At 55.9% G+C, this 121,896-nt stretch overlaps 4 protein-coding genes across 18 annotated transcripts in view; 2 read left to right on the top strand and 2 right to left on the bottom strand.

Moving 5' to 3' along the window:
• Positions 1–284: 284 nt before the first annotated feature.
• ZNF862 (zinc finger protein 862) lies at positions 285–29,416 on the bottom strand. 6 transcript variants are annotated; one of them, XM_063667967.1, is made up of 9 exons: positions 27,218–29,416; positions 26,123–26,318; positions 23,113–23,224; positions 21,578–21,682; positions 19,420–20,117; positions 17,513–17,690; positions 8,076–8,180; positions 5,116–7,227; positions 285–3,564 (listed from the first exon to the last, which is right to left on the bottom strand). In XM_063667967.1, exons 2-9 carry the CDS (start codon positions 26,186–26,188, stop codon positions 3,347–3,349), a joined length of 3,594 nt encoding a protein of 1,197 aa, XP_063524037.1. In that variant the 5' UTR covers positions 26,189–26,318; positions 27,218–29,416; the 3' UTR covers positions 285–3,346. The 6 variants fall into 6 exon arrangements, with proteins under 6 accessions (XP_063524037.1, XP_054349992.1, XP_054349990.1 ...); XM_054494017.2 differs by adding an exon at positions 22,268–22,405 and having other exon boundaries at positions 23,113–29,416; XM_054494015.2 differs by having other exon boundaries at positions 26,123–29,416.
• A 4,402-nt stretch (positions 29,417–33,818) lies between these two features.
• Positions 33,819–92,893, bottom strand: LOC129041660 (SCO-spondin-like). Its single transcript, XM_054497092.1, is given in 105 exon segments — positions 33,819–33,991; positions 34,908–35,058; positions 36,563–36,693; positions 38,308–38,368; positions 38,571–38,666; positions 39,299–39,516; positions 40,322–40,368; positions 40,459–40,616; positions 40,703–40,933; positions 40,987–41,045; positions 41,197–41,355; positions 41,648–41,926; positions 42,193–42,239; positions 42,479–42,603; positions 42,852–42,982; positions 43,666–43,833; positions 44,150–44,494; positions 44,685–44,731; positions 44,807–44,959; positions 45,234–45,480; positions 45,575–45,706; positions 46,475–46,642; positions 46,846–47,055; positions 47,551–47,706; positions 48,411–48,455; positions 48,787–49,007; positions 49,160–49,290; positions 50,390–50,556; positions 50,839–51,038; positions 51,143–51,239; positions 51,550–51,750; positions 51,981–52,151; positions 52,280–52,426; positions 52,429–52,464; positions 52,556–52,602; positions 53,129–53,298; positions 54,399–54,478; positions 54,603–54,650; positions 54,653–54,772; positions 54,921–55,127; positions 55,321–55,374; positions 56,029–56,122; positions 57,496–57,641; positions 57,855–57,986; positions 58,375–58,545; positions 58,734–58,780; positions 60,038–60,290; positions 60,967–61,131; positions 61,438–61,611; positions 62,867–62,958; positions 63,141–63,266; positions 63,350–63,479; positions 63,605–63,727; positions 63,828–64,007; positions 64,748–64,912; positions 64,997–65,167; positions 66,541–66,684; positions 66,968–67,080; positions 67,082–67,136; positions 68,839–68,896; positions 69,649–69,721; positions 70,246–70,396; positions 70,477–70,621; positions 71,304–71,431; positions 71,541–71,759; positions 72,072–72,176; positions 73,391–73,445; positions 73,548–73,701; positions 74,287–74,437; positions 74,535–74,717; positions 74,810–74,950; positions 75,047–75,199; positions 75,310–75,541; positions 75,623–75,714; positions 75,815–75,943; positions 76,498–76,734; positions 77,196–77,417; positions 77,622–77,855; positions 78,099–78,268; positions 78,360–78,453; positions 78,550–78,699; positions 79,051–79,160; positions 79,228–79,355; positions 79,457–79,653; positions 80,799–80,933; positions 81,284–81,540; positions 81,799–81,893; positions 82,008–82,197; positions 82,940–83,174; positions 83,399–83,564; positions 83,741–83,968; positions 84,053–84,228; positions 84,778–84,895; positions 86,218–86,362; positions 86,663–86,903; positions 87,010–87,181; positions 87,455–87,607; positions 88,035–88,114; positions 88,203–88,361; positions 89,099–89,198; positions 89,291–89,535; positions 89,770–89,949; positions 90,116–90,198; positions 90,605–90,787; positions 92,841–92,893. Coding segments are annotated over 105 exon segments (15,234 nt in total). The 5' UTR covers positions 92,858–92,893; the 3' UTR covers positions 33,819–33,968.
• A 1,018-nt stretch (positions 92,894–93,911) lies between these two features.
• LOC129040108 (zinc finger protein 467) lies at positions 93,912–102,932 on the top strand. Of its 10 annotated transcripts, none has more exons than XM_054494022.2 (6): positions 93,912–94,049; positions 95,779–95,844; positions 96,084–96,159; positions 96,600–96,716; positions 97,968–98,078; positions 100,890–102,932. In XM_054494022.2, exons 3-6 carry the CDS (start codon positions 96,126–96,128, stop codon positions 102,413–102,415), a joined length of 1,788 nt encoding a protein of 595 aa, XP_054349997.1. In that variant the 5' UTR covers positions 93,912–94,049; positions 95,779–95,844; positions 96,084–96,125; the 3' UTR covers positions 102,416–102,932. The 10 variants fall into 10 exon arrangements, with proteins under 10 accessions (XP_054349997.1, XP_063524042.1, XP_054350001.1 ...); XM_063667972.1 differs by lacking the exon at positions 95,779–95,844 and adding an exon at positions 96,430–96,492 and having other exon boundaries at positions 93,913–94,049; XM_063667969.1 differs by lacking the exon at positions 95,779–95,844 and adding an exon at positions 95,667–95,778 and having other exon boundaries at positions 93,934–94,049.
• Positions 102,933–118,663: 15,731 nt separating this feature from the next.
• Positions 118,664–121,896, top strand: part of LOC129040106 (uncharacterized) — a 9,934-nt gene continuing 6,701 nt past the window's right edge. The window contains exons 1-3 of the mRNA XM_063668474.1: positions 118,664–118,745; positions 120,396–120,473; positions 120,601–120,695. Of these exons, the coding sequence (XP_063524544.1) occupies positions 118,664–118,745; positions 120,396–120,473; positions 120,601–120,695 (255 nt within the window). The remainder of the gene's footprint in view (positions 118,746–120,395; positions 120,474–120,600; positions 120,696–121,896) is intronic.

Below are 121,896 nucleotides of genomic sequence, written 5' to 3'. Positions count from 1 at the left end.
CACTTTGTAAACTATGCAGTACTCCAGAAAAGACAGCCAAGCCCTTAATTATAACTCACCAAACAGCCAACTCTCATCTCTACCTGCTAACTGGCAAAAATGATTGAGCTCACTTTGAAGGACTAGAGAGGAAAGAAACTGAAAGACAAAAATCAGATAAATACACAGGCACTTCCCCTGCCCACCTCTGTTCCTGGCCCTGTCCCCTCGTGAGCGAGAGCAGAGCTCGTTCTGTCAGCTTCTCTGAGCTCCTGGTCCTCGCTTAGGGACACACAAGACACAGATGTGTTGAAATAGACTCTGCTTTATTCAGGTAGCAAAAGGTTAGGAATCAAACATGGTTTTTTAAAACCTCCTTTCATCTTTGAAAATGGAGGAGAGAACATCCCTGGGCCAGTCACAGTTAGTGTACCTGGCTAAGCAGACACCTGTATGAGGGGCCTGCCCCTCCACGCTGTTCTGATAGGTACTTAGCACCCTAGAAACTCACCCACTGCAGGAGAGAGAAGCAAGGGTCTGGAGCGCGGTCACATACTCCAAGGTATCTTCCAGGACAGGGGGCTGGGCTCCCTCACTCCCACCTGGAGTCGCTATGGCTACTGGGATCAAACTACCAGTTACATACTGGTTACTTGGAATGTCAGACCCGATGGGTATCAGTCATCAGGGAGAGGGAGGGGAAATGCCATGACATGTACATACGGATGCTGTCAAGACTACAGGCAAGGAGGAGGGTGGCGACAAGCGCTGGGACTCCAGCCAAAGCGGGAGTGCATGCTTCCACTCCCAGAGCCCTGCGGTTTTTCTTCTTGTGAGGCATAAACAGGAAGCCTCTCCAACAAGGGGGTCTCCAGCACTAGGGGCCGAAACTCAGCCAGCCTCTCCAAACAAAGCGAAGGGGCGAGCCTGGGCCAGGGGCCTCTGATAAGGACGCTCACTGTGTTTCCACGGGGTCCTGAATGAGGAAGCTCAGGAATGAGATGGCAGTCATCTTCTTCCTTCTCGGCCACTGGCTGACAAAGGGGAACGGAGCAGGCCTGCGCCCCTCGAGAAATCGGGTAGTGCAGATTCTATGACAAGCAGCATTCTCAGTGGCCCCGCTGCAAGGGGACCCCCTTTCCCACCACCTAAGGAAGGCACTGGACGGTGTCCTCGGAGCACGCTGATGCTGGTGTCCTCGGAGCACGCTGATGCTGACGTGGAGAGGGTGAGGTGCTTCCCCTGACTTCCACCTCAGCTCCAGAACTGCTCCCACAGAGACCCACTCACGGCTGCTCACAGGATGGCCTCCTGCTCTGAGGGATTCTTCAAGGATGAAGAGGCCCCAGGAAGCGTGTGTGCTGGAACACGCTTGGGAATCCCTGTGGGTAGGGCAGAGGCTACAGCCCCACCTAAAAAAGCCTTTCTCCCTCCCCTTCCACCAGTTCACATCCACAGTGCCTGACCTGGGCAAGTTCCTGAACGCCCATGGAGACGGTGATGGGGAGAAGGAGGCCTGTGCATGTCTTAGCCACGCGGATAGTAACACCTCCCAGAGCTCCCACACCACAGGCCTGTGGGGTCCCTCTGACCGCCAGACCCACAGGGCTGGGAGACATTTCCACAGGTCAAAGGCAGAAAGCAAGAAAGGAATTCCTGACTAGAACTGAAAATGACAGGAAAGCAACAGTGCTAAGGCTAAGTGCTGGGGTGGGGATGAAAGGGCATGTGGAGTACTAGGGCACCTGCAGTACTGGGGAGGGGCTCGGACCCCAGCATCTACCCTGGGAATGGGAAGGGTACTCAGACAGCAGCTTCTACCCTGGGAATAGGAAGGGTACTCAGGTACTCAGATGCCAGCATCTACCCTGGGAATGGGAAGCAGCAGACTATGGAGAAAGGGCCCACCCACAGGGGCCTGCGGCACAGCACAGGACCTGCCTAAGCCAGGCAGCGAGCAAGCTGGGATGGATGGCGCCCACTTCCTGCCTGTTTAAAACAAGTGTCAGGCAGGGCAGAGAAACCCTGCCCTCTGACTTTCCTTATTTCTTGCCCATGGTTAAGGAAGTCAGAACCTAGACAAAATCATCCCCCTCCTGATAAGCGGCCTCCTGAGCCTGCCAAGACGGAGCTGCCCCTGGAAGGAAAAGTGCTTCACTTTAGGTGGAAGGAAGATGGACGAGGAGGGTGTGAACCTAGCAGTGCCGGAAGCCCCTCTGTGCCTCTAGGGCGGTGGTTCTGTGGTTCTGAAGCTGGAGCAGGCCCAAAGTCCCTGGAGGAGCTTGTTCAAAGCCCTTGTCACTGAGCCCCCATTCGGGGATGTGTCAGTGGGCCCTGGAGATCCTGGTGCAGAGTCCCCAGGGCAGCTCGGAGAAGAGTGGACTAGCCTGTCGTGTAGATGGTGCATTCAGAGAGCAACTCCTACAGCAAGGACTTTGGAGACAAATTCCTACCTGTCCCACTAAGGACAAGAATGGGGCGGAAGGCAGCTAAGTCCACACTGCAGCCAGAGGTCTTTCGGGGAGCTCGAGGCTCTCATTCTCTAATCCTAGGGCAGATGGGGAGTCAGCAGGCACTTGGATTCTCTGCTGCCACTTCATGGAGAGGGAAACTGAGGCACAAAGAGGAAGGGATTAATCAGATCACTGCCTGCAGCAGAGCTGGGGCTGCATACCAAGCCTCCCAGCTCCAACTTGGTCCCCTCCTCTCCTGAGGAAACCAGGCCGGGCATGCTGCGGGTCAAACGCGGCTCGGCTCTGCGGGAAGCACCAGACCCCCTGCCAGAAGAGCCCAGCTCCACCATGTGGAGCTGCAGGAAGAGAACTTTCTTGGGTGCTCTGTGCAAAGGGCTTGTGATTGTTTCGCCCTAAAGGAAGCCCTGGGAAGAGGTAGAGTTCCGCACGAGACTGAGGCCTCACTGCTTCTGCTGCGGGAGCCAGGGTAGAAGTCCCAGAACAATGCCTCTGGGGGCTCTTGCAGAGCAAGGGCAGCCTCCCCGTCTAACAAAGTGGCCTTTCCCATTCCCACTTAGGCTGTGGGCAGCCTCCCTGGAACATTCCCCAGGATGTCCAACAGTCTCCCCCACCAGGACACTCCTCTTGCCACCAGAACTCAGGGGCTGAAACCTTTCACGATGGGGTTATTTTCTGGAGCACCTTAAAAATGAACTTGAGATATAGAACCTTCTGGCACATTTGTGTGCTGTGAGCCATGGCTGTGCTGAGTGGGGCCTCAGGAAACAGGTCATGCACCTCCTAATACCCCTGCTGCTCCAGGACGCCACTGCCCACTTCCTGGTGCTTAGAGACCATCGCCACCAGCAGAAGATCCTAGGGCAGCCTAGAATCTGCAGAGCCTGTCCCAGTGATCACAGAGGTGTCTCCAAGGCAGTCCCAAGGACTCCCTGTTCCTCAGGACATCCCGGGGCCTCCTGGCTGGTGTGGGGGTACAGGAGTCTCTCGGGAGGCTCCATGATGCAGTCCTTTAGAACCTCCACTGCTTCCCTGGAGGGCAGGATGGGTGGCTTCTGGATCCCGGACTCCTCCACATAGAGGGCTCCCATCTCCTCCTTCCTGAGCCTGGCACCTGTGAGGGAGAAAGGAGAAGACAATTAGACTGACTGACAGTGACTGCCTTCCACATCCAACTTTGCCCAGGGGCTGTTTGGTGAGGAAAGCTTGGCAGAACAGACTGAAGTCAGGACCATGACTGCTCTTTGCAGCCCTCATCTGTTCCTACTCTGTTCATTCTTTTATCCTAAGATAGGGGATCTCAACTGGGGGCGATCTTGTCCCCCAGGGGCCATTTGCCAATGTCTGGAGATGATTTTGTCACAAATGGGGGGTGTGCTGCTGGTATCCAGTGGGTATCTAATAGGTAGAGGCCATGGATGCTGCTCAAGTTCCCACAGTGAACAGGAAGGGCCCCCAACCAAGATTACCCAGCCCCAGCGTCAACAGTGCCGAGGCTGAGAGCCCTGCCTGGAAGGAGGCATCGGTGCGTAGTTCGGTAGTTTGGACCAATCTATGCTGGTCCCATTGTCCCTGTGGAAAGAGTAACTTGTACCAGGGCACACGTGACATCATTTTTTTCTCCTTAGCACCCACAGGGCTGGACACAGAGCAACTCACCCAGCCCTCTCTCGGCTTTCCCTTTCTCTTGTCAGTGAGGGGTCTCTCTTCTTCTCCCCACTTGCCCTACTGTGGCAGGGCCACCCTGCTTCCTACAGAGCCTCTGTCAGCCATGAGACCCAGTCCCGTTTCTGGTGAGCACAGACTCAGAGGTGAAAACTGGGAGCAGCAACAGCTGGAAGGAGACCAGCTAGAGACGCCAAGAGAGACAGCACTGCTCCATCCTTGTCAAGTGGCTGCGAGTGGTCTGGAGAACCCCAACAACGGGCATATTTTCTTTGGTTTTCAGTGACTACTTGAAGAGAGAAAATTTCCTGTGTGTGGCTTTCAGTAACTTGCCCTCCCTTCTAATACAGCTTCCCCCTCAAGCAAGTTCCCGACCCCAGCCCTCCAGTCCAGAGAGGCTGTTTCTGTTCTCCCCTGCCCCATGAGATTCCTGCCTGAAAGCCCCACCATCTCCTCCGCATCTCACCTCCTCCACAGCCACGTGGACCTCTTCCCTCTTGAAAATTCCTGCACAGTCCAGAGTCTATACAGCCCCACTTAGAATGTGATGGTGCTGCCTGGGGCTGGTCAGCCCTCTCCTTACTCCCAGCAGTAGTCTTGACCTTTAACTAGTACCATTGGCACCACCTGCCAGGCATTGTCCTGAGTGCTTTACACACACAACTCATTCAGCAGGTGAGAAACCAAGGCATCAAAGGATAGACTTGCCCAAGGCCACACAGCCAGTTGGGGGCAGAGCCAGTACAGCACTGTCACCAGGGCAGACAGCCTCTAGAAATGCACGCTCTCTGCACTAAGCCCTGCTGCCTAGAGCACATGTGCGTCATCTCCCTGGCAGGGGCACAAGCTCCTGGAGGGTGGGCATCACGCATCGAGTACCCACTGGCCTAGCAAATGGGTGGGTGCATGAGAGAAGCGCCACAGGCACCTGCAGTCCTGTCTTGTTGGCCTCTGGCTCAGCATGAGGCTGCCTTGGGGGAGCTCTGCCACGTGTACTTACTTGCAGAGGAGCGGGCTGGTACCTGGGCACAGGCGTAGACATGGCTGAAACGCCGGCCTGAGGAGGTCAGGTACCAGTGCTGGATGGCGGGCTGGGGGTCGTACTCCGTGACGGCCACGCCGTTCACAGCTGTCATCATGAGCATGTTGAGCACCTCGTTGGAGAGCTTGGTCCTCTCATCAGTCCTGATCCGGTTCATGGCCTTGAACCCCCGCTCACAGCAGGAGGTGGAGATGGGCACACAGACCACCACGGCCATGAGCTTGCTCAGCAGGGGGAAGCGGCAGTGCTGGGCCAGGGCGTTTTTGCAGAGCATGGAGAACGGGAGGTGCTGGGCGATGGCTTTCAGGCCCAGCCACTCCTCCAGCAGAGCTTCCTCACTGTATCCTGTTGGGAGGGAGCACTTGAAATACCTGGCCAGGGTGAGAATGTCATCATTCCCAAAACTGGCAAGTTCGATCCCACTCGGCCAGGCTATGGTGTCAAACACCTCCATGTTCTTGAGCTGTGGGGGTCGGTCTGCGTCAAACCTCTGCTGGAGGTACTCAATCCCCGTCAGGACCGTCCTCTCCCTATCCGCCTGGAACCGCTGTTCCGCTACCTCCAGTTTGTCCAGGCAGATGCCGTGGAGCCGCCCATCCTTGAAGCTGGCGTTGAATTCTTCCTCTTTGGGCCCCGCCTGGTGACGGAGGCTCTCCAGTGCCACGTAGGCCCGGCCCAGCGTGGCGTTCACCTCTGTAATCAGCACGATCTCCTTCTGGCACACCTCGGACAGAGGCCTGTAGATGCTCAGGAAGTCCAACAGGAAGTGGCAGAACTTGACAAAGTGGAAGCCGCGCATGAGCTTCAGCATCCCCTTGGCCCGGTGCCCAATCTGGCCCCCAGCCTCTGCCACGCTCTGGAGGTGCCTGGCCAGGGCGGGCCAGCTCGCGAGCAGCGCGTGCAGCGTGCGCCTCCTGCTGGCCACCCAGCGGACCGCATTCAGGTCCTTCAGGCGGATGATCTCCTGCTCCAGAGGCGCTGCACCTTCCTGCAGCTCGTTCAGCCTCTTGTTTGAGGACTGATAAAACTTGAAGACGGTGCGGATGTGCCGGTCACACTTCTTCACCAGATCGATGCTCCCGCAGGCGTCCACCACAGCCAGGTGCAGCCGGTGGGCCACGCAGTGGACAGGCAGCAGCTGCGGGATGACTTCTTGGAACTTTTCCACAAGGCCTCCTCTGCAGCTCAACATGTCTGAGCCATCCGTCCCCAGCCCCACCACCCAGCCAGGCTTCCGGAAGGGGATGTCCAGCTCATCCAGGGCAGAAACGATGGTCTCGAAGTACCCATCTGCTGTCTCACTGTAGAGAGGGGCCAGAGTGATGTAGGACTCTTTCACCTCCATCTGCTTGAAGTAGCGGATGTAAATCCCCACGCAGGCCTGCTCGGAGGCGTCGGTGGAGCTGTCCAGCAGCACGCTCACACAGGGCGAGTTCCGCACGTCCTCCAGGATCTCCCTCTTCAGGGTCTCCGAGATGTACTTGATGAACTGAGTGCACGCCGTGCGATTGCGGTACTTGCCTAGTATCATGGTCCCGGTGCTTTGGAGGAGCTGCAGGATCTTCTCAAAGTCATTCAGGGGCCTTGAGTGGTATGCGATGGAGTAGGCGGCATTGAAAAAGTGCTCCATGTTGGCCATGAGGTCGCTGGAGATCTCTGGAACGAGGGCAGTGTGAGGGGTGTCTTCCTTGATTTCAACCGTGTTGACACAGAGCCTGTGCGCTTTGCTGACTTCATGGTATTTTAAAGTCTCCACTTTAAAAGGCCCCGTGTAACCTCTGACTAACCGAGATGATTTGTCGTGGAGATTAGGTCTTTCTTTGCAGGCTGAGCAGAAGAGTTTGGTCTCTTTGGGGTCAATTACTAACCATGGGAACTGCCCAAACCATGACCTCTGAATGGAACGGGGCCTGTATGTCCTCTTGATTCTCCTAGGTCCATCTCCTTCCTCACAAATGCTCGAACTGCAGCAGGAGGCATGGGCCTCCATGGGAGAGGCTGGAAGCAACGCGGAGTCTGCAGCCGAGGCCTGTGTGTCCGCCTCTCTCACTGCCACCATCTTCTTGTTCCCTTTGGAGAAAATTAAATCATGCTTGGTTCTGCTACCCAGAACTCTGCCGTCTTCTATCAGCTAAGACACCCCCAAATTTAATAAGTATCCCTTAAGCAAGGCAGAGAAGATGAATGCAATCCTTCTTTCTAGAGATCATTAGTGGCATCCACTTAAACCCTCACCCATTCTTATCTGTGGAAGTTAATCTGGCTCCCCCAGAGTTGTTGCTAATCCTTGTGGGTTCTTTCACCAGCGCCCCAACCACCCTATCCACACAGCTACCCTGGGATCATGTGACACCAGATACCAATAAGTTCAATTAACTCCCTTGGCCACAGAGACTGCTGGGTAAGCAGGTGGCTTTCACTTTCGTGTGAGGCTCCACAATAGAATATGTTAAACACCTGCCAAGTCTTCTACGAGCCTCAGAAAGAAGTAAGTGTAGCAGCTACAAGCCAAGAAATTACTGATTGAGATACGCAAGACAACGAATTCTCACAAACCAATGGTGCTGTCACCGAGCACTGGCGAAGGAGGGAGAAGGGATGAGAGGCTCACAGATGTCTGGGTCCCCTGGCTCCTCGAGACCAGTGTCCCCACGTACCTGCTCCCACCAGCTCTGCCACAGCCTCCATCAGCACTTCTGCTTACAAAAGGACCTGTTTTTTCCCAGTTTCCCAGACTACTCTACACTCTGTGGACAGGGTTAGTTGCTTATTCATCTTGTCTACCCAGGGCCTCCTGCCAGGCTTGGTGCCCAATCGGCCCCCATCTGATGAGCACGGCTGAGCTCATGCTGTCTGACTCACCATAGCCGCCTGGGCCCTGGCACGTGTCCTTCAGAATGCTGTAGGTTTAGACTCACCTGGAGGACGACTTTTCCCCCACTTTGGCCCATTTGGGTCCCTGATCCAGGGTGCAGCCCTCCGCTCCAGTTTGGAGATCAAGTCTGGCTTGGCAGCAGCAGGTCCTGTTGTAAGGATGAAGAATCATGCTGATGTCACTGCTGTGGCCAAATCGAGTAGCCCCCTCAAGCTAGACCCGGTTCCTGAAGTACACAGAGGTGTCTCTGGGTTCTGTCCTTATAAAGTCTAGTCGGCCAGGGGCAGGCTGAGCGCAAACCCAGAGTGCCAAAGAGGCAGTAAGGGGAGGGGTACCCCTCAGCTAGGATAGGACTTCCTCAGATCCATGGGCCAGCCATACACACCAGATGGGGAAGGGTGGAAACAGGAAGAAACATAGGGACTAAGCAGGAGAGGGAGGCAGGGGACAGCAGCCACATGACAAGTGGAAGGTGCCACCCACAGCTGGCCCACGCACGTGCCCCTCTGCCCCCACAGCTGGCCCACGCACGTGCCCCTCTGCCCCCACAGCTGGCCCACGCACGTGCCCCTCTGCCCCCACAGCTGGCCCACGCACGTGCCCCTCTGCCCCCACAGCTGGCCCACCACGCACGTGCCCCTCTGCCCCCACAGCTGGCCCACGCACGTGCCCCTCTGCCCCCACAGCTGGCCCACGCACGTGCCCCTCTGCCCCCACAGCTGGCCCACGCACGTGCCCCTCTGCCCCCACAGCTGGCCCACGCACGTGCCCCTCTGCCCCCACAGCTGGCCCACGCACGTGCCCCTCTGCCCCCACAGCTGGCCCACGCATGTGCCCCTCTGCCCCCACAGCTGGCCCACGCATGTGCCCCTCTGCCCCCACAGCTGGCCCACGCATGTGCCCCTCTGCCCCCACAGCTGGCCCACGCATGTGCCCCTCTGCCCCCACAGCTGGCCTTTGTGAAGGTGACCAACTACATGGGTTTTTGAAAGGGGCACTTGGAGGGCCCCCTGAAATACCTACCACCTGCAATGGAGCCTGAAATCTGACTAAAGGGGATTTGTGTCTTTGGATTAAGCACTGCCCTTTACTTAAAATAGGAATATTGTTCAGGGGTATGCAAATAAACCATTTCCTCTATTGAAAATAAACTCCATCACTATCTACATCATGCTTTTGTGTGTGTCTATGTGAATGCGTGCCTAAACTGTCTGTGGAGGGCCACACAAGCAACTGGGCCTGTGGGTGCTCCTGGGGAGGAACTGAAGGACAAGGGAAAAGGGAGATAGGTTTCCACTATTCATCTTTGGATCACTTGACTATACTTATATATATAATGATACATATATGTGTGTGTCAATATCTACATATTTACTACTAATAAAAATATAAATAAGTAAATTACTAAAGTGTGTTAGATTGAACATATATCCTTCTTAAAATATCTCTAAAATGAGGGCAAAGGAATAAAAATAACAAAATGAGGTATAAGCCCAAGATAAATTGGATTAGGAATGCAAATCCATTTTTGGAAGGAAAGGAGACAAAAGAAAGAGAAACAAACAGAGCTGAACACCAAATGCCTGCAGAGGGGTTAACAAGGAGAAGCAAGCTGGTTGGTACCAGAGAATCCCAGAAAGATTCAGAAACTGCAGGCAACAGGTATGGGAGAACGTGGTGGGTGGGGAATGGGTGGGAGCAGCGGACTGGCTCAAATCTGACAGAGATCTGATCAATCCCAGGTCCTCACCTATTCCAGGAAACCAGGAAACACCACCACCACCACACCCCGGAGGAGAAGAGAGGTTCGGTCTACAGAAAAACTTATCCAGAAAGGCTCCAGACCCCAGATACCACGTACACAGAAAGGTGAAGGGGTGGTGCAGTACTGAAAGCAGGGAGATCAAGTCATGTCTATGGACCAAGGGGTGCACCGCTCAACTCCAAGAATGCTGGCTGGGCTTATCATACCCTCCAAACAGGAGACGGGAAGCGTTTTCTTTGGAAAAATGGAATTGCCCTTCCCTCTCCCCTCAAAAGATCTATGGACACTGACTTTTGTGGGTCCTGCAGTAAGACATCTGGGTTTACAGCTGGTCACCCTACAGTGAAAAGTGAAACCTACTCCTGATGCTTCCCAGCCATGCACAGGTCTGCAGCCATGCACAGGGCTTCCAGTCCGTTTCTAAGGCTTACTCGTACACAGGAATGAACCTAGAGATAATTATTTAAGAAAAGCCTCTAACATGAAAGAGAGAAACCAAAACAAGTAGGAAAAGATTTGGAAAAACTTGAAATATAGCAGGAAGCAAAACAAAACTTCAAAATAATGAGAATTAATATTCCCAGAGAGAAAACTCATGATAGCCATTCATGAAAGAAGAAATAAGAGTGTTTAGCAACTAAAAAACCCAATAGAATAAAAAAAATAGCATTGTTAGAAAATAAAATGGAAGAAATGTCCAAGAAAGTAGCATAAAAAAGATAAAAGCAGAAAATAGGAGAAAAAGAAACAAACAGAAAACCAGAGACTCAATCCAGGAAGTCCAATATCAAACTAATAGGAAGGAGTTTCTGGAAGAAAGAAAAGAGAAAATAGGAAGAAATCATACAAGAAAATTTTCCCAAACAGGGAAAGACCAGTTTCCACATGGAAGGGAAACACCAGATACCCAAAACAAAAGATTAAAAACACACTTTATATAAAACATCAAGGCATGTCATTAAAATTTTGAGAAAATTGAAATCAATTTCAAAAGCTTTCAGAGCAGAACAAATGTGCCATGTTGAAAGATTCTGCAATAAGAAGGCACTAGACCTCCCAACAGCACCAGTAAAACTTAAAAGGGCAATGCTTCCAAAATGCTGAGGAAAAGCATTTCCAACCTAGAATCCTATATGCCCAAACAAGTTATCACTGAATCGTGAGCGAAGAATATGATGTTTTTAGACTGGATGCGTCACAGAAAGAAGGCGTCCCCTGCACCCTTCCTTAGGAAGCCACTGGAAGATGTGCACTAAGAAGATGAAGACGTCAACCACAAAAGAAGAGATAGACTCGGGAAATGGGGGAGAGACAAAGGCACATCTCAGGCCACAGGTGTGCCGCAGGCCTGACGTCTGCCTGGGTCAGACAGAGCACGGGAGGAGAAGGCCCTGGGAGAGAAGTCTCCAGAGAAAGAAAGAAATGGACAGACCACAGGATGTCCCGTCACGTGGAAAAGACTCTTCGGAGGAGTTTTATAATTCCACTGGAGAGTCTGAGAAGACCTGATGAGGGTAAAGAAAGAGAGAAAAATAAAAAAGAAGAAAAAATTTTCCAATTTGAGGGGGAAGAGTCCAACAATGAAGGAAACACCATCACAATACACCACCTTGTTCAGCAGTAAATCACACATAATCATAACTGGGCAAATAATTTATACCAATGTAACCAACAAAGTGTGATGTACCTGTTCTGAGAGGATGGAGGGAAGAGAAGCGGGGGCCCAGGTGATGTAACAGGGCCGTATCTCCATCTTCCACAGTAGGAATCAATAGAGAATATCTAAAATCAATAAATCAGGAATACAATAAACATAAGCCACAGGATATTAAAGTGTGATTCCGGCTGCCTGCTCTGGCTGAAAGCCCCCCAAAGCAGGAGCCAGCTCTTCCACATTCCAAAGCCAGACACGGACACATGACCTGGAAAGAGAATGGCTGAGGGCCGGGGGCTGTGGCTCCAGCCCGCGACCATCGAGAGGAGTCACAGAGCTGAGACTGAAGGAGCCAGGAAGTTGGGCACCAGGGATGTTTCTGGAAAGCATTGTCAAGGGTATTGTGAGCCTCTCTGACTATAGGGAGTGGTGGGTGCACCCTTTCCCTTAACCTGACCTGTATCTCTGGGAGCTGTGAATGGCCACGAGTCCAGCCCTGGATAAGACTAAGGTAGCAATGGGGTGCCTTGGAGGTGGCCATGTCGAGAAAGGCCTACAATCCCAGGTCTGGGAGAGCACAGGGTCTGGAAGTGCTTCTATGGTTCAGATGTGGGCCACATGGGGAATGAGAAGAGGCCTGGCGTTGTCTGTGGGGCCTGCCCGTGACGGCTGACTACCGATGTGATACTCCCCTGTGAAGGCGCCTATATAGACAGGCTGCCAGGGCAGACATTCACCCATGTCCAGGCAACTGTAAGTGAGAGGGTCTCAGTGCCTGTCAGGGGTATTGCAGAACCCACAAACACCCAAAGAAGAGAACCAGCTTTAAAGGACTACAGCTCTAAGTAGCTGGTGTCAGATTACATGTCAAATGAAACCTTTCTTATACCTCTCCTACCCACCAACACCATTCCCACTGAAGATGAGTCAGAAATTCTGAAACCAGCAGGGGGTGGGAGAAGAGGAGCCCCTTTCTTCCTATGGCATGGGTCCAGATTCTACAGCCACAGCAGGTTGAGGTGGGAAAGGCAAGAATTGAGTGTTAAATGAAGTCCAGATTTTCTACTACTACACAGAGACGGGGCTTTTGTTTCCTAAATTTTCCTTTTGGTAAATCCCTGATATAATTTCAAATTTACAGAAAAGATTGAATAACACAAGGAACTCCAATCATTGACATTTTGCCCCATGTGTTCCAGCATGCTTGTGAGCTCACAGGCACGCTCTCCTGCTGGGTCTGTACATACAGCTACAATATGTTTCTGAACCATTTGAGAGTAAATTGTTTGCATGCCCCTTTATTCCTAAATACTTCATGTGTATTACCCAACAAAAAAGGACCCTTTCATAGGTAGTAGGTGGGATTCGAACATGGGCTCCAGGGCCCTCACCCTGGCCTAACCTCCTCCCCTTGAGGTGAGGGGACTCTGAACAGGATGTGAGGTCACACTGTCATCATGTTACCTTGCACAGCAAAGGGAGATTAGCCGGTGGAGCCGACCTAATTACACAGCTCTTTAAAAGCTGGTGCTGTTCTCAGCTGGCAGCAGCCCAGGAAGTCAGAGCTTCAAGGCACATGACGATTCCACACACTGCTGCCTGCCTGAGCACGGAGGGGGCCACAGGGAAGCACCCGAGAGCAGCTCCTGGGCTGAAAGTGCTCCCCGCTGACAGGCAGCAGGAGAACTGCAAGGAGCTAGATTCTGGCAACAGCATAAGTGAGCTCAGAGCCTCCAGACAGGAGCCTGCCTGGCCGGCCCCTTGGTTTGGGCTAAGACCCTAAGCAGAGAACCTGATCAGGCCCACCTGGACTCCCGACCTGCAGAGTTGTGAGATAATACATGAGTCTGCAGTCATTTGAAATGGGGCAGCAGAAAGCAAAGGTGTCTTACACAATCAGAGTTATAATGATCAAAACCAGGAAACTCAACACTGATATCATACTATTATCTAATCTAAGTTCATACTAAATTTCTTCACTTGTCCCCACAATGTCTCTATAGCCCAGCATCTGTCCTAGCATCATGCACTCAAGTTGTCACACCTCTTCAGTCTCCTTTAATTAAGGTAGTTTGCCAGCCTTTCTCTGTCTTTTTGATCAGGACACTTTTGAAGAGTTTTGTACCAGGCATTGAGCTCACTGAAATTAGAACAGGAAGATTTTATGTTATTTGAGTGTGACAAGAAAAAGTTCCAGGCCCTGCCTAGATTTAACCCAGAGGGTGAGAAAGAAAAGGTCCCCAGAGCTGACATGCTCAGCAGTGAGCAGGAGGATGCAACTGTTTTATGAGCGTGTCCTGCGGGAGTCCGTCCCTCCTAAGATAATGTCCACATATATTATTTAGAAATAATGCGGCAAATTCTGGAAGAAACAGCTACAAGATTCTGGGGAACAGGACTTTGTAAAAGAGAAAGGTGGGACAGGGGACTGTCATTTTTCTTTTTTTTTTTTTTGAGATGGAGTCTGGCTCTGTCGCCCAGGCTGGAGTACAGTGGCACGATCTTGGCTCACTGCAACCTCCACCTCCCGGGTTCAAGCGATTCTCCAGCCTCAGCCTCCCGAGTAGCTGGAACTAAGGGCGCGCACCACTACGCCCGGCTAATTTTTGTATTTTTCGTAGAGACGGGGTCTTGCCATGTTGGCCAGGCTGGTCTCGAACTCCCAACCTCAGGTGATCCACCTGCCTCAGTCTCCCAAAGTGCTGGAATTACAGGCGTGAGCCACTGCACCCGGCAGAAATATTTTTAAAGAATAATTGAAAACAAACAGGGATCAAATGTTCCCAAATCTGTTTGCCTCCGTTTATATTCCCTTTGGGGACTGTCCACCTTTGACTGCCGCTGGTGCCACCACCCTGGCCCAGGAATACCATACCCTGATGGTACCTCTCTGAAGCTGCAGCCTACATCTTATCAAAACCTCTTCTTTTTGTTCCTTTCCAAACAAATGAAACAGGGGAATTTTCAGCGTTTTCTATGACTTAGTAATGGAAAAAGAACAAGGGCACAAAACTGTGGCGAGTGCGTGCACACACCCACAAACACCCACATTCCATAACAGTCCATAACAATGGTTTGGCCTACAAAGGACTCCTCATCCTTCCAGGCTAACTTCACCAAGGGCCAGCAGGCCCTATCCCATGAATCCATTCTACAAAAGCCACTCTAGCCAGGTGCAGTGCGTGTGCCTGTAATCCCAGATACTCAGGAGATGGAGGCAGGAGGATCGCCTGGGCCCAGGAGTTTCAGTCCTGACTGGACAATATAGAGAGACCCTATCTCAAACAAACAAATAAATAAATAGATGCCACTCTAGCCCCTCACCTTGGCTCTTCTCTCTCTAGCTCCTGGCTGCCCCCACTTGGAGGCCATCAACGCATGCCCTGCCGTGGAGAAGCTGGCTTCCCAGACACCACCTGGGGGACTTGAACTCCCCTGCTCATCTTCTTTAGGGCCCTCCCACTCAGTGTTGGTTTCCATGAGTGACACAGCACCTTCCCCCAGCTCTGTAAGGCCTGGCTGTAGTTACCGACTTCTCCTGTGGACAAGAAACTGCCCACCTGCAGTGAGTGGCCACTCAGCATACGATGACACCTTTACAAATAAAAGCAAGGGCTACCCACATAGTCCCTATGTTGGCCTATTTCTGTTAATGACAAATATTAGTTTCTTAACAGTGGGATGTAATTGAGATTTCTGGCTGCTTTTTGGGAAGAAGCAACAGACTTCATCAGATATGGCAAGCCAGGTGCAGTGGCTCACGCCATAATCCAACACTTTGGGGGGCTGAGTCAGCAGGATCACTTGAGTCCAGCAGTTTGAGACCAGCCTGGGCAGCAAAGTGAGACCCCATCTCTACAAAAAAAGTTAAAAATTAGCCAGGTGTTGTGGCATGCGCCTGTAGTCCCAGCTACTTGGGAGGCTAAGGCAGGAGGATTGCTTGAGCCCCGGAGTTCAAGGTTACAGTGAGCTATGATGGCACCACTGCACTCCAGCCTGGGCAACAGAGTGACAGCCTGTCTCACACACACACACACACACAAACAAAACTGAGTTCACCCCAAGAAGAAGTTTTGTGCTCTATTTACAAATAAATAATTAAAAGATAATGCAAAATAATATTTGGTTTTCAACTCTTAAAGCATTTGTTATGGAGGGTAAAGTGTGGGAAATAGAAAAAAAACAAGCCAAAGTAAAAATAATAACAATTAGAGAATCTCCACTATGTTTTAACACTACTTTATATCCCAATTTAATACTATTATATATTACTTTTAAACATACAAATAGCTTATGTCAGGCCCTGCCCATAGTCTCCAGGCTCCTTAAGATGCCTCTATATCTCAAACATGAAGAACTGTTTAAATTCGGGGATAGTTAAAGGATAACCAGAGACCCAATTAAAGTAACTGAAAGGAATCACACACATGCAACTCCGTTTCTAGACTCCCACACTTGTCTCAATTTCACGGACAACCGGAGAGGCCAGGCCCATCCCCTAGAAAGCCTTTCTGATTCCTGCCTCTGACCCTCAAGGAGAATGAGTTCCCTTCCCTCTGATTACATTTTTTGTTCATCCAAATAAAACTTAAAGACCTTAGTTAGCTGAGATTTCCCTACTGCCTAATTTAGGTAAATGAAAAAGAAACTGATAAAATGTTTAGATCATGCTCTGTCAAAACACAAAACGCGAGGAAACAGGCACAGGCTAAACAATCCTGGCCAGCCCTCCCTGCACTGCCACAGAAGCTGCCCTGGGCTGGCAACACCATCGCCTGGTACCTTCACAATCGCCTGGGGGCTTCACAGTGAAACTGAGTTGCTAGTGCCAATTACATTAAAGGAAAACCCAACTTTTTGTAGAGGGTATGCATTTTTAAGACAAGTGTGAATTTTGCCCTCACTCTCACTGCTCTTCAGCACAGCAGGGGCAGTGATACTCTGAAGGGATACACCTAACCTAGAGCATGACGACGAAACCTCTGTCACCACAAAATAAATAATTTAAGTCACTTCTGAATGTTTGGGAAGCCATTTAAAAGTTATGAACAATGACAAAAACATGTTGGCCAGGTGTGCTGGCTCATACCTGTAATCCTAGCACTTTGAGAGGCCAAGGCAGGTGGATCAACTGAGGTCAGGAGTTCAAGACCAGCCTCGCCAATGTGGTGAAACCCCGTGTCTACTAAAAAAACAAAAATTAGCCTGGGAGGCAGAGGTTGCAGTGAACCAAGATCACGCCACCGCACTCCAGCTTGGGCGACAGAGCGAGACTCTGTCTCCAACAAAAAAAGTTGTCTTTCCATCTTGATGCTTCATAAGAACCTTGCTAATCTGCCAGAAAGAGGCAAAGAGAAGATAAAACAGCAGATGCAGGAGAGGAGAGCACCATCCTGACGAGTAAGAGGCACTGCCCTCTTCCTAATCTGCCAAGGTCCAAACCCCATGACTCCCGTGCTGAAGGCTGCCAGCCCTTGCCGGCGCCTGGCCAGGATGCAGGAGCCTTAGCCCTGGGCTGCATAGATAGGGGTGGCTCTGCCAGGCCGTCCCCTCCATCATGGCTCAATGCCCTTCCTCCTTCTGATCCACCTGGTTTTGAACTCAATTAAAACATTTCCTACTCTATAAAGGCTTCCTGATTCCTCCCGCCAATGCCCAGGAAATCAAATCCCTCTTCTTCAGTAGCCCCGGGTACTCTTCTGGAAGCTCTTTTATGGGAGACTGTATTATTTTATAGTTTCTTATTAAAATGTCTGTCTCTCCCACAAATGTGCTAGGCCCTTGAAAGCAGAGACCATGGATCAGCTGTGTTCATCTGGCACATAGTAGGTACTCCAAAATGTCTGGTGGGGGACGAATGGATGAACAGATGGGTGGATGAGAAGGTGATAAAGCACAGTTACCCCAAGCAGGGGAGTTCTGAGGTGCAAAAGACAGGATCAGTCTCTGCCTACACACAGGGAGGGGGCAGGAATGGGAAGATAACCACAAGCCACAGCTCCCCTTGTGGGCTTCCCAAGTCAAATGAGGGTGGCCAATAAGAGGCTCGGTGCGTCTTTACCCAAGGATGCCAACAGCTCGTAGTTCATCCGCATCACGTCTCTGTACAGCTCCTTCTGCCACTTGTCTAGCATGCCCCACTCCTCCCGGGTGAAATACACTGCCACATCCTCGAACACCACCGGCAGCTCCTCAAACACCACAGGAACCTCCTCCGACAGCCCCTCTGCAGAAGGGTCCTGGAACAAAGAGCAGTGGCCACTCAGCACCGCCTGCCGAGCCAGATTCCCACGCGACACTTCTGGGGCCTTTGGAAGCCCTATTTCTCCTGGGAAGCTCACCAAGAGGCCCAGATGCACTCAGAGGAATTAATTTATCCATTGAAAGTCAAAGAATCAAATTCAGGAGGCCAGAATTAGTAGGTAAAAACCAAGTGAGATTCAGTCAGATCCTAGGATCTCCTGGGCGGAAATGAAAGCGTGTGGAAAGAACAGGCAGCTGGGCAGAGCCTCTCACTGCATGCTGTCCTCAGAGTCCTGAGAGCTGCCTCCTGGTCACCTACAACTAAAAGGTGACCGTGTGCCTCTAGGAGCACCTGCTAAGATTTCCCAATGGGATGGGAACAAAGAGGTGGTCAAAAAAGCTAAAGATGCTTACGACCGGTGACTGGTTTACACATGCCTCACTGCTGAATTCAGATGATAAAAGGTTAGATCGGTTCATTAGCTTCTAATACTAAAAAATATCAGGAAGAGGAAAAGAAACAAGCTATGCTGTTTTTCTGGATTTTGGAAAAATGAGAGTTTACGAAGTTGAACTGGATTCCTTATGATGTCAGCTCTAGGAGGAACCTCCGAGCTATTCTCACCAGACTCCTGGAGGGGAGTTAAAAATGATTTGTTGTAAAATTCTACTTCTATGCAATAGGAGAGAAATGCGGAAGCTTCCAATGAACGTAGTTTCCTTACAGGACAACGTTCCAAAGCATTCGGTAACTACAAAGGAAACCTAAGGTGGGCGCTAGAGTACTTTAGCGCCCACCAGTGCTGCGGGGAGTGGAAGGAAAGCATGGACTGGCAGCTCAGGACTCTGGGCAGATTCTGGCACTGATTACAAGAGCTCTAGGACCCCGGACATGTCACTTCCTCCAAAGTCTGTGTTCTTCCAACAAGACGAGTTTAATAGCACCTGCTCTACCGGCCTCACAGCAACATCAGAAACATTATTACATCAAACAACATGTAAAACTGCAATGTTTAAAAGTGCAACATGACTCCAAACTTAAAATTTAAAAAATACTAGCCAGGTGCGGTAGATCATACCTGTAATCCTAGCATTTTGGGAGGCTGAGGTGGGAGGACTGGTTGAGTCCAGGAGTTCAAGACCAGCCTGGGCAATATAGTGAGATTCCCATCTCTACGAAAAATAAAAAATTATCCAGGTGTGGGGGCACACACCTGTGGTCCCAGCTACTTGGGAGGCTGAGTGGGAAGGATTGCTTGAGCCTTGGAGGTAAAGGCTGCAGTGAGCTATGATCACACCACAGTCCAGCCTGGGTGACAGAGCGATACCCTGTCTCTTAAACAAAACAAATTTAAATATTGACTATTTAAGAGCTCTGTGATTTTGTGGTTGTAGGCTATTTCTTGAGATCTGTGTTTATTTTGGATTCTGAATAAAGATGATTGTTTCCTTTATACCAGAAGTAGAAATGTTCTATCTCACTAATTATGTTATTTGCAAAAAGGAGATGATAATAGGGTTGTTGTCCAAATTAAATGAGATAATACATGGAACACATCTAAAACAATGCCTAGTCCATGATAAGCATGTTGGTATACGCTAACATTATGATGTTAGCAGTGGGTTATCACTAGTATGCTTTTTTCCATCATCAGCATGGATATACATTGTTGTCAGTATAGAGTCCTTCTCTGTAAGACACAGCAATCATTATAAATGTATTACCTGAATGCAGGATTCTACTGCATCATTATATAAAATATTAATGTCTGAGGAGCTGTGGATGCTATCAGTGATTTCTTTTTGCCTCAAATCTGAAATGCAGTCTAGATACATTGCAGGAATTGCTCCATTCCCCCCAGGGTCCTCTAGTTCAGCTCTTGAGCTTGGCAGGAGCTCAGCCATGCTATCAAATCCTCCCAGAGGCCCTGGGGGATAGAATATGGGGTAATCTGCAGTGAAGAGTGGCTCCGGGCTGGCCAGGACATCACCAGGTGGGTCTCTGATGCTCCGGAACCGGGCTGCCCAGATGGGGTCCCTTGCTGCCAAGGCATTGACACAGAACATGTGGGCCTTGCTCTTGGCATGGTATTTGAGAGTCTCCACCTTGAATGGTCCTGTATAACCTTCTATTAGTCTTGACCGTTTGTCCCTGATGGAGGGGTATTCTCGGCAAGCACAGCAGAACAGAGCCGTCTGCTCCTCATTCATGATCAGCCACGGAAACTGCACAAACCACGACTTCTGGATGGATCGGGGCTTCAGAAGTTTCCTGCTTCTTCCTGCCCCGTCTCCCTCGATGTGTCCACTGCCTGTACTGAGGTGGGAAAGGCAGGCTTTCTTCTGAGGCGGGAGGGACTGTCCACTCTCCCTGGTGGGACCTTGCACCTCCATTTCTTCCATGTAGCCCTTCTGTTTTTTTCCTTTAGAGAAGAGACAGAAGGGATTTGCTTTAAAATCCTATAGTTAGAGCCACTGCAACTCACAGGGGCTCTGAGGTACACCAAATATGAAAGACGGAAAGCGCGCACACACACACCTGAATTGTCTTCTAGTCCTGGCCAAGTCTGCAAGCCCTTCCCTCACCTAATCCAGAATAAAGCCAAAGGGATGGGCTTTACGGAACCCTCCCCCTCCTTTTTGTTTTTTGAATTTAAAGGACAGATACAACCGGCCAAAAGGAAATCTTTGCAATCTGATCCATGAAACGTACAATCTTCAGGAGTCAAAATTTATTTATGGGTAAGAACACTGACATAATAGAATATAGGATTTTAAAAAGATCATTAAAGCCACACACCGCAACTCCAGGGGAAGAGAGCTACCTATCTCCTGGGCAGGCAGTTTTCGTCCCCAGGTAGTTTTCCTTAAGCTGTAATCTATCTTCGAATACTTCTACCTCAAAGTACTGGATGCTGACCCAGTCCCCAAGAGAAACTCAAGTCTAATTCCTTTCTTATAACATAAACCTTCAAACAGATGAGGACTCTCATGACCTCACATCTTTCTTCTTCAAGCTGAACTAGAAGTTTCTTTATTCACTTAGATGAAATGCAACTCAAAAGACTCTAACTCCTGTGGAACCATTTCTTATGTACCAACATAAGTTCCAATGCCCAGTGGCTGAGGACTCAACATTTTTTGTGCCAGGCCAACAGACTGGTCTACAAAACTGTAGGGGCATGAAGCTGTTAATAAGAGTCAGAAGGCTCAAAATAAGAGCCAAGCAAGGAGAAATGAAACAAAACAAATTTGTCTCTATGATACTTTCCAGAGTCACAAAGCTGTCTAGAGCTCCTTGTGGTCTGAGAGAAATCACAAGGGAAAACAAACTTCTGTGATTTGATTCATACAGGATCTTGTTCCCCACCTCCCTCTTCTCCCACAGTAGGGGCCGGGTTAACTCAGTTATTTTACATAATGCCAAGATGTCATCTGGCCTGGCTAAGCCAACCCCTGAACAGGAGGGTCTTATCGAAAGAGGAAAGAAAAGATAAATCCCTAGAACTTAGCAGACAGCTGTTCATTCATTCATTCATTCATTCCGTGATTATCTATTGTGCAACGGCTGGGTGCCAGGTATTGTTCTAAGCACTAGGAATATGGTTATAAATAAGACAAAGTCATGCCTTCATGGAACTCATAATAATTATAAATAAACATATTCTCCTGGGTAGAAATAAGACAATGGGAGATGAGAGGTTGGAGAAGGACATTAGGGGCAGTGTGTATATTTAGATATTAATCAGATGACACCTGAGAGGAAAAGAGCAGTGCCAGTCGGTGGAGAACAGGAAGGGCAGAGGATGAGCCTGAAGTCCTGGGGCTGCCCCTGCTCCCTCTCCAGCCAAGCACCCGCCCCTGAGTGCAGGTCCACACTCACCTGGGTGATGCTCCAGAAGGCTCCTCTGGCCCTGGACGCTGCCAAGCCATGGCTCTGGCCCTCGTCCGAATTTACAGAACAGCTCAGGATTGGCAACAGTTGGTCCTGAGTAAAAAAAAAGAGAGAGAGAGAGAGAAAAGCACTATGAATACCTGGCTCTGGGTCACAACACGAAGGAGGTATCTGTCTGCGACATCTCTCGGCATGGTGAGATAAGGGGCCAAGGAGGAAAGTAGGAGTCTTGGTGGTTCAGCACAGTGGTTCAGTGGTTTAGAAACTCTTATCTGTGAGGCCCCTAATAGAATAGGAGACTAGGAGAAAGGAATGAGGGCACAAGAAGGCTAAACAGGTATAAAAACTATGGGTCAGAAACCCAAATGCTGAGAGGGGCCAGCCTGGTAATATAACAGAAGAAACCAAGCCAAGTGCAGGGGCTGTGGCAACCTGCAAGACGTAAGGGAACAGTAGCTACTCAGCTGCAGAAGGGCTGCCACTCAGGATGCAGGCTCAGCCCTGCCACACCATCCCATTTGTCAAGAGATGCCAGAAATCCATATTCTTATGTGAAAACTCCTAATAACTAAATATTGACAATTTACTTAAATATTTTTAAGAAGCCAAACAAAAGAAATGAAAGCCAAAAAACAAAGCAAAACAAAGCAAAACAAAACTTCAAGCAGTGAGCCATACCTGGCCCATGAGCTGCTATTCTGCAACTTCTGGTTTGGAAGAATCAGTGGTTTTCAAACTCTTTTAGCTGGCCCAGGAAGACTCACCCCAGCTGCAGTCCTTCCACCCACAAAATGCTGATTGTTGCTTCTACCATGCCTTACACAGGGGCCAAGATGAAATAAGAAAAGACAGGCAGGGTAGACAGTCACCAACTTGCAATCAGCAAACAGTGCATATGTGTACACACATGTTGAAATACAACCAACCACCTCTGTCCTTGGCACAGAAAGTCTACCCAAAGAATCAAAGGAAAGACCATTCAAAAAATAGATGAGATGAAAATACCTACACTTGTGCAAACTCTTAAACTGTTTTATCTCACTAATATCTACAACAACCCTAAGACAACAGAAATTCAGGCTTAAAAAGGCCAAGGGCATTCAAGTATTCAGTGGAGAGCTGGGATTGAGACCAGATTTCCACATCACAAATGTGATGCTCTTGCCACCACTGCTTCCTACCTCCAGCGTCCAACGGGCTCCACAGATCCACAGGCCTAGTTTCCGAGTTTCCCTCCTGGCCCCTTGGGGCATTCTGAGGCACCAGGAGACAGACTCAGGAGTCTAGCCCAGGCCTGCCAGATTGCCCCACTTCTCTTGACCATTTTAAGGGGAGAAGAGAAAGGGTGATGTGTGAATTTGCATGCAATTAAGGTAGATACGGGATCGAGCAGATAGGTGGAGTAAAGATGCCTAGACAAATGCTTGGATTCTAGAAAACTCTCTCCAGTGTTCCTGACGCAGATGAGGTTGGGAATGCTGATCTAGATTGACGGTGGCAGGGATGTGGATGGGCACCCATACCCAGTGGTGCCACCAGCTTGTCGGAACCACAGAGCTCCTTCTGTTGCTGGCTCAGCAGCACCCATTCCTCCTGGAGTAAGTACACAGTGATGTCATCAAACGTCACAGGAGCCTGAAAGGAAAATGACAGCTGCTAAGTACCACCCTCTTCCTTAGATTTATCTTCCAAAAGTGTTCCTGACCACCTGAGGGCACCCTACACGGGGAGGGGTGTTGTCAATTTACATGCATGGCCCACACCCCATCTCTCCCCACCTGGGTACAGATCACAGTGAGAAGGAGCCTCGTCTCTTCTGGGAAGTGCCATGCACTGAAACAAAACTAAGCCGTGAAAGAGGCTGGCTCAGGAGATTCTCCGTCCCCTCCCTGCGTGCTCTTCGCCCGCCTCCCACACGCCTGTTCCTTCTCAGCCAGGGGCTGGGCAACAATTTAGGGCACATGCTTTCATGGAACCTTAAACATGGTAAACCTTCGCTTAGGAAGATGTGTCTAATTTCTAGAAATAGCTGAAAGTCATTTAGAACTATGTCTGTGAATGAAGTCGATGACGAAAACAGGCAATGCTTTGGGGCTGAGATCTACATCCCGTGTAGCTTGTAAAGGGGCTCTACGGGGTAGGGAGTTCAGAAAGTGTTTGGAGGAGTTCCAGATTAAGATGGCAGATTAAACAAGCCTATTTAATTTTGTTTATTCCCCGTGAATTTAAAAGACCCCCTCCCCAAAACAAAACCCCCACTATAATAGGGGGCACAACAAGGAGATGACAGCAATACGCTCTTCAAAACCAAGAAGCAGATGAAAAAGCAGTCACTTCAGCAGATCCAAGAAAATCAAACCCTCACCCAGCAGCGGGCAAAGCGGAGAACCACCCAAGGTACACTCTGCATCCTCAAAGGCTTGGCATCTTCCAGCACGGGAAACCTCCAGCATGGGAGGGCGGGCAGGCAGCACAATGTAACAAGAACTAGGGGAGGGCTGTGTGCCAACAAATGCCTCCCCAGGTTCCTTTACATGAGGCTCCAGCTGATAAGCCCGTCCTCCCTCGCACAAGCACAGAGCTATTAGATTTTTGGTCTTCCACCACTAAATGTCAGCAGACTGGACTACCAGACACTTGGGGAAAGGATCTAACAGGGACTATAGAGACCAAAATAGACGGGAGGCGTTGGGGTGCGGGAGGGGGCAGGTTGCTAAGAAAATGGAGGGGAGGCCTGGAGAAAAAAACTTAAAAAAAACTATCATCAAGCTATACCATCAAAGAGGTAAGGTACCGCAGCCACGCAACGAAGTGTTATAAAAGAAATCAACAGAAAAAGAAGTAGAAATGTTTATCATTTTAAGTTTCGTGCCATGAAAACATTACCTAGTTAAAGAAATTTTAAAAAGTAATAAATCAAATCATCAACAAAAAACAAATTTCTCACTGCAAAGAAAAATAACATTGGGAAATAACAGCATGCCATTTAAAGTAGGTGGAATATCGATTTTAACCTCAACAGTACACATTTCTTCAGGAAAATGATATCAATCATTCTTACCGGTCACTATTATAATAGATTTTTCTTATGTTGACTGCAGAAAATTTGGACAATAGAAATAAGCAGAAAAAAAATGTATTAAGATCACCTACATTCCCTTTATTGAAAAAGAACTACTTTTCATTACCCTTCTTTCCTAAGAATCTGTTAATATTTGGTATATAACCTCCCAGTCTTTAGTCTATGAACATGTATGAACAGTTTTAAAAACAAAAATGGCATTGTACTGCCAAATGTGTACATTTAAATAACTGTTTGCTCGAGTGTCTTCCAAAGCAAAATGAAATATTTCCAAAAACCGATTGGAAGACAGGCTCCACTAAAAGAAAGCGGACAAACAGGAGTCACCATGAGATACAACCTAGGGACAGCCAATGTGGGGAAGCATTGAAGACAACCCCAAGATTAGGCTGAAGGCAGATTCAGGATGACTGCTGTATCCCGGGATGGGAGGGCAGCCTGTCCAGATTGGGGCAGGTTAAAACACTTGTGATTCAGGACTGCCGGGGTCCCTCTTCATGCCCATCCTTCCCGGGCATGCACAGGTGAGCATAAGGGCCAAGGAACCCATCACGTTAGCTCCACCTGAGGAGGAGCACGGCTAGGACTGTCCATTTGGATAATAGTGTCTTCCTAGCAAGAGTGATAACACTAACACCTGGTATCTCTCTTCAGCAATATTATAGCAAGAGCCTTCTGATTCCAGGTGACTGCAATGTAAAGAAAACACAAATCTGCGTGAATAAGAGGAGTTCCTCATCTATGTGTAATGCAAAGAATCTCTCTCGATGTTCTATTTTAGCGGTTCCCAGTCCCTCTCTACAGGGTAAAGCTGTCTGACTTCTCAGTCTAGCACCAAAGTCCCCTCAGTCTGAATCTAACCCACTTCCTAACTTTAGCTCTGTGCATCGCCTCACTTGGAATGTCTCCTCCAGCCAGATTCATATCATTGCAATCACCCAGCCTATCTCACACTCCCAGTCTTTAGATCCTGACTGCCCACTTCCTCCCACCAACTTAGAATCCACCCACCCATAAAGTCATGATTCATGTTCTCTTTCAGGAAGGACTTCCTAACCACCTGGCCCAAGCATTTATCCTTCTCCTGAGCAAGGAAGGCTTTATATCCCCCCTAGAGTCCAGTGTTAAGGAAATCTATGCTGCTTGATTTCATAACTTCCTTCATCAACACCACCCTTCTCCCCACAACCATGTTATATGGAAAGTATTTTATAGGCATTTAATTCATTTTTTCATTCAACACACATTTATTACTTAAGTGTTTCTATGTGCCTGATGCATGGTAATTCAAAGATATGAGATTAAAATCTATCAGGAGGTGACAGACAACTAAGATATAAGTGCAATAATGGAACCATGTTCAGAAAAAAATTAGAAAGGAGTATCAGTCACTTGTACAGGAAAGATAGAGACGGCCAGGAAACAGAAACATTGAGGCAACAAATACATACAGCAACAAGTACACATATAGACTTCTCTTTGGGGGCATCAACAGCACAGTCTCCTAGGAGGCACATGAGGTGGCGGGCTGCAGTGTTCTTCAGAGCACCCACACCGTGCAGCAAAAGGGCTCCTGTAGTGATGCTATTTTAGGAGCATTCCTTCCTGAGACCCTATTAAGTGCCAGGAACTGCTCCACTGTTCTAGCTGGGGATGTAAGAGTCAAGTCAACAAATATGTAAATAAATAAACATGAGAATTTTGTTTAGTGATAAGGGTTGGGAAGAAAATAAAACAGGATCATGGGATAGAACATGATGGGGAAAAGTCTGGCCCTTATCCATTATTCTGTCAATGACAGGCAAGATGTCCTACATTCAATGTGGGATATCAATCCAATGGCCCAGGATGGCTCTTAGTTAATAAAGACCACAAAACAGCACCCAAGGAAGAGCCTAGTAATAGACCAAACCACTATCTCACGAGGTAGTCTCCCAGTTCTGAGCCATAAGAATGCTGTTCGGAGTGGAGTTGTAGAACAGCACCGCTATTCCTTGTCACTCATTTGCAACACATCTTACACTGACAGTTGGTTTTGTAATTACTTTATTTCATTCTTGTATGAAGTTCTCATTTCCCATATTAGAAAACAACTGTACTTGGGAAGGGTGAACACCTTTCTGAGATACCCTAAAATCAAGATTATAATCAAGGGTGAAATTTCCAGTCTCTGAGGTTTCACTTAGTTGTTGGACAGGACACGGAATCAGGTTTCTCCTCTACCTCCCAAAATGTTTGTACAGTCACGCGTTGCTTAACAACAGGGATAAGTTCTAGGAAATGTGTCCTTAGGCAGTTCTGTCATTATGGAACATCACAGAGTGTACTTATACAAAACTACATGGCACAGCCTACTACACATCTAGGCTATATGGTATAGCCTTTTGCCCCCTAGGCTACAATCCTGCACAGTATGTTACTGTACTGAAAACTGTAGGCAACTGTAACACATGGTAAGTATTTGCATATCTAAACACAGAAAAGGTACAGTAAGAATATGGTAGAAAAGACAAAAAAAAAAAGGTCCATCTGTATTGGGCACTTACCATGAATGGAGCTTGCAGGACTGGAAGTTGCTCTGGGTGAGTGAGTGAGTGAGTGGTGAGAGAACGTGAAGGCCTAGGACATGACTGAACACTTCTGTAGACTTTATAAACACTGCACACTAAGGCTACACTGAATTTATCAAAATTTTTCTTTCTTCAATCATAAATTAACCCTAGCTTATTGTAATTGTTTTACTTTATAAACTTAATTTTTTAAACTTTTGACTCTTTTGTAATAACACTTAGCTTAACACGCATTGTACGTCTGTACAATATTTTTCTTTAAATATTTTTGTATTTTTATTTTCCAGCAAACCATTCCATCAACAAAAAGTATTTCTCTTTATATTCTAATTCTATGAGGTTTTCTATTTTTAAATTTTTTTTTTTTTTTTTTTTACTTTTTAAGCTTTCTTAAAACCTAAGACACAAACACACACATTAGCCTAAGCCTACACAGGGTCAGGATCATGAAGATGTCACCAGGTGTTAGGAATTTCTCAGCCCCACTGTAGTCTCAGGGGATTGTACGTGAGAGTGGTGTTGATGGAAACCTTGTTATACAGCGCATGACCGTATTTCTCTTCTCCCATTAAAGGCTAAGAAAGCCTCTGACTGAACAGAATAGCTTGGAAATCAACTTCAAATCACTGATTCCAATATCAATCCCAATATTTTATAATCCTTCTTCCTCCTACATTTTGCTTCTCTTTATTCAAATTCAGGTTCAATCTAAACCAATCTGGGGATATTTCTAAAGCGTAAGGGCCATAAGCTCCATCTTTCCTTGGGTTTTGTTGAGTTTTATTGTCTTGGACCGTGTACTCTGTAGGTGCCGTGTCTGGAACATGCATCACTGTAGCTTGTGGAGGGAGGGAAGATGGAAGAGATGCTCATGCGAGAAATCACCTTTTTTGAAATTCACAGTCCTTCCTAGTCTTCCCAGGAAAAACTACAGCATCAAAAGAACCTCATTATCCTTTTCTCTCTTTTCGTGTGGGACAGCCCGTTCAGGCGTGTCCAAGTTATTGAAGTGAAAACTGCAGGAGAGCTCCTTGAGAAAGGTGATCATTTCCTATTTATCCTCATACTTCCAGCATCTCGTTCAATGCAAATCACAGATCACAAATGTTTATTAAATGGACAATTTTTTAAGGGACTCAATAAACAGTCGAAAATGTTTGTTGAGAGAATTCTCCTCTGTGCCAAATAAGAAACAATACTCGAGAACTGGCAGCAAACAACATCCAGAAAGATGTTAGTCCCAAGAGGCTGCCACTGTCTCCGAGCTAATGTGCCCACAACCACACTGGTCTTGGAAGACACGGCCTGGAAGCTCTTGGCAATCCCGTCAAATCCCTGAACTCCGCCCCCAAGCACTTTCTTTCCACCTTTTCTTCCAACTCAAAGCCTCTAGCCCAAAGCCAATTTATGACACAGGTTTCTAAGCAATGCCCAGATATTCCATGAAGTACATAACCTAGAAACAGAAGTGGCAAAAAGCATGCCAGATGCCCTCTCTTTTCAGCCCTTTCTTGGGAAGGAGGATCTAGGCAGGGCCAAGCCCTCAAGCGTCCCACCCTGCAGCTCCCACTGGCGTCCGATCCAGACTCCAAGCCTTAGCCGGGCCTCTTCAAAACGCCGAAGGTCGTGAGGGAAACAGGAAGCACCTTCGCATCGCTCCACTCGGGGGTCACCCAACCCAGCATCGACCCAGCGGCCGCTCGCCAGCTCGGGGAGGATGCGTGGACACCGAACGGGAGCGTCCGCTCCTCTCCGCCACCCTCCCGGGGTCGGGCGCCGAAGTGCGGGAAGAGAGGGCGGGCCGGCTAGTCCTTCCCTGCAAGCCTGGCTCATCTGCGGGGCCTCCACCCGAGCCGCCCCGCCTCGCCCGAGCCCGGCTCAGGGATCCTCGGGAGGGAGCGGGCGGCCCTCGGGCCTTCCAGTCCTACCTTCCCCGACTCTCTGGGCTCCATGGCCCCGCTTTCGGAGGCCCGTGCCGCCCCCTCCCCCCGCGGCCTGGCCTGAGGATGCAGCCGCCGCGACCGCCCCGGGGACCCAGGCTCCCGGAGGGGGAGGGCACCCAGGTAGGGAGTAAGCGCGGCCCGAGAACTTCGCTCTCTCACGTCGGGGGGCGGTAGCGCCGGTGAACACAGGATAAGCTCTGAGCTGGGACTCACGTCGCACCGAGCGAACAGCTTTACGGCCACTGCCCAGCCCCAGGCGGCGGGGCGTGACGGGAAGTGTAGTCCGCTCTAGGTGAGTGGCTCTCGAAGCTGCTATTGGCTCCCGGAATGCAGGTCCTGATTGGACGCCCGCGGCGCGCTTGCGACCCTCCCCGCCTCCCTCCGGCGATAGTTACTAGGCAACGGCGGCGTGGCGTCCTTTAGTCCTCTGCAGCAAGGGCAAAGCGCTCTGATTGGGCTACACGAAGGCCAATGTCAGCCTTGAAGTTCTAGGTTTTCTTTTATTAAGGAGGGCAATACTTTTTGTTCTATTCACTCAAAAAGTATCATTGGTTGCCTACCATGGGTCAGGCCGTGTTCTAGGGTTTGGGAGAACACAGTTGAATGAGACAAAGGCCTTGCCTTCAAGGAACTCACGATCTATTAGGGAATCAGACCAGAAGCAGATAATTACAAAACAGAGACAAAGGCTATGAAAGAGGTAAGCACAAAACATGAATTAAAGCCCGCGTTGTCACCTTAGAGTGAAGCAGCGGGGGATATGAGGTGCTTAGTCAAGGATTTCCTGCGGAAGTGATGCCTCAGCAGAATTAAAGCAAGAGGTAGGGTCTGCCAGGTAAAGGAGGTGCAATGGACTGACCGGTGTTCCCCTCCCATGAGATGGGGCGTTTGGGAGGTTTAGATGAAGTCGTGAGGGTCAGGCCCTTATGGTGGGATTAGTGTCCTTATAAGAAGTTTTGTCCAAGTGCGGTGGCTCACACCTCGAATCCCAACTCTTTGGGAGGCTGAGACAGGAGGATCACTTGAGCCCAGTAGTTTGAGACCAGCCTGTGCAACATAGTGAGAGATCCCATCTCTATAAAAATAAAATAAAATAATTTTGTGAGGTGGAAGGATCACTTGAGCCTGGGTGGTCGAGGCTGCAGTAAGCCGGGATGACGCTTCTGCACTCCAGCCTGGGTGACAGAGCAAGACCATGTCTCAAAAAAAAAAAAAAAAAAAAAAGACTTTTAGGGGTCCAGGGTAGGGATATGCCTTCATGAAGGTGTTAGTGACCACATGCGTGCTGGGGGAACTAGCTAGGCCCTTTGCCCTTCTGCCCCTCTGCCTTCTGCCATGTGAGGACAGAGCAACAAGGTGCCCTCCTGGAAGCAGAGACCAGGCTCTCACCAGACACAGACACTGCTGGTGCTTTGATCTTGGATTTCCCAGCCTCCAGAATCATGAGAAATAAGTATCCATAATTTATAAATTACCTAGTTCCAGGGATTTTGTTACAGAAGCACATACAGATTAAGACAATGGCCAACTAATTTTTTTGTGTTTTTAGTAGAGACAGGGTTTCACCATGTTACACAGGCTTCAAGTAAGCATTTTCCATTACCCAGCTCTGCTCTTCTGGCCAAGGTTGAATAGACCTAAATTCCGTTCGAGGAGTGTAGGGGAGTCTGCATTACTGAAAAAAGGAATGAGACACAAGAAATGTGGAGGAGAAGGCAGAGAGTGAGGACTCTGTGGATTCCAAGTGGCCTGCCACTCACCACCTCGACTATATCACTACCTTGAAGAGCTATATTTCTGCCCATGTCTTTATAACAGATTCTCTTTTGGGGGTTAAAAAACTGGAGGACAGCTAGGGTAAATCATTCTTTTGACACATTTTTCCATAAAAGGTTTTCCATCTTTCCAAGAAAAATGGAGCAGTATCCAGGGGGAAATGGGGAATCAAAGCAGTAGGACTAAGATATGAGACACAAGATCTTGTTTCTGTGTTGATAGGAAGGAAACTGATGATTCAAAGGGGGATAGTGCAAGGACCCAAGTCCTTAAGAAATCAGGAGGGTCTAGGAACAGGGTATCAAGGGCCCTTCCTAGGGATAGGAACACTTTTTTTTTTTTGAGATGGAGTCTCGCTCTGTCACCCAGGCTGGAGTGCAGTGGCTCAATCTTGGCTCACTGCAACCTCCACCTCCTAGGTTCAAACAATTCCCCTGCGTCAGCCTCCTGAGTAGCTGGGACTACAGGCGTGCACCACCACACCCTGCTAATTTTTGTGTTTTTAGTAGAGACAGGATTTCACCATGTTGGCCAGGCTGGTCTCGAACTCCTGACCTCGACTGATTCACCTGCATTGGCCTCCCAAAGTGCTGGGATTACAAGCCTGAACCACCGCGTCTGGCCGGGATAGCAACACTTTTGGTTATGGCAGGAGGGAAGAAGAAGATGGAGTAAATGTACATTTGTTTGTAGATTTACTGAGGGAATTTCCATCCGATGATGTCTCTTTGAGACAAGATCATCTCATGAAAATGAAGTGGGGAATAGAAGGTATACCAAGTCATCTTGGAGAATGGGGAATAGAGCTTACCTCAAACCTTGAATTAAAGGCCAATTTGAAGTTTATGATCACAAATTTCAGTTTAAAAAAAGCCTGGCTGCAAAATTCTGTTTAGAAGCAGAAAGTTGGGTAGATATTTGGCTTCATCCTGGCTTGGAGTATTGCCAGGTACGTATGAAGGAGGCACAGAAAAGCAAGGGAATGAACAGTACTTGCAGGAGTAATTATAATGGTAGGAAAGTGATTCTCAATTCCAGCTGCACATTGGAATCACCCATGGACCTTTCAAACATCCTGATTTAATAGGCCTAGGATGGGGCATGGGCACTGATTTTTTTAATTTGTTTAATTTTTTTGTTTGTTTTTGTTTTTTAAGAGACAGGGTCTCACTCTGTCACCCAGACTGGAGGGCCGTTGTGTGATCTTGGCTCATTGCAGTCTTGACCTGCTGGGCTTAAGGGATCCTCCCACCTCACCCTTCCGAGTAGCTAGGACTACAGGAGTGTGCCATCACGCCTGGCTAGCTGTTTTTTTACTTTTTGTGGAGATGGGTTCTCACTATGCTGTCCAGGCTGATCTCAAACTTCCGGGCTCAAGTGATCCACCCGCCTCCCAAAGTGCTGGGATTATAGGCGTGAGCCACCATGCCCAGCTGGCATTGATATTTTTTAAGAGCTCCTCATGTCATGTGCTTCTCACGTGCAGTTGGTGTTGAGAATCACTATATAGACCATGAATCTAAGCTGTGTCACAAGGGAAGATAGGAGACTAATAAAAAAGTGAGAAAGTGGTGGGTCAATGAAATTGAAATCACAAAAGCAGTCATAAATTATAGCAGTGGAGTACTAGAGCAAGTCAGCTGGAGGGATGGGAAGTCATGATTGGTAAGTAAATATTTGCGAGGTTTTGAAAATGGTCTAGTCGTGGGAGTGGATTCCCAAGCCAGAGTGAAGAAGGTCATTGTAGGTGAGCAGGCAAAGAATGTGAGGCCAGAATTTGGAGTGGAGTATCCACATGGACACTGAAAATGGGTGGAAAGGAATGCTGGGCCATGAGTTAAATTCTTCTGTGGATGATAGGGAGTGACCAGGGTGGCAGCTGGGAGTCAGGGAGGGTGGTGTCACTACAGAGTGGCTCAGACAACCCAGGAAGAGGGCTGTTTGCAGGAGGAACAGGGAGAACTGGCTCAACAGAAACAATAAACATCAACGTCACAGAAGACAAGTATCTCTTTTCCTGGCCTGGAGGTGGGATGACATCTCAGCTTCCAGGTGAAGTGAAGGCTTCAAGGGATGGGCGAGCTAGTGTCAGTCATGACATGATGGTGGAAGAAGCCTTGGGAGATGGGGACGATGGAGCAGAGTCTACGGAAGACAGATATGGAGTCTCAGAGGCCCCAGTGGGTATCTGGGAGGGAGAGGTGGTGTGGGGGATCAGGTGAGACTGCGGGATTTACAAGAGGATAGCATGAGAGGTGGTGATGCTGAGGGACAAATGGGGAGGCTTGGTCTCCTGAGAAGGAATGGAGACCATGGAGCCATGGAACAGGATGAGCTAGTCTTTTGCAGCACAGTGGGCCTCTTTTGATTTTTGTCCCCAGTACTTAGCTCAATAGTGTGCTTCTAGCTAGCTATCTCTGGCTTCACAGGGTAGGATAGGACTTTGGGGTGAATAAAACAAGGAAAGCAATTGGGAGATGGGCAGAGCAGTGTTGTAAAAAAGGAGGTTATAAAAAGGAGAGGGAGAAGCAGACATCAGCCCACATGTAGCGGACTGTCCTCCACAGCTGCAGCTGAAATCATATTGAGTGGAGGAATATGACCTGGGACACTAGCGGCGTGTAATACGGGAGGTCTTCAGGCTCCATTCACCCCTGTCCAGCTACAGATGGAACTGAGGCTCAGATACGGGAATGATTTGTCCAGGTTCACCAGTCGTGGGGAATGCCATCTTGAGTCCATAGCAGATGCGCAGAGGTCTCCAGGAGACAAAGTCCTCACATGGGTCCAGGCCAGGACTCAGGCCCACCCTCCCTCTTCCCTCTGAGCCCCAGGATGGAGACGCTGCACAGGGACTTGTTGCCAGTGTCACTTTATTTGGAACATGCTAATGCCAAGTCATGGGCCCCCAGTTGGGGGCAGGTGAGAGAACGTGGAAGGACGTGGTCAGTGCTGCTGAGTCCCACGATCACAAGAGGGACAGCTGTGGACTCACCCAGCGGAGCCTGTTAGCGCTTTGAGAAGTCACCTCCTAGGGGACACGTGAGGGAGAGATGGGTTAGTAAGAGAGGCAGAGTGGTCAGGCTGGTGCCAGGAGGACGCCCAGAGCCAACACCAGGCCTTCCACTGTGCTCCACCCAGGAGGCACGGGTGCCTTCCACCTCTGTTTCCCCTTCATCTGCCACACAGTGGGACCTCAGGTTATCATATGGCAGGTACTTAACAGAACTAGGCACCTGCCAGCCACTTCACACGCGTGCCCTCACCAAGTCCACCCAACAAGCCTGCATAGCAATGTCAGCCTTGCTTAAAAGATGAGGTCGGGGGCTGGGTGCAGTGGCTCCTGCCTGTAACCCCAGCACTTTGGGAGGCCGAGGCAGGTGGATCACTTGAGCCCAGGAGTTCAAGAACAGCCTGGGCAACATGGCGAAACCCCGTCCCTACAAAAAAAAAAAAAAAAAAAAAAAGGAAAAGAAAAATTAGCCAGGCATGGTGGCTCACACCTGTGACCTGTGGTCCTGGCTACTCGGGAGGCTGAGGCGGAAGGATCACTTGAGCCCAGGAATTCCAGGCTGCAGTGAGCCAAGATCACACCACTGCACTCCAGCCTGGGTGACAGAGTGAGACCCCATCGCAAAAAAAAAAAAAAAAAAAAAAAAAAAAAAAAAAAAAAAGGGTGATGTCAGGGAGGCTGAGCAAGGAAACAAAGGAAACAGATGAGCTGGGGTTTGAACTAGGTGCAGTTACTCCAGACACCCACGCTTATGCATGATAGGAGATGAAATTAACAAGAACACTGAGAAGAAGGAAGAACGTGGACTGGAAGGACTCAAGGAAGATGGATGGAGTGAGGAGCTACACGTGCGTTCCTGGGTCTGGTTCACAACACTGGGTTGTGAACACAGGAGCCCAGGCTCCTGCCCCGTCCCCTCCCTGCCCAGACCCACCCTGGCAGGAGCTGCACTGGCAGCTGTGGATGACCGGCAGCACCACGGGCTCTGTGTGGCCACCCAGACAGCGCAGGTTCAGGATCCGCACAGGGCTCTCTGGGTCTAGACGGTAGCTGCAGCAGTCACACTGGCTCTGCAGGTATGGCTCCTGGGCGAGAGGGAGTGGGTGAACTAGGGCCAAATGGAGTTTCCTCCCCTCCGTTGGCCTTTCCCATCTTAGGTGGGGTGGGATGGTGGGAGGGCCAGATCCCACCCTCTTCACTGAGCAGGGTGGCTGGGCCACTGCCAAGCCCCTTTCGCAAGAAGCCCACCTCCTCCACCTCCACTGTCTGAATGTCCAACAACCTACAGGTTAAACGAATACTTTTAACGTTCCCATCAGTGCCTCCTGGCTTCAGGGGGAAGGACATACTTCTACTGCAAGGGGCTTAGAGTCTAGTTGGACAGACAGACTTATAATATATGAAACTACAAATAAGTCAGTCTAACCGCATAGTTCTGATCCAAGTGCAAAGTGAGTTCTCACTCCAAAGCAGATCCCTGTGCACTCTGGTTAAAGCACCTCTATCAGGGTCCTATGAGCATATCATTTAATTTTATGTATAATTCTATTTATAAGTTTACTTTGAAATGGGTAGTACATTCATACAATGCCAGGTTCAAAAACTGCAAGAGGTTATTCAGCAAAAAAATTTCCCTCCAATTTCTATCCCACTATCAATTTCTCTCCTCAGGGGGAAAAAAAAAGCATCTCTTAATTACTTTCTCTCTTTTCTCACTCTGTGTTTTAAAAATTCTAAAAGTGTGAAAAAAAATTCTGAAAGTGATTTGGGAAAGTATTTCCTGGAGGTCCAGGGCGCACCTGGGGGAGCCGTAGAGCGGCCGAGGGTTGAGGGGCTGTGTCTTTGGGGACCAGGTAGGAAAGTATCCTTGTCTTCCAGGATGAGGTAAACCAGAGGGGCTGAGGCAGAAGGGATGGCTGCAGAGGGCTGGGAGGTGGGCCCAGGGGCAGGCGGGAGTAGTGTGAGTGAAGCTGGAGGGAGGACCCTGGCAGGAGGCAGCTCAGGTCACAGCTCATCAGGCTCAGGCTGAGGGGAGTCAGGGTGAGCACAGAACCCCTTGGAAGATCCTAAGAAGGATCAGGGACTTCTGGGTCCACAGAGGGCAAACGCAGAGCGGAGCCACCTGCCCAAGACTCAGAGCCAGCCTGGCTTGGACACAGCTTGCGGGAAATGTGTGCGGTGATCCTCTCTGTAGAAAGTGCATCCCGGCAGAGCTCTCATGCTCTCATGCACCGTGTGATGGGTTCTGATGTCAGAGGCTAGCTTAGCTCCTCCATGCCTTTCTTTGCTGGGCTCCTGGCTCATTGTCTTGAGGGGCACAGCGGGCACATTCTGGGAATGGTGTGAGGCCACAGAAGACCTCTGTGGGAGGGGGTCAGGCACCCAGTGAAACCTCTGGGCCAACCCGCAGGTGCACACCACTGCCTTGGGGAAAGCTCTGACCATCTGCCTCCCCGACTCCTGTTATCTCCATGAGAAGCACCTTGTGCCTCATGGCCTGGCTCTGCCCAGGTCCCAGGCTCACGGCAGCCCTCGGTGGCCACTGGCCAACGTGATTCCCCTGGCCTGGACAGCAGGTCCCTGGCTCACCTCTGGCATGACATGGGTGCTGGATGGGCAGTACCCACTGCAGTAGCTCACTTCTACCTGGTCCAGGTAGCAGGTCCCTTTGGTGAAGTTTCGAAGCTCCGTGAGGAGCTGGCAGGAGGGCGACTGCTCCTCTGTGGGGAGGGGCATTGAGTGGCAGGAGGTGGGGGTGGGGCACAGGAGGCAGAGGTGACTGAGGGGACTGTGCGGGGGGAGGAGGCACAGGAGAACGAGGTGACAGAGGGGACTGCAGGGGGAAACAGGAGGAGGAGGGGACTGTGAGGACTGTGGGGGAGGGCACAGGAGGAGGAGGTGACAGAGGGGACTGTGGGGAGGGCACAGGAGAAGGAGGTGACAGAGGGGACTGTGGGGGGGGGACGGAGGAGGAGGAGGGGACTGAGGGGACTGTGGGGGGGAGGCACAGGAGGAGGAGGTGACTGAGGGGACTGTGGAGGGGACACAAGAGGAGGGGACTGAGGGGACTGTGGGGGGGACAGAGGAGGAGGAGGGGACTGAGGGGACTGTGGGGGGGAGGCACAGGAGGAGGAGGTGACTGAGGGGACTGTGGGGGGGACACAAGAGGAGGGGACTGAGGGGACTGTGGGGGGGACAGAGGAGGAGGAGGGGACTGAGGGGACTGTGGGGGGGACACAGGAGGAGGAGGGGACTGAGGGGACTGTGGGGGGGACAGAGGAGGAGGAGGGGACTGAGCGGACTGTGGGGGGGAGGCACAGGAGGAGGAGGTGACTGAGGGGACTTTGGGGGGGGACACAAGAGGAGGGGACTGAGGGGACTGTGGGGGGGACAGAGGAGGAGGAGGGGACTGTGGGGGGGGACACAGGAGGAGGAGGGGACTGAGCGGACTGTTGTGGAGGGCACAGGAGGAGGAGGTGACTGAGGGACTGTTGGGGGGGGACAGAGGAGGAGGGGACTGAGGGGACTGTGGGAGGACACAGGAGGAGGAGGTGACTGAGGGGACTGTGGGGGAGGGCACAGGAGGAGGAGGGGACTGTGGGGGGGACAGAGGAGGAGGAGGGGACTGAAGGGACTGGGGGGACAGAGGAGGAGGAGGGGACTGAGGGGACTGTGGGGGGGACAGAGGAGGAGGAGGGGACTGAAGGGACTGGGGGGGACAGAGGAGGAGGAGGTGACCGAGGGGACTGTGGGGGAGAGCACAGGAGGAGGGGACTGAGGGGACTGTGGGGGGGACAGAGGAGGAGGAGGGGACTGAGGGGACTGTGGGGGGGACAGAGGAGGAGGAGGTGACTGAGGGGACTGTGGGGGAGACGGGGACTGTGGGGGGGACAGAGGAGGAGGTGACTGTGGGGACTGTGCGGGAAGGCACAGGAGGTGGAGGTGACTGAGGGACTGTGGGGGGGGACACAGGAGGAGGAGGGGACTGAGGGAACTGTGTAGAGGACACAGGAGGAGGAGGTGACTGAAGGGACTGGGGGGGACAGAGGAGGAGGGGACTGAGGGGACTGTGGGGGGGACAGAGCACAGGAGGAGGAGGGGACTGAGGGGACTGTGGGAAGAGGGGCAGAGCCTGGGTCTGAGGGGAGTGTGTGGGGCGAGGTGGCCAGGCGCTATGATACGTGCTGGGGTCTTCACTCCTCAAATCCCCATGGTGGGTCAGCCTGGGGGAGGCAAGCACCTGCCAGGCTGAAAAGGCCAGGTGTGGGGCGGCAGGGGAGAAGGGTCTAGACCAGGGAGAGGCACCCCACAATGCACCCAGGTTCCCTCCATACCCGGAGCCTCCCTGCGGCAAGAGGGACAGCAGCTCCCTGGCTCCAGCACCATCTCCTCGCCCTGCAGAGGGAGACAGTCCCAAGGTGGTGTTGACACCTGGAGCCCGGCCCGCCCTCCCCGCTCAGAGACCCTAAGACCAACCTCGGAGGAGGGTCCCAGGAAGGAGCCTGAGGAACCAGGGAGGGTAGTAGGGCTGCAGGGGGTACCTGAGCACAGGTGAGGGGGGAACCACCCCGGAGAGTAGCAGGGATGCAGGGCGTACCTGAGCACAGGTGAGTGGGGAGCAGCGCTGGGTGCAGACAAGCCTCCCACTGAGGCAGAGGCAGCTCTCACAGGCCTCCTGCCATTCAGATCCAGGCTGGGGAGAGTAGGGGAGAGTCTCCTCTTGGTCTCTCCCAACTTGTAGATTTGTTTTGTTTTGTTTTGTTTTGTTTTTTGAGACGGAGTCTCACTCTGTTGCCAGGCTGGAGTGCAGTGGCGCAATCTCGGCTCACTGCAACCTCCACCTCCCCAGTTCAAGTGATTCTCCTGCCTCAGCCTCCCGAGTAGCTGGGACTACAGGTGCACACCACCACTCTCAGCTAATGTTTCTATTTTTAGTAGAGATGGGGTTTCACCATGTTGGCCAGAATGGTCTTGATCTCTTGACCTCATGATCCGCCTACCTCGGCCTCCCAAAGTGCTGGGATTACAGGCATGAGCCACCGTGCCCGGCTCCAACTTGTAGACTTTTCTATAATGGTATCCCTGATCCCCAAGCCCAGCCTGTGAGTGCCTAGCCGGGACAATGGGCTTGGATGGAGTCAGGCAACAAGAGACCTAGGAGGGAGATGAACTGTTGGGGCCAGAGACTGTCCCAGGGGGAGAGCGGAGCCCTGCCGGCTGCTGCAGGGCTCGGAGTAGGGGAAGGAGCCAGTGGAGTTACAGACAGATGGGGAGGCTTGGGGTCAGAAATGGGTGGGTGGTAGCAGAGGGGGTTCGGTGTCTCACCAGGTGGGGATGCCCGAGGTGCCAGCACTCGCAGTGGTCTTCAGGGACGCAGAGGCCTGCCTGGCTGCGGAAGTGCCCGGGCTGGCACACGCAGCCCGAGGCTCGAGCTGAACTGCAGTTACTCTGGGTCTCTGTGGCGTTCATCTCCTGGCACGTCTGCTCGCAGAGCCCCAGCTCCCCCGGGGCCACCTGCTGCCACATTTCCCCAGGGGGGCACTCTGCCAGGGAAGACCATCCAACCCAGCTTTCAGGTCAGCCCTGGATCCAGCCTCGATTCTGCCCCTCCCAAGCTGAGCACCCGCATGTCCCCGTCCTGCCTTCTCTGCCGCAGCAGCCTCCAACCACACCTCCTGATCTTTCTTATCCACCCACCCAAACACTAGCTGGACCCAGGCCAGGCCTCACCTCCTTCAGAAAAGCCTCCCTGACCAATCCTGTCCACCCGGCCTCTCTATTCTCAGCACTGATGTCTCACCCTCTGGGCTGCTACCTGCCTGTCAGGGACCTAGAGACTGTGCCCTGTCTCTGCCTGTTCTGGGTGGGGGTCTGCCTGGAGGCTGGCCGTGCTGCATGTCTGCTTGCACAGAGCCCAGCGTGGCAGAGCTGGGAACATGGTGGATGGGCCCTTGGTCTTGAGCAGACGGGGGTAATGCTGCACAGCACAGGGCAAATGCTACCGGCCCGGGGGCTGCCAGGCCAGGCCCCTCATTTCCACTCACCCCTCCAGACCTCAGTTTCCTCACTGGCAGGGAAAGAACCTTCCACTTCCTGGCATCACAGCCCTGGCTCTGTGTACACTGTGTGCTAGGGAATGCCCCACAAGTGGGGCAGACCACACTGAGTGCCCAAGGAGCCCTGGGCAGGGGGTGCTGGGTCTCCAGTTAGAGAGAGGTCAGTGTGGACAGACGGGAGGGCTTCCTGAAGCTCTGTCTAGTCTGTGAGCAGGGCCCTTCTCTCCTCCTCAGTGCCAGTCCCAGGCCTTGACTTTGGAGGTGCAGCGGGACATGGACAGCCACATCTCACCCTGACAGTCAACGAGGGAGCAGCTGAAGGCTCCACCGTGGCAGACACTGGGAAGACAGAAGCACACTCAGATGCCTCCCATGTCCTCCTCCCCACCCTTTCTCATCCCTGCTCCCCACCCAGGGCCAGGCCCTCACCAGCGGGTGCAGTTCCGGGTGAGCACAGTCCCTGGGGGCAGCTCCTGGGCCTGCTCTTCCAGGGTCAGGGTGACGCCCCAGGGCAGAGAATGCTGGGTGCAGGGGCAGGCAGCAGGAGGCACACACGTGCCATTGTGCAGCAGCAGCAGCAGGGCAGGCTCAGTGACACTCGGACCACCGCCTCTTCCCTCCCCACCTGCCGGCTTCCCCCACAGGGAGTCAGGACACAGCACCCAGTACCCACCTGTCCTCCAGGGCAGCCACAGCCAGGCTGGCAGGGCTCCTGCACACAGATGGCACCAGGCTGCAGATGCCAGCAGAAGCGCGGGCATGAGGTGGCACAGCCCACGCAGCTGTGCCGACCTCTGGGACCGCGTTCAGTGTCTGCAGGGACCCTGCCGCCCAGGTAGCCAGTAGGCCCCACCACTTGGCTGGGAGTTCCAGGAAAGCCTGGGCCTCCCCGCTCTGCTGCCTCCTGCTCCCAGAGAGTGTGTGATCTTGGGCAAGGGTGGGGGAAGTTCAGACTACTGGGACTGGGTTGGCACAGTCCAGGGTGAATACAGTGTCTCGGGCCTCGCAGCTCTCGCCTGACGACCAGGTGATAGGAGTCTGTGTTGGGGACGCTCTTGGGCCCCCGCTTCCACTGCATGGCTCTGGGGCAGAGCCAACTCTCCCCTCAGGTTTGGTCTCGGATGTTCCTGTCCCAGGCTCTCCTCTGGATGCAGGGATGGGAGTTACCTGGGCAGGGCCCTCTGTTGCAGCTTTCTGTCTGAGCCCATGGCCCCTGGCAGCCTCCTCCACGGGGGGCCTCTGCCTCTCTCCAGCGTAGCCTGAACCCCCTACTGCAGGGCACCTGGCAGGGGCTCCATGGCCCCCACAGACTCCACTGGCATGAGTCTGGGGAAGGTACGATGGAGTCAGTACCCAGGCCCACCTCTTGCCTCCCCCTCAAGCCTTGAGCTCTGTCGTCGCAAACGCTCCGGCAGGCCTTAAAGCCCTCTAGGCTCTCCTGCTTCTCTTCCTAGCTGCTGCCTGGACCCCACCCCCAGCTTCAAATCCTGCAGGCGCTAGAGACAAGCAGGAGGGGTAGCAGGTCAATGTGCTCTATAGCCTAGCCCCTCCCGGCCAGGTCCCCCCAACCCGCACTCCACGCCCCTCCTGTCCCGTGGCCTCTGCCTCTCCCCATTACCAGGGCAGGCTCCAGGGTCAGGGCAGAGGCGCTGCTGGCTGAGGGGTGCGGTACAGAGGTGAGGGGCTCCAGTCCAGGGCCTCCCTGTCGCAGGATCCAGACAGAGCCGGTGGCGGTGCTGCTCTGAAGCCAGCAGCGGGGCCGAGGTGGGGGAGAGGCCGGTTGGGTCTCGGAGCCAGCGCTCCTCTAGGGCAGTCCTGGAGGCAGGGGCCAGGGTGCTGGGCGGCAGGCAGGGCCCACAGGGCGACCACTCGGACCACTCACTCAGAGGCAGAAGACCTGGAAGGGCAGGGTGTGGGTACCCTTTCCAGTGACCACCCCCTGGCCCAGAGACCCTGGTGGACAGGCAGGAGGGACTCAGGGTCATGAGCAGGAAGAGCTAGAAACAGGAAGGCTGAGGGTGGTATGGGGGCAGGGTAAGGAGACCCACCATCCCGGTTTGCCTGGGACTGTCCCCATCTTAGCACTGAAAGTTCTGCATCCCAGAACCCCCGCCCCCCCAGTCCCAAGCAATGGGGACAGTTGTCCCCATAGGTCAGGGTTACCTTGACAGCCCTGGCTGGTGCAGTGCAGCTCCCCACGCCGGCATTCACTGCAGGAGGGGGTAGTCAGGATAGACTAAGGGAGGCAGGACCCAGCCCAGGACCTCCGGGGGGGTTGGTCATGCAAGGGTAAGCTGAGCCCTAGGCACATGTGGGGCAAGATGAGGGAGCTGCAAACTCTGGCATCTCAGGGTCCTCTGTCCTGAGGCTGGACTGGGCCCTCCAGGCCTCCCTGCCCTATTGCCCGGCCCCAGCCCTCTTTCTCTGTCTCCCTTCCGCCATCACTCACCACTCCTTACAGCCCAGCTGCAGGCGGTCCCCAGGGGCCAGGGTCATCCTGGCTCCCGCTGCTGAGGTATGCCAGCAGTTACACTGCTCCGGGGGAAAGCAGCCCCCAGCCTGCTCCAGCAGCCCCTGGGTGGAAGGAGAGACGGGGCAGTGATCATCATGTCATCCCAGCACCCAGCACTGTGCCCCGCCTGCAGCAGGTGCATATGCATGATGCCGAGTGAACGGCAAGCTGGGAGGAGGCATCGAGTTCCAAGGGGTTTGAAGGAGGTGGGGCCGCCATGGATGTCACAGAGAGGAGGAGGAGCGGGAGTGTGGGCAGAGGACCCCCTTCTGCTTGGACGTTGCTCCAGCTCCCAGCTCCCAGCTCTCACCTTGGGGCAGTAGCAGCCCGGCTGGCAGGGCGGCAGGTCCTGGCAGAGCTGATGGCTCAGATGTGTGGCACAGAGCCCAGCACAGGGGGAGCCGCAGGCATGGAACTCAAAGGGAGGCGTGCAGCTGTCCTCTGGGGGAGATGGGGGAGAGGCAGGCTGGTGGGGGAACAGCCCAGAGACACCACTCCCAAAGCCCAGAGCACATGCTGCATGGTTCTACTGAGGCCCTTGGGGTCACCTGGTGAGAGTACAAGATGCCCACCCTCCGCAAGTTGGAACAGACCAGTGTCCCCCATCTGGCATCCACTCAGCACCTGTGGGCACCTCCAGGGAAGGATCAGGATGGGTTGGGCCTTGGAGAGCCAGGAAGATGCCTGGAGGAGGCAGCTGAGGAGGGGGCTGCAGGAGTGAGGGGCCTGGCAGGTGCTCCAGAAATTGGCAGATGGGAGACAGAGGGGCAGAGATGGGAGACAGAGGGGCAGAGATGGAGAGCAGCTGCAGCAGGAGCTGGGCAAGACACCCTCCTAGAGGGCAGCTACACGGGCCAAAGCCACAGGCGGGCCGGCAGCTGCAGGGTGGACAAATTGTGGTGAGGGATTGGGGTGCAGCTGTGATGAGGGAGTATCTGGGGGGAGCAGGGGAACAGCTGGGTTTGAGGGCAGGCACGGGCGCAGGCACGGGCACAAGCGCAGGCAGCTGCTCTGAGGTCTTGGGGGCACTACATTGGCTGTGAGGGGAGCAGGGAGTTCCAGCAGGGACCCTTGGTGGCTGCTCCCCCGCTCAGCTCCCTGGTTTCTTGCTCCTGGAGCCTCACCAGAGCAGTTGCCGATAAGGCAAGGCCGAAAGTGGCCATCCAGCCGCGTGCAGGGGGCGCCTGCCCTGGCCCCTCGGGACGCCGGGCCCTGGTGTCGGTAGCGCTGCTGCACCAGCACCCGGCAAGAGCAGCGCGTCCAGCTGCTCCAGCTGCTCCACACACACTCCTCTAGGGACCGGAGGGGTGTGTCAGCCCGCCTCTCCCCTGCCTGCCCTCCCTCTCACCCCAGCCCTGCCGAGACCCTGCACAGGAAACAGGCAAGAGGGGTCTGAAAGGCTTGGCTGGCTGGACGCCCTCTCACCCTACAAGGAGGGCCCCGAGGGAAGAGATGGTGGGAAGAGGAAAGGAACTGAGCAAAACATGGGGGCACCGACAGGGCAGGCTTATTTGAAGGGATCATCCGGGAACTAGAAACATATTTATTTTCTGAATCTCCCAAGGTAGGAAAAGTAGAGAGGTGATTTCACTTCCCCTGCACACTCACCCGGGCAGGGCCCTGGGTAGCAGCCCTGGGTGTCCAGGTGGAGGAAGGTGCCGTTGCAGGTGGGGTCGGCCTTGGCCATCAGGCAGGGGCAGGACCCAGAGCGAGAGGCCAGGCCCGGGCCACAGCTGCGGGAACAGGGCCCCCACGGGCCCCAGGAGCAGGCCTCCAGCAGCCCTGGGCAAGGCTGCTGCCCGCAGGGCTGGGTCTGGGTGTCAGGGCCCAGGCAGGGTGGGCTCCTGTGGTGAGGGGCTGCAGCCCTGCAGGCCCGGGTTCGGACCTGGTTTCCACCTCCACAGGAGACAGGGCAGTCGGACCAGGAGGACCACAGCGTCCAGGCCTCAGGCACTGTGGGAAGGCACAGGTGAGGTCAGAGGAGGCGGAGGGAGCAAAGGCCAGAGGACTGGGTCGGGACCTGCATGGTGGCCCAGGGAGTGGCAGTTAAGTAAGGTGGGAGAAAATGAGACACAGAGCACATGGCGGGCAAGGCATGAGACTAGAAGGGTGGCTGAGGCGGGGATCCGGAGGCAGCCCAGACCTGCACACTCTGTGTCTTCGCAGATCACACCCTCCGGGGTGCAGGAGCTGGGAAAGAGCCGGGACTCAGGACTCTGCTCTCCAGCAGGGCGGTCCCAGCCCCCCTCCCTGCCCTGCACTCACCACCGCTGGCACTCCCCCTGCAGCCAGCTGTCCCCCAGGGTGCGGGAGCGAGTGCCCTGCAGGCACAGGGGTGGGCACGAGGGCTGAGGGCAGGACTGGCTCTGGGACTGCTCCTCCCGACACTCTGGGGCCCACGAGCCCGACGTGGAGGACCTGGGTGGGGCCAGGGCAGAGGAGACGAGAGATGGCCCAGGCCCCTCATCACTTCTCTGTCTCCTGGTGAGACACCCTGACAGGACATCTCAGGGTGGGCATGGGGGTGGCTGAGGAAAAGCCAGGGTAACCAGGGACAGAGCTTGCCCAGGGCCTGGGGTGGTGCTGCCGCTGGTGAGAGCAGGACCCAGGAACTCTGTCAGAAGAGAGACTGCGCCTTGCAGAGTGAGGCCCTGAGTGGCAGAAGGGACATCTAACCCTGCCAGCCCCATACCGGAAGCGGCTCTGCTGCCCTCCGGGCCCGCATGAGTGGCTGCAGGAACTCCAGGCCGACCAGCGGCTCCAGGCACAGTGGGTGGGAGGCGGGCAGGGCTGAGCTGTGCAGGAGAGCTGCCCAGCTTGGCATGAGCAGTTGTTGCAGGCATCCTGGTGCTGGCTCCCCGGGGCCCAGCTGTGGCCCTGGGCATCGGTGCAGTCACAGTGCCCAATTGGCACGCAGCCGCCATCCTGCTCCAGGGACCCTGTGGGGCAAGAGCTGGAGCTTGCACCCCTGGCCCCACCCACACCTTCCCACTCAGCCACCCTGACACTCCTGAAGGACAGGGCAGCACCTACCCTTTGGGCAGCGGCAGCCCTTCTGGCAGACCTGGTCGTCCTGACACACAATTCCCTCCTGGAGGTCTGAGCAGCGGCGGGGGCAGCGGTTGGCACAGGTGACCACCTCCATGCCTGCTGGGCAGCCGGCCTCTGAGCAGATGGGGGGCCCAGAGTCAGGAGGGCCCAGGGCTCAGAAACCCTCCCTCTGCCCTACTGGGGACTCCCTACCTCCATAAAGCTACAAGACCCATCCCATCCCCCATGCTGGTGCCCACTGAAACACGGGAGACTTGGGAAGACTCTGGGATTGGGACATTCTAGGTAGACAGTGAGTTCCTCTCACCTCCTGTGAGTTCTCAGCACCTACCCTGGTACCCAGTAAATGTTTGTGGAGCTGGACTAAATTTGTGGGTCTCAAAAGCCAATAATGTCACCTGGGAGCCTCTTTTGTGTCCACCCAGAGGATGGGTGGGGATAGAGGAGGGAAGCCTCGGGTGAACCCACACCGTGGGGCTGGTGAGGGCCAATTAAAGAAGGAGCTGAAGCTTGGGGGTGACGGGAGGAGGCGCAGGCTCAGCTACAGCCACTGGTTCCATCCACCACCCAGGAGTGCCACACCCGCTCCTAACAGTGCCACTGTCAAAGCCTCCAAAAATCGTGACAGGGCTGGGTGGCTCTTTCCCACCTCAGGGGTGGGAAAGATGAAAGGAGGAGCTCTCCTGTGGGTTGGGGTGGCTGGGGTGGATCCTTGGGCCTTGGCACAGATGACAGACGTGCTCAGGGTATCCTTGCCCAATGCCAGGCCCAGCCATCCACCCCAGAGGACTCAGTTTCCAAACTGGCCCATGAGGTAGCAGCTGGGCCCCATGCAGAGTGGAGCCCAATAGGGGCAGGACAGGACTGTCACCATTGCCATACCACAAGGCATGGGATTGCAGAGGCGGGCCTGGTGCCGCTCCCCAGCACAGGGGGCTCCCCTGTTCTTGGATGGGGGGCTCGAGCAGCTGCGGCTTCTCAGGGATTGGCCTCCCCCACAGCTGCAGTCACACCAGGACCAGGGACTCCAGCGTGACCAGCCCCCGGGCACTGTGTGAGAAAGAGAACAGCCATCTGAGGGGTCGGCTCAGGCAGGAGGCCCCCACCTATCCCACGAGCCCGGGTCAGGGTCTGGTGCGAGAGACGGAAGTGTCACACTCAGGTAGGCTGGGTGCCTGGGAGGGGGCACTGATGCCAGGGGCCTTCCAGGGGCAGGGCCTGGGGCACGCCCTGGTCTCCCCCAGCCGCCTCACCTGGGCAGGCTCACAGGTTGCAGAAGCAGCGCTCTTGGTAGGCTGTAAGGATGTCGGGGCACCAGTGCCCGCCGGGCCCAGGGGGACGGTATGCCCGCAGGCGGCGCTGCTGGCCCACCCCGCAGCTGCGGGAGCAAGGTTCCCACGGGGCCCAGGAGGTCCAGGAACAGTTCCCAGCCCCACAGCCAGGGCCAGGGCACATGGGCAGCTCTGTGACACAAAGCAGAGCTGGAGCCAGTCCTGGCTGCATGGCACCTGCCCAGCCTTTCCTCTCTGCTCCCAGCTCAAGGGTGGACCTCCACCACCCAGGCCAGCAGTGGCCTCGTCCAGAGCTCTGGGCTCTCATTCTGGATCTGACACTGACTGCTGTGTGGCTTTGACAACTGGGCCTCACTATCCCCTTTTCTCATCAGGGACAGTAATCCCAGACTCACAGGGCTGTGGAGGGATTTGGGTGGGACCTTGGGGCGGGTGGAGAGTTCAGCACACCAGAGAACAAGGAATGTGTTGGAAGTTGGGCTCCCCAGCAGCTGCTGGGGTTGGCAAATAGGATCCAGAGCCCGGAGTCAGACACTGATTTGAAATGAGATGTCAACACTAAAAACCAATGATTACTTGAGGGGTATCAGATATTGGGAATTGGGGGTTACAATGAGTTGTCTGAGAGCGGCAGGTGGGATCAGAGATTGAGGCTGGAAGGTGCACCTGTGCATGAGGGCAGGTTGCAGGGGCGCTCCTGTAATGGGTCCCCCATGGTGCAATTAGCCAGGCAGAGGCGGGTGCGGCTGCGCCATGCAGGGCGAGCAGGGTCTGTGCAGCTTCTGGAGCAGGGGGACCAGGAGGACCATGGGCCCCAGCCACCTGGGAGAGGGAGTGGGGAGGGTGCCTTGTGATGAGCTGGCCCTGAGCTTCAGCCTCTCCAGGAAGCAGGGGAGGGTGAAGCGGGGAGGCGGGGGAGGGGGGAATGGGGGAGGGTGAAGCGGGGAGGCGGGGGAGGGGGGAACAGGGGGGAGGGGGGAACAGGGAGGGGGGAGTGGGGAGGGGGGAGTGGGGAGGGGGAGTGGGGAGGGGGGAGGGGGAGGGGGGAGGGGGAGGGGGGAGCGGGGAGCAGGGAGGGGGAGGGGGAGGGGGGAGCCGGGAAGGGGGAGGAGGGAGGGGGGAGCAGGGAGGGGGAGGGGGGAGGGGGGAGGTGGTCCCTGGGCTTGCTTTTCCCACAGGGAGGCCATGAGGCAGTGGTACAGGGAGTCTGGAGCTACCTGGAGCAGGGAGGAGGGAGGGGGGAGGGGGAGGGGGGAGCGGGGAGGGGGAGGGGGGAGCGGGGAGGGGGAGGGGGGAGCGGGGAGCGGGGAGGGGGAGGGGGGAGCGGGGAGCGGGGAGGGGGAGGGGGGAGCAGGGAGGGAGGAGCAGGGAGGGGGAGGGGGGAGGGGGGAGCAGGGAGGGGGAGGGGGGAGGGGGGAGCAGGGAGGGGGAGGGGGGAGGGGGGAGGGGGAGGGGGGAGGTGGTCCCTGGGCTTGCTTTTCCCACAGGGAGGCCATGAGGCAGTGGTACAGGGAGTCTGGAGCTACCTGGAAGGCCTGTCACTGGCTTCACCGTGGACCCTTCAGCCCCCGTGCCAAAGGAAACCCCACTCAGAAATGTTTTGGTACCCACAGCGCACCGGGACCACGCCTAAGGCTGGCAGCTGGCACTGTGGGCTCATGGATATCTAGTCCAGCCCTCCTCAGCTTGAGCTCCTGCGGACAGCCAGGCCCCAAGCGCAGCACTCCCTTGCAGGATCAAGGCCTTTGCTCAAGCCGTTGCTTTCCTTCCAATGCTGGTCAAAGTTCCCTCCCTCCCTCAAAACTCCTCAGATACTGCCTCCTCCAATAAGGCCTCCTAGACGTCTGTCCAGTGCCATCCTGACCCCAGCCCTGCCCACCACCTTCCTGCTGTCCTTACCAGGGCAGTCTGAGCTGGGGCAGTACTCGAGGTCCTGGCGGGGCCCACGGCAGCCCTGACCACTGGTGGTGGGCATGGTGAGCACACACTGGCGGCTGCAGGTACGGGTGCCCAGCCCCCCACAGGAGCGGGAGCACGGGCCCCACGGGCTCCAGGGACCGAAACCACCATCGGCCTCAAAGCAGTCCTCCGGGGAGCAAGACAGCTTCCCGTGTACACGGGAGCTGGGGGAAGAGCCAGGTTAGCCCAGCCCAGGTGGGGTCAGAGGGTAGACTGGGGTTCCTGGTCCCTGTCCTCTTACCCTCTAACCCCTCCCTCCACTGAAAATCTCCTTGACCCTCCCCAGCCCAGTCCCCATCCTCACCATCCCCCTCACCAGTTGCCACAGCTTGTACGAAGTGTCTGGCCCGAGCCCAGCTCATCTCTAGGCCCGAGGGGCTGACCAGGGTCACCTATGGTGGCTCCTAGCTCCTGCAGTAGCCAGGCTGTCAGCACACAAGGGCACTCCTGGGAGAGTGGGGCAGAGGAGGCAGCATCACAGCACAGGCCAGCCACCCACCCAGGGCTGTGCACATCCCCTGGAGAGACTTGGGGAGGGACAGTGCGAGGACCCGGAAGAGGGCTCCAGGCTCCAGGAAAGCATTTCCAGGAGCAGGGGGCTGTTTACCCCCATCAGGGGCATGAGCACACCATGAGAGGGGCATGGCCTGGGCTTGGCCTGAGCTGGCTTCCCCACACAGAGCGCCCAGCAGGACACAAGGAGGCACCAACACAGGCCCTCACAGGCTCACACATGATGCGGGCGGCAGAAAGAGCCTCAGCCAGGAATCGGGACGTTAGGTTTGGGTCTGGCTCTGCTGCTGTGTGTGACCTTGGTGTGTCCCCTCCCCTCTCTGGGGCTCACTGTCACCATCTCTAGGTCTAGGAGGTGAGACCAGGTGGCTGCTCTGGTCCCTCCTGGCCATGGCATCCTGGAACTCTGGCTCAGGGGTGGCCACTGGGCAGCCGGATTTAGGATTAGAAAAGGGATCCCTGTGTGCCCGTCAGGCTCAGCAGAGCAGAGCTGGGCCCTGACTGCCACTGGGATGCCCAGAGGGGACCAGGTGGGTCCAAGGGGAGTGAAAGTGAGAGGCACTATCCCCACAAGCATGTGACAGGCAAGAGAGGGGCAGTGAAGACCCACGCCCCACAGTGGAGGACAGGGAGGTGAGGCTGGGCCAGTGAGGTTGGGGAACATGGGAACCTGGCAGGAAACTGCCCTTCCCTGCCAGGGTGAGGGGTGGGCGGGGAATACAGGGGTGGGTGTGAGCTCCGGCGGGGCTGGGAGATGGGCCAGTCAGGAACAGAGGCCAGGCAAGTCCAGAGGCAGCAGTCCAGAGGAATGGTTCCCCATTCCCGGGGAACCAGGGACCCCGGGAGGCTGCGTCTAACTCTGCCTGCCCCCGACGCTGTCAGCAGAGGCCTCAGCTAGCCTCACCAGCCTGTATGCTGCTTAGGGACCTGCCCAGGGATGACAGGGTCTGCAAAAGTGACAGACATGACAGAGGGGACAGGCAAAGGGAGGGAAGGGAGGGCAGGGAGGGCTGTGGGGTGGACAGGTTCTGACCTGCACACAGGCCAGGCGGTGCTGGAAGGTGCCCTCGGGGCAGTAGCAGCCCTCCTCGCAGCCCTCGGAGAAGCAGCCCACCTGCTGCGTGACGTGGGCGCAGGAGAAGGGGCATCCCTCGCCAGGCTGGCATTCGCGGTACAGGCGGCCGGCCGGGCAGCCTGCCTCTGAGGCAGCAGCCACATCAGCGCCTGCTCTGGCCCCGGCCCTCACTGCCCACCCCAGGAGCGCCTTTCACCGGCCCATCCCCCTACCCTGGGCAGCGCCCCCTCCCACAGGCTCCCACAGCCTGGCTGAGTCCTCCTTCACTCGTCCATCGCTGGTGGGAGGGCACTGGAGGACACGTGGGGGTGGGGAGGGAAAGGCCAAAAGGCACCCATGAGTCAGGGTCAAAGGCCAGGATGGGACTCAAAGGTCAGAGTGGGGTTAGGTCCCGGGCTGACGCTCACCTCTGCCGACCTGTGTGCTGTACGTGCGGCTCTGGCGGGCAGGCCCTGGGCAGGGAGGACGGGCACAGCGCCGGGAGCGCAGCTGCTCCCCGCCCCCACATGAAACACTGCAGTCTTCCCAAGGGCCCCAAGAGCTCCACACCCCAGGGTCCGGGCAGCTGGGCACCTCCTGGCATTGCAGAATGCCTGCCACACAGGTGCTGGGGACAAAGGAGGGGGCTTCAGACACAGGACCAGCCCCATCCCCTGAAGGCTCCCCTCCTGAGCTCTATGAGCCTCCCTGCCCCTACTTCTCTTGGCTTACCAGTTGTCACACGGCCCAGTGACCACCTCTCCGGGTTCCAGGCTCTCCCAGGAGCTAAACCTAGACCCTGCTGAGCGGCTCTGGTTCTCAGGGATCCCTGAGGGGCACAGGAAGGAGGGTAGGGACTCCAGATAGCTCGGCTCCGCCCATCCATCCCTCCTCCCACCCCATAGCTTTCTACTCCCCACCCTCTCGCCTCCACCACATGGCACCGTGTCCTGAACAAGGGAGGTGGACACTCCAACCAGACCAGCCCTGGGAGGGGAGTCGAGGGACACGAAGGCCTGGAGAGCTGGTAATTGCTCATTTTTGTTCTGCAGCCCCAGGCTGGGTCCCCGGGGCAGCGGCACAGGGGCCAGACAGGTGGCACTGCAGGGCTAGGGGCTGGGGAGAGGGGAGACACTCACCCATGGCTCCAGGCTGGTACTGGCAGCGGCAGTGGGCTGGGGACACGCACAGCCCGTCCTGGGAGAGCTGCCCCAGGGGGCACCCACAACTGGGCTGGCAGCCCACAGAGCCTGGCTGGCACACACTCCCAGGGGACAGTTCCTGGCAGGAGCGGGGGCAGGGCTGCCCACAGGGGTGCAGACTCTGGCCACCCCCACAGTCTACGGAGGAAGAAAGCAGAGAGAGTAATCACTGAAGGGCATCCTGAGGGATGCGCAACTCTCCTGCCATGCCTGTCCCCCATTCGGACCCACCACCTTGACCAGGTCCATGACTGATGGCCTGGGAACTGTCCCTTGAGAGAGTGACATGATGTGTGTGGAGGTCAGAGGCCAGAGTCAGCATCTCCCTAGACTTAGAGGGGCCCTCCCAGACCTCACTGAAGCCTGACCTGTGCACTGGGTGGAATTCTCCTGGCAAGGGCGACTCTGAGTGTGGCTCCCAGGGCAGGGCCTCCCTCCCTCAGGGGTGGGGGGCCGGTCGCACGCCCGGCTCCGGTGGGACTGCCCCAAGCACATGTCGCAGGGAGACCATGGCCCCCATGGGCCCCAGGTTCCATCCACTGTGGCAGGAAGACAGATCATCTGCATTAGGAGGCCTAGGAGGCCCAGGAGGCCCCAGGTTAGCGGAGTTGGAGCAGGGGTTTAGGGGCTTTTTGGGGAGGGACATGGGCCTCGTGGGGCATTACACCTGGGCACGTGGCGTGGCTGGGACAGGCCTCCCTCTGATGCTGGGCCCCTGCCTCCCCAGCCTCTCCAGTGCACGGGACACCACCGTGCTGAGGAGTGGGGCAGGCACAGGCTCTGGAGCGGCTCCTGGTCTGGCCCCTGCAGGGGCCACTGTCCACTCCGACCATGGGCACCAGCCTCCGGGCACTACAAGGAGAATGGCGGGCACTGGGGTGCAGCCCGTCCCTTCCCCGGTCCCAGGCCCCCCTCCTCACCTCCCTCCAAGCTGGGCACATACCTGGGCAGGGCAGGTCTGTGCAGTTCAGCCTCCCCTCCAGGCAGGTGCTGGGCAGGGGGTGCAGACACAGAAGAGGCAGCAGCTTAGTCCTACCCCAAACCCTAACTCTGCACCCCACCCCGAGCTGCCTCTCCCCTCCCCTCATCCTTATGATTGATCCTCAGTTTTCTCCCAGACAGTGCCCCATCTCCCAGCTCTCCAGTGCCTCCCTATCCTGTTTCCTGTCCCACTTAGCTGGCCCTCTTGGGGTCACCAGATGATGCCTACTCTTGGGGAAGGACTGCAGGTACCCTGGAGCCAACTGTGTGGTCAGATGGGTTGTGAATGCCATATCTGTCACTCCTCCTGCCCAGACCCCTCCTGCCCCTGAGCACACGCCCAGCCCCTGCAGACACACAGGCTCAGCTTCAGCTTCCTCGCCTATCAGACGCGGGTCATGGTGTCTGCCCCACATCTGCTCAGTGACTGTGGGGGGCAAATGTGACCATCCGCGGAGACTCCAGAGAGCTCAAGAGAATGGGATGAGGTGGGTCGACTCCTGCTGGCATCCCTGCCATGACAAGGGCCCCTTACCAGTGGTTGCAGCCATCAGGCCTTGCCAGCCGAGCACCCGGATGGTGCCGCTGCCCGGTCAGCAGGTTCAGGCAGCTGCAGTGACCCGGCTGCACGCAGATGGCCCCGTTGGAACTCAGTACCTGGCCTGGTGGGCAGTAGCAGCCAGGCTGGCAGTGCCACACGCAGTGCTGGGGGACAGTAAGTGGGGGGCCATCAGCAGAAAAAGGAAAGCTGTGCAGGGAAGACGATGGAACAAGGGGCTGAGGAGGAAAGTGTGACAGAGGCCTCATGTTTTAAACACAGAGTACGCCTTGTAGTGCGGATGAGAAAGGCAAGAAGGGGACCCAGCTAGCCTTGCAGTTTCCACTGGAGTCACTGAGTTGGCCCCTCCCTGAGGGTGGAGGGGAGGCAGGAGCAGCTGAGGAGGTTCCCTTTGGCTCCCTGGGGCAAGGATTTGGAGCTAGGTGTTCCCAAATGTAAACCCCCAATTCCAGTGGGTGACCTGGACTGATGGCCTGGAAGCTGGGGCATGCCCCAGACCTCTCTAGAACTTGGGGAGCTGGCTGGGCGAGGGGGCAGTTTGGGAAGGAGCTGGGAGGTCCTGAGGCGGCTGGGAGCAGGCACTGCCTGCAAACACCTTCTCTTCTCTTCTAACTCCTCCTCTTTCTCCTCCCTCTCCCCACCTCCCTTAGCACCTCCACACCCAAGGCCTCGAAGCCCCACCTCATTCTTCATGGACCCTCCTGCGACCACTGTGTCATGCGTGTCCGTCTTGCTCAGCCCAGAACGTGGGCTCCGTGGTGACCCTGTGTTTGCTTCCCTTCGTGTCCAGGGTTCCCGGGCGGGCACATAGTGGACACCCGCTCCCCCACCCACACACAGATGCAGGTCTAGACACCAATGTGCTCATGGGGTTCAGGAGATGATTTCCCCCTTCCTTTGTGTTTATGCCATTTTTGTCATCACGCTTTAATCTGAGAAATGTCTGATCTACAGACAAGGGCTGTCAGGTGAGGCTGGCTCTCTACAGGGCGAGGCTGGTGTCTCTCTGGGGTGGCTGGCACGCTCTGTGAACTGAAAACAGGGCCCCCACCCGTGCCTTCCTGTGCTGGGCTGCCCAAGTCCCCCTGGCACGCTCTGTGAACTGAAGCCAGGGCCCCCACCCGTGCCTTCATGTGCTGGGCTGCCCAGGCCCCGGCAAAAGAGACCGTGAGCCCAAATCCACACCCTGCCCTCCCACAAAGTGGGTCTTGGGTCAGGTGGCAGTGCCAAGGGAGCTGGGACTCACCACTAGGTCATCACAGGAGTGAGGGCACGGAGGGCCACAGGGGCTATACTCGTCCCCTTCAATGGCGGTGCAGTTGGTCACTGAGGGCAGACAGGATGGGCCAAGAGCTGTGTGGGGCCATCCACCCTGGCCTCTAGCCCTGGAATGCTTCCTCTAACTCCCCTTCCTCCGTCCCTGACCCCCACCCCCATCCCTGGCAGGTACCTGGGAAGGGCAGAGCCTGGCAGACCTCCCCCTGTGCCCGTGGCCCTCGCAGTAATCCCCCAGGCCCTGGGGTGGGGGCTGGTCACAGGCCCGGGTCCGGCTCCACAGGCCTCCCCCACAGCTCCGGCTACAGTGAGACCAGGGCCCCCATGGACCCCATCCTCCAGCTCCTGGGGACACAGCAGAGGAAGGAGTGAGGAGGGGTTTGGCTGGGGCCGGGGGGAAGCTGGTACAAGGCAGCACCATCCACAGCACACAGCGGGCACCACCCTGGGCTCCCCAGGAGGGTCCAGGCGGGCAGGGCAGGCAGGCACTCACGATCACACTCCGGCAGGAGACATGGCTCCTCCTCAGCCTCGGGGCCTGAGCAGAGAGGTGTGGGGGTGGCTGGCAGGGGCAGCGGAGCCACGGTGGATGGCACTGTACTGGAGGACCTGGCACAGAACCGGTGCCGATGGCGCCGGGCAGGGCCGCAGGAGGCTGAACACTGGCTCCAAGGGGTCCAGGGTGACCACGTGGGCTCACCTAGGGGATACCCAGGAAGCGGGCAGGCAGGAGGGGGACAGGCACAGGCTGGACAGGCTGAAGACGGAGCATGGTGCCCCTGTTCCCTACCTCTCCTGATGGCTTTCCTCCCCCAGTCTCAGCCCTGGCCCACTCCTGCAGCTGAGGGATGGGGGAGCCAGGGTGCCAGTCAGAAGTGGGGACGCTTCCTTACCCTCCACACAAGGCCAGGAGCTGCAGTTGGCGATGAGCCCGGAGACACAGGAGCTGTGGGGAGCAGCAGAGGGTCGGTTGGTCTATGGGCTGCATTGTGGCCCCCCAAACCCTCAAGTTCAAGTCCTAGCCCCCAGTCCCTGGGAATGGGAGATTATTTGGAGATGAGGTCTATACAGAGGTGATCGGATTAAAAGGAGGCCACTGAGGTGGCCCTAGTTTTAATGCATCTTGTGTCCTTTATAAGAAGAGAAAATGAGGGAAGATGACGTGAAGAGACAGGGAGAAGGCCACATACAGGCCAAGGAGTGCCAAGGATTTCTGGCAAACTCCCAGAAGAGGAGAGAGGCCTTGAACAGTCTCCCTTGCAGCCCTCAGAAGGAGCCCACCCGCCAACACCTTGATCCTGGGCTTCCAGGATCTGTGAGATCATCAGGGGCCGCTGCTCTAGCCCCCCAGTGCATGGCACTTGGTGGCAGCAGCCCCAGGAGGCTAACACAAGTGGGGAGAGGGAAGACAGGTGGGGGACGGGGGAGGGAGGGGCGCAGGAGGGTGCAGCCTCAGAGGGCTGGACGGCTGTGCCAAGGGGCTGGGGGTGGGGGGCACGTGTGCCTCTGTCCCCAACTGGAGCCAAAGTCCCTGCCTCTGAGGAGGGACAGCGGGTCCTCGGAGGTCACAGGGCCATAATGGGATGGGGCGGTGTCTCAACAGTTTTCACATGGACGAATCACAGTGCTGCCTGGGGGGTAGAGGTGCCCCTTGTAGGCACAGGGGCAGTCCTGGGTGGGCACGCACACGTTGTTCTGGAATTGAAACCCTCTATCATCTTCTGGCTCCAGATAGGCTGGGCCTGGGCTCCCCACCCGGGTCAGAGCCAGCATGCAATCCTCAAGCTCCCCCTTAAAAGCCAGCCACCCTCCTTCCACAGATGTGCAGCTCTCCCCCCTGCCCTCACGCTAGGCAAATGCGGACCATCGGCTTGGGGGCCGTGGGGGCGTGGACCCTCCAATTTCTAGGAGAAAAAGACCATCTTAAATTGCAGGACATGAGACTGAACTGTCGAATCCCCATGAAGTCAACCATGAAAACATGAAATGTGCAATTTGTACAGCAATGGTAGGAAAAGACACATTTTCATCAACAAAATAAAAACAGAAAAACATTGTGCACAGGGAATCTGGACAGAAGTCCTTCAGATTTAAAAGAAACAACCGTCTTGTGGCGCATGATTCAAAGTCGAATGCACTGAAGTTTACGGGCCAGGGCCTGGGAAGCACTTTCCCTGCGCTGTCTCACTGACTCCTGTGACTGGCTGTAATTTTACCCCAATTTTACAAAGGAAGGAACTGAGGCACGGGAATACTATCCCCAAGCTCGCAGGGCTACCAGTAAAAGAGCCTGATTTGGACTCAGATATGATTACAATGTGTCCCTTAGCCACACCCCACAGCTCACCCCACAGCTTTGTTCAATCCCATCACACAGCCAGCATTTCCTAGCCCCAATTCCCACCACCCTCTGACTAGAGTGGCCACCTCTCTGCTCTCCAATCTCGGATCTTCAAGTGCAGGACCCCCTCCTTCAGGAAGCCCTCCACACCTCCCTACTCTCCACACCCTTCAATCTCTGATATTCAAGTCAGGATCACCTCCTACAGGGAGCCCCCCATGGCTGACCCAGCCCACTCCACAATGTGCAAAGCTCACTCCCTGCCCGTCTGATGGTTCTAGCTTCATTTTAGGGACTCTGGGTCTGGTTTCCCCAGACTGGATGCTTCTTGAGGGCAGAGACTACTCCTTCCCCACAGAATAGCTCAGCCAGAGACTAAACATACTGTAGGTGCTCGATAAATAACTGGTGATAACATAGTAGACAGAGCACTAGAGCAGGGACAATTCACAAAGATCTTCTAGACCTATCACCATTTTTACCAGTGAGGAAACAGAGGTTAGGGGGAGAGGGATGAGACCTGCCCAAGATCCCCTGCTGGTTCCTGCCGGAGCTGAGTTGTGACCCATGAGTTTAGTACCCTTTCCTCAACCTTGCAGGGTCTCCCTGTCTCCAGCCCCATACCCTTTGTTCTTCGCTGTCCAGATCCTGCCTGTCCCTTCCCTGCCACCCCATGGTCCCCAGGCTGTACAGAGGCCTTGCTGGGGCCAGGCAGGGGGACACTCACCAGCAGAAGCATCCCAGAGGGGCAGTGGCAGCCAGGGTGGCAGGTCTGGTTAGTCCCTCTTGGGGCGCTGAGCTCTGCACAGGAGGCAGGGCCCTGGGCACAGTCCAGCCACTGCTTGCCCCTGGGACACATGCCAGGCACTGGCCCTGGGGACACAGAAATTGACAGCCCAGCCCCAGAGCACTCAGCTCTCCCCTGAGCTCCCAACCTGGGAGAGGCACCAGCTCTGGGTATGGGTGGGGTGCTCATGGGGACTGCACAAGGGCTGAGGGACAGGGCTGTGCTGGGGTGGCAGTCAGGGGGTTGACAGTGCCCTGGGTTGGTAAGGAGAACTGGAGGGTCCCCAGGGCAGGCCTCACCTGCGCAGGGCTGCAGGCCACAGGTGGAGAACTCCATGAGGCTGCGCAGGCCGCTGCCTCGGGTGCGGTTCCTGTAACCACCACCACAGGGCACGGAGCACAGAGACCAAGGGCCCCACTCCCCACCAGGACCTGGGGGTGGTACCCAGGTCACCACAGGCCCTGCCTCCCATACCCACCCCGCCTTCTCCTCCTCCCACCCAGACACCCCTGGGGACCCTCCACCACTTCACCTGCAGCGCCATAGCCCACTTAAGGTGCCTCACACCTGCTTGGGGGGCTCCAGGATTCGGCCTAGAACTGGGCTGGTCTCTAGGGAGAAGCTGGGGCTATTCTGAGGAGGGGCCCTGTTAGGGAATGCACCCTCAAGGAGTCTCTGGGGACCACCTCTTAGCGGCATCTCTTAACGAAGTCTCTCGCACTTCTCTGGAGGTTCAGCGTGGGGGGTGATGGGCGTCTTCTTGGCTTCTCTCTGGAAGGTTCTTTAAGGAGGTCTCAGGACCTCAGTCCTAGCTCTCACCTCGACATGGCCGCAGGCTGCAGAATTCAGCCTCCATGGTGGGGCCTTGGCACTCAGCACCCCCAAAGGCAGCTGGGGGTGCAGTGCCTGCCCAGAAGCGGCGCCAAATGCCCACGTTGCAGCTGCGGCTACAGAGACTCCACGGGGTCCAGGGACTCCAGCCACAGGCCACTGCCAGGGCTTGTTGGGGGTGGAGGGCAGAGGGCAGTGTGTGTGAAACCAGGTCAGTCTTCTCATACCCTAACTTCCCTGGGCACCACCGAGCTCCCAGGAGTTTATCTCAGGTGGGGCCTAAGTCCCCTATGGTCCCTGAGGACCCACCACTGCCCAATTCCCGTGTGCCCCAAGCATGGGGGTACCTGGGCAGCGCTCCGAGGTGCATGCCATCTCACCGGAGACGCAGGTGCTGCAGAGAGAGGAGGCAGTGAGGCTCTACCTGGCCATCACGGCCACAGTCAGCCCTTACCCCCGGGGAAGCAGCTGAGACCACTGCAGAAGACAAACCCGAGGGTCTGGGGTGTGAAGCTTGCTGCCCATGTCCCCTGCGAAGTTCGCGATGTGCCCTCAGTGAGCCCCACAATGCCCAGGCGCTGCGCTGTCCTTTGTCCCAAGGTCTCATCCATTTGTATTTATTGGGAAATGACCTTGAGGGCCAGGGCCAGGTAGGAGGGGTTTAGAGAGAGCTGGAGTTCTCCTAGGAGGGAGAACTGGGTACTTCTCCACACTTGCTGTTCTCTCCAATACATGTTTTAAAGCCTATTTATTAAATACTGGAGGTCCCAGAAAAAGATCGGAGAGACGAACAGTGAGAAAGAAAGCGCAGGAGGGAGGAAGAATAAAGGAGGAGGAAATCGAAGGAGAGGAAGGGTATATAAAGCAAGAAGCAAGAGGGAAACGAAGAATGGCCCGGGCGCAGTGGCTCACGCCTGTAATCCCAGCAATTTGGGAGGCTGAGACAGGTGGATCACTTGAAGTCAGGAGTTGGAGATCAGCCTGGCCAAATGGTGAAACCCCGTCTCTACTAAAAATACAAAAATTAGCCTGGCATGGTGGTAGGTGCCTGTTATCCCAGCTACTAGGGAGGCTGAGGCAGGAGAATTGCTTGAACCCGGGAAGTGGAGGTTGCAGTGAGCTGAGAGGCGGAGGTTGCAGTGAGCTGAGATCGCACCACTGCACTCCAGCCTGGGCGACAGAGCGAGACTCCATCTCAAAACAAACAAACAAACAAAAAAAGAATGAAGGAAATGAAGAAAAAGAAAAAAGAGGGAAATTGCTTGGAGCACCCTCTGCTGGCAGGTCCTGATGTCAGCTTTGGGTACTGGGCACTTGAACGTTTCTGAACAGAAATCAAGTGGATCCCAGGTATGAAATTATATTCAGGAAAGAGAACCAGAGAAAGCTGTGATGAGAGGTTAGACCCTCTCCCATCTCTAGTTCTATCATAAATCACTCCATCGATCTGAGACCCAATCTTCCCATAAGTCAAATGCGGATGACCACTCACTCTAGTATTCCCAGGACCCTGCCTGGCACCCGTGGCTGCTGTGTTGTGTTTGGGGAACGGAGCACCCCACCACGGGGTGTGCTTGTGAGAGGGAGCCCACGCCTGCCCACCTGTAGATCCCTGGCCCCTCTCCCACATTGCCCCCATGCTGTGACCCACCAGTTGTTGCAGGAGTCCAGGCGAGCCATTGCTCCTGATGCATAGAGCTGCCTATGCAGCTGGCAGGGGCACTGGCTGCGGGGCAGGCAGCTAGCATTGTGCAGGAACAGACCAGGGGGGCAGGTGCAGCCGGGGGTGCAGAAGCCCGTACACTCTATCCCGGGGCCCTGTGTCAGGCACAGCCGAGGGCAAGGGCCCCCCTCCTGGTGACACTGCTCTGCTGAGCGGAACGCCATGTCCTCTGGGCACTGGGCTGGATAGGAAGACAAAGCAGGTCTCAGCAGGGGCAGGAGGGACGGGAAGGGATGGGAAGGGAAGGGAGGCAGAGGGGCGGAAGGGAACCTGCAAGCAGGGCATGGGGCGGCAGCCTGCCGGGCAGGACTGTGCCAGAGAAGCCACCCCTCCTGCCCCTACCCTCACAGTTGTGCTCCAGTGTCTGGGATGGCACAAGGACACAGTCACGGCTTTGTTCTACTTTAATACAAATATTCTTGAGAACAGACCACGAGGACTCCAGTCATCTGGGACAGGAGGAACACTCAGAGGACAAGGGAGAGTAAGGAAGGGGCCAGGGGCTTCAAAGTGCGAGCTCTGCTCCCCCACGATTCTGGCCCTGAGTGTGTTCTGCCCTAAGGAAGGCCAGTCTGACTCCCTCGGGGAGCCCGTTCTCTGGGGAAGGAGGCCTGCCTCCACCAAAGAAGAGCAAAGGGCTGAGGGGCCACAGCTGCTGGGACCTGGTCCCCGGTGGCAGGTGGGAGAGGCAGGGAGCTAGAGGAGACACAGGAAATCCCAGGCTCCCTTAGCTCCAGGCATTACCTGGCATGGAGTCAGAGGGCAGTGATGGGCGAAGGTGAGGGTGGGGGAAAGGTCAAAATCCCCAGGAGCTGGGCCAGGGAGGCCCGCTGGAAAATAGGCAGGGAGTCTGGTACCTGTGCAGGGCTGCGTGTTGCAGTCCCTTGTCTGACTGTGGGGTCCTGGGCACATGGTGTCCCCTGGAGCCAAGCTGGAGCAGCTGCGCCCGCGTGTCTGGATGCCTCCATCACAGGGGGCTGAGCAAGTGGACCAGGGAGCCCACAGACCCCAGACGCTTGGCACTGCCAGGAAGAGCCCAATCCAGAGTCACAGATACCGGCACGGCAAAGACAGTCCAGGATAGGGCATCGTGGGGCTGGAGCTGCATAGCTTGCAGGGTCTTAACTGCAGCCCCCAGCCCCCACCTACATCTACCACTCAGGCTGGCTTCCTGCGCGATGACTGGGGTGGGAGAGACTTAAGGACAATAGCCAGGTTTGCTCCAACCCTTGGCCCCTCCCAGGTGTCTAGAACTGAATCAAGGGCATTCTTCTTTGCTCCTCATCCTACCCCAGTGTCCGAGCCACCCCTGGGCCCAAGGGGGATACCTGGGCATACAGGGGGGCTGCAGGGCTCCTCCTGGGTGGCCTCTCCTTGGCAGGATGAATCCCCAGGGCTGAGGCAGAGTCGGGAACGACTGCGCCAGCCGGGGCCCCCTCCAGGGGCAAGGCAGCTCTGGGAGCAGGAGGACCAGGAAGTCCAGGGCGTCCAGCCCAGCACCTCTGTGGAGGGGGGAACAGGACACACCATTTGTGCAAAGGCCTTTTCTGGCAGGGCTGGGGAGGGTCGGGGAGCCTGGGTTACGTCTGAGAAACTAGGTGGGCAGAAGAGGGCTCACAAGGAGGAGGGAGGCTGCTCTGGGCTCAGGGTGCAGCCTCTGCCCCTTCTCAGCTCACTTGCTGGGACCCCCACTTTCCAGCCCCACCTTTTTTCTGCTTTTTTGGGGGGTTGAGGACAGGATCTGTCAGCTGGAGTGCAGTGGCATGCTTATAGCTTGCTGCAGTCTCTACCTCCGAAGCTCATGTGATCTCCCATCTCAGCCTCCCGAGGAGCTGGGACCACAGGCATGCGCCACCACGAGCAGCTACATTTTTAATTTTTTTTTTTAAGAGATGGGGTCTCTCTATGTTGCCCAGGCTGGTCTTGAACTCCTGGCCTCAAGCAATCCTCCCACCTTGGCCTCCCAATGTGCTGGAATGATCGGCATGGGCCACTGCACCCGGCCTCCAGCCCCACTTCTCCCCCTCAGGAGCCAGACACGGAGCCTCCTGTGAACCTGGGCTCAACTACATTCCCACATCTCTCTCCTGGACTCAGACAGCACCTCAGCAGGACCACCACCAATCCTCATGTTTCCCCCAGATCAACGCTTCCTGATCCTTCTATGCCAGAAACTGATTAAGAGTCCCTGTGGACACTGTCAATGTCCCACCAGCCACTCTCCACTGGCCCCTCTTTCCCTCCTACTGCAAGAGCCTGGCCCAGACCCCCTGGATGCACCCTGCCTCTCCCCCCTCCCCTCCCCCACTCCTCTTTCTTCCCCATTGCCCACCTCGTCCCATTGCCCACCTCGTCCCATTGCCCTGCACACCAGTGAGGCTGCGCCTGCTCTGCAGAGACCTCCACTGGCACAGGCACCGTCTGAGAAGCACCCGGTGTGTGGAAAGAGGGAAACCGTCTGGCACCTTCATCTGGCCTCTAAATGTTGCTGCTGGCCTCCCTCAACCCACCAGCCTCACCTCTCCCGCCCAGCTCTGCAGTTGCCTGCTCCTGGCGCCCGGGTAGTCTGGGCGGGAGTCTCTGCCTCTCCCCATCAAAGCCCCTCCACCAAGGCCCGTTCAAGGGCTGCCTCTCAGACTGCGGAGGTGTTACCAATCCCCCACGTAGAGTGGTCAGTGGGTCCCATCCCGTGTGTTCTCAGGGTACAGAACTGGGAGGAGGAAGGGGGAGCTCCTGCACCCAGGCTCCCGGCTATACCTGTCCCACACTCTGTGTGGCAGCCCTGCAGTTCCTGCCGGTCACCTTCACACGGGGCACCCCCCCAGGCTGCCGCAGGGTTGGAGGGAGACCTGGGGAGAGAGGCAGCCCTGAGCACCCGCTCTGCTCTCTCCCTGCCCTCACTCCCACCTTCTTCATCCTTCATCCCCTGTCCGCCATCTTCCCACTATCGCCCCCTCAGGGCTGGCCTGGCTCCTCGCCTCCCTGGGCCCCACCACTCCTTCTCACACCTCCGACCACCCCTGTCGCACACCTGAACCTAGCCCTCACTCCGGAGCCACAGGAGCGGTCGCAGGGAGCCCAGGAAGACCAGGCTGACCAGCCGCAGGGCAGGGGGCAGCCCCCTGGTTGGCACAGCAACTCCCCCTTCTCACACATGCTGCAGGGGAGGGAGAGGCTGAGGAACCGGTCAGGGCTGGGGAGACCCCGGGACAGTGCCCTCCCTGGTGCGGCCGCCCTCACCATTGGCTGCAGTTGCCCAGGAGGAAGGACACCCCTGGCCACTTCAGCTCTTCGCCCACCAGGCAGGGGCACTCAGAGAGAGGCAGGCAGCGAGTGTCATGCAGAAGGAGCCCCGGGGGACAGCGGCATCCTGGGAGTATGTGGAAGAGGGCACTCAGCCCCAAGGGGCACGGCAGGGAGGAGAGGCTGGAGACTGGGGGCTGGTGGGCCTGTGTGGGCACCCCACAGTCCCTCTGCAGGCCAGGTCTGCCTCACCTTCCACACAATGCCCACTGCAGCTTCTGTTGGCCTTGGGATCCAGGCAGGAGGGTGGGCACGGGGGCACCAGACCCTTCTGGCACAGATCGGCACTCACATACACACGGCCCAGCTCGCAGTCTGGTGGGAGATGGGCACCAGGTGAGCCTAGGTGTTGGGAGGCCCAACCGCCCCATGACCACAGTGCTCCCTCCCTGTCCCCAGCCCAGCTCCCCCTTACCTGTGCCACCTGAGCAGGGCTGCAAGCCGCAGGGTGCCCTCTCTTGGGAGGCCCTGGGGCAGGGGGCACCGCCGTTCTTGGGTGGGGGGTCCACACAGCTTCTCCGGCGACTCTGATGGCCACCCCCGCAGGAGACGCTGCAGGGTCCCCAGGCCTCCCACGGGGCCCACGCCCCAGCCACTGTTGGGGAAGGCAGCATGTGGCTCCACCAGGAGGGTCCAGGAGACACAGGCTATGAGAGAGTGGCCACGGCCACGGCTCCCCTCCTCCCCCGGCCTGGGCAGCGGCCAGCGAGGCAGCCAAGGGCCCTGCCCTGGGCGTTCCACAGCTCCTCTTCTGTCCCAGGAAACCTCCCCTAGGTGGCAGGTGCCTGGAGAAAGGGCTCTAGGTGCCTCCCAGGACAAAAGCTCTGCTCCCTGGGAAGGGGCCGGGACTGCGGGGATCCTGGGGAGAGCTGCCCTGACGGCAGTTGTAGGACCACCACAGCCAGGGAGGAGCCAGGGTGGGGCTGAAAGATGCCCCGTGTGGGAAGCCCCTCTCTGCCATGCACAGAAGTGGGTGAGGGCCACTCCCTTGGATCGATGGAATCAAAGAGTGACAAGGCCTTCAGCATGGCACCCAGGGACAAGTGGCACAGCTGGCTGACACCTGAGGCCCGGCTCCAAACACCCCCACACGCCATCTCCCTTAATCCTTCCAGTGCCTTCTGAGGCAGGAATGACCATTATTTCCAGGCTATACACGAGAACCTGAGTCTCGGCTCAGGTAGGAAAGGAGGGCAGGGCTGGCCGGGAGGCTCTCAGATGGAAACCCACCCCAGGTTTCCCACCTGAAGGTTCCTGAGGAGACTGGGTGGGGGGTTCCCCACCTCCCTCTGGGAGCAGGGGCTTTGCCGAGGGAAGGCTGGGGTGCAGGGCTACCTGGGCAGGACTGCACGAAGCAGGACTGGCTTCAGAACCGGTCACGTGGGCAGCTGCCCCCTGGCAGAGGAGGCCGCAGCAGCTCCTGGCGCTGGAAGGTGAGGCCCAGGCCACAGCTGCGGCTGCAGCTGCTCCAGACAGACCAGGGGGCCAGCACGCAGTCCACTGCGGGGGCACGGGGGCCGGGGCTCAGAGGGGCTCATGCAGGAGGGGGCCCTCAGGGCTGCCCCTGCCCTGGCTGGCACATACCACAGCCATCCTCGTCCGAGCCATCCTGACAGTCAGGCCGCAGGTCACAGCGCTGCTCAGCAGACAGACACTCCCCGCTGCCACAGCTCAGCTGGCTCGGGGAACAGAGGGCCCTTGAGGCTGGAAGCCCAGACAGGGCCGTGGTAGGCACCATGAAGGGCACAGTGCTCGCTGCCCACAAGGCAGGGAGAGAAGGGAGCCACATAAGTAGATTCCTGGCTGAATGATACACTCAGCCCCTTCTCAGGCCAAGAGCCAAAGTGAGCTTGCTGACTGGAGCCCCCGGCCTCCCCCGCTTCCTCCTGATGCCTCCTGCATCCCACGCCCAGAGCAGGCTTCCTTCCACTACGTGTTGGTGAGATCATGGAGTCTTGGGTCTACACAGGCTCTCACACAGAGATTCTAGATGCTTAGGTACCTTCTTCCTGAATGCATACTCCCTGGGCTGGCCCTTCTTGTGACTGATTAACATTGGATTTCTTTGGCCATGATTGGAAGACTGAGCTTTGATCACAGTGATCTACTTTGCATGGATGGATGGATGAATAAATGAATGGATGGATATATAGGTGGGTAGATGGATAGATGGGTGGATAGATGGGTGGATGAATGGATGCATGGATGGGTGTATGCGTAGGTGAGTGAATGGATGGATGGGTGGATGGATGGATGGGTAGATGAGTGAGTAGGCGGATGCATGGGTAGCTGATGAATGGATGAATAGAGGAGTGGGTAGATGAATCGATGGGTGGATGGATGGGTGGCTGATAGATGAATGGATAGAGGGGTGGGTGGATGGATGGGTGGCTGATAGATGAATGGATAGAGGGATGGGTGGATAGATGAATGGATGGATGGGTGGACGGATGGGTGGGTGGATGGATGGATGGATGGGTGGCTGATGAATACATGGATAGAGGGATAGGTAGGTGGATTGAGATGGATGGGTGAATAGATGGATGGTTGGGTAGATAGATGCATGGTGGCTGGCTGGATGAGTGGATGGATTGATGGACAGATTTGTGAGTAGGCAGATGGATGATGGGTGGCTGATGAATACATGGATAGAGGGGTGGGGGTGGGGGGTGGGGGGGTGGGGGGATGAGGGGGTGGGTGAGTGGGTGGGTTAGTGGATGGGAGGGTGAGTAGACAGATGGATGGGTGGCTGATGAATACATGGATAGAGGGGTGGGGGGTGGGTGGGTGGGTGTGTGGGTGGGTGGATGGATGGGTGGGTGGGTGGATGGATGGATGGATAGAGGGGTAGGTAGACTGTTGGATGGGTGAGTGAGTAGATGAGTCTCTTCAAAGGTCAAACAGGTTTTATAAAATAGGCTGAGACCCAAGGCCTATCCTATTCCCGGTCTTGACCACCCCCAAAGACACACACACTCCTGTTTTTACCCATTTTCTCCATTCCCTGCTGCCCAAGCCTCTCCCAGATCCTTTCCAATATGAGCTACAAATGAGGGCAGACACTTTCCTACACTGAAGGATAAGTGCCACCCCCTACCCATAGGACAGCAGGCCCTCCAGCAGCTCACCACAGTGCCTCTCGTCGGAGCCGTCGAGGCAATCCTCCCTGCCATCACACACCTGCGCCTGTTCCACGCAGCCCAGCACCTCACAGGGCGTCTGGCCGGTGCCACACTGCACAGGTGGGAAGGGCCCTGGGGCGACGCTCTGGCCTGTGGGCACCACCACAGCCAGCTGACTGGTCACTTGGCCTGTCCTGTCCTTTCTCCTTTGTCACCTCCCTGAAGCCCCCAACCTCCCTCCTCTTGGCATCTGCTATGCCTCACTCTGCCTATCTTGGGATAATAGAAAAAGGGTAAAGTGGGCTAGGAAACTCGGGTCCTCCCCAAAATGACCTTGAGCTGTGTGACCTTGAACAAAGGGCCTCTGTCCCCCTCACAAGGAAGGTGGGCTTACAGAGCCTTTGCACACACGTAGAAGGGCTTGGCGTCTTACCAGCAGGGGTCGCTGGAGTCACAGGGTGTGGGGGCAGCACCGTCACAGCTGCCATACCTGGTGGCAGGGTCCTGGCCTCCATCTGGGATATGGGGGTGGTGGTCACCATCTGCAGATTCCCCATGGTGAGGCACCCCGGAGGCTGGGCCAGGACTCACGGGCCTTGTCTCTGTGGGTGTAGGTGGAGGGAGGTGAGGCTTGCCCAGCTCCCCTTCCCAGGAAAGGAAGGTGGGGGCCCTCAAGAGGGTATCCCAGGCTTCTTGGTGGTGCAGAGTAATCACAGGTGCCACGGACCAGGCTTGGGGCAGCAGGGGCTGGAGAGGAAGGAGGGTGAGGGCGCCAGGGCTGCTCTTTGATTCTGGCTCATCCTCCCCTGGGCCTCACCGTGCCACCTGCCTGGGCCTCAGCTTTTCCCCATCTGTGACACTGGGAGGCCTTATAGACAACTGTGGCCCCTCCCTATGAGTTCTGATGGAAGTTATTCAGAACCTGGCTGGGCTGTTTCTGTATCTTTTGTGAAAAGCAGACAAAGCATTTGATGCCTTCTGAGAGGCCTCGGATCAAAAACATCCAAGGAGCACAAGGACTTTGGCTGAAAGTAGAAGACTTGTTTTGATCTGAGATTTTTATTCTATTCCCAAGAAGAAACACATGGCAACTTCCCAGTTCAAACTCACCATAAAGTAAGATATTTAGGGAGACAAAGAACTGAGGTCATTTTAACACAGCAGCAGAGGGAGTAAACACTACCAGAGACCCAGGGTGAGTTCATTGTTTCTGCTGTAAACAAACAACAACAACAAACTGATTTTGGGCTTCCTGGCAGCTACAGTGAAAAGGGTTAAGAGTCTCATTTTCTGGCAAGAGATGCATTCAAAGACAGCCTTTTTTTTTTTTTTTTTTTTTTTTTTTATAGAATCAGACTGAGAATGAAATTAGAATGTATCCCATGGGTCTGCATGTGATGGATCTGAGGGGTGGCATCAATTGCTTTGTCTGCTTTTCACAAAAGACACAGAAACAGTCCGGCCAGGTTCTGAATAACTTCCATCAGAACTCACAGGGAGGGGTCACAGTTGTCTATAAGGCCTCCTAGTGTCACAGATGGGGAAAAGCTGAGGCCCAGGGGAGGATGAGCCAGAATGAAAGAGCAGACCTGGCACCCTCGCCCTCCTTCCTCTCCAGCCCCTGCTGCCCCAAGCCTCACCCAGGTCCTGCCCATAGGGGCTAGAAATGAGGGCAGGAACTCACCCACACCAAAAGCCCTCTTACCACCCCCCCATCCCCACAGGACAGCAGGCCCTCCAGGAGGCAGCTCTCTGCTGGCTAGCAGGCAGGTGAATAATCAGGTAGCTCCAGGGAGGCCAGTTCACAACCAGGCAGAGCCCCTTCCTTTCTTATATAGAAGTGTGCCAACTTGGTGACCACATCCAACTCCCGTGCCCACTTAAGACATCTGATGCCAGCAAACGCTTCAGAAAGGGGGGCCTGGCTCCATGGATGGTGAGCAGAGCGAGTGCAGGCTGGAGCCAAGTGGCCTCCCACCCCCATGGGGGAGACCTGTCCTGACCAGGCATCTGGGGAGGCAGCCACATTACAGGGCACAGGCTCAGTCCTGGGAGCTGGCCTGGAGCTACCCGCCCCGCCAACCTACAGCCACATACCTTGGAATCCCAGGGGGTGGGCAGAGGCAGGACCTGGCCATGTCCAAAGTGACCAGTGTCTCCTCCCTGAGCCAACCCCATGACTCTCTCGGTTGTGGGGAAGTCAGGGGTCAGGAGATTTGAACCCCTGAGATGTAACTGCCCCTGGCTCTGGAAGAACAGGTGGGACAAGGGTTTGGGGAGGAGGCCTGGAGTCTGTGCACACACCTGTCGGGGACGTGGGGGATTCCTGCCCGGGAGGCCAGTGCTCAGTCTCTGCCAGGCCCTGCAGAGGGAGAAGGCTCATCACCCTGCACAGCCCCAGGCCCTGAGGGCAGCTCCCATCCCCTGAGGATACAGCCTGGGCGCTCACAGTCCCAGCACTGCTTCCTGTCCATCTTCCTCCCCCGCAGCCCGGGACAGAGCTGAGGATGCAACTGCCCTTCCAGGCACCAGCCCACTGCCCTCAAGGAGCTCGGGGACCTCGTTCTCAGCAGCCCACCAGGGTGATCCATTTCAGCTCTTGCCCCTCAAACTCCCCTTCCCCCACCCAATGCACGTGTCCCCCCCTATCCCCTACCCCACCCACACACTCTGGGTTGCTGACCAGGCTATTCCAGGTGGCAAGGTGCTCCGCGCCTTCTCCACACTATAGACACCCCTCTCCAGCCCTCAAGTCTTGTCCAGGAGGCCCCTGGGGACCGGGGCACAGGGCTCTTTTCGGCTCTGAGCACCAGATGCCCTGGTGCCTGCCCCGTGGGCATAAGCTCCCTATCAGGGGTACAGGCTTCTCTTGTCCCCAAACCCCTCTGGGCCCTCGCTCTGCCTGCACGTCTCTGCATCTCTGTGTTGCCCCAGCCCCCAGCCCTCTGCCAGGCACCGGCAAGGCTCCTGAGAGCAGTACCAGGGAACACACAGGAGGAAATGCTGCGGAGAGGGGAGATGCCGCCAGCTGGTGCAGGAGCAGGGCTGGTGAGGCCATGAGGCGAGGTCCCTGTCCCCCCACTCCACCCTCTGGGCCCAAGGCTCCACACTCACCTCCCTGGGCCAGTGCGGCAGCTGCCCCGGCTGGGCGGAGGAGAGGGCCAGGGTCTTGGCTGTGGAATGGAATCTGGGGAGAAAAATAGCCAAAAGGGCTCCAGGGGCCCTCCCAGCACCAGTGCCCCCCTTCCAGGCAGGGGCGTCAGTGTGCTTTTGCCGGGCCTGGGGTCTTTGCTGGGGTGGGCTTTCAGGAAGGACTCTGCCCACTGAGGCTGGACAAAGGCGATGTTCCCAACCGTAGCTCCCAACTTGACCATGGGTTAGAATCACCTGAGGGGCTTGTAAGACTCACATTGCTGCGCCCCAACCCTGCAGGTCTGGGCGGGCCCGAGAACCTGCCCTTCTAACAAGCTCCAGGTGCTGCCGATGCTGCTGGTTCAGGGCCCACACCTGGAGAACCCCTGAATCAACTATGAGAAAGGCAGGGAATCCTAGAATCCAGGTGGGAAAGGGCCTTGAAGGCACCTGGCTGCAGCTCCTCAGCATGCAGGGTCTGGGCACCTTGGGGGTGAAGGCAGTGCCGGGCCCTCCCACATGGCTGTCCCCTTGAAGGCCAGGCCAAGGGCGTGAGCTGCACAGCCGGCCACAGTATACCTGCCAGTGCCCTCAGGCAGCAACACACAGCCCTCCTCATCCGAGCCATCCTCGCAGTCCAGAACACCGTCACACGGGCCCCCTCTCAGGACACACTCACCACTGGCACAGCGGAGTCCAACCCCTGGGCACAGAGGTGCCGGTGGGGACCCTGTGTGGAGGACGTATGGCTCAGGGCTCTTCCCACAGCCCCTCTCTCTCCTGCCCTGCCCACCCCCGTACAACCTGTACCTGGCTCGCAGCCCAGCAGCTCCACCTGCAGGGGGACATCGCTGTGGTGGACATCGGGGGGCCACACCCGGACAAACCTCGCCTGCACCATGCGGCCGAAAGTCCATACGGCAGGGTCCAGGTCGTCCCAGTCTCTGGGGAAAAGCTGCTGGGAGAGGATGCTGATGACAGCTTCACCTCTTTCTCAGGCTGACCTCATGACTTTGAGTGACCCCACTTTTTCCCCAGTTTTCACGGCCCCTCCCAGAGCCATGCCCCCCACCCTGGCAGTAGGCATTTGGGCTCTCAAGCCTGGAGGGGGCTGGTCCTGGACTGAGCTCCTCCCGCTAAGCTGGAGGTGCCTCTAGGGCAAAGGCCAGGTCCTGTTCACTGCTGTGTCCCCAGGGCCTGGCTCGGCACCTGGCACAGAGCAGGTGCTCCTGAAACAGTTGAGACTTAACACACAGCATGGACTGATTCCTACTGCTTCGTGCGGTTTGTCTCCTGAGTGGGAGGCTGTGCCCAGGCTGCTCTCCACGAAGACCTGCGTGGGTCTGGGCTCCCGGAGGCCCTCAGTGAACTCGGTGTCTCCCCACGCTCTCTCCCTTGCAGGCTTCACACACCTGCTGAGTCTGAGCCACTTGGATGGTTTCCAGCATCCATGTGACAGTGGCACCCAAGCCTCAGCTCCACAGAGCACAGTCCCTGCTACTCACCAGGTATTCAACAAGCATCGAATGCAGGCCATGCCCCTTGGGGAGACTGGAAGGCCCTTGGGGACAAAGACTATGGAACCCACAAAAGGGCATGGTGGGCCGCTGGCCCCATCGGCCTTGGGCAGGTGGTACCTTGGGCAGGGACAAGATGCCAGGCAGGATGTCATGATAGTCATGCCAGTGTAGACCATTGCTGCTGAACTGGAGTGAGAAGCTGGTGGCATATGCGTTGGAGGAGCCAGTCTCCGGCACGATGATGCCTGGGGAGGGAGGGGCCAGGCCAAGAGCAGAGGTCAGAGCTGAAGGAGCTACACCTGCCGCCCACCCATCATCACTGCCTCCCCCTCAAGCACTGCCCTCCTCACTGACCAGTGAGGTTCCGGGGCTGAAGCAGGTCCAGCTGCAGGTAATGGGGCCGAGTGTGCCACCTGGCATAAGCATCCCCTCCAGCCTGCCATCCCTGAGGGCCGGGCCCCTGGGTGGGAGTCCCCAGAAAGGCAGCCCGGGTGGGGTGTTCCAGCTGCTGGGACGATGCATGCAGACTCCCCTCAGCCAGTCCGGCCAGCCCCAGGGGAGAATAGCAGGGGTCTGGGTGCAGAAGAGAGAGACAGGCTGGAGTGGGGGAGGACACAGGGCGGCAGGAGCCTGCAGGGACACGGTTAGGAAGTCGCACGGGGAGCTAGGGGATGTGAAAGGCCCACATGGGTGACTTTAGCCCAGGAAGGGAAGAGTCAAGAGGGGCAACTTACGATAGGATGACTCCCAGATCCTTAGGATGACCATCCACAGTGTGCAGGGCAAGGAGGATGTCCCCGAGGGCCTGTTTCCCCTCCCAGGTTGGACAACCCCTGGGCAGCATGGCCCCTCTCAGCACTGCACTCCACAGCATATGGCCCTTACCTCCTGGCGGAGGCAGAATGTAAGTGGCCAAAGGGAATCTGATCTGGGGACTGGGAGCCGGAGCTGCGGCAGGAGTGGCCGTGGGCTGGACTGTCTGGTTCTCTCCTGTGGGAGGAGACTTCAGGGTCAGGAGACAGAGACCGAGAGGCTCACAGTTCTTGGCCGAGCATTCAGGCCTCTCCCCACTTCCTAGAGCACTTTCTCCCTGCTGACTTCCCAGGAACAATCCCCTAGCTGGGAAAGGTCCCTCCTCCTTCCCTTGGTGTGAATCGGGGGCTTTCACGTCCACTGAATATTTAGAGAACATAGAGTAAAACTGCCAGCCTGAAACTACTTTCAGCCCAGGACCCAGCAACTGCAGTTCCTAATCCAGGGGTGCTGACACCAAAAAGGCACCTTCATGGGCATTAGAAAGGGGCTGCCTCTGGATGAAAGCAGCTCTGTGGGCTGGAGTCTGGGTCCCAATCACCAGCTAACTTGTACAGTGAACAACCTGTGCAGCTGAGTATGCTGGCTCTGCTTTAACCTCAGCAACCCGTGGATGCACTTTTAGGATAAGAAAGCTGCAGCCTGACCAATGTGGCAAAACTCTGTCTCTACTAAAAATACAAAAATTAGCTGGGCATGGTGGTGCATGTCTAACCCCAGCTAGTCGGGAGGCTGAAGCATGAGAATCACTTGAAGCCAGGAGGCAGAGGTTGCAGTGAGCCGAGATCACACCACTGCACTCCAGCCTGGGCGTCAGAGTGAGACCCTGTCAGAAAGAAGAGAAGGGGAGGGGAGCGGAGGGGAGGGGAGGGGAGAGGAGAGAAGGGGAGGGGAGGGGAGGGGAGGGGAGGGGAGGGGAGGGGAGGGGAGGGGAGGGGAGGGGAGGGGAGGGAAGAAAACCTGGACCCATAAATGCATCCATTTCAAGCCTTTGTATTTTCCTGTTTCATTTATAACTCATTTTCAGGCAAAGATACTTTTGAAAAGTCCAACTTAACTCTGTCTTGCCTGTTCTAAGAGGAAAAGAAAAGCAACCAGAGGAAGCAGATCTGAGCAGAACGAGAGGAAAGAGAGCACCTCAAAGGTGGCACCATGGGGGAGGCAGAAAGCCCCCAAAGAACAGGAAGGCAGGGCGGATGGAGACGGAGGGCAGAAAGAAGCCTTCCCACCCCGAGGTCCCCTCCTTCCCTTGACATGCAGAACTCAGGCTTCCCGCCACCCTGAGGCTGGGGTATCCAGCCACCCCCGCTCAGTGCCCCTGGTTCCCTCTCAAAGACCCCGCCGATTGTCCTCCCCCCGGGACTTCCCTGTCATTCCCCAGGCACACTCACCAGGTAGGGCACAGTGGCAGCATGATTCTCCCGTCCCCTCCACCAAGACTCAGCCCTGCAGAGGCACAGAGGTCAGGCCGCCTGCCTATCTCCAACCCATTCCACCAGCCTCCACACCCCCTCCAGCTCTGCCCACCACACACTCCAGTGCCCTCACCTGGGGGCAGCTGCCGAGCGGGCAGTAGGGTGAGCAGCGTGCGGTGAGGTTGTGCAGACACTGGCACACCCTGCAGGGGTCCCCACGCCAGCGTTCCCCGACACGGTGGACCTGGCCCTGATGCTCACACCCCTCACAGGGCTCCGTCTGGCACCTGAGAAGGGAGGATGTCCCTGGCCTGGTGAAGTGGCTCGCTTGGGGTAAACAACTCTCCTGGTTCGCCTGGATTGAGGACATTCCCAGGACTTGGGACTTTCTGTGATAAAACTGAGGAAGTCCTGGGCAAACTGAGACATCTGGTCACCCTCTAAGCCCACTCTGCCCCTGCACCTGAGACATTGCAACTGGCCCAGAAGAAAGCCAGGGAAGCAATTTGTGCCAGCGCTGCAGCCAGCGCCGTGGGTCCCAGAGGGGGCTGGGGAGGCCGCTATGGCAAGAGCCCCCTGCAAGCCTCAGCCCAGGAATTCAAGCTGAGTTTGTGAAGCTGCATCTGCGGGCTCCGTCTACCTCTACCCACCTTCAAGACCTAGAGGGCATAAAACCAGAGAAGGGGAAGGCCAGGGGTCCCCAAAGAGGTTCTGGGACTCCTAGGGTTTAGACGGGTAGGGGCACAGGGCAGGGGTTCCGAATTGGGGATGTGTGGTGGATGGGGGAGGGGCACACAGGAAGCTTCCTAAGTGGGAGGTGGGGTGCGGGTCAAGGTCCCTGCAGGTCCCCCGGTGGGTGGGGAACAGAGCACCTGCGTGCCTTGCGGTGGATGCCACGGCACTGGCGACCTCGGCCAGAGGGGCGGGGGTTGTTGGGGCTCCGGAAGGACCACTGGATGCTCTGGCTTCCACAGGGGCCCAGGCACTCAGCCCAGGGTGACCAGGAGGACCAGCCACAGTCCACTAAGGGAGGGCCAACAGTCAGAGCCTGAAGGAGGTGGTGGATGCGCAGCTGGGCGGTCCAGGGAGAGGACTAGGGACCCTGAGGGAAGGGCCTCACCAGCACAGTCCGGGTTGAGTCGGCAGCGTCGGGGCCGTCCGTCTCGGCAGATGCAGAGCCGACAGTCGGCCTTGATGCGTTGCCCGGGCCAGTAGCGGGTGCCGTCCACCAGGCAGGGGCACTGCCAAGGCCACACACACCACCCCTTGCTGCCCAGCACCTGCCCTTCTGGGCACCAGCAGCCTAGAGGGGGCCCAGGGTGAGGCTTCCATGCAGAGGGCTGTTGCCACAGACCCACACCCTCGAGCCAGCGCCTGAGCCCAGAGTCCCCTTACCAGGGCTGCTGCAGGGCCGATCAGGTGGGCACATGACCTGGCCAGAGATGTCATCACAGGTCAGTGGGCAGGGGGCACAGGGCTGGAACATCAGCTCCCTAGAGCAGGTGGCATTGGGGCAGCCGTCCTGAGGGCAAGGCTCTGAGAGAAGCCGGAAGCAGAGGTCAGAGGTCAGGGAAGGGAGCTCTGCAGAGAGGACGGCCTCCCACCAGCAGCACCATCCTCTCTTCAACTCACTGGTCTGGCGGGTGATGTGCGGGCCTCCGGGCAGTGCAGCGCAGGTGCGGCCCCCATTCTGGGGTGGGTGGCACTGCCGTTGCCGCGTCATGGTGCCCCTGCACGGCTCAGAGCACACAGACCAGGGGGACCAGGCGCTCCATTCACCGTCCACTGTGAGGCAGGGGGACAGGGCAGGCAGTGGGGACCATGCAGGAGGGCTGAAGGCCTAGTGGCCTTCTTCTCCCTTCCTCTATCCAGGCCCCACCACCCCAGCCCCTCACCTGGGCAGGCTGCCGTGAAGCAGGCCTGAGACTGGTGCTCAGGCCCTGGGCAGTTCTGTAGCACCAGGAGGCCGAGTGGGGAGCAGCGGTGGCTCCGGCCCTGCCCCCCGGGCCCACATGTCCGGCTGCAGGGCCCCCATGGGCTCCAGGGGCCCCAGGCCCCACAACCCTGCTCTTCTGGGGAGGGGCCCACCTGTCCTGGCCCTCCACAGTCAGGCTGCCCGTCACACACCTGGGGAGGGAGTGGGGTCAGGGCTCCTGTGCTGGGAGGCAACATGGCACTGCCACCTCTACCACCCACTCCCACCCTCACCAGCTGGAAGCCTATGCAGGTGCCATTGGGGCAGGTGTATTCTGGGCAGGGAAGACCTGTCCCGTTGGGGCCTCCAAGGGCTGGCAGCCCCCCTGGGAAAGAAGAGGAGAGAAAACACAGTGAGCAGGGGGGTGCGAGCTGTGTCCCGGGCCCAGCCAGCGGGGCCTCCCTCAGGGAACAAAGCGTCCTCACCGCAGTCCAGCTCGTCCTCGCCCTGGGGACAGTCTGGGATCCCATCACAGAGCTGCTCAGGGGTCAGGCACACCCCCGGAGCCACACCACAGGGAAAGAGGCCAGGGCACGGAGGCAGCTGGGTGGAGCCTGCGGGCACCGTGAGATGTGTCCTGCTCCGCTCCTGTCCCCTCCTGCCCTCTCCCTGCAGAGGGGCAGGAAGGCGGGTGGGAGGCGGCCAGACAGGCCAGCCTGGGAGGAGCTGGGGCCTGTGGACAGCTCCCTATAGCGGGAGGTAGACAGGACCCGAAGGGCTGGCTTGCAGTGACACAAAGGGTCTGCTCAGGTCTGGTGGGGAAACGCTGAGGGCGGGACCCCTCCAAACAGACACACTCCCCATCCCCGCAGAGCCTCTGCCCACCCTCTTATCCCTTCTCGGCCAAGTGTGGGGAAAGACAAAGCCCCTTTCTTCTCTCCCCTGGGCCTACGTGGGAGGGTAAAAAATTTTCAAATAAAGTTTCCCGAAAAAGATCAAAGGAACGCAAACGTGGCCCAGCCTCGGATGCCCCCAAACCTAAATCGCTCTAGCTGCCGCGCCCACCTGTGCCTCAGGAGGCGAAGGTGGGGATGGTGCTCGGGAAGAGGTGGGCCTGCCAGCTTGGCCAGCGGGGGGCCGCGCACGGCCGGGGGCGCGGGAGCCTCACCGCAGGCGTGGGGGCCCTCGTCCGAGCCGTCGGGACACTGCCGCACGCCGTCGCACAGCTGCTCGGGGGACACGCAGTGACGGCCGCGGGCGCAGGGCGCGTGGTGCGGCGCGCAGGGCCCTCCGCAGCCGCGCTCGTCGCTGCCGTCGGCGCAGTCTTCCTCCTGGTCGCAGCGCCAGCCCCGCGGGGTGCACTCGCCGCTGCCGCACCGAAACTCGAAGGGGCCGCAGGGCGGCGCTGCGGGGAGCGTCCGCGCTGGATCCTCTGCCGGCGAGCGCCCTCCCACCCCCAACCGCGCCCAGGTCCGTCCTTCCACCTCCGCCGCCGCTCCCCTCCCTGCTCCAAGTCCCTTGGCCATTTCCTGGGCCTGGCCCTAACCCACCTGCAGCCCCTTCCCGAGAACAATCCCTCCTGCATTTTGCCGCCCTGTTGGTTTTCCCAAAGCTCTCCCCTGGGCCAAGAATTTCCATGAGACTCCCTGCAGCTGGGAGGGAGGCCTTGAATGCCAGGAAAGAGTGTAGACTCTTTCCAACGCCCTTCACTTCATTCATTCCAGCGTCTTCGGGTGTCTCCCACTGCGCCCTGCTCCTTCCCAACCCAGAGCAGCGCCACAAATGCCTCTCTCCGAGGCTTCCATGCCCCTCTCGCCCAGGCTTCTGGCCACCAGCTTTCCCACCTCTTTCCTCCAGGAGACTCACCAGGGCTGGCGCTGGCCAGGGGACTTGACTCCGTGTCCAAGGAGCCAGGGGAGGGGCCAGGCAAGGTGCCGGCAGGAGGCGTGGGCAGAGAAGGTAGGGGGCAGTGTCCGGGCCCCTCATTAGCTCCATCTGGGCAGTCCCAGACTCCGTCACACAGCTGGATGGACCCCAGGCAGGTGCCATCGACACAGGACACCTCCCCGGGGACGCAGGTCACCTGCCCTGCAGCCAGAAAAGAAGAGCTGGCCCTGGGGCACTGCCCTGTACTCTTACTGTTTGGGGTGCCCCAACTCCCACACCCTCAGGACCAACTTCATAGCAGGAACCTGGCAAAGGAGGGGGGAGGTGAAGTCGGGGCTCTTGAGGAGATGGGCCTTGCGGGAGGGAGTGCCGGATGGGCTGGCGTCCAGGGCAGGGACAACTCACCCAGACAGGACTCCTCGTCGGCAGCGTCCGGACAGTCAGGATGCCCATCGCAGAGCAGGGCCGGGGGCAGGCAGCGTCCATCGGCACAGGCCAGCAAGCCCTGGGGGCACGGGCAGCCCTGCTCATTCGTGCCATCTCCACAGTCATCCTGGCCGTCACAGAGCAGGGCCAGGGGCAGGCATTGGCCGGAGCTGCAAGTCATCTGCCCCTCCCCACAGCCTGGGGCGGCACAACCTAGCACGAGGCAAGCACGCAGGCTCAGGACGCTGCTGTAGGGGCCCAGAGAAGCCCTGAACCCCAGAGGGACCAGAACACCCTCCCTTCCCGTCATCCCTCCAAGCCACAGGTAGCCCCTGGCAATGGAAGCAGCAGCTAAAGAAGCCACTCCAGGACAGCTGCCTTGGCCCCAGGAAACTCAGTTACATGTGCAAGGACTGACCAACCCTGTCGCTTCCACACACGGGCAAAGACACTCACCCTCCTCATCAGAGCCATTGCCACAGTCGTCCTGGTTGTCACAAAGCCACCCATGGGGCACACAGTGCCCATTCTCTTGGCACAGGGCCTCTCCCTCTGCACAAGCAGGCACAAGCTCCTCACAGTGGCCACCGTCACCCCCACAATGCCATTGACCTTCCTGGCACGTGCTGAGCACACAGTGTCCTGGGATCAGCCACAGGCTGGGCTTGGCCCAGTGCTCCCTCAATAGGTCCCCCCCAAGGTGACCTCCCCACTCACCAGTTCCCGCAGTCCTTCTGCAGCACAGACCCCGGCGGGAAGGAGTTGCGGCCCCACTCACAGGGGCAGGAAGCTGGCTCCAAGCAGGCTCCTTCTGAGGTCACAGAGTGCAGGGCTCAGAGCAAAAGGGCACAGTGGCCCCTTCCCAGTCTCAGTGCCCCTCCCCTCTGCCCTTTGTCACTCTACACACCGTGCAGCAGAGTCCCCTCGGGGCAGAAGCAGCCCTCCACGCAGGCCACCACCTGGCAGTGCCACCCGGGCTCAGGATGCTGCTCATGGCAGGTGGGGGGACACGTGGGGCCACAGGCCTCATATATCTGTCCCCCTTCACACTGCAGGGCTGGGTGGAGAGGAGAGAGCCTTGGATCACTGAGGCACAAGGGCAAAAGGATGCAGCCACACCAGGCTGGCTGGCCAAGGTGACCACCATGGAGGGCAGGGGGTGTCTGGTGTAGACCTTGAGCAAGACCCCCCCTGGGCCGATGTGTACCATGTCAGCTCTACTCGGCAGCCGTTCTTGCATATATGGCTCATCTAGAAAAGTGTCTGGCACAGAGTAAGCACTCAATGCACAGCTTGCCCTTGAATGAATGAACGGCCATCTTGTGGGACAGGAGAAGCTCTTTCAAGAAGCGGAGCCTGTGGCAGTGGCAGGATTTAGCATTGGGAACTGAGGGCGGGGCACACTCACGGCAGAGCTCCTGGCTACGCCAGCGCACGTGGTGCCCATGCTGGGCACACTCATCTGCGTAGGTGGCAATGGCCGAACAGAGGCACTCACAGTCACCCCCTGAGTCGCAGCTGTGGGAGGAAGCATTCAGTCCCGGCACCCCCACCTCTACCCCACTCCAGGTTGGCCCCTCCTTACCCGCAGGCGTCATACAGGCACCACTCATAGTGCTGCTGCGGGGGGACCTCCGCGTGGCATGATGCGAAGAGCGGCTGCAGGAGCGCCCCGCAGCGGGCCCGAGCCCAGCCAGCCCGGTGTGTGTTCATCTGAAGGCAGAGGGTGGCGTCTCCAGCACAGTGGACCAGCGGACACCCTCCCCAGCCCTGCCTCTGGGAACCTCCCTTCCTGCTTTCCCGCCTGCACTCACTGTGCAGGGGTGTGGCAGGTCTCCTGGCTCAGGGCAGAGGGGGCTGAGGTGCCAGGAGTGGGCGGCCAGTTCAGCTGTGGGATCCGGGACACCCTGGCGGCTCCGCAGATCATTACTGGCATCTCCATCAAAGTCACCACACAGCCCAGCCACGCGACCACGGAACTGAGGGGACAGTTGCACCAGGACCCGAGTCCCTGGTGGCAGCATGGTTAAAAGTGACCCCACCAGCCCTTATCTGGGCCAGAAGACTCAGGGTCTGTTTTACCACCACCAGGTGCCACCCCCACCAGGGGGTATGGTTACCTCTTTTGTGGGGGGATGATTGGCGATGATAAATGAAGAGACCTACATTTGGGGGGCTCAAGGTGGGAAGTGGGAGCCTATTTTCCTAACTAACACCAAGCCAAGGGCTGAGGGGGAGGGAAATTCTCCATCAGGTCAGATTCCGGGAAACCAGACTCCGGGATGGACTGTGAGGCCCAGCAGCACCAGCCTCGGTGGCGGCAGGCTGGGAGGGTGGCCCAGCGGCTCAGAGCCAAGTCCATATAGGGGTTATCTGGGTTTCCCTCAGTTCCGCAGAAGCGGTTAGATATAACATATAAGCCAACTGCTTATATGGGTGATGGGAAGTTAGGAGATTTATTTTCATTTCGCCTTTCTAAAACTTGATATTTTCTCAATGTTTCCCTTGGTGTGGAAGGATTGCTTTCATAATGATGAAAAAGATAATTATGAAAACCTAATTTAAAAATTTTTTTTTTCTCGCTCTATTGCCCAGGCAGAGTGCAGTGGGGTGATCACGGCTCACTGCAGCCTTGACCTCCCAGGCTCAAGCAATCCTCCCATCTTAGCTCCCAGGTAGCTGAGATTTCAGATGCGCACCACCGCGCCCAGCTAATTTTTGTATTTTTTGTAGACAGGGAGTCTTGCCATGTTCAACCCAGGCTGGTCTCAAAGCCCTGGGCTCAAGGGATCTGCTCGCCTCAGCCTCCCAAAGTGCTGGGATTACAGTTGTGAGCCACTGCACCTGGCCAAAAACCTAATTTGGAAACTCGGACCTCCTGCATGGACTGGGAGGTAGGGGTGGCACTGGGCTGGGCACGGGGCAGGGCGAGTGCCAGCCAGGCAGGGAGGTAAGGTGAGAGCTCAGGGTCCTAGCCTGGCTGTCAGCCTAGCTCTCAGCCTGGAAATCTGCCCTGTGGAGGTGTCAGGGGCTCAGTGGAGGGAGACCAGGAGGAGGGAGGGTCAGGCGTTGGGAGAAAGAAGTTAGGGTGAGTCCAACCCTATGGTGCTAAGGCGGAGCACGGCTCCAATTGTTGAGGGAGGGCAGGGGCCTGACCTCCATCCCAGAGCAGGGTGAGGCCCAGGCGGGTCGAGAGCAGCAGGAAGAGGCCAGCACGATGCAGGCTCAGCCTGGGGCCTGTGTAGACCTTGGGGGGCATCACGCTCACCCCATTCACCGTCACTGCCCGGCCTGTAGAGGAAGAGAGGCATTCAGGCCCAGCCTGGAGGAAAGGGTCCTCCAGATCCTCATGAGGCTCTCTAGCTCCCCCGTCCAGCCCTTCTTTTGCTTCTCTACCTATGTGACCTTGGGCACGTCATTAGACTTCTCTGGGACTTAATTTCTGGGAGCCTTCTGGTATTATGAGTCCCAACCAAGAGGAGAGGCACCAACCCCATGGCATGGAGGGCAGCCAAGTCCAGTAAGGAGCCGGCCAGCAGTGAGCAAACACAGGGAACCCCGTCCCCGCCCACCTTGCACAGCTGGGAAGCCATACAGGTGTGCCCCTCCCTGGCAATGTCACCCTTCAATGTTGCAGCCACCTCTGAGCAGGTGCACAACAGTGCCCTCCAGTCGCACGGCCAGCGCTTTGGTGCAGGTGAGACCGCTGGCCCCACAGGGCAGGTTCTGGGCAGAGACTGTGAATAGGCCACTGGCCTCTCGCACCAGCAGATACTCGCAGGCCCCAGGAAAGGTGAAGGCCAGTCCGTCGAATGTCACATAGTGGGGGGCGCCTGAAGCCTGGCACCGCCCACTACACCGCTGGCCTGTGCAGTGCCACTGCCGGCCCCGGCACATGCTATGGGCAAGGTGGGGGAAAGAGAGTCACTGAGGACAGGGCCCTGGGGGCTGGATCCAGGGGAGGCAGCTGGTCCGGGTTCCAGGCAATTTCAGCAGCCCTCAGCGTGGAGGGGTCCTGCAGGGTTCCCCTGGCCCAGGCCAATCTGGATACCCCAGCCCCCACCGCCCCGACCCCTTCTGGTGGAGGAAAGGATGATGTGTGGGGAGCCATGGGCCACAAGGTCGAAGGGTTGGAGGTCACGGCAGCTGGGCATACCAAACGTTGCAGTCTTCCTGGATGGTGGCGTTGGGCAGGTACCACTGCCCACTGTGACGGCAGGGACAGAGGTCAGGAGGCACACAGCGCTCGTCCTGGGCAGAGGGCAGGGATAAAGGGCACCATGCAGGGTTGCGAGGGGACCAGGGCAGTGCCCTGGCTTAAGGAAGGCCATCCTGTTCCCCGACGCAGCTCCTTCTTGGACTCACCAGCAGCACCGTGCCTGGTGGACAGACACAGCCATCAGCACTGCCTGCAGGGCAGGAGTGATTGGCACTGGGACTGTCACAGGTGAGGAAACAGGCACCAGGGGCATAGACAAGCTCCCTGGGGCAGAATGCCTGCTGTGGAGGGCAGCGGCGAGCCGTGCAATTCCAGAGGCCCCTTTCCTGGCAGATGCTGCAGGAGGTTGAGAAGGAGTAAGAGGCAAGTCCGAGCTTCCAGGAACCTGGTCTGACCTGGTGAGAATCTCAGGAACCCAGACACTGGGTTCCCAGGTGTCCAGATCCCATCATGTTGAGTGAAAACCCAGCCCTGATGCTGGAGACCTGAGCATCTCAGCTCCCAACACCCAGTCACCAGCACAGGGAGTTGGGCTGTTTCCAGCACACTGACATGCCTGGAATAGACATTGTCACCCTTTCTGTCCCAGCTCCAATAGCGCCATCCTCCAGGCTCTGGAGCAGGACAGAGATATTGAACGACCCTACTCCCAGCCCTGGTAGGAGAGGGATTGCACTGAAGCCTGCATCCTCGGCCCCCACCTTCACCAAGCCCTGGATCCTGGCCCTGCCTGCACAGATCCATAACCCGCCTTCACTTCACTTCTCGTGAACAAGCTGTGTGACTCTGCAAGCTGTTTAGCCTATCTGAGCTCAGTTTCCTCATCTGCAAAATGGGAACAATTTTTCCGCTTCTTACTTTATGAGGTTATGGTAGGAAAGTAAACGAGATAAAATGATACACATGAAAGTGCTTTATGGACCCTAAAGTGCCCTACGACCGAGGGGAAGTGATCAGCACTCTGTCCCCCTCAGCGTGCATGCTGCCACCAACAAGGCTGCACACCCCGCCCGTTGTCTCCCAAGCTACCTCTTCACCCCCACATTCTTCCTCTTGCCCCAAAGGCCGCTGCCCTCACCAGCGGTTGCACTCCTTCATGGTGGCACTGCCAGGGGCATAGCGACGGGCTCCGAGCTGGCAGGGGCACAAGCTGGGGGGCACACACTGGCCCTCAGGGTCCCACAGCAGCCCCAGAGGACAGTTACAACCAGCCACACAGCTGCCCAGCTCTCCACAGTCCTCTGGTTCCCCGCAGTGTTGACCGCATGCTGGGGCACACTCTCAGTACTCCTGGCCACCAGGACACATAACAGCTGGGCACAGGGACACACACAGGTCAGGGGCATAGCCACCGCTGGCTCTCTCCACCCCCTCTGAACCCCATACCCTACACCCCCTGTGCCTTTGCAGGAAGAAAAGCCCGGCAGTCTGCCAAGGGTAGAGATGCACCCTGGGCCCCTAGCCATTCCTGGAAGGGGGATGGGCTAGGAAGGAGGAGAGGAGCCTGGGTGGGGTTGGCTGGGCTGAGGGAACTTATGGCAGAGGGTCTGGTTCCTCTAGGGAGGTGAGGCACCTTCCCAGGCACAGCGACGCGCATAGGCAGACAGCACCGGGCACAGGCAGTCCCTGCCGGGGTCACAGCCACACACGGCTGCCAGGCAGCGCAGACAGAATGGCTCCTTGTCCACCAGCCTGTGGCATTCCTTGGGAGGAGATGGGGAAATGGGTCAACTTCTCCTCCACGGAGTCTACATCCCCTTGGTCCCCAATACCACCTCTGGGCTTGTCTGGTCTCCCTTGATCCTCCCAAGAGCCCAGGTGGAGGGCAGGGCAGGTGTTGGCCCATCTTACGGATGTGGGAGGAGCCCAACCCAGCTACCTGGAAGACAGAGCTGTGCAGGATGGCACAGGCCGCCTCTGCGAAGGCGTGGCACTGGGAGTGGGTGGTGCAGGGAAAGAGCAGGGCACTGTCTCCAGAGGGGCATCTTCCCTTGCCGGCCACCTGGAACTTGCTAGCAAAGGCAGCAATGCTAGTTTCCACATCTCCGGCTGGTGTCAGGAAGTCGTCCTGCTGGTTCTGGGTGAAGGTGCCACACAGACCCTGCACCTGGGCCCCAGGCACGCACGTAAGACAGCTGAATGCAGTCCCACTGCACCCTTGCTCCCCCACACACCCGCCTCACTGGCACACCTGGTGGGCATGGCGGGGGTCCAGGGTGATGTAGGCTGCAGGGTCAGAGAGTCCCCAGAGCACCTGGGCCCCAGGCCAGCGCAGCAGCAGAAAGGCGGAGGAAGCTCGGCGCACACTGAGGCCCTCAGCGCCAATCCAGGGCAAGCCCACATCCTGCCCATTGACCAGCACAGCTCCTGGAACAGGGGGCCTGATGGTGGGAGTGGGGCACGTGGAAGGATAGGGCTGCCAGAAGGGAAGGAGGTTGGGTGGGAAGTAGGAGGTCCCATGTCAGGGTGGGCTGCTGGGGACAACTAGAGTGTCCACCTGAGCTCCCTACCCCTGCAGCCCAAGGACTACCCTTGGCACACAGATTTTCCAGTCCCGCACCCTCGTGATCAGTGTGTGGGAGGAGCTAGATGGCGAGCCAGGAGCTGGCTGGGGAGGGTTGGAGGGACCCTGCTGAGAGTGGCCTGCCCGGTCTGGTCACGCCTCGAGGCCTTTCAAGCCCTCATAGCTGCATGACTTGTATCTGACCCCAGGACGGGGCAGAAGATGCCTTGGAACATCTCCTCAGGACTCTGTATGTCTGCTTCAGAGATGAGAGGGCCGGGGAAGTTGAGGCAGTGTGCTCAGGTGCAGGAGTCTGGGGAAGAGCGTTTGGACTCCAAAGCCGCAGGGTAGTGTGGAGGGGGATCAGTGACAGGAGGCGTGGGACTGCCTCAAGAGTGCAGAGCAGAGGCTACCTGAGTCCCTGAGCTGGATGTGGGTGTCCTCCAGGGAGACGGAGATGGCGTGGAGGCAGCTCCCAGCGTCGCAGGCCCCATGCTCCAGTAGGATCAGTAGCTGTCCCTTCACATAGTCCTGGGGCAGGCAGGGGGAATTTGGTGGGGCCAGGCGGGCCGACCCCCTCCGGGGAGGCTTCTGGAGACCTTCCCTACGGAACACCTTCAAGCACACACCCGGAGGCAGCTGCCCACCTTCCGGCCAGCCAGACTCTCTGCCAGGTAAGGGGCTTCGTCCTCACCATGGGCCGGCATGCATGGATGTCTGTGTGTATGTGTGTGCAGGGCCATGGGTGTGCACACAGGTGTCATGTGGAGGTGTGTGTGCATGTTTGTGTGTTCACGAGTGTGTGCAGGTAAGTGCGTGTCTGCATGTTGGGGTGAGATGACTCCTTTCTTTTCTCCTCATGGATATGTATGTTCTCCCATATGTGTGTGCATGTATACACACATGCTAAATCTACATGCACATACATGAGTGTGTCATGTGTATGTCTGTATCTCTGTAAGTGTGTACATGGGTGCATGTATATGTGTGTGGATGCATACAAGTCTCTGTGTGTTGGTGTGTAGCCTGTGTGTGTGTGTACACATGCAGATCTCTGTGTTGGTTTGTAGCCTGTGTGTGTATGTGTACGTGTGTGTGTGTGTGTATGTGCACGCATGCGTGTGCGCACATGCAGATTTCTGTGTGTTGGTGTGCAGTCTGTGCGTGTGTGTGTGCGTGCGCGCATGCGTGCACTCACATGCAGATTTCTGTGTTTTGGTGCAGCCTGTGTGTGTGTGTGTGTGTACACACATGCATCTTTGACTGTGTTTGCTGGGGGAGATGACTGTCCTCTTCTCTCCCCATGGACAGGCACAGCCTCTCTGAGGACTGTGCTCCCAGGACCTCCTCACCCCATCACTACTTATGAGAGGAGTGGGAATGGTCCAATAGTTCAATGGAGAGATCACTCAGGGGACCCCAGATGATTGGGAAAATCGTGGCCTGCACCTGAACTTGAGAAGTGAGCTCATTTCATTGAGGGAGGTTTAGGGTGGGAGCAGGGCCTCTTATTTCTCCTGAGGTTGTTTTGCATGAAGTAGTCTATAACAAGCCCAGCCCGTCCCATCTGTGCAGACAGGACTGAAGATGGGTTTTGGTTAGCGGCCCTGGGCTGGGTGGTGATGACAGAGGGACTTTCACAGGGAAGCTGGGGAGGAGGTGAGAACCCAGCGGGAGGCCTCGAGGCCTGTGACAGCCATGCCCCCAGTGTTGGTCCTCCCTTGGCCTTTCCTGGGAAGACTCTGGGTTTCGCTTATTTATTTAGGGGTTTCCTTACAGTCAGCCCCACTGTGCCCTCTAGGAGTGCCCCTACTCTGGCAGAGTGCCACCCCTGCAGGCCGTCCTCTGCCCACCTGCACCAGGCTGTAGCGGCAACCTTGACCACCCCGGAAGGAGTAGCTCCGCCCATCGAAGGTGAGGTAGTGCCCGTCCCCGCCCACGGCACACTCGGCGGGGCATAGGGCCTGGGCACAGTGCCAGCGGCCATCCCTGCACACGCTGCGGATACATGGGTGAGACAGTGAGCTCTGGCATCAGCTCCACCCTGAGGGGGTGGAGATGACCCCTGAGCTGGAGGTGACCCCCCAAAAGCCCTTGTTCCTCCCCTCCCGTGGAAGCCCCTCCTGCTGAAGGGGTAGAGGTCAGCCAGCAAGGCCATCAGCCATGCCAGCAGCAGTCCCAGTCTCCGAGAGGAAGACCCGGAATGGGCTGGAGGCTTAGGGGAAGCAGGTTGAAAAGAGGGGAGGGATCCGAGGGCACCACGTGGCCACCAACCCCCAGCATGGCTCAAGGACCCACCAGGGGTTACACAGCTGGCACACGGTGTCACCGGGTGCATAGCGCTGGTGGCGGTAGTAGCAGGGGCAGCGGGCAGCAGGCACACAGAGGGTGCCGTTCCAGAAGAGGCCTCGCGGGCACTCACAGCCACTCACACACTCTTCCCTGCAGGACTCCTCCTCTTCCTGACCCACCGCCTCGCAGCTGGGTGGGCAGAGGGAGATGCAGTCGGAGTAGAGCTGGCCCCCGGGGCACAGGCGCTCTGTGGGCACAGGAGTGAGCTGTAGTCCCCCGCCAGACCCCAGTCAATCCCGCAGGGTGGGGAGGCCCTCAATCAATCCCGCGGCGGGGGGAGGCCCGAGCAGTACCGCAGAAGCCAGGCTTCCTCCAGCGAATGTGGATGTGCCGCCTGGCACAGGCCTGGGCATAGCTGGCAAAGGTGGCACAAACAGCCTGCTGCCGCCCCTCTTGCCCGCTGCCTGCCATGGCCCCTGCGCAGTAGGCAAAGAGACAGGCCTCGTGGTACTCAGCAGGGGAAACCTGCAGGAAAGGACGGCCCCTCAGCAAATAGCCAGCACCCCCTACCTCCTGCTTCCATCACTCCATAACTTATAACCAAACGGATCGGCCCCAGAAGGGACCTCAGAGATTACATATATGAGCGGGCCATTTCCCAGAGATAAAGCCAAGGATGGAGAGGTGGGGGTTTGACAGATGGCCCAAGGTAACCCACAGGCAGGGCCAGACCAGCTTGCTGACACTTCTCTATCACCTTCCCTTGGGTGCCAGATACCACCCCCACCCCACCCATACCTGGGCATGGCACTGCCCGAATGGACCTTCCAGCAGCTGATGGCACACGTCCTGGGCTTCAGCCCGCAGGTGGCCAGGTTCTACATCTGCCTCTGTGAGCCCCAGGGGGCCGTCACAGCCCTGGGCCACCTCCACCGCATCCAGACACCCAGGCTGCAGACAAAGGACATCAGGTCAGGTGGCAGTGATGAGGGACGTTAACCAGGACCCCAGAAAAATGCCTCCTGCTCTCGCACAGCACCAGGGCCCCACCTTCAGGCCCACTGCCCACATCCTGGGGCTGGGGAGAGAGGTGAGGTGGCAGCCCCACGTTGGGCTGCAGTGGTGGGGATAAATGACTAACTGGTTCGCCAATGCTGGCCTCAGATGGCTAGTTCGCAACAGGCAGCCGGGCTTTCTGTGGGACCCCAAGGCCTGCCCTCTGCCCCTGAGGATCTGGGAGAGGGCCGGTCCCTGTCCTAGGGAACAGGCCAGCGATGAAACTGGGACAAGGGATTGGAGGTGCAGGAGTCAGGAGCCAGGCTGAAAAGCTGGGAATGCACAGGCAGCTGGGAGGGAGGGGCCCCAGCGGCAGCCTCACCTCCGAGTCAGGGAGCCTCCAGGAATTTCCAAAGGTGGCTGCTAACATGGCCAGCCCTCCGCCTGGCTCCATGAAGTCATCTGAGAAGGGGTGAGGCAGGGGTGCTGGGTCTAGGGCCTCCGGTCTTCCCTTCCCTGCTACACCAGCAACCAACCACACCCCACTTACCCTCTGGCCAGCCATTGTAGAGCCCACAGAGGCCTTGTGTCTGTCCCCAGAGCTCGTGGTCCACAGAGATGGAGATGGAGCCAGCCCTGTCCAGCCGCACCACGACCCCCAGGCCCCCTGACAGCACCAGCCAGTCCCCCAGCCATTGCAGGCTCAGCCCTGGGCACAGAAAGAGGTTACTTGACCCCTGCAGCCACAATTCTCACCCTTCCCACTACCACAGCTGGGCTCAGCTACCCAGGGATGGAAAGGAGAAGGGAAATAACTCACACAATTCTCACATTCTAGAGAGCTCTGCACTTTATACCAAAAGTATATGCTTTACAGCAGAGTGATTGATTTCCATCACAGCTCCCTTTGAGGAGCTCATGAAAGCTGCAGACGCTCTCTGGAGAGAGTAAACTTCAAGTGAACTATGAAACACACGTGCATGTGCGCACACATGCATACACACATACATGCACACACTGCACCCGTGCACACACAGGCATACACGCAGGAAGCTCACCCCCACCTCACCCTGCAGCCACGCCAGGACAAAGTTCCTGTTAGGAGAGCTTCCCATTACTTAGCACCAAAGTGCTACCTCACAGCACTCCTCTGAGGCTGGCAGGGAAACTGAGGCTCGGGCAGTTAGGTAGAGGGACTTGTCTGAGCTGGTGCTGCGAGAGTTTGGTGGGGGTAGTTGCAGAGGGTTGGGACTAGGCCTGGTTCCTCCTGGCCCCTCACTAGCTCCGCGCTTCAGTGCCTCCCAACAGCAATGGCTGGGGGCCCACTGTGGGCTCATTCCCAAACTGCCCCCTGCTCCTTTTCTGACCCTGCCTGGAGGGTGGAGAGACTGTCCCAGAGGAGCACGTGGGGGCCCGGGCAGCCTCTTTCTCCCCCAGTGCTCTCACCGTGGAGCAGCCAAGACTGCCCTTCAGGTACCAGCTGGCCCTTCGCAGACACATTTCCAGCCTGGATCAGCACCTCCTCGGGTCCCATAGTCACCTGGACCTTGAGGAGATGCACAGTGGAAAAGGGGGCCGGGGCTCTCTTCCTCCCCTGTCCAGCCTCCTCCCTGTGGCTGCCCCATCTCCCTCCCTCACCAGCTGACAGTGTCCAGGCTGGGGGCAGGGGTCCCCGGGTGTTAGGTGGACAGCCCAGGTGGAGTCCGCAGCACCCGCCAGCAGGTAGGTGCAGCGGCCCAGGAAGTGATAGTGGCGGCCGTCAAAGGTGCGGTAGTGGAAGCCCGACCAGGAGGCACAGGTGGCCGAGGGACGCTGGTGCTGACTCCAGAGCTGGCCCACAGCCCCTGCCAGGGGCTGCAGAAGGGCTGGAGAAGAGGCATTGCCTGGGAGAGACACATCAACTGTGAGCCTCTGAGTGTGAGGCAGAGGTGAAGGGTGAGGACACAGGGCTCCTGGCACAGCGGGAGGCAGGGAGACAGGACACGGGCAGACAGGCCCAGTATGGGCCCTGTAGAAGGACCCAGAGCACAAGAACTCCACGTGGGAGTGCCTGGGGAGGCGGAAGGGGTGATGGCCAGGACTGTGCCTATCTGGCAGGCTGGAGTCTGCGGACCCACCTTGCAGGTGTCGGCTAGAGCAGCTGAGGCAGGCCTGGGAGCTTCCATCCCGCCAGCTTCGTCTCCAGGGCCAGGCGCAGCACTCCTCCAGGCTTCCTGCTGAGGCATTAGCTGAGCCTGCCTGTAGCTGGCACTGCCACATGGCAAAGCAGTGGCCTTCAGGACTGGCTTTGGCAAGGGCTGCGGTAGGCGGGGAGAATGGAGCAGACCCAGGCAGTGAATATGGAGTAGCCTGGAGCTCTCAGCCCAGCCCTGGTTCTCTGCCTGAAACCACAAATCTGAGCTAACATCCCCTGCCCAGGACTCCCAGAAGGTACCGCTTCTCCAAACGCACTCAGGTGCTTACCCTCAGTGCAGTGGGCACCCCCCCAGCCTGGGCAACAAGCCCTCACTGTCCGGTTCCACTTGGCAGGCCGGGTTTCTGGAGGTCTGCACCCACCGAGCAGGTGGAAACGGGGAGGAGATGTTAGCGTTCAGCCCAGTCCCACCCTGGGGAGGGCTGGGGACATTCAGTTTTGTCAGCTACTCTAATCACATCATTTCCCCGGCTTTAATTTCCCCACATGCAAAGTGAGAATAATGTTGGGAGGGCAGACCACGGGGACTGGGGGCGGGGGGTGGGTAGAAGGAGCAGGCTTCGGGCCTCTCCCTGTCCTGCCCACCCTAGCACTCACTCACCCCCCACCCTAATCTCACACGCTCCACCCTTCTCCAGGCCCACGGCAAACCTACTTCCCAAATGCCTGCTTCCTCCAGAGCCTCCCCACTCTCAGGATGTCCGGCCTGTCACTCCTTTCCTGCCCGGCAGACAGCCCAGGCTCTCACCCTTACTCACTTGTAGATAGGACAGAGCCCAGGCGCTGGGGACCGGGTAAGCCCCGCGCGGCCACTCCAGGACAGGTCCAGCCGCCAGCCCAGGCGGCTGTAATGGTCGAGGCTGGCACAGGGTACCAGGTCCTCCTGACGGGGTGCTAATTCCTCCTCCACACGGATGGTCTCTGTCCACTCACACCACCGCCTGCCCATGATGGGGAACCACAGCTGCTGCCACCATTCCCTCTGTCACCAAAAGCCCTGTCCTATGACGCCACTCCCAGGGGTGGTTATTGAAGTAAGGAGGATGCTAAGGTAGGGAGAGACACTCATGGGAAGTGGCGGGGGTGGAGGGAGGACCCCGGGGGTGGGGGGCGTGGAGTCTGATGCCCCAGAGGGTCCCTGGGCATGCAGCAGAAGGAGGACCCTTGTCAGAGGGGTCCAGGGTGGGCTGCTTACTCGTCAGCCAGGGCCCACGCCATCCCAAAGAGGAGGGCAGGGAGCAGCATGGTGCCCTCACCCCCGGGGAACCTTTGGGGGATGTGAGGCTTGGGCTGAAGAGAGGCGATGCTGGAGAGGGGGCACAGAGAGGCCAGCAGTGCTCTCTCCTGCCCCACGCAGCCTCCCCGCAGCCCAGTGGCCAGTTCTGGGGGCTGAGGAGTCTTTATTCCAGTCTCATGCCCCAGGGCACCAGCTGCTCACAACCGGATTGGACCTGCCACACCAGCCCCTCAGAGGCCAGCTCTCCCTGGAAACAGTCTCCTTCCTGTCCCCTTCCAGTGCATCTGTTTCCGTGTGTGTGTGTGTGTTTGTGTGTTTGTGTATTTTCACACTCTCAGGCACTACCACAAATTAACATGGGGCTCTGGGCAAGCCACCCTCCCTTTCTGGGCCTCAATTTCCTTCCCAGTAAAAATTTCAGGGACTTCCCAGGGACGCACAAATAGGTCTCAGACTCCAGTAATTCTTTGAAATTGTATGTGCACATTTTTCTGAAGACAGTTCTATAACTTTTATTAGATTCTCAAGAGGGCCATGACCCCATGAAAAGGTTAAGAGCTCCTGGGTAAATGACTGATGGGGTCTTCCAGCCTTGAACTTCTGCCTGGATGGTGCTCCCCTGCCTCCCGCCCCTCTCTTGCCCAAACTCAGGAGTGTGGGGCAGTAAGCGGGAGCGCTTCTAGGGTAGCTAGGGTTCCTGAGTGTGTGGAGATGGGTGGGCAACATGTACCCTTTTCTCCAGGGTCCATTTTCTTGCTGGGGATGATTATGTGTGGCTGGAGGGTGGACAGACTGTCCCAGAGAAGCACGTGGGGGCCCGGGCAGCCTCTTGCTCCCCCAGTGCTCTCACCGTGGAGCAGGGCCCACCCTGTCTCCTTCTTCGAGGGTCTCCTAGAGTCTCTGGGGTCTAGAACTGGGGAGCCTATGCTGAGGAATGAGAGGACCCTCTGGAAGGAGTGGGCAGGGGAGCCAGCTCCCCCAGCCCTGGGGCAGAGCTAAGCCGGATGAAATAATCCGAGAGTCTGGCTGGGAGGGGCAGTGACAGGCTCCACAGGGGAATCCGGGGTCTATCCTGGTCCCAGCAGAGCTCTGAGCACACCCGGACACCCGGGCTGGAATGCAGCCTCGGTCTCCTAAACCTGATATCCCTCCGAGTATCCTGTAGAGTCATTCCACCTAGGGAAGGAAGGGGGCTGCTCTTAACCAGAGCTGGGCCGGGCTCTCCTTCTCCTGGGTTCACCATTGGTCCCAGGGCCAAAAAAGGGCCCAGAGTGAGTCTCTCAGGGGGTCACCGATGGCGGGGATCAACTCCTGCTCTGGGGTCCTCAGAAAGAGCCACACGCACACCCAGACACCCCCCTTTCCTGTTTTACACACATGCACACTCTCACTGTAAGTCTCACAACACTGGCACAGGTGCTCGGCCACACCCCAGCACGCACAATGACACATGCTACTCCAGGGGCTCCCTTCATCCTGGAGGCAGAGGAGCCTTCACAGCTGAGCCCGAGGGATGGGCGCTCTTCCAGGCACTCATCCTTGTGGTGGGCTGTGGTAGCAGGAGCTCAAGGGCCATTCACACCCTCCCCTTCCCAGCCTCACTCTCAGCTCTGGATTCAAACCGGGGCTGATCAGGCAGCACCGGGATTGGGAAGAGACCCGAGTTGCAGTCACCGTTTCCCATAAAGGGGCAGAAGGGAGGAAGCTGGAACCCAGGGGTTTGGAGAAGGTTCATGGAGAGGAGACCGGGAACTAACAGTCCAGACTTCAGCATCTCCGGAGCTTTCAGGACTGGGCGCAGCGGGAACGAGGCCGAGGAGAAACCTCGTAACCTGGGCAGGGAGGGCGAGTGGAGTCCCCTGAGGAGCTGGGGCTGAGGGCTGAGGGCTGCCCTCCACATCTAACTCCAGGTGGTGTCCGGGCCAGCAGGCCCCCCAGCAATCGTCTCCCGCCCATAGAGCCCTCCCCTCTCTGCAGCCCCCTCCCAGACCCTCCCCCGGACCCCGCCCTCAGAATCTCCGCCCAGCCAGGTCCCAGCCTTGCCCCCTGGAGCTCCCGACCCGGCCCGGCCTTCTCCCAGGGGACCTGGCTCAAAGTCCTCTCCCCAGTTTCTACTTCGAAGGACCCGTTCTCGCAGGTACAGGGGCCCAGCCCTCTCTCCCGCCTGCCCCCACAGCTCACGCGGCTGCTTTCGAATCGGGTCCTCGGGACTCCGGGCGAGGGGCTGCGGGTCTGGGTGGATCCGGGTGGAATCCGGGTGGAGAACGGGGGCGCGGCCAGAGTTTCCCAGACCGACCCCCGAGCGCGGCGCTGCACACCCGGCTGGCACCGGCGACTTAGAGACGGCAGTGCACGACTCGCTGGCTCCCCCCACGACACGCCCCCTCCTCGTTCCCCCAACTCCTCCTCGCCCCCCCCCCCCACCCGTTCGCGCTCCACCTTTCCCCGGCTCCTCCCTCCGCGGCCGCGAGCACCCTCCCTTGGCACCCTTCCCCGCAGCCCGAGTGCCCTTCCTCCCCAGCCTCCTCGCCCTCCTCCACTCCCTCTCCCATCACCCTCACCACCCCACCCCTCCCCTCCCCTCCCCCGTCCTGAGCTCCCACTTCCAGCACCTACTCCGGGCTCGGAGCCTTAGGACCATCACCTGCCCACCTAAGCCCGCGGTGCTCCCTCCCGGGACCCCACTCCTGAAACCCCCTGCCCCTGCCTCCCCCAGCCCGGTGCGCCGGGGCTCTCCGCCCGCTCCCTCGGTCCCTCCTCCCTTGCAGGCGCCGTTTCCCGGCTTCGGCTCCCCGCACGTCTATCCCTCTCCTCCCCGCGAAGTTTCGGGGCTGTCAGTCTGTCAGTCTTTCGGGCCGTCAGCACCCGAGCTGCAGGCGGCGAGCGCCATTGTGAGCAGAGCCGGCGGGGCAGGAGGCCCGGGCGCCTGGGTCCCCGCGGCGCGGGCGGAGCGGCCGGCCAGCCAGGTAAGGGCCGGGGAGGCTCCGCTGCAGGCGGCCCCGCCCGCGTCTCCCTCAGCGCCGCGGTTGGGTCACGGCCGGCTCCGCGCAGGTGACAGCCCCGGGGGTGGGGGCGCGGACGGCGGGCGTGGGGGAGGGGCGCGGGTCGGGGGAGGGCGGGGGCTGGGGGGAAGGGAGGGCAAGGGCGGCGCGGGCAGGGTGAGGGCTGTGGGGGTAGAGGAGACCGGCGGGTGGGGGCTGGAGGGAAGGGCGGGGGCTGGGAGGGGGTCGGGCGGGAGGCAGGTGGGAAGGGGGCCGGCGGGCCCCGAGGGGAGGAGAGAGGGAGTGTGGGAGGGGGCCGAGGGGGAAGGGGAGGAAGAAGCGGGCGCTGGGGACCGGGCCGCTCGGGAGGGGCGGGAGAAGAGGGCGCTGACAGGTGAGCCCCGGAGCTGGGGAGGGGGCCGGGACCTGGAGTGAAGTCTGCGATCGGAGCTGCTTGGGAGGGCGGCGGGGTAGGGAGGTGGAGCTGAGGGTCCCGTCGGGAGGAAAACTTGGGAGGGGTGAGAAGTCCGAGGGGAGCAGAAATAGGGAGGGGGCGCCGCGGCGGCGGAGAGAGGCGCGGAGGGGTGTTCGGAGGGGAGACAGGGTGGGGAGGGCAGGGCCCGCGGGAAGGTCCCGAGCGAGCGGGTCAGCCCTAGACCCCCAGGCTTGGGGGCCGGAGGACCCGGGAGCTGGGAAGCGGCCTGGGGGGGGGGAGGGGAAGAGCGGTTCTGGGGACTGGGGACGGGGAGGGAAGCGAAGCTGGAGCCTGCTGGGGAGACAGAGGGGGAAGGGAGGCGGGGGCCTCGGAGGGGAAGGAGAGCTGCAGAAGGGAGGGAGGGAGGGGGAGGGCGGTGGGGAGACGTGGGGGAGGGCTGGAAAGGGGGAGGGGAAGGGAACCGAGGTGAGGCGAGGAAAGGAGAAGGAAGGGAAACCGGGGTGGGGGAGGAGAGGAGGGAGGGGAGAGGAGAACTGGGTTGGGGAAAAGAGCTGAGAGGAGGAGGGCGGGTGTTGGGGAGGAAGGAAAAGAGGAGGGGGAAAGGAAGGGAGAGGGTGTGCAGCCGGGGAGGGAGATGGAGCGGGGGAGAACCGGGAGGGCAGGGAAAGGCAGCCTGGAGTCTGAGAGGGGGAGGGGAGCGCTGCCGCCGAGGCGGCCCGGAGCGTAGGGTCAGGGGAGGCGGTGGCAGGGGAGGGCCGACCCGGAGGGGGCCTGGAGGGGTTGGCCCTGCCGGGCGCCGGCGGGCGGAGCCTGAGGGGCGGGGCCGGGGGCGGAGCCCAGGCGCCGGCCCGATTCGCAGGGGAGAGAGGGCGGAAGGCAGAGGGAGCGGGAGGGGCGGGGCAGGGGGAAGGCTGCCGGGGAGATGGGGGAGGGGAGTCTGCAGGGGGAGGGGCGGGGGAGCCGCGGAAGGCGGAGTAGGGAAGGGGCAGCAGGGCCGGTGTCCGGGCCTTGGGCAGCCCCGCACGGGTGAGAGGTGGTTTTGTGGTAGGGGTTTAGGGAGAGGCGGTCATTTTCTGCCCACAAGAGGATCCTCTCGAGGACCTCCCCAAGCAGTACCCCTAAAGTGACACTCACTCCCGCCCCTGGGCTGGCTCCTATTTCACCAGCTCGGGCAGTGACAGCTGGAGGGCCTAGGAGATGAAGTTTCCCACTCCCCACCCTGGGCTCCCACCCTCAAGCCTCTCCCCAGAGAATCGAATCTTTCCTGCGCTTTCCCAGGCAAGGACACCGGGGCGTGGAGTTGCGGTGCTGATGGGCCGGGGCTGGCGGTGAGAGACCTGCCAGGTGAGAGGGTGGCGCGGCTGGTTTCCAGAGCTGACAGAAATCGTTTCAAGGCCTTCTTGGGCCACCTTCAAAGATCTCTTGGCTTTCTGAAACCCAGTTTCCCTAATTTCCCCAGCTGTACCTGGGGATGTCACCTTTGGAGCTCCTGGAAGAGCCCATATGGAGAGGTTGGGCAGAGCCAGAGCCCAGGTGGAAGCTGGCGTGGGAAAAATCTGAACAAGGCTGTCTTTTCTCCGTAGGGTCTGTGGCCTGATCCCCAGGAGGAGCTACTCTGGGTTACCATGAGAGAGACCTTGGAGGCCCTCAGCTCCCTGGGTGAGCTGCAGAAATGAAGGGACTTGGGGAAAAGCTTAGGAGGATTCAGGGGCATCTACAACTCAGACAGCAGAGCCACCCTCAGGAGGCTGCAACCCTGAGGCCCCAGGGGCCTGTAGGTCAGCCTCCTTTTCTGTAGCATGGGGTGTCTGAATGCTTGGAACATGGTGGAGGCTGCGCTCTAGACCATATGCGCACTTGAGCACTCAGAGCACAGTCATATTTACATCTATGCTATCTCTTCCTTCTGTCCTTTTTGACTCAACTCAGAGGGACTGAGGTTGACACCTGTCCATGTCCATGCTGGTGAGAGACCCTGTCCTTCCTGAGCAGGTTGGGAAAAGTCTCTTGGGCAGGCTGGGAAGGGGAACAGCCCCCGCCTCTGATTACTTGTTCCGTACTGGATGCTTTACTTGGACCCATCCTTCTGCCTGTAACAGGATTCTCTGTGGGACAGCCAGAGATGGCCCCCCAAAGTGAGCCCAGGGAAGGATCCCATAATGCCCAGGAGCAGATGTCCTCTTCTAGGGAAGAGAGAGCACTGGGGGTGTGCTCAGGTAGGTAACAGGAACCATGGAGAGGCTCAGGGAGGAGTCCCCCTGCTTTCCTCCTGCCTCCCTACCTCCCTCCCTTCTTCCCTCCCCCCTTCCTTCCTTCCTTCTTTCCTTCCTTCCTTCTTTCCTTCCATTCATCAAATATTTATTGAGCACCTATTATGTGTGGGATGCTATTCTAAACATTTGGAATATCTCAGTGACCAAATAGTCAAAGATCCCTACCTTCAAGAGCTTAATCCTAATGACTGCAGAGAGTCAGCAAATAATAAATAAGGAAATTTATAAACTATGTTCAAAGGTGATAAGAGCTCTGGGGGAGAGGATAATGTCCGGTGAAGCGGGTGGAAGGGGGCCGAGACTGCTGCAGGTGGGGGTGGGTGGGGCATGTTATAGGATTAAATAGGGTGATGAGACTGGGTTTCTTTGGGAAGGTAAGATTTGTGCAGGATTTGAAGGAGCTGGGGGAAGCCGGGCATGGTGGCTCATGCCTGTATTCTCAGCCCTTTGGGAGGCCAAGGTGGAAGGATTGCTTGAGCCCCGTTTGAGACCAGCCTAGGCAACATGGCAAGACTCTGTCTCCACAAAAAATTAAAAGTTAGCTGGATGTGGTGGCTCATGCCTGTGTTCCCAGCTACTTGGGAGGCTGGGGCAGGAGGATCCCTTAAGCCCAGGCTGCAGTGAGGTATGATCGTGCCACTGCACTCCAGCCTGGGTGACAGAGGACCTTTCTCTAAAAAAAGAAAAATAAAAAAAGAAAAAAAAAGAGGTGAAGGCGGCAGCTCAGCAGATTTGGGAGAAGTGCTTCAGGCAGGAGTACAGCCAGAACAGAGCACTAAGGCAGGAATGTGCCTGGCTTTTGACATCCTGATTCTCCCCAGTGATTTGCTTGGAACCAGGGTCCATCTGGGGGCTGGGAAGGCCCCAGCCCTTCTCCTAGGGGCATCAGGTCAGGGGACTTCCTTGCTTCCACTGTCTTACATACACATATTCCAGAAACTCCTCACAGTGGTGGCTCTTGTAACCTTGTAGTCCATCTCATACATACCCTTAGCAGCCGCCCTGCTTGAAGGAGTCTGAGGCAGCCCCAGGGAAGCTGGGAACTCAGTCCCTTAATTCAGGTAGGATGTGGGAGGAACCCTGTGGGCCCTGCTGGAGCCAGGGTTTCAAATGCTCCTGCTTCCCAGCACCAGTGGGGCCCTTTGGCCATCTGTGATGTCTCCAGAGTCCTTGAGGTATCCTATTCTCTGCCAGGGCACGAGGCCCCTACACCGGAGGAAGGTGCCCACACAGAACAAGCCGAGGCTCCCTGCAGAGGCCAGGCGTGCACAGCACAGAAGGCTCAGCCTGTGGGCGCCTGCCCAGGTGAGTCTTCCCGTCACTTCATTCCACCACGGGCTCAGGCCAAGGGAACGGGGCCCAGCAAGCTCCGGAGCTGCTACCTCATGAGGCAGGTAATCCCCCAAGACAGGCAGTCCAGGCCCTTCCAACCCAAGTTGAGTTCAGGCCCTGACACCTTTCTGCTGTGGAACTTCAGTGCCGAAAGGGAATTTCACATCTGTAGATGGCAGGAGTCAGAGAGGCTGGTCACCAAAGAGAAACACAGCCTCCCCTCAAATGCCTTCTAGAAATCCTGCCTCCTCCTCTTTGTTTCCCCCAGTCTAAGTGTAATTACCGTTGCCATGAAGATACATGGCTTTGATCAACATTTTCACTGCCTCTCCCCTGCCATGCCGCCTTCCCCAGCTTCCACTGATCGTGAGGGGACCCAGATGCTCCACATCTGCTGTAGTCAACTCATCTCCTCATACCCAGAGTGATGAAACTGCTCGTTCTCTCTCAACAATCCCACCATGACTTCCTTCCATCCTTAACTACCTTTTGCCTGAGGGGTATCATTTATTCAGCAAGGATTTATTGAGTGCCTACTACATACAGGCTGTGTTAAGTACAGTGGAAAGAGATGAACTGTAGAGTTACCTGGACCTGGTTTGAATCTTTGTTCTGCATTTACTAGCTGAGTGCCCTTGGATAGGCCACCTTGCCTCCAGGAGCTTCGGTTTGTGAAGGTTTGTGACAGTGTGTGTCCAACACTTCATCTACAGTTGGTCCTCGATAAGTGGCGGCAGTCCCCGTTTTTATCAGACACATAAAGACACCTTTCTTATTAGACACAAAAGAAATGGAACACAAAATGTCCATACCTCAGAAGATAAAATCTGGTTGAGATGACCTTAATATGAGCTAGAACAAAGAATTAAAAGAACAGTATAAAGGCGTCACAAATAAGCACAAAAGTGTTAACAGTAAGTGCTATAGGAGTTTATGCCAAAAGATCCGCATGCATTGGGAATTTGTCAAAAAACATTAATTTGTGCTGCATTTTAAGAAAGGTGTAGATTTCAGTTCTGAAAGGGGTGGGGTGGAGGATGGGAAGACGTTCTAGGCTGAGAAGATCTTGAAGCAGGAAGGGGAAGAGAGCAGCTTGGCTGAATGGGAGAAAGAAAGTTGGACTAGGGTGGGGTGAGCTTCAGATGCAGCTAGAACCTGTTTTATCTTCAAATAATAGGGTGCTGGGCTGGGCACTGTGGCTCATGCCTGTAATCCCAGTGACTCAGGAAGCTGGGGTGGGAGAACTGCTTGAGGCCAGGATTTCAAGACCAGCCTGGGCAACACAGCGAGACCCCATCTCTGAAAAAATAAGAAATATTAGCTGGGCATGGTGGTGCACACCCATAGTCACAGCTGCTTGGGAGGCTGAGGTAAGAGAATCACTTGAGCCCAGGTGTTTGAGGTTGCAATGAGTCATTATCATTCCATTGCACTCCAGCCTGGGAGACAGAGCAAGACCCTGACTCAATTAAAAATAAATAAATAGGAGCTATTGATGGTTCTTGAGTAGAAAAGTAAAAGTGCCACAATGAAGGTGAAAGCTGTATCACAGTATGATAAGTAGACAGGGGTCTGGAGTCAATGGACTGATAGAAGAAACTGGGAGTACCTCTGATTGTGGAAGTCCACGTGCGATGGAATCAAGGCTCAGGCCAGACAGGAACCCAAATTATCTGGTTAAATGATTCACAAATGAGAATCACTTTGGGAGCTTTAAAGATGAGAACACATTCGTGGGCCTTGCCCCCATTTGTGCATTTTCTCAAAGTTCCCCAGGAGCTGATGATGCAGCACAGGCGTAGGAGCTTTAAACTAGGTCCAACTCTTACACAAAGGGCAAACTTTCTTAGCGGACTAAGAAACGTAACTCAAAGAGGTTAAGTGACTGAACCAAAGTCACACTCCTAGTTAGTGACAGAGGAGAACCTAAGTTGGACCCTCCCATCTGGACCCCGGGCTCCTTCCTCTTGGCTGGACCATTGCAGCACCCGACAGGGGCAACAATCCAGCGGAACCCCCAGCGACCTGCCCTTAGGCTAAGGCTCCCCCAGACGGCCATCCCTGTTTCTCCAGAGCCAGTGTTCACTAGTTACCCAGACCCTGTAAACTCCATCATTGTCTTCCTAAATGGGACTTCCCCTCAGGCTGTAAGGGAGTAGCAGGAATACGAGGGCACCCTGGTTCCGTGGCCACTAGAGGTAAGGTGGGCTGGGGGAGGAGGTTAGAGAGCAAGAGAAGCAGCCCAGGTGAGATGTCAAAGATCAAGTTTTCAAGGCCACCAGGGAAGGAGGCTCTAGTCCTAAGGTTAAAGTCAGCCAGGGCTCAGTTTGGGAAGCTCAGGTGTGTGGTGAGAAAGCTGCTGAGCCGCGGCCAGTTTGCAGTACCAAGGAGAGCTGCTGGACCAGAGATGGAGACTGAGGTCCCAGAAAGGCACTGCTGGAGCAGGAAGATCTGGGCCAGCCACCAAAGGGATGTGAACCTGGAGCGAAGCAGGAGGACTGAAGCTTGGGCAACCTTCCTCTTCAGGGGTGCCGGAGGGCTCCTGGGCACATCCAGGCCGGGGAAGAAGCCCCTGGGAGGGGTGTGGTGTTCACACGCATCACAGGTTTCCGAGAGTGCAGGAGGAGGCCTGAGAAGAGCTGAGGATTTGGTCACTCCCAGGAAGCGTTAGGTAGAGTGGAGAGCAGAGCCAGACCGCAGGGCTCCAGGAAGTAGAGATCCTGTGGTTAAATAAACGTTGCCGCACGTGGAGCTCAATAGACAATTCTTGTTTTGACTTTCCAGGAGAGGAGTGGATGATTCGGAAGGTGAAGGTGGAGGACGAAGATCAGGAGGCAGAAGAGGAGGTCGAATGGCCCCAGCATCCATCGTTACTTCCCAGCCCCTTTCCCCCGCCTGACCTGGGGCATCTGGCTGCCGCTTACAAACTGGAGCCAGGGGCCCCGGGGGCACTGAGTGGGCTCGCGCTGTCTGGGTGGGGTCCGACGCCGGAGAAGCCCTACGGCTGCGGGGAGTGTGAGCGGCGCTTCCGGGACCAGCTGACGTTGCGACTGCACCAGCGGCTGCACCGGGGCGAGGGCCCCTGCGCCTGCCCGGACTGCGGCCGCAGCTTCACGCAGCGCGCCCACATGCTGCTGCATCAGCGTAGCCACCGCGGCGAGCGGCCTTTCCCGTGCTCCCAGTGCGACAAGCGCTTCAGCAAGAAGGCCCATCTGACCCGCCACCTGCGCACGCACACGGGCGAGCGGCCCTACCCGTGCGCGGAGTGCGGCAAGCGCTTCAGCCAGAAGATCCATCTGGGATCGCACCAAAAGACCCACACCGGCGAGCGGCCCTTCCCCTGCACGGAATGCGAGAAGCGCTTTCGCAAGAAGACGCACTTGATTCGGCACCAGCGCATCCATACGGGCGAGAGGCCCTACCAGTGCGCACAGTGCGCACGCAGCTTCACGCACAAGCAGCACTTGGTGCGGCACCAAAGGGTGCACCAGGCGGCCGGCCCGGCCAGGCCCTCTCCCGACTCGTCCGCTTCTCCTCATTCCACTGCCCCGTCCCCGACCCCATCCCCTCCCGGGCCAAAGCCTTTCGCCTGCTCCGACTGCGGCTTGAGCTTCGGCTGGAAAAAGAACCTCGCCACGCACCAGTGTCTGCACCGCAGCGATGGTCGCCCCTTTGGGTGCGATGAGTGCGCACTGGGCGCCACCGTGGATGCCCCCGCCCCCGAGCCCCTGGCCAGCGCGCCTGGCGGACCGGGCTGCGGCCCAGGATCCGATCCTGTGGCGCCCCAGCGCGCCCCCTCGGGCGAGCGGTCCTTCTTCTGTCCGGACTGCGGGCGCGGCTTCGCCCATGGGCAGCACCTGGCGCGGCACCGGCGCGTGCACACGGGCGAACGGCCCTTCGCCTGCACGCAGTGTGACCGCCGCTTCGGCTCGCGGCCCAATCTGGTCGCCCACTCTAGGGCCCACAGCGGCGCCAGGCCTTTCGCCTGCGCTCAGTGCGGCCGCCGCTTCAGCCGCAAGTCGCACCTGGGCCGCCACCAGGCGGTGCACACTGGCAGCCGCCCCCACGCCTGCGCCGTCTGCGCCCGCAGCTTCAGCTCCAAAACCAACCTAGTCCGCCACCAGGCGATCCACACAGGCTCCCGCCCCTTCTCTTGCCCGCAGTGCGGAAAGAGCTTCAGCCGCAAGACCCACCTGGTGCGGCACCAGCTCATTCACGGCGAAGCCGCCCACGCGGCTCCGGACGCCGCCCTTGCGGCCCCAGCCTGGTCCACTCCCCCCGAGGCGGCGCCGCCCCCGCTCTTCTTCTGAGCCTAGTTCTCACCAGGACCCTTTCTTGCCCACAGTTTCGAGAGGCCCGTGCCATGAGACCGCCTGGGGTGAGCACGGCGGCCTGGGCTGCTGCCCGAAGGTTTGGCCTCGCGGGACTCCTGTTTCCTTCCCGCAGTGTCTGCGTCCGCACAGCATACCCAGCTCAGACCTCCTAGGACAGAGACTCAGCGAACCCTTGCTGGGAACCGTTGAGCTGAAGTTCTTGGAAGGCTCCCACCCAGGTGCCCCGTTGGAAAGCAGATAATTCCTGGACCCAGGGCGGGAAAGAGTGGTTATTTATGTACTTAAAAGTTTCATTAAAATTAAAATCAGAAAGTTCTGGGGCTGCTAAATGAGTTGGGGGAGGGAACCCCTGACTCTCCTTAGCCACTGTCCCACCTCCATCCACACACAGACCAGCCCCCTCCACTTCCCCTTCTGTCCTGGGTGAGTTACGTTTAGCCAGCTGCTGTTAATTGGTTCTCCCAAATAAAAATGTAATATATTTATTCACTAAGCCACCATCCTGGCTCCTGCTTCTAGCTCGGAAGTATAAGGAAGGAAGATTGGGGTGCATTTCTCTCACACCATGTGTCACAGACTAGAGCTGAAGGGGGGCAGGCCGTCCTTTGGCGTGGGTTTGGGAGCTCTGTGTGGTCTCTGCAACTCACCCGGGGGATTCGGAGCTCGGTGGCGTGAGGAAGGAGGTGGCACATCCACTGCAGATGAAGGTTGCTTTTACATCACACTTGCAACAAGTCCTTTCTTAAGGCTGCTTGGTCCAGAAGTCTCTGTATTGCCCTTCTCCAGCCCAGGCAGTTATGAGAGCTAGGGCTGCCTGGCGGTGAGCGGGGAGGGTAGGATAATGGGGAGCCTATGGAGCTTGCAGTGAGTAGTCTTGGGTTTGACTCCCATCTGCCTCTCGTGGGACTTGGAGCGCAGCATTATTCATTTCCCAGTGAGCGGGGATGAGAGGCCAGAGCAGTGGCCTGAGAGATGAAAGGGCCTTTCACACCTGTGAAGGAGTTTAGACATGTCCAAGGGAGGGGCAACCAGGGCAAGGTTAGGTGGGGCAGAAACAGGGCCACGCTTACATTCCTGCATTTTGGAAAGATGTTTGGCTAGACAACTCGGGAGTGAGACTGGAGGCCTGCGCATCAGTTGTCCTGGTGACAGGTTGTGGTGACCTGGGACCATAGTTGTGTCAGAGGAGACAGAGAAGTGATGGATTCAAGAGACTTAATAGGCAGAGGATACAGGACCTGTTGACTAGTGTGGGTCGGGGAATCAATGAGCTCAGCCCGATTTCTGCTTGACACTGACTAGATGACAGTGGCATACTCCCAGAAGGGAGACGCGGTGTTGGGGGCAGCTTCGTGCTGGGGGAGTAGTCCTGGGTCTGCCGAGTTGTGAGCAGTGTGTGCCCAGCAGGAAGGAGGCTGTGTGCGTGGAGAGCTCAGGAGAGGGCCAGGCTGCAGACATAGAGCTGAGAACTATCCGCTTGTGCTTCTGAAGCTATGGGGGAGTGGATGATCTTCCCAAAGAACTGAGTGTGGAGTGAGAAATTGGGGGCCTGGGACAGAAGCCTCTGGGACACCAACATTAGGGGATGGCACCGAGGGAGGCCTGTAAACAAGATTGGAGAGTGGAGGTGCAAGGACTGGACAGGAAAGCCCCAGGTGGAGGTGATAGAGGAGCCGAGGAAAGACACACTTCAGGGAGGAGGAGGCCGCTGGAGGCTAGAGAGAGGTCACCTAGGCGAAGGGCTTCCAAACCCTTTGGATTTTGCTGCAAGGCAAATCCAGTCTAGGTGACAGCAGCATCAGGAGCAGCTGGGTCAGAATTCAGATCACAATGGTGAACTACAAAAGCAAAATCCCAGAGAAGGTAGGAGACAATGAGACCTGGACACAGGTGAGGGAGGGGTGTTGGCTGGGGAGCCTGTCAGAGGAGGCATGAATGCAGGTGTGTTTATAAGTTTCGTGGCCACGAATGAGTCGGTGACTCCAGGTTATTTTAAATATCTTGAAATGTCACATAAAAATCTGGACTTCCAGCTTCTGTTGTGAAAAAAGCAAAAGGTTTGGCAACTGGTGGCTGGAGCTGAGTGGAAGTTGTCCTCTTTGGACTAAGGGATCGGAGTCCTCATCACTCCCCCTCATCTTAAAGCCCAACTGGGCTTCTCCAAGGTTCCCTACCCAGCCTCTTAGGCACAGAGCTTGTGATTCCAGCTAAAAAAAAAAGTCATTTCACAGACTTTTAAAATCAAACACATAAAAACAATGTTTGTGTTGGTTAGACCAATGTTTTCCTTTCTTGAAACATTCTGGAATTCTCGTGTAAGAACAGCTTTTAGATCTTACAGCATATTTGGTGAGGCCTACCATGTGCCAGACGTTTTCAGGATTTAACATTATTTTAAAGATTCTCTACAAGGCATGCATATCTTTGTCCTTACTTTTTAGCTTGTTTGCAAATAGTCAAAATTTGTTTAGCATCCAGTCTGGCAATAGCCGACTCAGAAGACGTCTGCTCAACAAATGCACCGTGACTGTGATGGAAGACTAAGGTTTCTGAAGGCTCTTCCCAAGGAAGAGTTCTAGACTCAGAAAGTGGTGGCCTCACTAAAATCAATGCCTACCATCACCACTCTTATGTCACCCCAGGTCTGAGCCACCCCAGGTACAACTACCTTGATAAGGCACCAAATTTTTTACTTTAGAACCACATCCTGGTGTGTGAAAATGCTCAGAGAAGTAAAGCACTCATTTACTAGCTCTACATCTAGAAGAGAAAGGTTTTATTAGTTAGCTAAAATTTATTTACTTCTCCCCAATCCTGTTCAAAAAAAGAGACTTACTGTATAACGGGTATTGAGATGTCCCCAGTATGTGCCCAGAATGTGCCAGTCCCTGTGAATAGCACAGAGATGTCTAGTGCATGCCACCTGTCTGTAAGGAACCTGCAGTCTGACTGGAGATGAGACATCGATGTCCATGAAGCAGAGAATCTAAGTGCTAGGTGGCATTCTGTGGGCTCTAAAGACCTGAGGGGACAGAGAAAGCTCTGGAGAGGAGGTGGGGCTGAACATGGAGCTGCATAAACAGGATTCGTGGATGGCCCGGGGAGAAGGAGAGAGAAGGCCCCAACCTCCCCTTCTTACAACATATTTCTCCCTCAATTCTCTGTCCTCCCAACTCTTATCTACCCCTAGTCAGCAGCCCCTCCTCCTTCTCTAATCTCCATGGAGCCTGTGCTTCCCAATCTTTAAAAATTTTTTTATTGTGGTAAACCATAAATAACATGAAATTTACCCTTTTAACCATGTTTAAGTGTAGGATTCAGTGGCTTAAGCACCCTCACAATATTGCGTCACCATCGCCACTGTGTACATCCAGGACTTTTTCATCATCCCAAACAGAAACTGTTCCCAGTCTTTTTAATGGGAGGGCACATTTAGATAAGGATAATATTAGGGTCACTGGGGAGTCCACTGGAGGCCTGGTGGTCCTGATAGCTGAGAGAGTGACCTCCATATCCCTGGAACTCCCAACACATTGGAGAGCTCTGTTCCATGTCACAGACCAGAATTCTTGTTTGTGAGGGAGATGGGGCATATTCATTTGTCACAAGAATGACAATATCCAAGTTCCCTGGATTGTGATGGTTAACAGAGAGAAGAAATGCCATGGAGGCCGTAACCCCACCAGGCATCAACCTAGCGATGCCTCAGTCGGGCCCATGGCTTAGCCTTTATCCCAGCCCTCAGTTCTCTGTACCCTACCTCCACCCCATCTCAAAAGTTTGAGCTTTTGAGCTCAAACTATCTCATTCCAGAATTTTTAGCAGTCATTGACTCAGATGATCTTTACACACTTGTGTCCAGTTAACCCTTCATCTTCCTCTCAGTCCTTTCAGTGGGTTCCTATCTCCTCCCTCCACTGCTAATCTATCCCATTCTTAGAACCTCCAACTGATAGATACCTAAGACCTGGAGAATTTTTTTTTTTTTTTTTTGGAGACAGAGTCTCACTCTGTCACCCAAACTGGAGTGGCGCGATCTCAGCTCACTGCCACTTCTGCCTCCCGGGTTCAAGCTATTCTCCTGCTTCAGCCTCCCGAATAGCTGGGATAACAAGCACGCACCACCATGCCCGGCTAATTTTTGTATTTTTAGTAGAGACAAGATTTCACCATGTTGGTCAGGCTGGCCTCGAACTCCTGACCTCATGATCCACCCGCCTCAGCCTCCCAAATTGCTGGGATTGTAGGCGTGAGCCACCGTGCCCAGCCAACCTGGGGAATCTTAAATGGAACCCAGTCCACAGCCATTCTGATGACGATCTTGCTGGAAGGAGGTGGAGAAAGACAAAGAACAGGGCTGCCCTCCCACAGGTGAGGTTAGGCACGCAAGAGGAGAGCAGAGCAGTGGTTAAAGAGGGCAGGGTTTCTCATCTGCTTAAGATTTCAAGCCTAACCCCAAGACTCAGCTCCTTAGAGCATGAGCACCAATTAACAAGTACCCAGTGCATCCAAGCGCTTAGTTCCCAAGTTGCTGCTGCCTTTTCAATTTGAGGAGCAGGGGAAACGGTCAGTAAACAGCCAGTGTGCCACATGGCCAGTGTATTGCTTTATATTGGAAGATTCTCAGGTGCCTGGACTGTTCCTCTTGTCCATGCTGGGGAAATGAAATTAATCATCAAGACTGGGTTTGGCAGGGTGGCGTCAGAGCATAGTGAAGGGAGGAGACTAAAGACATATATACTTCATTCGGGCTTTAGTGAAGCCTGCCTATCACAGGACTAGTAAGACACAAGAATCTTTTGTGCAGCCTGGCCTCCTGTATCTTCTCCCTCTCCATCTGCAGGGTCGGACAACAAGAGCTGCTAGCAGAGTGATCTGGTTATGTTCCCCAGGCTTGACTGCCTCAGGCATCCAGGGTGAGTCCAGCATTTTCATCCTCCATAAACATTGGCTGAGCTTTAAAATCTACCCAGCCTTGTGCAAACATGGTAGGAATAGAATGACAGCTCTTGCCCTCATGGAGTTGATAGTTCAGATGTAAGGCAAGTTTAATTAAGGATCATTCATGGACCTGGGTGCTGGGTGCTTTGGGGGACTCCAGAGAAGTAAATATCATGCATAGTTCCTGACCCACAAACCTAACCCTTAGCTGGGAGAGAAGGCTGGAGTTTCACGACACGCCTAAAACTCAACCCAGGTATAGTATCCTATTCTTCAGGAGACGGCGTGGGCTGGAGCAGTCAGGGAGTTTCTGAGGGAGGAGGGTCCTGGTTGAGTTTTGACTGGAGCTAGGACTGGAACAGACAAAGAGGCGGAGGAACAAGAGATCAATGCAAGACAATGCAAGACAAAAGTGCAAGTAAGTGCTCAACTATGCAGCTGCAGGAGGTCAGCTATTTGCAATACTGTTAGAGGTGAGAAGGGGTCATCTTCCTTAATGTCAGTGCAGGGAAAATCCACCTCTGCGGTGTCCCCTACTCTAGTTCCTGTGCCATTGAGGCACTGGATAAATAGAACTCTTCCTTCTTCCATAGCCCTTCACAGAGCCACAGCTACACGACATCTCCGCCAGTCAGTGCTCCAAAGAAAGGGGAGGGTAATAGGAAAAGGGTTTGCCATTATTACCACTAATAATAATGGTAGCCAATATTTGTCTAATACTTGCTGTATCAGGCTCTCCAACCTGAGTTCTTCACGCGCACACACACACACACACACACACACACACACACACACATACACATGTCATATATATTTCCACAGTCAATCTTCATGGTAATCATTATTATCCCCAAGTTTTTTTGGATGAGGAAACTGAGGCACAGAGCAATTAAGTCATTTGAACAAGGTCATTTATTCAGTCACGTATTCGACAAACATGCACTGGGGCTGGGCATGGTGGCTCACGCCTGTAATCCCAGCACTTTGGGAGGCCAAGGCGGGCAGATCGCCTGAGGTCAGGAGTTCGAGACTAGCCTGCCCAACGTGATGAAACTCCATCTCTACTAAAAATACACAAATTAGCCAGGCATGGTGGGAGGCGCCTGTAATCCCAGCTACTCGGGAGGCTGAAGCAGGAGAATCGCTTAAACCTGGGAGATAAAGGTTGCAGTGAGCCGAGATCGTGCCATTGCACTCCAGCCTGGGTGACAAGAGCAAGACTTGGTCTCAAAAACAAAACAAAACAAAAACCATGCACTGAGTACCTGCTGTGTGTCTGGCATTGTTAGATGCTGGGAATAATGATACTAATAAACTAGGCCGGGCGCGGTGGCTCACACTGTAATCTCAGCACTTTGGGAGGCTGAGACGGGCAGATCACTTGAGGTCAGGAGTTTGAGACCAGCCTGGCCAACATGGCGAAACTCTGTCTCTACTAAAAATACAAAAAAATTAGCTGAGCGTGGTGGCACATGCCTGTAATCCCAGCTACTCGGGTGGCTGAGGTATGAAAATCGCTTGAACCTGGGAGGCAAAGGTTGCAGTGAGCCAAGATTGCACCACTGCACTCCAGCCTGGGCAACAGAGTGAGACTCTGCCTCAAATAATAATAATAATAAACTACAATTTATCAACACCTACTTTTTGCTAGATACTATACAAATTAAGGGTTTACAAGTGTTGCTTGGTTTATTCTGACCACCTCCCTGTTATAGGGCATCATTGTCCCTGGTCCAATTATTCTTTTTTTTTTTTTTTTGAGAAAAGTCTTGCTCTGTTGCCCAGGCTGGAGTGCAGTGCCATGATCTCGGCTCACTGAAACCTCTGCCTCCCGCACTCGAGGAATTGTTGTGCCTCAGCCTCTGGAGTAGCTGGGACTATAGGCACGTGCCACCATTTCCAGCTAATTTTTCTGTATTTTAGTAGAGACGGGGTTTCACCATGTTGGCCAGGCTGGTCTTGAACTCCTGGCCTCAAGTGGATCCGCCTGCCTCCCAAAGTGCTTGGATTACAGGTGTGAGCCACTGTGCCCATCCCAGTCTGGTTATTCTGATGAGGTGAAGGAAGCTCAGAGAGTCTCCATGACCTGTGCACAGACATGAGGCCATATGTGACGCAAGAAAGCAACCTGGTGGTCAGACTCTAGAGCTTGTGCTTTTTAAAAAATTACACATTTTAAACTGTGGCAAAATACACATAACAAAATGTAACATCTTTACCATTTTTAAGTTTGCAGTTCAGTGGCATAAAAAACATTCACGTTGTGTGACCATCACCACCATCCATCTCCAGAACTCTTTTCATCTTGTGTCATGGTTAATTTTCTGTGTCAACTTGGCTAGACCATGGTGCCCAGATATATGATCAAACATTATCTTTATATGTTTATATGAGGGTTTATGGATGATATTCACATTTAAATTGGTGGACTTGGAGTAAACAGATTACCCTCCATAATGTGGATAGGACTTACCCAATCAGTTGAACAGAACAGAAGACTGACCTCCCCCAAGGAAGAGGGAATTCAGCCAGCAGAAGCATCGGCTCTTCCCTAGGTCTCCAGCCAGCCAAAGCCACCCTATAGATTTTGGACTTGCCAGCGCCTGTAATCACATGAGCCCATTCCTTAGAACAAATCTCTTTCTATATGTGTATACACACACCCCATGGTTGTCTTTCTCTAGAGAATCCTGACTAATACACCTTGCAAAGCTGAAACTCTGTGCCTATTAAACCCTATTCTCCCCTCTCCCAATCCCTGGCAGCCACCATTCTACCTTCTATCTCTATGAATCTGACTACTCTAGGGACGTCCTATAAGTGGAATAACATAGCGTTTGTCTTTTGTGACTGGCTTATTTCACTTAGCATGATGTTCTCAAGGTACATCCATGCTGTAGCAGGTCTTAGAATCTCCTTCCTTCTTAAGGCTGAATATTCCATTGCATGTCTACACTACATTGTTTATCCAATCATCCATCAATGAACACTTGGTTGCCTCCACCTTATGGTATTGTGAATCATGCTGTTGTGAACAGGAGTGTACATATGTCTGTTTGAGTGCCTGCTTTCAGCTCTTTTGGGTATATACCCAGATATGGAATTGCTGGATCATATGGTCATTCTATTTTTAATTTCTTGAGGAGCTGACATACTGTCTTCCACAGCATCTGCACCATTTCACATTCTCATCAGCCATGCATGAGGCTTCCAATGACGCCACATCCTTGCCAACAATTGTTATTTTCTGGTTTTTGATACTGGTCATCCTCATGGCTTTGAGGTGGCATCTCAGAGTGATTTTGATTTGCATTTTCCTAGGACCTGGACTTTTAAACACCAAGCTCCACTGTCCCCTTGCAGAGAGGGGTCTTCAGGACACACATTCAAGGTCTTCAGGGCACTCACAGACTTGTGGTTGGACCTAGTGGGTTGGTGAGTAAAAGAAGTACGTGCAAAGGATCATGGAACAAAGAGCAAGGATCAGGGACTCACACCTGGAGATCAGGAGGGCATCTCTGAGGAGGTAAATTAACTTGCCAAGACTGTAAGCAACTGGGGACCAGGCTTCCAGCCAGCCAGGAAACCTGTTACACGCACACGTGGCATTAGCATGCATCTGTGTCCTGGGAGAGGACAGTGCTGGGTGGCAGAGACCTGGGAAGAAGCATGAAGCCATGGAAGTTGGGCCTGGCTATCTGCTGCAAAATGTTCCCTTTCTAGACGCGATCATGAATCATAGAGCTACAGCTATGGGAATCTTTGTTGAGGCATGGACGTCAGCTGTGATTTAAAATAGGTAGGAATCGGCAGGCAGAATGAAGCTTCATTTTCATAGAAAACATATATTATGGCATCCTGAATCGAGGCACTGAGAAAGGGTGGCTGATGTCCAAGCAGGTGATGTACCAAGGAGACCAGGCAGTACAGACAGGTACAGCTCTGAGAGAACACAAGGAAGGAAGGAAGGGGGAGAGGAAGGTAGCAAAGTCTCAGGATGTGTTTATGGGGCAAGCAGATAGCAACCTGGGAAGAGGGTCGAGGCCTCACAGACTCCCATGACACTGGCCAGCCTGGGCCCAACTCCAAGCCACAGTCTCTGAATTGCCTGAAAGTTGTCCTGCTGACATTGCTGCCCGCTGCACACAGGCAAGGGGAGAGCTGTGCCATGTGGCACTGCGTTCACCGAAGCTGCTGTGTTCGCTTCCTGAGGCGTCCTTTACAAAGTGCCACACACTGCATAGCTTCAAAACAGCAGAAATCTATTCTTTCACGGTCTGGAGGCTATGAGTGTGAAATCAGGTGTTACACTCCCTCTGAAGGCTCAAGGGAAGACTCTGTTCCAGGCCTTTCTCCTGGCCATTTCTTGACTTATAGACACAGCACTTCAATCTCTACCTCCATCCTACCATCACCTTCTTCCTGGGTCTCCTCCACTCTGGGCATGTCTGTGTCCCTCCTCTTCCTATAAGGACAACAGTCATATTGGAGAACGGCCCATCCTGACGACCTCATCCTGATTTTATCCGCAAAGATCCTATTTTCAAGAGGCTATATTCATAGGTTGGGGGCCAGGGCTAGGACTTCAACACAACTTTTTGGACGTCTTGGGGGGCACAATCCAATTCATAACAGAGATCTTGAGTAAAATACTGTGTCAAAGTTGGGGGAGCAGAGGCTGAAATGAGGGCTCCTGGTATTGGGAGGGAATGGGGCAATGCAGCTCTAATCAGAGCCCATGAGAGTGGACCTGTGGGTCCAGGCAGCTCTTATCCCAGGAGCTCTTGGATCCACCCTGTGCTATGTTTTGGAGATGTGTCATATCATTCAAAAAAGCCAATAGAGGCTGGGCACTGTGGCTCACACCTGTAATCCCAGCACTTTGGGAGGCCGAGGTGGGAGAATCACTTGAGGCCAAGAGTTCAAGACCAGCCTGGGCAACATAGGGAGACTCCATTTCTATTAAAAAAATTTTTTTTAATTATCCAGGCATGGTAGCAGGCCTGTAGTCCTAGCGACTCAGGAGGCTGAGGTAGGAGGATCCCTTGAGCCCAGGAGTTTGAGGTTACAGTGAACCAAGATTATATCTCTGCACTCCAGCCCGGGTGACAGAGCAAGAACTTGTTTGTCTGAAAAAAAAAAAAAAAAAAGATAAAACATAAACAGTTTTGCTTCGTGTTACTTTATTCTTCATGTGATTTTTAAATTTAAATCTTTCCTAGTCCTATAACAGTAAAATAGCTTTGATATGACAGTAAACAGTTGACTTTTAGGAGACACTAAGAGCAACTGGGAACTCAGCCTTTTTCCATCAAACATGACTGTTTTGTTTGGTGTTTCTGTAAATTGTGTTTATGTGTCGGGGATGGTGGTGTGCACACCAGGATTTACTTGTGGAGAGACATAGATGAAGGAAGGAGACAGCCTCCCGGGGAAGATGTTGCCTATGCTGGGGAGAGGGCTTGAAGGGGAGCCGGGGTGGGGGTTGGTGAGGTGGGTTGACGGTGGGAGGGCTTCTGCTAGTATGTTCAGGGAGACAGATGGGCAGACTGAAGCCAGACAGGTTGGTGAGTGCATTCAGGGAACACGCTGGTTTCCAGTAGTGAAAGATTTTTTCTGCCCCTAGGACTCAACGACCTTCTCGTGGTTGTTAACTCCAGGGTCCTGGGGAGGCCACCCATGCCCCACAGGGAAGAAAACCTCTTCACTCATTTATTGATCCTTGAAATGTCTTTTAACCAGAGACAAGTCTTGTATTTCACAGTCAGAGGGGGTACGCAAGACCCCCAGAAGAGAGCGCATGGCCACAATTCCAGGCTGGTGGAAGGACCGGAATCCTGTCCTTCCCTGGGGGCCCTCACCTGGGGAAGGATGAGTGTTGCACTGAGGCCTCACACAGCGGAGAAGCAGCAACGGAGAAGGAGGCCCCAGGAACCCTAAAGACAGAGACGTTGAGGTTGGGAGGGTTTGACAGAGGCTTTAGGAAACAGATTTATCCAACTGCGACAAAAGACTGAGCCTTCAGGCATGGGATTAGGTCAGCCTCGGGGCAGGGGACATTCTTGGTCAATAGCAGGACTTTGATTTATGTAATGGGCTTATGCAATGTCATTACATAACATCATTAGGGGCATCGCAAATTGGATTCTATTTCAGGCTCTACAGGAGCCAGACCCAGGGCTCCCCTCCGGCCCAGCAAGACAGGATTCCCACGGGCCCAGTGCCCCTTTCCTCGCTGGGATTTTCTCTCTTGAGGTTTCACTGCGGGGCTTCCAGGAGAACTCCTAAGGCCTCGCCCTTGTTTCCCTCAGCTTCTCCCCAGAAGGGCTATATTTTGGGTGGATGAGGCTCTCTTCAGAGTAGGCTGTGTCCTCAGGATCCTCTTTCTCCAGAAAGATGGAGCTCGCATCATAGCACGCTCGTCCTTTGCAGATGCCTGCCCTGCTGCCCCTACTGCCCCTGACCCTCCCAGTACTGTCCCCCCAAGCCTAGGCCAGTGGGCAACCTTCTCCTATCAGGTCCCCCTCTGACTTCTCCCCAACTCCCGCTTCCCCTTCTATCCTCCAACTGTCAGGCTGATCTTCCTTATAACTTCTTATTATGCCCCAGCTTAGAAACTTCTGTTCATCTGAATATCCAGAGGCCTTAGCGGTTGACACATTGTGCCACATTATGCTGTGTGTCCCTCTCGGGGTGGCAAGCTTCCCTGGCACAGAGCAGAGTACCCACCTAGCCAGTGTGCAATACATGTCTGTTCTAACTCAAGGCTCTCTACAGTTGGCCCCAACAAACTTTTGAAACTTATTTTCCAAACCTCCTGGGTACACACACTCCCTTACACCAAGCAGTCTTGTTCCTGTCTCCGGGCCGTGTGGTCCTTCCTGCCTCCTGCCCCAGCCTCCCTGGGCTTCCCCATCACAAAGTGCCCACTGCCCTGACTTCCCTTTTAAATCCTACCTATTTTTTGAGCACAGATGGGAGCCACCTCCTGGGGGTGTCCTTCCCCAATGATCCCAGCACACAACAATCTCCTCCTTTAAGCTGTCATGGTTCCTCTGCTTCCCACCTTACCAGATGTCGCCTGCAGTTGTTGGGTGTGTCCGTGTGTGCCTAAAATGTGGGAGTGCCTCCTGTGACTGAGGCTCCTACTTAATTCCCCTAAGCCCCCTTTGGTACGGGGTTGCTGTCCTCACTTCTCAGGTAAGGAAACCGGGGTTTAGAAAGGTTACGCCCTTGTAGGAGCCTCATCACTCCAGGCCCACTGGGAACATCTCGAGGGCAGAAGTCGTGTTTTTTTGTCTTGGTATTTCCAGGACCTGGCACATTTGAGCACTCACAACACGTATGTTGAATTGTACAGGTGGAAGAGGAGACTTTACAAGGCCTACCCATCTCAAAATCCCTCCCCTACCGAGTAATCTGAGTGCCTAAAATCCACCCCTGCAGAGTTATAGCTGTGGACTAAGACAGGGTGACAGCAAATACAAATCCCAAAGTTAATAAATTCAGCGATCTATTTTTTCATGTGGCTGCTGAGATGGTTAAAGCTAAACTTACTGCTCAAATGCAATTACGTGAGTTAGATATCTGGTATGTTTCACATACTCTGCATGTCCCATTTAAAGCCTCACTGTAATACACCACCTTCGTTGGCCGTTACTGCAAAGTATTAGATGAGAAGAGAGCTACCTGAACTAAGAAGAGAGCTGAGAACCACACTCAGGAAAGCAGACAGAAAGGGGAAAGCAGGAATGTTAGTGTTGGAGAGGCCTGAGAATTTTCTAGACCGTTGGTTCCTAAACTTTAGCAAACCACCAAGCATTTAGTTGTTTAAAGCTCCCTTCAGAGTAATGTGCATAGAAATAATGATTTGCACATAATTTTAGAGGGTACGTGGACACCCTCTTTAAGCCCCTCTGTGGGCCTGCATGGTCTGCAGAGCTGGTTTAAGAACCTCCGCTCTCATCCTGCCTGAGAGAATGGAGGCCTGGAGGAGAGAGGTTGTGCTGGGGCCTGAAGGGTGGGAGGGAGGGAAAGAGGAAATCCATGATTTTGCAGGGCAGGCCCTGCTGGCTAGTTTCCGGTTCTCCTTGTCATCCTGTGCCTGGGCTGCCCCTGGCACAGGAAGAGCCTGTGTGGCCAGAGGAACCTGCTTCCCCTCCACCCAGCTCTGCATGGCCCTCCTTGCTCAGCGGGCTGGGGAGGGTGGGGGTCCCAGGGTCCCACAACTAAGGTGGGCTCACATTCTGGGACCAGATCAGGACTCACAATTACCCCACAGGAGCCTTCCACCCATCCCTCTCCCCAGCCCAGATGGAGGCACAGTTGCCTAGCTGGGTTGGAGGCAAATGACACACCTAGGGGGCCTGCTGGGGGCCTGGGTTGGGAACAGAAGCCCCAGCTCTGCACTCTGAGAGCTGTTCCTGAGTTATCCCCCACCCCTACCCCTGTGCAAAGGATGCTAATGAGAAGCTTTTCATTTCGCAGCTGCAGCAGCACAGCGTGCACACACTTGTCTCATTTTGCTGTTTCAGGAAAGAAAGCAGAGCTAGCTCACCCCTCGCCCCCACTTCTATTCCCAGTCAAGGTCACCGCTTCTCCTCAGCCCTGATTGGCAGCAGCTTTCTGAGGGTCAGTGCTGGTGACCAGCAGTCAGGCTTCAGAGAGGGGCCTTCTGAGCTTTCCACAGCTCTGTGAGGAGATGTCCGAAGGGAAACATTGCAGAGTGGGACAAGGGGACAGTCCAGAGATAAGAATTATCTATGTTTTTTTTTTTTTTTTTTTTTTTAGACAGAGTCTCACTCTGTCGCCCAAGCTGGAGTGCAGTGGCACGATCTCGGCTCACTGCAACCTCTGCCTCCTGGGTTCAAGTGATTCTCCTGCCTCAGCCTCCTGGGTAGCTGGGATTACAGGCACCTGCCGCCACGCTCGGCTAATTTTTTTTTTTTTTTTGTATTTTTAGTGGAGACAGGATTTTACCATGTTGGCCAGGCTCGACCTCTTGACCTCAAGTAATCTGCCTGCCTTGGCCTCCCAAAGTGCTGAGATTACAGGCCTGAGTCACTGTGCCCAGCTGAGAATTATCTATTTTAAACCAAGTAGGTATTTAGGCACTTGAGAATACCCGGGGGAAAAATCTCATATTGTTGCAGGGATCTGCCTTTTGCAAATATTGCTTGTAAATTAAATGAGCTGGACTTGGGAAGTGCCAAGAAACAACTTTATTTTCTTCTTTCATCGTCGCATTCATACCTATCCTGTTGTATCTGCCTTCTTCGCTATATCACTTTTTTATTGTGTGTAACAAATCACTCTGAAATTGAGCCACTTAAAACAACCTTTTATTTGCTTACAGTTCTGTGGGTTAGCAATTTGGACTGGGTTCAGCAGAGTGGTTTTTGGCTGGTCTCACCTGGGTTCCTCCTTGTAGGTACAGTTACCTTGTGGCTCAACTGGATCTGGGTGGTCCAAAATGGTCCTGTTCTCATGTCCAGTGGTTGGTGCTAGCTATTGGCTAGGCCTCTCTCTCCTCCTCCAGGAGGCTGACCTCAGCCTCCGACATGCCAGCTGTGTATTCCAAGGGGGCTGGTGCAGAATCTGTAAGGGCTGCCTGAAGCCATGGCTGCAGCACTCACACAATGTCACTTCAGCCATATTTTCTTGATCAAATCAAGTTACAAAGCCCCCCAAGGTTTAAGAGGTGGGAAAACAGTCTTTGGTGGGAACAGCAGCCAAGACCCGTGGCATGGTAGTGAGTGTACAGGGGCAGGAGAAGTTCTGGTCACACCCACTCCTGGACTGTATGTTAGGTGGATCCTAATATATTTTGGATGTTACGATAGTCTCATTTTCAGTTATTAAAAAGTCTAGCACCATGTAACCCACAACTTCTATATCTCATCCACTCTGAAGCATCTCTCCAACCTCCCTGGGGACTGCAGTGATGGGAAAAGGGGCCCAGGTCTCAATGATCTCCATCTTGTTCTTTCACTGCTCTTCCTCATACCCTGGGCCCCAGTTGGCTCCCCCAGGGGGATGACAGGAAGGAGGGGAAGGAGAATGCCTCCCATCTGACCAGTGTTGTTGTCACCCAACCCAGGTGTCCTCTGTGTGGCAGGATGCTGCTGGAATAGTGACTGTGTCTCTCATGAGGTCCTTTGCTGAGTTCTTCTAGGTCACTTGCTCCCTGTGTGGGGCTCCTCGTTAGGGACTCCCTAATGAGGGCAATGTACCCTCTAAGTGACCTCCCTTCAGCTTCTGCTCTGCTGTGTACCCCACACAACTGCTTTCTTCCAGGGTTACTCACCAGATGCGCTATTTTCTCCCCTGCTTCTCTGTGCATTCCTTCCTTCCTTTTCTGTGGACCAGCTTTCCTGCTTCTTCACTCATAGAGCATAGCAAAGGTGGCCTCTCCACAGCTTCCACATTGACCAGTTACTGGTGTAGTCATTCAAACAATTGACTAACTTTCTCAATTCCAGACTCCTGGAAGAAAGAATCTGGCTGAGCTAAGGTCAAGTTGATCCCAGGGTTGTTCAGCTATGATCGTTGTCCTATGGATGTCATGTCCCACTCATTTATGGAAGAAATGGGAGTTCCCAGGGAAATGCTGGCCCCCAGGCTGGACAGTCAGGCCCAAGTATCTACTGCAGTGGGCACAATAGCTAGAGCCAGTCCTATGTCAGCAACTGTTATATTGACAGTTCAAGAGGACCATCAGATTTATTAACTATAAACTCATGGGCGGTCACTTAGCTGCTTCAGTAGAATGATGGTGGCAAAAGTTAGATTGCGAATGTCTGAAAGGTGAATTGGAGTGAGGAAATGGAGGCAAGATGTGTAGACCATTTGGAACAGATATCTAATTTTATGTAGTCAGTGCTGCTGTTTTTCTAAAAAAAAATGTACCCCCTCCTTCTTCTTGGTGAGATGGAGCTGCTGTGTTTCTGCATAGTCCTGGCCCTGGCACCAGGTGATTAGTCCAGGAGAGGGAACCCAGCCCAAGCTAGGCAGTTGGCGCCCTTCCCCAGGATTTTGAACTTTGGACCAGTGACTGTGTGAGTCAGACCCTCTTGGGTAACAAAAGCTATAGGAAGTAACACATGGAAGCTTCCATAGGCCATATTTCTTATCACGTGAATGAGATTGGTTTTCAGTGAGGGAGAATGGAGCTGACCCCAGAGTAAAGTGGGAATGAGGAGCAAAGAAGATCTTTGTATCAGATGAGCCACAGATTCTTGGCATTCCTTAGGCCAAACTGTATCCCTTGTTTCTGTGGCAACCATGGAGATGCGCCCTTGGATTTCACTTCCAAACCCAATGCTGCTCCTCTGTGAAGAGGATGGTGAGCTGACAGCTGGCTGCTGTCAGTGCATCCAGGGTCCACCTCAGCTTGTGAGCCAAGGCCATGCTCCTCCCAGGAAGTCCCCAGCCAGTGACCATGCCGGGCTATTTCTACCCAAAGTGGAAGTCGTCTAATAAGCTGGCGAATAAGCTCTCTGGGCCAGAACTCTGTCGGGGTGTCTGAGACTTTGTGCATCGGGGTCTGAGGCTCCAACTACACAATCCTATTCCCCCTGCTCCCAGCTCTCTTTGCAGAGGGGTCGGATGCTTATTGTGCCTGAGACTGCTTTCTCCCTTTTTTATCTCTGATGGGAGCTATACTTCCCAATAAATCTCTTATCCCTGTAATTCTGCCTGCTTCTTGACGCAATCATTCCCATGACTTCATTGAGCCAATATATTTCTTTTTTTTTTAGACAAGGTCTTTCTCTGTCACCCAGGCTGGAGAGCAGTTGCATGATCTTGGCTCACTGCAACCTCTGCCTCCCGGGTTCAAATGATTCTCGTGCCTCAGCCTCCAAGTAGCTGGGACTATAGGTGCACCACCACTACAGCACCACCACACCCGGCTATTTTTTGTATTTTCAGTAGAGATGGAATTTCACCATGTTGGCCAGGCTGGTCTTGAACCCCTGACCTCAAATGATCCACCTGCCTTGGCCTACCAAAGTGCTGGGATTACAGGTGTGAGCTACCATGCCCGGCCTATTTCTCCTTTTGTCTTGGCTAGTTGAGTTGAGCTTCTGTGATGGGTAATTTTATGTGTCAACTTCACTGGGCCAAGGGATGTCCAGATAGTTGGTAAAAGACCACTTCTGGGTGTGTGTGAGGGTCTTACTGAGAGAGACTGGCATTTCAAGCAGTCAACTGAAAGAAAATCTGCCCTCACCAAAGTGAGTGGGTGCCATCCGATCCATTGGGGGCCCTGCTAGAACAAAAAGGCAGAGGAAAAGTGCATTTGCTCTCTGTTCTAGAGTTGGGACATCATCTTTTGCTCTCGGACATCAGAGCTTCTGTTCTCAGGCTCAGATTCTGGGGTTTACACTAATGTTAGTTGCTCCCCTCCCCTTACTGTTCTCAGGGCTTTGACCTCAGACTGTTCTCGGGGCTTTGACCTGATCCTGGTCGGGTGCAGGGCTCCTGAGAGGCAGCAGTGCTGACCCTTGAAAGTTTCCAACTGGAATCAAGGTTATTAATCACCCCCACCCCCACCCAACACCCGGATAATGGCTGTCCCCAAAGATGGCAATAGTCTGAACAATGTCTCATTCCTGACCACTAAAGGAAAAGACAGTAGCAACAGGTGGTCCTAGAAGTTTATTCTTCAAACTCGCCCTTCAGAACTCATCCTCCAAACCACTGGAGCCTGTTCCAGGCAGACACGAGGGAGCTGTGCTTCACTCTTGACTTGGAAAGATGAGTTCTGATGGGTTGGGCTCCAGCAGCAGCAGCAAGCAATGGAGACAGAGAACCGCCCTGGGATCAGAGCCCGCTAATAATGAGGTGCCCCTGCCTGACTGGATATGATTCAATTTGCCTTCAACATGGACGAGAACATGTGACTGGAAGACGTCTATACAAGGATGGAGAAACATTTCCCCTAATTGAAGCTCACTCCACATCAGGCTGGAAGTATTCCATCTGCCAAGCCTCCTCCCTAATATGTTTTTAGCGAAATATCCACCAAAAAGCAAGGTCTTCTTCTGGGCCATCTGCTTCAATGCCAGTGGCTACTTGGGGGGTGCCCCAGGTATTTAAATAGCAGGGATGACCCACTTCAGAACTTTTCCGGAATCTGTGCATCCAGCCTGGACTCCCTGATGCCCACTCACACCTTGGCCCACTCAATTCCCTGTGAACAGGCCTTGGTGTTGCAGCCCTCAGTGAAGATCCAACTCTCCCTGGGGGCTACACCCATAAACTAATGAGCTCAGATTCAGTCATCACAGCCAGAGAGTTCGCAAGCCTCCAGGTGATCCTAATTGAGGAAGGAGCAACCCCTTTTCCTGCTCCAGGACTGGACAAAAGCAGAAACCTCTCTTAGAGGAATCCAGCCAGGGGAAGCAGTGCCTTTCCTGGAGGCCATCAAATTGGAGTGCCTACCTTGCAAAGATGCATCTTCCCATCCCAGATCTCCAAGGGGAGTCAGTCCACCCCTGGAAGGACTTGTCCCAGCCTCTAATTTCAAGGACAAAGACCTCCTATACTGAGTTTACATCCCCAAACCAGAAGTCTTTGAAATACTGATGGTTAGCAGAGGGAGAGAGGGAGGAAAGTCAGGTCTGGTAGAAACAGATCTTGTTTTCTCCTGGCCTGAAAGAGCCCACCCTGCAATTCTCAGGGCCTCAGCATTTCCAGACAAGGTTTTGGAGCCCACCTCCAAGCTTGGCTTCTCCCAGCAGGAGGAAGAACCCTTTTAGACATCCATTAAGGAGGTGTCCAAGAAGCTGCTCAATTCCTCCATCCCAAGCAAAGCCATCTTCTCCATGATCCTGGACTCCCGGGGCTCATACTCCAGCCCAGTCGTGAGGATTTCAGCCCAGTATGAGCCCCCAGAGTGCCTATGGCATCCTGCCAGACTTCCCAGGCTGACAGATCTCAGCACTACTCCACTGAAGTGGCCTCTCTTTGACTAGATCCACCAGCCCCTCAACAAAGAGCCCTTAACCTTGCCTCTGACCCCTTCAGCCAAAGCTGAGACTAGAGTGAGGAAAGCAAGGTGCCAGGGCACAACATTTAAGGAGATTCTCTTTCTCAGGGCTGTGTTAGTGACTTGGCAACTGTTCCCATTATTTCTAGAAATCTAAAGCCAAGCTCTCCTGAGCTGTAGGTTTCTGGCCTTGAGCTAGCCCCTAACAGAAGGTCTAGCTCTGGATCTGATCAATAAGAGTGTCACCAAGACCCTGCTGGAAGGCTGTTCCCCTGCCTGGGGGACCGACCGTGGCAGCTGTCCCCACCCAGCCCTGCCCTTCCCTTGCTGCTCACGATGCTCGATATTTGGAGCACTTGGGTGGCTATGCAGTTCTAGGAGCAGCGCAGCCCCTGCATCCTCTGGGAGAACAGCAGCCAGGGCACCAGTCGACTCCTTGTGGTGTCACCTTTCCTGCCTGTGCCAAGACAGGAGGTCACCCTGAATTGCCACTGGGCCTTGGCAAGCAGCAAGACCCGGCCCT

The sequence above is a fragment of the Pongo pygmaeus genome, chromosome 6, assembly GCF_028885625.2.
Source record: "Pongo pygmaeus isolate AG05252 chromosome 6, NHGRI_mPonPyg2-v2.0_pri, whole genome shotgun sequence".
Lineage (NCBI taxonomy): Eukaryota > Metazoa > Chordata > Mammalia > Primates > Hominidae > Pongo > Pongo pygmaeus.
This window is presented reverse-complemented; position numbering and strand designations above follow the sequence as displayed.

What these genes read in the sequence shown, in the direction of transcription:
- ZNF862 (XM_054494015.2), bottom strand. Translation starts at nt 26,188, where the DNA reads ATGTGCCTCCTAGGAGACTGTGCTGTTGATGCCCCCAAAGAGAAGTCT. An exon ending in CTATATGTGTACTTGTTGCT is followed by an intron (nt 23,225 to 26,122) that starts GTATGTATTTGT and finishes TTTTCCTTTCAG; the next exon opens with GCTCCTGTGACGTTTGATGA. An exon ending in CGAGCTGTTGGCATCCTTGG is followed by an intron (nt 8,181 to 17,512) that starts GTAAAGACGCAC and finishes TCCTTACAACAG; the next exon opens with GACCTGCTGCTGCCAAGCCA.
- LOC129040108 (XM_063667969.1), top strand. Translation starts at nt 95,698, where the DNA reads ATGAAGTTTCCCACTCCCCACCCTGGGCTCCCACCCTCAAGCCTCTCC. An exon ending in TCTTTCCTGCGCTTTCCCAG is followed by an intron (nt 95,779 to 96,083) that starts GCAAGGACACCG and finishes TTTTCTCCGTAG; the next exon opens with GGTCTGTGGCCTGATCCCCA. An exon ending in GGAGGCCCTCAGCTCCCTGG is followed by an intron (nt 96,160 to 96,599) that starts GTGAGCTGCAGA and finishes TGCCTGTAACAG; the next exon opens with GATTCTCTGTGGGACAGCCA.